A 140,278-nucleotide genomic window follows, 5' to 3' on the forward strand; every position below is an offset into this window, starting at 1 on the left:
CGCAGAGATGGAGTTGGACCCTGATGATGGCGGTAGACAGCTGGCATCCACTGTGTGAGCAAAATCCGGGGTACCTCAACACTAGCTGGATGCAGCCAGTCCTGATGTCCCCTTGCTGTGTGATCTTGGACCTCACCCCTCACCTCTTTCGTTCTCCCACTTCCCCTCCTTCAGGGGTGAGTCAGCAGCCACAGGGAAATTAGTCACTAAGTGTGCAAGGTGTGCTTTTCACTATGACGAAGTGCAATCGGGAACACAGGAAACCCCTGCCCTCGGGATCCAGTCCTCAAGGGGAAGGAAGCCGGCAAGGATGGCCCACGTGCTGTGGCTGGCACTTTGTACCCTGTGCCATTCAGTCCTCGGCACACCACGGCCCGGGAGCAGAAGGGAAGTGACCCAGTCAGTAATGGGATCAGAACCCAAAGCAGGAAGTCTATTCTCTCTCTTTCTGGGCTTCTGATTTTCTCTTCCTCATCAGCCAGACTTCTCCCAGACAGTGTGTGCAGAGCACCCAAGGGCAAGGTAGAGGGAAAACAGCCTTAACTGGCAGGCATCCTCTAGGGTCCCCAAGGCCTCCACCTCCTGGCCTCCTCCCTATAAACCAGCTACACTCATTGCTCATGGAAGCTTCTTCCAACTTCCCCCTCCCATTGTCTTGGGGCCTCAAGAAGCCTGCTGATCCTTACTCGGGGCAACAGTGACATATCCAAAGTCTTGCCCCTGCATCTGGTCCAGACCATCCCAGAGAGGTGGCTGTCAACCCCTTTTATTCCTGAGTCCCGGGGAAGATAAGGCTCCTGCCCAACGCCCGCAAGCCAGCTGGGGGCAAAACTGGACGCCTCCCTCCCACCCAGTCCAGTGCTCTTTCTTGCTGCGGTCCTGCCTCTCCTCCCCACTTTAGTACCTCCACCCTGGGTTTCACACAATCTTGTCCCCTTGTTACAGAGACTTTTTACACACACACGCTCACTTGATCATAATGAGGCCAAAGTTCTATGGTCCAGAGTGTCACCTCTGGATTTGGTCATTTGAGAAAAATGTACAGAGCCTGTGTGAGCTGGACAAGGAACAAGAACGAACCTGCCCCGCCAGTGAGCCTTCTCGCCCGCTGGGCACAGCTACTCCCAAGCACAAGCCTCCACCATGGCTCTGGCGGCAGGAAACACTTCCTCCCCCTCGGCCTGGCAGGCTGAGTCCTCACAGGTCCTGGGTTTCTCTTCCCACACAAGCTGGTCCCCTTCCCCCCTCCTGTGGTCCAGTGGCACTGGATGCTCCTGTTCTCCATGCACACCCTCTATTTTCCTCTATCCAGGCATTTGCATATGCTGTCCCCTCGCCCGGAATGCCTTCCCTCGCCTTCTGCATATGTGCAAATTCTCTCCATCCTCTAAGGCCAGGTCAGGTGCAGAGCCATGTGGCCTGCATTGGTGGGCCCTCCTCCGGCCCCTGAGTTTCTGGTCTCCCAGCAAGGGCAGGGGACAGAGCAATTGCAAATGAACAAGAAGTGAATGGCGTTGCCTGTGGGCTGGGACTGGGGAGAGGCCTTGATAGTGCCCTGGCCGGCCCACCCCGGGCCTGTGCCGCTGGGCAGCCTGGGCACGAAGAAGGCAGTCTCACCCCAGCCCCAGTACCACGCAGCCACACCCAGAGGCTCTTCTTTTCCTTCTATCCCTCAGCTTGCCTTCTAAAAAGTGGGACTATCTGCATTCTAGAAATCCCAGCTTCCCTCTCCCCATACTTTCCTTCCTCTCAAAAAGTACTCCTTGAAAAAGGAGTGATGTCAAAAAAGAAGTGAATTAGGGTGCTTCTGAACCCCTACTGGCCACATGAGATGTGCAGGCCCCCCACCAGGAGTGCCCCTCTCACCCCCCCCCCCCCCCCCCCCCGCTTGGATGAGGCACACTCATCCTTGCCTGGCCTGGGAAGCACTGGCTCCTTGACCCCAGTGGGAAGAGGCAGGAGCCACAGTTCCCAACAGCCCAGGGCACTCACACCATCTCCCAGACAGGGGGTGAGGACCCCAGATCTGCCCAGGACCTCCAAGAGGGTCAGAGAGGGTGGTGGCCCTTGTCACCCACAGGCCCCCAAAGAGCTGACTCGGCCAGCATGGCCACTGCCTCCTCTAGCTCATCGCATACTTTCTCTTCCGCTCTGTTTCCTTCTCACAGCTGTGCCCCAGCTGGAGGAATTATCGTTTGGGGTGCAGAGAGAAAACTGAGGCTCCGAGAAGTTCAAAGAGGGATGTCCGAGAGCGTGGGACAGGGCATTAGACCCAGACTAGCTCCAAACCCAGGAGTCCTTGGGTGAGCCTTGGTCTGGGCTCCATTTGACTTCATGGGGCCCTACCTACACCCACAAGGCAGACACCAGCCCAGCTAGGGAGCCCCGGTGCCAAGATGTGGACCCCAAGAGCACTGGGCTCCCGGCCACAGGGCCCCTCCAGTGCCCATCACCCCGGCTGTTTCAGCAGCAGACAGAGACAGAGGCCAATGGCCCTGGGTTGGATTCCAGAATTTCACTTACTCACTGTCGCCCACCCCCAGGCAAGCCCTTGCCCCCTCTCAGCCTCACTTTCCCTCCTGAGAAACGGGGTGAGGTTAAGAACCATGAGGTCCATACGCTGGTGGCCATCAGTCAGATCCCAAATTCCCTGAGCCCACGCCGGTGTCTGGTGCCCCAGCCGTGTAGTGCCGGCCTCAGGGAAGAGGTCCAGCCGGGCCCTGGCTCTCACACCAGGCCAGGGCTGGGGCCCGGCCTGCAGTTCGTCCCAGCCAGACCCTTCCTAGTACTGGCTGAGGTGGCACTCCAATCCATCACTGACCACAGACCCAACTGGGCTTCAGAGGCTCTCCAGCTTCCTTCCTGCATCCTTACCATCCTGACTGCACCGATGTGGAAACTGAGGTCCAGAAGAGTTACAGAGCCCACCCAAAGTCAGGACGGAGCTGGGATCTGAACCCACGCAGTTGGGGTCGGAGCCCAGTTCTTTCTCCTGGAGCTCTGGAGCCCTCCGGCTCAGCCACTCTGTCTTTACCCCTCGAGCTTCTTGTGAAAGAGGCCCAGGCAGGTTAACGCACTTGCCTGAGGGAACCGCCTCCCTTCTGTCCTGTGAGAAACCTCAGTGGGTCCAGATTATCCAAGGACTTGGAAGGGAGGGGAGCCATCAGCACCTGGGAACAGGTCTTATTAGTCCCACACTGAGAAGAAACTGAGGCCTGGCAGTCAGACCGGGACTCCCTCAGCTCCAGGTCCGCCCAACCCAGAACGAGCCCTCACTCCCTCTGCCCGGGGCTCCCACCCAGCTGGGTGGGAGCCACAGAGCTCACCTTGGCCTCAACAACCTTACTCAGCCCCTACCCCTGGCCAGCAGCCCCCTGCGGCCCCGTTGCAACCAAGCTGTGCGGTCCCTACCTGTGCCCCGGAAGGGGCCGTGGAGGCGGCAGATGGGCACCAGCGGGCACCGTCTGGGGCCTGCCACAGCGTGGCCTGCAGACTTTAGCACCATCTCCTCCTCTCTTGAGCAATCATTAACCCCGCCAGAGACCACACCTCCCAGGATGAGAAGGATGGGACAGACTCCTCAACAGGCACTGACTGTGGCTCTAGCAAGGGGGCAGGAGGGCAAGACTGAGGCGACCCGCCTCCGTACTCCCAGGACAGAAGGCTCAGGCCACAGGAGAAAGAGCCTGGCAGAACCCCAGCCCAGAGACCTGGGAACCAGGCCCAACCCTGGGGCAGGCAGGAGGTGGGGAGGGTGACAGTTGGTCATCAGAAGGTGATACCTAAGCCTCCCATCTCCTCCTGGCTGTTAAGAGGCCTCAGTGACAGGCGGCCTGTGGAGAAAATGAGAGAGTAGTTAGGCCAGGAGAAGGAACTAATAAGCAATCAAATATGGAGACTCCAGTGGACATCTGTGAGGTTTTCAGAAGAGAGTGAGGGCACCCTTGAACTTGGGTAACGTACTCTCCTGCCTACTGTTGCTAATATTCCCCTCCACTGAGGCCCTCAAAGGGTATCTACCCTTCCCCAGGGGCTCATCCACCCCAGGCTGGTGTTAAATACCATCTAGGTGGTATGGCCTCCCAGCAGGGTCTGAGCCCCCAATTCCCCCTCCAGCCACGCAGGCCCCACCATCCATCCCTGTGTTGACGCAGGAGAAAGGGGACCCCCAATACAAGATCACCAGCCTCTTCTATGGTGACCCTCTCCTTATGGACAGGGACCCTACCTGACTCAATAGATACAGATCAGGCACTTTACAGGGATGTTTGTTCCCTACCCCCTCACCCATCACTCCCCAAATTTAAAATAGATTATCAAAGTACACATGCTTTGTGTATACCCATGTTCATAGCATACTTATTCGCATTAGGTAAAGCATGGAAACAACCCGATGTCCATTGACAGATGAATGGATAAACAAAAGGAAGGAAATTATTATACACGCTACAACATGGATGAACCTTGGGGCGCCTGGGTGGCGCAGTCGGTTAAGCGTCCGACTTCAGCCAGGTCACGATCTCGCGGTCTGGAAGTTCGAGCCCCGCGTCGGGCTCTGGGCTGATGATGGCTCAGAGCCTGGAGCCTGTTTCCGATTCTGTGTCTCCCTCTCTCTCTGCCCCTCCCCCGTTCATGCTCTGTCTCTCTCTGTCCCAAAAATAAATAAACGTTGAAAAAAAAAATTTAAAAAAAAAAACAAAAAAACATGGATGAACCTTGAGAACGTTGTGCTGAGGGAAATAAGCCAGTCACAGAAGGACAAGTACCATACATATGATTCCACTTACATGAGGTATCTAAAGTAGTCAAATTCATAGGGAAAAAAGTAGAATGGTGGTCACTAGGGGCTGGTGGAAGAGGAATGAATGAGAAGTTGTTTAGTGAGTACAGAGCTGCAGTTTTTGCAAGGTTAAATGAGTTCTGGGGGCACCTGGGTGGCTCAGTCAGTTAAGTGTGTGACTCTTGGATTCGGCTCAGGTCATGATCTCACAGTTAGTGAGTTCGAGCCCCGATTTGGGCTCCATACTGACAGTGGGGAGCATGCTTGGGATTCTCTCTCTCTCTTTCTCTGCCCCTCCCCTGCTTGTGCTCTCTCTCTCTCTCAAAAAAAAAAAATTAAAAAAAAATTAAATAAGTTCTGGAGATAGATGGTTGTGATGGGTGCACAGCTTTATAAATGTACTTAATACTTCTGAACTGTACACTTAAAAATTGTTAAGATAGTGAATTTTTATTTTATTTTATTAAAAAAAATTTTTTTAATGTTTATTGTTGAGAGACGGAGAGAGACAGAGAATGAGCGTGGGAGGGGCAGAGAGACAGGGAGACACAGAATCCAAAGCAGGCTCCAGGCTCTGAGCCATCAGCACAGAGCACGTGGGGCTTGAACTCACAAACTGCGAGATCGTGACCTGAGCTGAAGTCGGACACTCAACCGACTGAGCCACTCAGGCCCCCCGAATTTTTTTTTAAGTAAGCTTCCCACCCAGCATGGAGCCCAACACTGGGCTTGAACTCACAACTCCGAGATCAAGACCTGAGCTGAGATCAAGAGTCAGACACTTAACTGAGCCACCAAGGCGCCCGGATAGTGAATTTTATGTTAGGTGTATTTCAGCACAATAAAAAAAAAAAAAAAAAAAAAAAAAAAAAAAAAAAAAAGGAAGGAAAATATATGCTACAACAAGCTTAAAAAGGTGAAGAAACCAGGATGAAGGGAAAAGGTATAGGAAAAACAAGGAGAATATAGGCCTGAATCGAATCCATAGAATATGTAAATATTTGCCTTGCAGTTCTGGTTACTTGCCAGAGGTGGGTCATGAATTGGCTTCTGAGCTTCTCCGCAGGCAAAGCAAAAAGGGAAACAGGATCCATTAAGTCCAGCATCCAACCACTAAACACACACACACACACACACACACACCCTTGGGTGAGTATGTCGGGGGCTAGAGAGAGAGCATGCAATGGTCAGCATCTGGGAACCATGGTGATGTGAGATCTGATACCTGAGAACTCTTGTCTGTCTCCAAGGAGCGGATGCTGCAGGAGGTGAACAGCACCTGACATGACTATTATAAGGTAGTTGTTAAGAGATGGGGCTCAGGGGCCAGACATCTGGGTTCAGTTGTGATAGGGCAAATGATACCATGTCTCTAATCCCCAGCAACCTTGTCTGTGAATCACGGACAATGTATGAAGCCTCTCTCAGAAGGTGGTGGTGGGGATGAAATGGAGTCATGCATTTAAAGTCCCGAGCACAGTGTCCAACACAGAGTAAAGTCCCAATGAATGCTAGTGTTTGTTATAGTGTGGTGGGATTGCTGCTGACCTAACTACTAAGAAGACAGGCAGGCTGCTCCCCCCAGCACTCTGGACTCTGGGCCTGCCCCAGACCGAGGGAGTCAGCCTGGTCTCCCTGGCCAGCTCCAGGTAGGGCAGACCCCAGACCCAAGTCCCTGCTCCCTGTCCCTGCTCTGACACCTGGGACCAACAGCTCTGAGTCACTGCTATGGTCCCATGAGGGCATGTGCTAACCTGCCAGACCTTTGGACAGCATCTGCACGATCCAGGTGTGGCCAAATGGTGCCCTGCCCTTCTCAAGTGGCACCTGTGTGCCTGCCACAATGCAGCCTCAGAAGTTCACTGAGCCCGGGCTGTGAAAATGCTGATCCAAGTAATAGGCCTAGGCACAGGCTCAGCTTCAGGGAAAGGCAGGCAGCCAGTCAGAAAGTGGAGCTAAGAGGCCAGGATGTGGATTCAGATGACTTGGGTCCTAATCACCTGCCCACTGCTTACCAGCTGGGGGTCTCGGGCATCTCCCTGAGCCTCAATGTCCTCATCTGTAAAATGCGTCTCGGGCATCTCCCTGAGCCTCAAAATGCGTGTAACAGCAGAACTCAATTCAAAGGTTTATTATAAAGATTAATCAGGGAGGTGCAGCTCGCTCTCTCTCGCTCTCTCTCCCTGTCTCTCGCCCTCTCTCCTATCTGGAGAGTGTACTTTTTGCTTTAATAAACTTTCCCGGGGCGCCTGGGTGGCGCAGTCAGTTAAGCGTCCGACTTCAGCCAGGTCACGATCTCGCGGTCCGTGAGTTCGAGCCCCGCGTCGGGCTCTGGGCTGATGGCTCGGAGCCTGGAGCCTGTTTCCGATTCTGTGTCTCCCTCTCTCTCTGCCCCTCCCCCGTTCATGCTCTGGCTCTCTCTGTCCCCCCCCCCCCCAAAAAAAAAAAACATTGAAAAAAAAAAAAAACTTTCCCACTCGTGTTACTCATTCCCATTAAAAAAAAAAGATTAATCATGTGATACAGTAAAGCACTTAGCACAAGAACAAGTGATAGAGAAATGTTCACATGAGATAGCAGTTCAGATACACATCAGGGTTCCTTCCCAGCCACTGTTCTAAGTGTGTGTGTGTGTGTTTTTAAACAATTTTTTTTTAACATTTATTTATTTTTTGAGAGACAGAGAGAGACAGAGCATGAGCAGGGGAGGGGCAGAGAGAGAGAGAGAGAGAGGGATACACAGAAACTGAAGCAGGCTCCAGGCTCTGAGCTGTCAGCACAGAACCTGACGCGGGGCTCGAACTCACTAGCCATGAGATCATGACCCGAGCTGAAGTCGGAGGCTCAACCGACTGAGCCACCCAGGCGCCCCTAAGTGTGTGCTTTTTAAATATTTTGTTCAGAAAAACTTCTCGTTGCCTGTCTTTGCTGGCAACCTACTGTGTGCACCCACTATGTGCTCAGAAATTGACCAAGTTGAAATCAAGTCCTCACTTGCCTCTGACTAACTGGGTGACACTGGGCAAGTCACTCCTCTCTGAGCGGACCCTTCTTCATCTGCAACACAGAGACACCATGTACCCTCACCTACCCCTCCACTCCACTGTGCAGCCTCACAGGTTGACCCGGAGAGCCTGAGCCAAGAGCGGCTCTTTGCTGTGAATGTGTTCAATCCCTCCTCAACTTCCTAGCCTTCCCTTCATGCCACACATGGCTTTGCAGAGTACAAAATTCCTTCATTGTTCTGTTCTACAGTAGAGGGGCCAGCCCAAGAACAACCCCTTGGTGTCAGAAACTCCGAGCCTCCAATGCTAGAAAGAATTTGGGACAGAAGAAACTAACTCCTCCCCAACCCAGACACCTGGGCCCCTTTCCAGGGCACACATTTGCTCTAAAGCACCCTTTCCTAGTGGCTGTTCTGCCGTGGCTTGCACACCTCCAGTAATAGGAAGCTCACCTTCTTACATGGCCTCCACTCCATGAGCCTAGTTGTATATGTTTCATTGAGTTGAGAGTTTCCCTGACCACTTCCACTGGGTCTACCTTCTGAGAGCACCAGATCCTGCTTCCTGTCTCCACTGTAAGACAGCTCCTCCAGAGCTTTCCCTCAGGCTCCTCCAACCATGCCCCACTACCACCACACATAGGTATAGCCGCCAGGCCAACCTGGGTTCACATTTCAGCTCTCCCTTTCCTGGCTGTGTGACCTAAGGGAAGCCACTCTCCCTCTCTGAGCCTCAGCTTCCACATCAGGAAAATGAGGGTGGCTGTTTCCTTTCAGTCAAGTTAGTGGAGCTCCGAGAAGGAACGTAATGTCTCTGGGCCCTCTAGGAACGTGACTTGATGCCACATGGCCCTCCTGGGCCCCCTGCCACTTCGGTGTTCATTCAACAGACAGGGATTGAACATTCCCTTTATGCCAGGCACTGTCCTTGGTTCTGGGCACCAGCAGAGTTGGAGGGGATCTGGGCACTCCTGCCCCACAGAGGGATAATCTGTATGACAGCAGAGTAGGCCAGGCCAAGAGGAAGGAAGGAAAGCCCAGGCAGAGGGAATAGTGTATACAAAACCCCACTCCAGAAAGAGCCCGGCCCTTGGGGGAACTGCAAGAACAAGGCTAGAACTCAGAGGCCATTTGTTCAGAAGACTGGGTTTCAAAAACGATTGTACATTAATACAGCGGAATACTATTCAGTGGTTTAAAGGCAGCTCCATGTTCATGGCCGTATTGTTCACAGTAGCTGAGACGTGGAAACAACCTAAGTGTCCATCAATGGATGAATGGATAAAGAAGATGTGGTATATCCACAGTAAAATATCATTCAGCCATTAAAAAAAAAAAAAAAAAAGGAGGGGGACCTGCGTGGCTCAGTCGGTTGAGGGACCAACTTCAGCTCTGGTCATGATCTCACGGTTCTGAGTTGAAGCCCCACCTCGGGGTCTCTGCTGTCAGCACAGAGCTCGCCTCACATCCTCCGTCCCCTCTCTGCCCTCCCCCCACCTCATGCTATCTCTCTCTCTTAAAAATAAATAAACATTGGGGCACCCGGGTGGCTCAGTCGGTTGGGCGTCCGACTTCGGCTCAGGTCATGATCTCACGGTCTATGGGTTCAAGCCCCGCATCGGGCTCTGTGCTGACAGCTCAGAGCCTGGAGCCTGTTTCCAATCCTGTGTCTCCCTCTCTCTCTGCCCCTCCCCCACTCTCACTTTGTCTCACTCTGTCTCTCAAAAATAAATAAATATATTTAAAAAAATTTTTTTTAAATAAGGAAACATTAAAAAATTTTTTTAAAAGATAAGTTCTGGGATCTAATGTATAGCATGGTGACTACAGTTGACAATACTGTATCTTATCCTTGAAAGCTGCTATGAGAGTAGAGCTTTAAAGTTCTCATCCTAACAACAACAAAACGGTGATTATGTGAGGTGAAGGATGTGTCGACTAAGGTTACTATGGTAACATTTTGCAATTTATACATGTATCAAATCATCATATTGTACACCTTGAACTTACACAATGTCACATATATTTCAATAAAGCTGGCGGGTGGGGAAGGATCAGACTACTAATACATAGGACCTCAAAAATACTTTAACCTCTAAAAGGGGGCGGCATTTACAGAGCCAGTCATTCCATTAGCCTAAAGTTCTAAACACACATAACTAATCTATAGTGACAGATGAATAGTTATGTACGGAGGGAAATGATGTGGAGGGGGCAAAAGGGAACTTTCCGGAGTGATGAAAACGTTCTAGATCTTGATCAGGGTTTTAGTTATACAGAGGTATATATTTAAGAAAAATTCAGTTATTGTAAGCTATACACATAAGATTTGTGCATTTTACTGTACATCTGTAAAATATACTCTAAATTAGGCCTTAATTTAGATGCAGTTCTGAAGAAGGCAAGGGCAAGGAGAAGAGAGAAACATGTTTGTTGAAGGATGAACCAGAGTAAGGCAGAAAGCAGGCTCTAGGTGTCAGGGCTTAGTAGAGATCTTGGACCGCCTAGTAAAATCCCTTCCCCTCACTAATGCCTCAGTTTCCAAATCTATAAAAAATGGATAATTGGAAAAAAAAAAGGATAATATTTTCCCCTCACTGAGTTGTTAGACTTTAAGGAATAACCAAGTTAATTCACGTTAAGCACTTAGAATGCTGCTTCGCACATGGTAACAAGTGGAAGCTTTAAAAAATTAGGTAGGCCTCCAGGCAGCAGGCAGAGGAGCCGAGACCTGGGCCGAGATCAGAGGGCCCCCGTGGGGCAGCCTCTGAGGTCTGCAGGGACTACAACCACAGGCACGACCCAGCGTGGGGAGGGGCAAGCTGAGAGTTGTAGCTCTCGCCAGTCTGAAACAGCCACGGATGTGATGCGGGGCGACAAGGATCGGCTCCTGGGACCGGGGAATGCTGGGCCTGAGCAGGTAGCGGCCACGCTCTGCACCAGGCTGGCTGCAGAGATGGGCATATGCATCCTGTGGTCAGTGGAGTCTCCTAACCTCCCAAAAGAGGTATCAACGCTCCCAGTTCGAAGACGAGAAAATAGGCTCAGAGAATGGCCCAAAGCGGGAAACCAAGATCTGCTGACCCCAGTCTTTACTCTTTGTATACCGACCCTGCCCCCCTCAATCCAAGGCGGAAGCGAAGATTCTTTGAACGGCCACGTTGTCGTGTTATCTTCCCCATTTCACAGACGAGGAGACAGAGTCTGTCACTCATCCAAGGTCACTCGGGCAGTAAGCGGGAGGCTGGGATGCCAGGCCTTGGGCGCTTCGCCCTTGCACGCCCTTTGCCGCCGGACGCCGAGGAGCGGGGCCTAGAGACGCCCCGCCCCCTCCCCCCTCCGCTCCCGTGCGCTTGGTGCAGTCCAGGTAGTTTCATACACGCGCGGAAGCGGGGGTGAAGCTGCGGAACCACCGTAGGCCCCCCCGCGCGCGCGCGCGCGCGCGCCCTGGGGGTGAAATCCGCAGACGGTTCCACTGCGCGGGGCCAGAGTGGGGGGGGGGGGGGCGCGGCAGGCGGCTCTCGGGCCGCCGCGGGACCGGGACCCCGGGCTGCAACGGGGAGCGACTCGCCGGCCGCCGGGTTGGGGTGGAGCCCAGCCGCGGCCCAGGTAACGCCTGGCCCGGACCCTGCGCCAAGCGCCCCAGGCGCGAGGCCAGCGAGGACGGAGTGATAGGGGGCGGCCGCGGGCTGACAGAGTAGCGCAGGGACTTCCAGCGTGGCCTCTGCCTGCACCTGCAGGGCCGGGGCTCGCTACCCCGGGACCCGGAGCCAGAGCTGCTCCGCTCATCAGTCCGCCCGCTAGGTCCAAGTGTCCTAGTTTGGGGACCCCCCCTGGGAACTACAAGTCCCAGCGTGCCCTGCGCCCCACACGTGACCCGATCGCCGCTCGACCCATCCCACCACCATCACCGGCGGGTTCCGGCTTCAGCGGGGGCACTGGCAGTAGGGGACGAGAGCTGAGGAGGTGCAGCAGTCCTTTGGTTTTGTAACCTCGGTCCCAAACATTTTACCAGCGCTCCTTGGGCCAGCCGCTGGGGAGCCAGAGCTTCCCTAGCCCAGCCGTAGAGCGGCTACGTGTCCGGGGAACCGACCACTGCAAACCCAGCGCCGTTGTTACAGCTTTCAGGATGTCAGAACGCCGAGGGGTCCAGAGAGGGTCTGTGTCTTGCCCAGGGTCACACAGCTTCCGCTGCCTGAGGATCACTAAGCTCGAATCGAGCTGGTGGGGTGGGGGCTTCGGGGCGGCAGTGTGGGCAGGATGGGGGTAGGAAGCTGGCCCTTTCAGTAGGGGAGAAATATAAGACGGAGGGAAAATGGGGAATTCGGTTGGACTCCTCTCCCTGGGTTTGCCAGGCGCCCGCACTTCTGCAGCCTCCGGTTTTCATCTCTGGACGATGTGATACTACCTGCTCCCACCTCTGCAGACCCTGGAAGTCACAGTGACCAGAAGTGCAGAGGGAAAGGAGTCAGAAAGGTGAGCCCTTTCCAACACCATACCCACAAAGCTCACACATTCAAGTGCAGACTCAGACTCAGAAAGTTGGGCGGGTACCGCGAAGATGCACACATAGAGCCACTATTGATTCACGGAGGTGCTCTCACCTCCGTTTTACACCTGGCCAAACGGAGCCTCAAAGAGGTGGTGACTTCCTCAAGCCCGAGGACCTAATAAGAGGCAGAGCCATGTTCCAAGCCCAGAGAGGCTGGCTTCACAGGTATTTAACCATCAGTGTATGCCTGTCCTCCTCAGTAGCCCATAGTAGATGAATAACAGTGGTGCACACTAAGTGCTCAGTAAATGTCATCTGTCACTAGGGTCATTGTTCTGATTTTACAGGTAAGACTGAGGTGGAGAGAAGCCAAATAACTGATCCGAGTCAAAGCCAGAGCCCCAGGTCCAGGAATACCTTTACAGACACCTCATCCTCCCCCCATGTCCACAAACACTTCTTTTTAGGGGAGCCAAAGCTTGGAGCTCAGATGCGAGGGCGATGTGTTCGGGCATGACCTGAGCAGAGAGGACTTGGCAGGGAGCCCATCAGTCCCCACCCTGGGTTGTGAGGCTCTGGGCTCAGATCTCTGATGCTCTGTGGTAGCTAGGAGGTCTGCATCCTGAGCTGGCTCTACCAGGCTGTGCTGTGTGTCCCTGGGTGATCCCTCAATCTCTGTGTTCTGCAAACTCCACCTGGGAAGGCTATTGGGCCCTGTGTCTGGAGGAGGATTTGAGGGGTCCTAGAAGAAAGGAGTGGGGTGCTTTCTGACCCTGAGGGAGGAATGGAAGCAGCCAGCTGTCCAAGCTCTTGGCTGGCGGGGGGAGGGGGTCCCCTCCCCACTTCTTCCTGCCAAAGTGGAATCCCTCGCATCTCAAGAGGAGGCTTGGGGGTGGAAGCTGGAAAGTAACATCCAGTGTTACACTAGGCACTAGGAGGCACTAGGATTTGAATCCTCTGCTGCTCATCCACCTTTGAGCCTCCATGGTCTACTCTTGCCTTTGGACATCTGTGCTTTGGACTGTTGAGCAACCTTTGCAGACTCTGCTTTGGCATTTGTATTGGTTCTGGTGTGAGATTAGAATGTGATCGCAGGTTTGCCCCTTGATGGCTGAGGCATATCCCCTCACCCATTTCCTCATCTGCAAAATGCTGGCACCTAGCTCTTAGGTCATTGGGAGGACCAGTGAAAAGATGACTAGGATGGGACTTGCTTAGACTGTGCAGGAGACCCTAGAACTCTAATTTCTCCACAGAACCTCACTGCAGATGCTTGGGTCAAGAGTGAGCCGCTCCCACCTGTGGCTTCTGGAGCCCACTGGGCCACACTTCCCCAGATCTGAGGCAAGGAGAGGCACTTCCTGAGCCACTTTCCTCAGCTGTGAGATGAAAACACAACCTGTCTTCAAGCGGGCAGGGGTGGAGTTGGGTGGAGTGATGAGAATGAGGCACACAGGTGTGCAGGCCACATCACCACATTGGGATTCCAGAGCAGAGGACCTGGGGGTTAACCTGAGGGGAGATTTCATAGGAAAACAGACTCGTGGCTTCTCTGGAAAAATCTGGTAAAATTGAGCCTCCTTCCCACTTCCTCCAGAGTGATTCTGCATGTGCCCGGGAAGGTATTTCAGATCAGGAGGAGATGTGTTACTGGCCTCTGGCCGTGGGGGATCCCTGAGGGGCTGTGAGGATTTGCTGAGGGCCTCTCAGGGGAGTAAGAGGGTCATCATGAGAGAAGACAGGGCAGGGTTTTCCTGGCCCTGTAGTATCAGAAGTAAGAGTCAAGCCCAGAGCCCCTTCCTTGGGCATCCACCACCCAGTGTGAGCCAGCCCCTGCTGGGGTGGGGGAGCAGCCCCATGGAGATAGCTAATGCTGTCATGATGCAATGTGGTAGCAGTCTTGCTGTGTAATAAGGAAGCCAAAGCAGCTGACTGCCGGAAGACCGGTCAGGGGGGTTCCAAGGAGGCAGTCTTTGAGCTGAACTTCAAAGGTTGAGCAGGATTTTGCCAGAGGTAAGGGGTGATGATGTTTTAAGTAGAATTGTATAGTCAGAGGTTTAGTAGCTTTAAAGTACATGACTTGATTGTGGGTGAATGCTTTCTCAGGGTGGAGTGGCCTCACTGTTCTCAGTGTGGCCTTGGGCAAATCATTTCACTCCTTAGGCCTCGGATCCTCACCCATAAAATAAGGCCTTCCAATGAAGACTGGATGGTAGTGCATTTAAAAATTCTGGATCCTCTTAGACCAGAGGGGATTATGGAGACATGCAGCAAAATGACTGACAGGGCTGTGTGCGAATTAAATGGTATGAAGTGAAGGTTAGGGTCGGTCTGGGCCTGAGTTCAGAGATGAGGGAGTTCAGTACAAAATGGAGACCCCAGAGCTTCCTGTAAGAGGTGAGATGAGAACAGAGCCCCGAGGACAGAGAAGAAGAATAGACTGATAGAAAGGAAGGGGGGGGGGTACCTCAGGCAGGGAAGGTCAGCGAGTGCACCATCATGGTTGTGGGAGAAGGACTGGGGAGAGGTGAGCCTGAAAGGGTGGGGGAAGTTTGTTAATTATAGCCCAAAAGGCAGGCAGCAGGGAGCCATTGCAGGTTCTGTCCCTACAGAGGCAAGCAGGAGGGTGGTTTTAACAATGTAGCATCTTCCAATGAGGGAAAGATTTTCTAGTTGCTTTTACATAGTGGGAAAAATAGAAGGTTGGGAGGGATATAGGAGAGGGGAGAGTTGATGATAAGGAAGTGGGTTAGAGAAAGGTATCACCGTGTACTTTCCCATTCATTCTTAAGCACGCCTAGTTTTTTTTTTTTTTTTAAATTTTTTTTTTTCAACGTTTATTTTATTTTTGGGACAGAGAGAGACAGAGCATGAACGGGGGAGGGGCAGAGAGAGAGGGAGACACAGAATCGGAACCAGGCTCCAGGCTCCGAGCCATCAGCCCAGAGCCTGACGCGGGGCTCGAACTCACAGACCGCGAGATCGTGACCTGGCTGAAGTCGGACGCTTAACTGACTGCGCCACCCAGGCGCCCCAAGCACGCCTAGTTTTAACTGATGGATAGAGTTTGGCAGGTAACATCTATAGTACTGCATCATGAACTTGATCTGTGCTTAGACATCTGCAAACCACCCCTGGGTACCATCTTCGTTGCGTTGCTGGCTGCACATCCACAGTGCTGTAACAGATTGTTGCTGGTCTAAACAACACTTGGATAAGCATCTCTGTTCCCCAAACCTCCTTCTGGATTGTTTCCATTGGATACCTTTCCTGAAGGGAGATTTTCTGACTTTAAGGGAACTGATGTTTTAATGCCTTTTTTAAAAGTATGTTTTTTAAGTTGTTAATGTTTACTTTTGAGAGAGAGTGACAGAGAGAGAGAGAGAGAGAGAGAGAGAGAGAGAATGTGAGCAGGGGAGAGGCAGACAGAGAGGAAGACAGAATTTGAAGCAGGTTCCAGGTTCTGAGCTGTCAGCACAGAGCCTGACGTGGGGCTCGAAATCAGACTGAGATCGTGACCTGAGCTGAAGTCAGACGCTTAACCAACTGAGCCACCCAGGCGCCCCTGTTTTAATGCTTTACAAGATTTAAAACATACCTTTACAGTAATTTTCTTCACGATTTTCGATAGGCTATACTGTACATGTTTTTTTCTTTCTTTATTGTTATTTTTTCATCATAAAGAGTGTACTCTTTAACCCCCATACCCTATTTCACCCATCCTCCTCCCCAAATTGTACAGGGTTTTTTAAAAAGAGCAAATGTACACAAGCATATACAATAAAAAGTCTGTCCTCCTGACCCCATACTCTCTTCCAGTTTTCCGTGAGGACAGTTGTTAGTTCCTGTATATCCTTCCAAAAATATTCTATGGAGATATCATATATATCCAATTTCAGAAAAATTGATACATACTGTTACATTCTGTTCAGGAAATTGCTTTCAATTTTTATTTTTAAATTTGGGATTATGAAGTACACCAAAGAAGCATAGAAAATGACACCACCACACCTCCAGTAGCCCAACACAGAGGTTTAACAAATATTAACGTTTTGCACTGGCATCTTGTTTAGGGCTGTCTTGCAGGTGGCCCTATGTCAGTGCAGCCCCATGCAGAAGAGTCCAGTTATTGTTTATTGCACACATCATTCTTTTCGGCCTGTGCCCAGCTCTGGGATAGAGTATTACTGATTTTTATTCTTAAATAATCGATGTGGAGGTAATACCCTACTTTGTATAATGTCTGCCCCAGTATTATTAGGCAAAGGAGAACGAAGCTCGGTTTTGGTTTTAATTCAAATATCTGTTCAGCCACACTTCCTAGCTGTGTGACCTGGGGTGAGTGACGCCCCCCCCCCCTTGATTCTCTTTACCCATCTGTAAAATGTCGTAGTCATCCCTCCGTCTCATCGCTGCTGGGAGAAGTACAGTGGAAAACTGAAGACTCCACTGGGCTTAGTTCCCCAATACCGTTAAAGCCCTCCGCTGGGGAGACTAAGCTCTCATAGCCACGCGCTGAAAGCACCCAGAGCTCCCGACAACTGCGGCTCAAGCTTCAAACTGTTCCCCGCCCCTTTCCCGGGCCACGCTGGGGGTGGGGCGGTTAAATGTCTCTGTGACGTCAGCGCAAGCAGGACCAATCGCCCTGCCTCATAGGCGTTAGTTCGTTTGCCTGGGTTGCCCGCTATTGGTCCATTGGGCAATCCAGGCCCTCCCAGCTTTTTAAAGCTGCCGCGTAGTATAAACAAGGAGATGTAGGGCGGCCAGGCCATGATGTCATCGCGGCGCGGTAGCTCTTGGGGCTGACGTCATCTCCGGGGAGGTTGCCGACCCAAGGCTGTTAGAGCCTTCCTAACCTACTCGGGCTGGCTTAAGAGGCCGCTCCTGCCCCGTCGAAGGTTAGTCCCATTGCACTTCAGTGTCTCAGACGGCGCCCTGTCCCGGAAGAGAAGACCATGACACAGTAAGTCCGGGCTGCGGCTCTCCTAGCGGGATATCTTTCTCCGGCAGGGAAACTGAGCCTCAGAGGCGCGAATGGTTCGCGAGTTTGCATATCAAGTTCGAGTTGCAGCCGGTTGGCCTTGCCCAACCCGGGGTCTCCCATCTTTAGCTCAGGCCATGTGGCCCCGCCCCTTGCCTGTGGTGACCGCGGTCACTTTAAGTGCGAAGGTGGGGGCAAGAAGGAGGTTTTAAAGAAAATCTGCCCTCAAGATGGCGTCCTATTAATCACGTGCCGAGTCGCCGCAAGTGATTGGCTCTCATGGCACCTGCGGGGCGGAGCTCTTGGTGGGGCTGCCGCGGGCAGCAGCCGGCTACTGTTTGCCGGAACCTCACGGCGCGCCCCCGCGAGCCCCCCTCCCGCCCGGCGCGCGACCCCGCCGCTTCGAATGTTGTGAATCAAATGTGGGGTTTGTTACATTCCGCTGCCGCCGCGGACAGTTCTTAAAGGGCCAGCGGCCCGCAGCTGCGCAAACCCGGCTGCGTCCTGCGCCGCCTCCCGCTCCCGGAGGGCCTGGGCTGAGGGAGGCAGACCGCGCGTGGGCCTCGCGAGGCAGACGCCGGCGGACCGACAACAAAGAAAGGGCCCCGGAAGGAGCTGTACTGCCCCCGGACCGGGGGGTGGGGAGGGGAGCACATTGTTCCGCAGGGCGGGGGCTCTTAAAGGGTCCAGGCAGCCCCCCTCCCCCCTGCCCAGCTTGGCCGTCCTAGATCGGGAACAAAGGAGCCAACGTGTGGCCTGGCGGCCGAAGGTGAGTAGGGGCCAGAGCCCCAACTCCCTATTTCCGCATCCCTGGAACTCCTTCCTCTCTCCCCTGGGGCTGGGGGCTGTGGTGTAGCTGGCTCTGCAGGGGTTAATCACGGGCGGTCCGGAGGGGGACGGCGAGACCTCTAGAATCAAGGAGGATTACCACCACCACCTCCCCCTCCCGCAACCTCCCAAGGCCAGGTCGAGTCTCCCTTCTCCGGAGACTGAGTGTTGCGGTTGGAGAGGAAGGAGCCGCCCCCTCCCCCTGCCACCGCCACTTCCTTTGTTGTTGCTTTTGTCTCACGCCGAGCACATGGTCCGGGATCCTCGGCTCTTAAAGTCACAGCGCGCTGGCCCCAACGCCGCAGTCTGGCCTCCCGCCCCTCCATGCCCTTCCGAGCACGGCACAAAGGAGTGAGAGGAGGACGTGGGAGACCCCTCTTTGGGCGGGTGTCTACATCTAGGGCCCCACTATCCCCGGGTAAGGGAGGCTGAGTAAGCTCCCCAGAACCCCGCAACCCGCATCGAGTTCGCGTTGAGGAGGGGCCGGCCCCTCAGAACACTAGTTTCCCCTGCCCGTTAATGTGACCACCTGGTTTCTTGCGTCTTGTTTCTTCTGGCTTTATTTGGGCATTCTAAGAAGGGGAGATTTCCACCCCCATTTCACAGCTGTGACAACTGAGGCTCTTGGAAGCAGAGAGATTTCCTTGATCAAGGTCATCTAGGAAACCTGGGCTGGCCAAGGACTCCTAGCCAGGAGTCTGATGGTCCTGCCCTCAGCTACCTCCAGGCAGCACATGTTGGGGAGCTCTGCTTGCCCACCAAGCAGTGGTGGCCTAGCCTGCCCCTTGGGGTGGAGGCGGCTTCTCATCCTGCCTGAGTCTACTCATGCTCTCAGAGGCTGGCTTTGCTTAACAGCAAAACAGCCCTTGTTCCTGCAAACATCACCCAGGGGCAAATGACTTGGCTGGGGCTCCCTAGACTAGGATTGGGATGGCTGTTTGGGGCCCTGGAAGTAGGGATTTGGCTACCTCCTGGGGGAGAGGGGTGGATGCAAAGTGTGGTTCCTGTTTCCAGGCAAGATTGGGTTTAGGGATGGGACCCTCAAGACCCATTTGCCCAGACCTTAAGAGAGCACAGCACAGGACTATGGAAAGGCAGAGGAATTGATGAGGGTGGTTACCTGGCCACCCTTGCTGTTTGACCTTGAGCAAGTTGATAGCTCCATCTCTGGGCCTCACTTGCGTCACCACAATAGTGTTAGTCATGGGTGCCTGAAACAGAAAACTCTTGAGATCCCCTTTAGGGACTGGAAAAAGAGACTTGGGATAAGGTGGTTATTGGGGATACTGATGCTAATGAGAGAGTCAGGAGTTGGGGGCCTAGAGGGCTAGCCAGGCAAGACTAGTTCTGTTTCTCTGGCTTTGTGAGCTAGAGTAAGTTACTTCCTTTCTCCATGTTTCAGTTTCCTCAACTGTGAAGTGGGTGTGTCCCCTCTGTACAACTTGTGTTCTTGGTAGGACTTCCAAGAACCAGGTGCCCCTCACTTGCCAGCTGGAGTTTTCCCCTAGGGAGGCACATTTCCCAGCTAGCACTTAGAGTGCTTGAAGTGGCATCTCATTTTTGCTTGTGAGCCAGAGTCAGCTAGGAGGTCAGCCTATCTTAATTTCTGATAGTGATCATTCACACCTGAGCTTTGCAAATCACCTCTGCCCTTGAGCAGTCCTTGCCAGTCCATTGGGAAGTGGTTATTGGGCTGTTCCTATTTTATAGGCGAAGGAGCTGAGGCTCAGAGAGGGGAAGCGGTGTGTCCAAGACTCTGGCCAGAAGTTGGGGTATCATGTGTAAGAATGCAAGGGTTGATGCTTTCACCTTTGGCACCATCATCTACAGGTGGAGGCCCTTCTGTCTGCTGATCTGGTTTCTCAGCTCCTTGCCACTTACCTTTCCTGAGGAATGGGTGTTTTTGAAGGGGCTGGCCACAGAGAAGATTCCCATGTACCTGGGCCTCTGTGGCATCCACACCCCCCAGAGCTCAGCAGGGCAGCCAGCCTGGCACAAGAGGAACCATTGAAGCCACTGCCTGGATCATGTCCCAGTGCACTCACAACTCTGGCTGACAGGCCTTGGACCTCACCTCTCTGAGCTTCAGTGTCCTTCTGAGGGTTGCTATGAGGACTCAAGATGACACATGCGAGGTGTCATAGTTATTATTGTTAATATTCCTCATCAATAGGACTGTGGGCTCCCAGGATCTCTGAGGCCCATTAGAGCACAGGTTCCCAAACCTGGCTGTGTTGTAGAAACTGCTTGTGAATTTGATAGAAAATCTAGGTGTCCTTGTTCCCCAGCCTCCAAAGATTCTGATCCAGAAGGTCTGGAGTAGCCTAGGAGTTTATTGTTTCAGATATTTGGGGGGTTTACTCTGAGTCTCTCTTGGCCTTTGTTTGCTAGGCTGGATTGTCAGCAAGAATCAGGAAGGCTGTGTGTGTAAGGATGTGCCCTTGGCCCACACCAGGGGTTACAAACCTAGTTACCTATGGTGGGCAGGTAGGGAATGGGCCTGGGGTGGCCTGGGGGGAAAGTTCATGCATGCTCTGAGTGAGGGCGCCAAGCAGAAATGAGGGCCTAATGGAACCAGATTGTCTCCTTTTTTTTTTTTTTTTTTCCTTTCAGGGAAGGCCAGATTTTTATATAATCTCCCAATTGAAAAAAAATTTTTAATGTTTATTTTTGAGGGGTGGGGAGGGGCAGAGAAAGAGGGAGACACAGAATCCAAAGCAGGCTCCAGGCTCTGATCTGTCAGCACAAAGCCCAACATGGGGCTCGAACTCACTAACTGTGAGATCATGACTTCAGCCAAAGTTGGACACTTAACCGACTGAGCCACCCAGGCACCCCTGTAATCTCCCAATTTTTAATCATGGGCACCAACTTCATTGTTGGTAGACTGTGGCCTTGGACCTGTGTGATTGGCTTTCTAGTGTACATTTCCCAGATCAGTGCTGAACACAAGCTGGTCACTGGGCCCTGCCTGCCTTTCTGCCAAGTGCCAGAACTCAAGTTAGATGGGAGAAGTGTGAATTACAGCTCTTAACACTTCCTGGCTGTGGCCTTGGCCAGGCACTGCCCTAGCAAGTGAAGAGCTTCCTCTGCAGGCTGGTTTTTTGCGATTTAGGGCCCAGGCTTGTAAAGCTTAGCACAGAGGAAATGTTCTTGCCACTGTTGGCAGGAAAAAACAAAATGTTGAGGGTGTTGTGTTGGTACACTGGCTCCCAAGCTGTGTCGGCAGGGAGGCAACACTGAAAGCTGGGTATCAGAGAACTCACCACAACCCTGGGTATCAGAGATGCATAGGAGTTTTGTCAGATGGAGAAGGGGTGGCTAGAGGGGGCCTTCCTGTGGCAGGAACAGCAAAGGGCTGGTCCTATTTGATGCAACCTTCGGCTTTGCAGGGCCTGATAGGTTCCAGCATTCTCTCTGCCAGGGCCTCATCCCAGTGTCTGGAGTAAATAAATTGTGGCCCTGCAGCTTATCCCACTTGGACCCCCAACTCCTACCAGAGAGGAGACCTGCCCCACCCCTTTCCCTCCCAACTTCCTCCTTTAGGTTCTCAGTTCCCCTTTTTTCTCAGCAAGCCCCACCTCCACCCGAGGGCTGTGTTATGCCCCCAGAGCAAGGGCTTGCTGTATGCCAGACCCACCCATCCACCAGTGGCCACTTCCTTCATCACCTCCTGTGAAGCCCTTGGGCTGGACCCCTCCCTGCTGGCAGCAGGGTGCAGTGAGAGGCTTGTGGCCAGCTCACCTCCCAGCTTTGAACACTTGGACAAGTCTCTTCCTCTCTGTGAGCCTCAGTCTTCTCTTTCTTGAAATGGAGCTGACAGTGCCTTCCTTAAAGAGTAAATAAAGTCACATGTGGGTAGACACTGAGGGAGCTGGTTATGGAAAGATAGAAAACTAACTTGAATTTGGAGCCCCTGAGGGCAGGAACCAGGTCCGAACCTCTTACCTGGCAATACTGGAAAGAGAAAGCCTGATTGGAATTGACCCCGAGCCACCCCAGTAGAAGGGAGGAAGCTGGAGTGCCCTCCCAGGAACCCCAGCTTCCTGGAGATTGAAGTTGTAGACCTCCACACCAGGACAAGGTGCCCTGGGAACCCTACTGTGAGGGAACCATGCTGGCCAGCCCTCTGAACTCACCACAACTCTGAATGGGAACTTGACCCCATTTCATAGAGCAGGAAACTGAGGCCTGGGCTCCCTGTCCCTGATCTGTCATCCCTAAACCCCAGTGCCAAGAAGGTCAGACCCAGACAGAGTACACACTACATGTGGAGCACAGGGTGTGATGGGCATCTGTGGCCTCTGGAATTGGACTCCTGAGATTTGATTCTGTCTCTGCAGTCCCTAATGGGGCAAGTGACTGGACTTCTTTGTGCCTCAGTTTGTTTATCTGTTTGCCTCCTAGGGTTGTGAGCCCTGGCCCAGCCCCTCTACCCCTGTGCCACCCCTGATGCGACCATGGGCTCTGGCAGTGACTAGGTGGCCACCCTCTGCCCCTGTGGGTCAGCGGCAATTCTCTGTAGGACCCAGCAGTACCCCGGGCCAGCTCCGGGGAAGGTAGGAAGGAACCTCCTAGTCCTGCAGAGCCTAGAGCCCCTGGTGCTGGGGCTGTCAGCTTGGGTTGGGGAATAGGGGCTGGGAGGGTGGGGCATAGGGCCCTGAGCTTTCTTCCTTCCCCAGTGGGTAGTGACCTTGGCTTCTCTCCATGCTCTCTGAATGAGTGGCTCCCCTCAGTCCTACTGGGGCCTCCTCTCTGTGGTGCAGCCCCAGCCGCGAGGGCCCCCTGGCCAGCCTGCCTGCCCAGGATGAGCACTTACCCTCCCAGCAGCCACCGTCCCGACCACACCTCCCTGTAGAGGAGCACCGAGCCTCGGCTCCTGCCGGCAGGAGCCCCCGAATGCTGCACCCAGCCTCTCAACAGAGCCCGTTCATGGTTGATCTCCACGAGCAGGTAGGCAGAACACCCTTCACCTGTTTCCCCACCCTGCGGGCCCCTCCCCACCAGTCTCTAGCAAACCTGTCTGAGGACCAGAGATAGTGGAGCCCTGATTGCACTTTCCTTAACTCATTGCATGTTCAGTGAGGCATTATTAGCCCTGTTTTACAGGCTGGTAAATCGAGGCCCAGAGAAGGAAAGGGCCGCCTTTGGGACTACACAGTGGATGAGTGGTTGAGCTGGAAGCCCCTCCCAGGTTTCCCAGAGGGTTCTCTCTGCCCTTTAGGGCTTGGGGCAGGGGGACAGCCAGGTCTGTACCTAGGTAGGACCCCACTAGAGAAGGGAAGGGAGCTGGTCCAGCAGGGTTTTCTCATTTAGGGGCAGCAGCATGGCCAGGTTTCCTCCCTACAGTTCTTGGGTTTTCTGTCCACCCACAGGTGCACCAGGGACCCGTCCCTCTGTCCTACACAGTCACCACAGTGACAACCCAAGGCTTCCCCTTGCCTACAGGCCAACACATCCCTGGCTGCAGTGCCCAGCAGCTCCCAGCATGCTCCGTGATGTTCAGCGGGCAGCACTACCCCCTCTGCTGCCTCCCACCCCCGGTGAGTGAGTGCTTTCACCTCCTTCCCCACTACTACCTGAAAGCCTCAGACACAGGCCAGCAGTAGAAGCAAGCCAAGTTTATGATAGCCATCAAGGCTATCAGAGCATCTGCCCAGTTCCAGGCCCCAACACTGTTCAGAGAAGCATGTGTGTGCTCATGTACAGTTAGCACCTGGGGTTTAGGGACCTTCCTGCACCCCAGTACCTGCCTTTTGGTTTGGAATTGTTAACTAAGGGCCTTAAGAGTGTAGTGTCCTGCCTAAGTGGCCTCTAGCAGGGATGGGATGGTCCATAGGGCTTCTGTGGGGACCTCTCAATGAATGGAATTGCTCCTGGTTCTCAGCACAAGCATAGCCCCAACCCAGAGCCTAGAAGAACATTCTACAGTACACCCCCCACACCCCCTCTCTTGGCAGCTGATCCAGGCGTGTACCATGCAGCAGCTCCCTGTGCCCTATCAGGCCTACCCCCACCTCATCTCCAGTGACCACTACATCCTGCACCCCCCACCGCCAGCCCCACACCCCCAGCCTGCCCACATGGCACCTCTTGGGCAGTTTGTATCGCTGCAGGCCCAGCATCCACGTATGGTGAGTCTGGGCGATGGGTTTGATGCTATAGGGCATGGTATGGGGGGCGGGGCTTCCCTTGTTGCTGACTCTGGCTGACCCACCCTTGCCTCTTCCAGCCCCTGCAGCGGCTTGACAATGATGTGGACCTTCGGGGGGACCAGCATCCCCTGGGGAGCTTTACCTACTCCACCTCTGCCGCAGGCCCAGCCCTGTCCCCATCTATGCCCCTGCACTACCTGCCCCATGATCCACTGCACCAGGAGCTGTCCTTTGGTGTGGTAAGTAGCACCCCCACCCAGACTCTAGGGCGATCAGGAGACAGGCCCACTGGTCTGATATGCACCTGGCACCCCTCTCACAGCCATATTCCCACATGATGCCTCGGAGACTGAGCACCCAGAGATACCGCCTGCAACAGCCGCTGCCCCCGCCACCCCCACCGCCACCCCCACCACCGTATTACCCCAGCTTCCTGCCCTACTTCCTGTAAGTACCAGCACATCTGCCCCAGAGCCCTGGTGCTCTGGTCTCCTGGGGCCTCCAGTTGTTGGACCCAAACATAGCCCTAGGAGGTACCCAGGACCTCTGAAGCCATCTGGCATTCCCACCAAACCACACATACTCTCAGCACCCACGAGCTGGGTTCCTTGCTCTCCTATAATGTCCTGGGACAAACACTGGAGTCCTGGTGTGAATGGTGCAGAGCTCTGGGCTTTGTTTCACGGAGGGAGTCGGGAGCAGCTCTGCACCCCCTACACCTACTGACCTTGACCCTGGGTCCCCCACACCTGTCTCCCCTAGCTCGATGCTGCCAATGTCACCAACAGCAATGGGGCCCACCATCAGCCTGGATCTCGACGTGGATGATGTGGAGATGGAGAACTATGAGGTCCCGTGGAGCACTTTCCTGGGAGGTAGGAGCTTGGGGGACCTCTGGCCTTGAGCACTAATGACCCTACCCTCCTGTCTGTATCCAGGCCCTCCTGAATCTGGCAGAGCGGCTAGGAGATGCGAAGCCCCGAGGCCTCACCAAAGCGGACATCGAGCAGCTCCCATCGTACCGCTTTAACCCAGACAGCCATCAGTCAGAGCAGACACTGTGAGTACTGTGCCCCTGTCTCCTCCAGGGGGACCCCTTCCTCCAGGGGACTTTGTGCTATGTAGTGAGCCTCCCTCTGCTGTTAGTGTGGAAGTAACACTCAGTGCCCTCCTTCTAGATGTGTTGTCTGCTTCAGTGACTTCGAGGCACGGCAGCTGCTCCGAGTCCTCCCCTGCAACCACGAGTTCCACACCAAGTGTGTCGATAAGTGGTTAAAGGTAACGCAGCCCAGGCCAGATCCTGGGTATTCCTCATGTGGTGAGGGAGGTGGGTGGACCTTGGAGGGTTTCCCCCCTTATCCTTGTCATCACCCAGAAGTTAAGGCTCTGTTCAGGGGTCAAGTCCCAGAAGTAGAATAGACCCAGCTGAGGTGGGGGACAGGCAAGAGCGGAGCCTGATGTATGCCTGCTCCCCCAGGCCAACCGGACGTGTCCCATTTGCCGGGCCGACGCCTCCGAGGTGCCCAGGGAGGCTGAGTGAGGCCCACAGCTGCCCAGGATAACCCTGCCCGAAGCTCTGGAAGCTCGGGTTGGGGGGACCTGGGGAGGACGGGGAGGGAGTGGCTCAGGCCTGCCCCGTCATTCCCGCCTGCATCTCCAGAGCTGGTGCCAGGGTCAGCCCCGAGAGAAGCCCCTGCAATAAGCCCCTGCATTTGCCAAGCTCCAAAGACTCCTGCCCCGATATGCCTGCCAGTCTGCCCACCACGGAGCTGCCTGAGTGTCTCTAACTCAGTCTCCCTCCTGTTTGCCCTCAAATCCGTCTCCTTTACCTGCCAGCCCTGGGAGCCAGGAGTCCATCCCCCACCCCAGTGCAGCTGGGGGAGATCCTCAGCCCCAGGGTGGGCAAAGGGAGCTCCATCCTGGGTTGCCTGGTCTCTTGCACTGAAATGGTGTGCCATCTGACTGGGTGGCACTGACAGGTGTGTGGACAGATGGTGGCATGAGGCCATTTCCTGAGCGCCCTAGGCCTGGGTCCTCCTGCCTTGACCCCAGACAGATTCAGGCAGCCAGCCCCACGCAGGCTGCTGTGAGGGGTGGGTCTGGCTCCCTCAAGGACTGTCACCCCAGTCACAACATTCCAGCCCCACCCCCAGGCTGGAGGGCATCAGAGCCAGCCTCCTGAGCAGGTGGGAGACAGGCTCTGAGCTGAGGTGGCATGTATCTTGAGGGGGCCTGGGCCATGCAGGGGAGAGTGACCTCCTGTGTTCCTCATGGCCACCCCTCCCTGGCATTGATGGGGGCCAGACCCATGCCCAATCTCCCCTCTCTGTTGTTTTGCATGAACGTGAGGAGCAGTTTTTATTTATTCATTTGGCCCAAAATCGCGTGTAGGATTTGGGGGTGTGGATTTTTAAACTATTTTCTTTTGGTTTAATGGGGGGATACAGGGACCAACCAGGACCAAGTGCCCAGGGGGCCGGGAATGGTCTGGTGGTGCCGCCTGGTCTGCATGCATGCGTGCGGCTGGGGCTGGGCTGGGCGGCTGGCGGTCACGGGTGGGATTGGGGGGTGGTCTGTGCTCAGCTGATAACTGCCATGCACTGTACTGCACACGTCCCCAGAGCCTACCGGGACCGTACGCTTTTCAGGGCATTTCTCCCTCCAGCCAGGGCCCATCTCCCATCTGACTGGGCGAGTCTCCTCCTAGGAAGTCCCAGGAGGACAGGGACCAGGGAGGGCGTGGATCCCACCTCCAGGGGCCCCCTCCCAGCCTGAGCCCTGCCCTCCAAGGTCTGGAGGAGGCCCCCTGTAGGGTCTGGCTGAGCTCCCACCTTCTCCCTCCCTGGTCCCGTTCCTTTCCTGTCCTACCCCTAGCTGGGGTTGCTGCCCCTGAACGAACCGCGTGTGGGGCCGGCACATCCTAGCAGGCAGCCCCTGGCGCCTGCTGCCTCAGGGATGCTCCAACCACCCTCGTTCTCCCCGCAGCGGCCCTGGCTCCCTGCGTCCCCTCAGCCTGCCATGGGGCCCCATCAGCCTGGCCCCACCCCCGTGGAGAACCCAAAGTCTTACTGTATATAACTCCAGGTGACGTTTCTATATTTATAGCAGTGTTGAAACCCCACGTGTTTTACACAGAGAACCACCCTCTCCAAACCCCCCCCTCCCTTTCCCACCCCAACAAAAGGTTTTCAGAATCCTTAAGGTTCCTGGGGCAGGCGGAAACAGGCTCTCGGATTGTGTGTCGGCTGCAGCAATGATTCCAACGAGCAGCTATGGGGGGGGGAACACAACATTAAAAAAAAAAAATCATTAAAAAAAGATTTATAAACAATTATTTAGGATGTTTGTGATTTGCCGACCTTGCTATAGATGCCATGTTACCAATGATTTCCTGTGGTGGGGGCTTGTCATTGTTTACTCTTTTATTTACCAACTTCTGGCCTAGGCATGACAGTGGGCACCATCCCCCAGCCCTGGCTGGGCCCAGCACCTGTGTTCTGTGTTAGAAAGGTTTTATATATATATATATATACATATATATATATATATATATACATATATATAAAAATATATGTAATTGGGGGGGCCCTGTTCCTTGCACATTTTACAGTTACCTCATTTTTCCCATGTATGTATTTGAGAAAATGCTAATATATAGAGAAAAAAATGGTTCTTAAAGCTTAAATGTGTGGTTTTTTCCATTCCATTGGATTCACATTGGTTTGTAGCATTTAACATAACTAGTATGTTGTATTATATATATGTGTATACTGATTGAAATTTTTAACAGATTTGTACTTTTTTTAAAATGAAAGTTGCTAGTTCTGCTTGACCAAGTAGTGCAATCATTATTTTTTTTAATATTGTTGCTGATTTCAGAGGGATATTCACTAATAAATGTATGATGTATATCAAGTATTGCCCAAGCTGCCTTTGGCTACCTGTGTTCTTTTGGTGGGAAGTGGGGGTAATAATGTCGGTCTGAGAGTGGGTAGGGGATAGGGATAAGGTGGGCAGAAAAGACTGTTCTGTGCTGTGGCACCTTGGGGGTACCTCCTGATCGAGAAGGTCTGCCAAGCCAGGTTAGTGATGACATTGTGGGCCATCTGCTTCACACTCAAATTAGGCAGGATTCTGTTGACAAGTGGCAGAATTCCATCTGACGGGTTAAGGCACTTGTTGGTCTGTCATTTAAATTTTGGAGGTAGGTTCTGCCTCAAGCATGACTGAATCGGGCTCAGGCATAGTATAAGGAACCAAGACCTCCCCTCATTTTACAAGTTTGTTTTGAAGGAGCTGTTTCTGTGTGGTAGTTCTTGGTAGCTCTAGCTCCATTTCTTCTAGTTTAGCATAATTCCAGGGGAAAACCATTTTCCCCAAAAAATTCTAATGGGATTTCTGGGATGGAGTATTTAGACGCAACTTGAATTATGAGTGCATCCCTGAGCCATTCGCTACCGTCTCAGGGAGCTACAACGGCATGATTGGCCTGGCTTGCATTACATACTCTCCCACCCACAGGCCCTACTCGGACTACGTGGACTTGAGTCCCTTATCCTCAGGCTCAGTGGGGACAAGGGGCTTGAGAACCACCCAAGAGACCAGGTTGGTAATGCAGTTGCATTCCTCTTACCCATGATGGTGTATGGTGCTGCAGGGTTATCAGCTGACTTGTTAGCATGTCAAAGCAACATGGTCTGGAGCAGGAACAGTGGGCTGGGGTCAGGAGACCCAGGATCTGGTATCTGTGTGATGCCACTATCTGTAGCCTTGGTCAGGTCACTTTCCTTTCAGCTTCTGGATCATCTGCAAAATAAGGGACAATCAGTCCCTATGTCCGTTTCAGAAAATGTGCTATGGGAGTGTGTGTGTGTGTGTGTGGGCGGGGGGGGTTGGTTAAGAAGGGCTCTGTGGTTAAATATGTTTGGGAAATTCCACACTAAAGGGTAACAGGAGCCTACATTGCAGGGCTTCTCTGAGCCTTGGCTATGCTGATGTGTTATAAGCTTCCAGGAAGTACTTCCTATGAGCAGTACTTCCTACATTTAGCTTGTTTGGCTACGGGCAATGTTCAAGTTGCATTTGCTGGAGTACACTGGGAAGTGCTGGACTAGACCAGTGGTAGCAACTGAGTTCCCAGGGCCCTAGTCTGAAGTCTAGGGGAGTTGCTAGACTTTTTTCAATTTTTCAAAAAACCTGTGGGGGAAAAAATAAAAACATGAACTTACCAGTTGATGCAAAAAAAAAAATCAAAACAAAAAAATACACCAAAATTCAACAGTTATCATGATAAAAAAAAAAAAAAACAAAAACCTCAGCAAGCTGGAAGTAGAGGGTAACTTCAATGGGATAAATAGCATCTACAAAAAACCCAACAGCTAACCATATGTAATGGTGTGAAAGACTAGGTGCTTCCCCCTTGAGGTCAGGACTAGGCAAGGTTATCCACTCTTCACTACTTGTACTCGACATCATACAGAAAGTCCTAGCCAGCACACTGAGATATGGCAAGAAAAAGGAAATAATATTAAGCCTACAGATTGAAAAGAAAATTGTCCCTGTTTGGAGATTTGACAACCTATAAATTATCAAGATCTCATGGAGATTTTAAAAATCCCAAGGAATATACAAAAAAACTAGAAATGAATTCATCAAGTCATAGATTACAAGATGAATATACAAAAATTATATTCTACATAGTAGCAATGAACACATGAAAATCAAAATTTGAAACACAGTGGTACTATATAATCACTCAAGAGATATGAAACATATACATCTAACAAAATGTGTTATGAGATTTGTATGTTGAAAATTAGAAAACACTAGATGAAAGAAATCAAAGATCTACATAAATAGAGAAACATGTCATGTTCTTGGATTAGAAGACTTGGCAGTAGGAAGGATACTATTTCTTCCCACATTAACCTGTGAGTTTAATGCAATTCCTATCAAAATTCTGGCAGTTTGTTTTGAGATAGACATTCTTACTTCAACATGCATATGAAAAGGCAAAGAAATAAGTAGCAAAGACAACCTTGAAAAAACAAGAATAAAGTGAGAAGAATCACTCTACCTGATTTGAAGAGTTACTGAAGAGCCACATTAAAACAATATGGTAGAGGGATAAACAAGTAGATCAATGGGACAGAATAAAGATCCCTGGAACAGACCCTGTACAAGTATGACCAACTAATTTTTGAGCATTCAACGAAGGATAGTCTTTTCAACAAATAATACTGGAATAGCTGAACATCCATAAAAAATAAAAAAGAATCTTGCCTTAAGTCACAACATAAAAATGAATTGAAAATGGATCATTGATTTAAAGGTAAAACATAAAGCTAGAAAACTTTTAGAAGAAGAAAAGTGAAAATCTTTGCTACGACCTAGGGCTTGGTGAAGAGATCTCAGACATGACATCAAACGCAATACATGAAAGGGGGAAAAAAATGATAAATTGGACTTTACCAGAAATTAAATGCTTAATTTACAAGTAACATCTGAAAAATGACTCATGTCAGATATATAAAGAACTTTTAAAACTCAAGACAATCCAATTAGAACATGGGCAAAAGACATGAAAGGACACATTGAACAAAGAGGATATTTCATTTGTTCAACATCATAAGCTATTAGGGAAATGCAAATTCAACTACAATAAGATCATTACACACCTGTAAAAACAACAAAAATAATAAATAGTGACAATATCAAATTCTGGTAAGGATGCAGGGAAATTGGATTTCTCATACATTGCTCTCATACAGCCACTCTGGAATACAGTTTGGCAAGTTTTTTTTGGTTTTTTTTTTTTAACATTTATTTTGACACAATCTATCATAAGTAAATAGAGGTTCCACTCTGCCACAGATGCATCTGTGAAGAGCCCTGTGCCATTCAACTGATGATCATCTAAATAGTGTCCCATCTTTTTATCTCAGTCACAGCACATACCTTCCATGTTATTTCTGTCCATTAATTGCTTCCAAATCCAGATGACCAATATAGTTCCTTATCCCTTAAGAAAGCTCAACATGATTGGTTCAGGCATTCCAGGATTCGCACCCCCCTTAAATTGCAGGTAAATCATGAGAGGAATAACACTCCAGTGGGTGGCAAATTGGCTACCCTTGAAGAGCTATGCAGCCCCTGCTTGGCCTCTTTGCTCAGCTTCACCATGGCAACCGCCTGGCAGTTTCCTATAAAACTAAACTTACTTACTAAATGACCCAGCACTCCTGGGCATTTATCCCAGAAAAATGAAAACATGTCCACACAAAAGCACGTACACAAATGTTCACAGCTGCTTTCTTCGTAATAGGGGAACAACTTAAATATCCTTCAATGAGCAAATGGTTGAATTATGACCCATCCAGATCATGGAATACTACTTAGCAATAAAAGAAAGAAACTCAGGGTGCCTGGCTGGCTCAGTTGGTGGAGCTTGTGACTCTTGATCTCAAGGTCATGAGTTCAAGCCCCACATTGGGCGTAGAGCTCACTTAAGAAAAGAAACAAACTATTGATACATGCAACAACTTGGATGGATCTCAAGGGAATTATACTGAGTGAAAAAAAGCCAATCACTAAGGTGACATATCCATTTTTATAACATTATCAAAATGACAACATTAGAGAGATGGAGAATAGATTAGTGGTTGCTGGGGTTAGGGATGGTGGAATAAGGGTGTGTCTCACTTATAAAAGAGTAGCAGGGGTAAGATCTTTGTGGTAATGCAACAAAGATTGCTTCTTGATTATGGTGTGGTTACATGAATTTATACAAATGATAAAACTGGCAACTGCCCCCACACACACACACACATACACAAATATGTATATGTAAAACTGGTGAAATCTGTGGATATTACCAATGTCAGTTTGCTGGTTTATGTAAGAGGTTATCATTGAGGGAAACTAAGGGTTAAATAAGACCTTTTTGTAATAGTTTTACAACTTCCCATAAATCTATATTTATTTCAAAATAAAAAGTAAAAAAAAAAAAGCCTGTGGGAAATGGATAAATTATGACATTATGAATCAGATTAAAATCCTATCATTTTTGCACTACACATAGAAAATCCTAGACTCTACCAAAAACTACTAAAAATAATAAAAGAATTAAGTGACAGGATACAAAATTAACACCCAGAAACTGGTGGCGTTCCTATACGCTAATAATGAAGTAGAAGAAAGAGAAATTATGAAAACAATGCTATTTACAATTGTACCAAAAAGAACAAAATACCTAGGAATAAACTTAACCAAAGAGGTGAAAGAACTATCTCTGAGAACTATAAAACACAAATGAAAGAAATTGAAGATGACAAGAACAAATGGATTGGAAGAATATTATTAAAATTCCCATATTACCCAAAGTAATTTACAGATTCAATGCAATCCCTATCAAAATACCAACAACAGTTTTCTTTTTTTAACATTCTTTTTTAAATTTTTTAATTTTATTTTAATGTTTATTTATTTTTGAGAGAGAGAAGCAGAGACAGAGGGAGACACAGAATCCAAAATAGGCTCCAGGCTCTGAGCTGTCAGAACAGAGCCCGACGCGGGGCTCAAACTCACAAAACTGTGAGATCATGACCTGAGCCAAAGTCGGACGCCCAACTGACTGAGCCACCCAGGTGCCCCTTTTTCTTCTTCTTTTTTTTTTTTTTTTGTATTTTAAGAGAGTGAGAGAGTGAGCAGGGAGAGGGGAAGAGGGAGAGAGAAAGAATCTTAAACATGGGACTGGATCCCTCAACCCTGGGATCATGACCTGAGCTGAAATCAATAGTCAGACACTAAACCAACTGAGCCACCCAGGTGCCCCACCAACAGCACTTAAAAAAACAAAACAAAACAAAAAACTAGAACAAATATTACTAAAATTTGTATGGAACCACAGAAGGCCCTGGATAGCCAAAGCAATCTTGAGAAGGAAGAACAAAGCTGGAGATATCACAAGTCCAGATTTCAAGATATAGTACAAAGCTGTAGTAATGAAAACAGTATAGTGCTGGCACAAAAATAGACACATATTTTTCTCAGTGGAACAGAAGACCCCAGAAATAAACCCACAATTATACAGTCAATTAATCTATGACAAAGGAGGCAAGAACATACAATAGGGAAAAGACAGTCTCTTTAATAAATGGACAAACTGGACAGCTACATGCAAACGAATGATGTTAGACCACTTTCTAACACCATGTACAAAAATAAACTTGAAATGGATTCAAGAACTAAATATGAAACCTAAAACCACAGGGACACCTGGGTGGCTCAGTTGGTTGAGTGTCTGACTTTGACTCAGATCATGATCTCACAGCTTGTAGGTTCAAGACCCACATCAGGCTTTTTGCTGACAGCTCAGAGCCTGGAGCCTGTTCCAGATTCTGTGTCTCCGTCTTTTTCTGACCCTCCCCCCCACCCCCCACCCCCATGCTCTCTCTGTCTCTGTCTCTCTCTCCCTCTCAAAAATAAACATTAAAAAAAGTTTTTTTTTCAAATACATAAAACAAAAGAAACCTAAAACCATAAAAAGCTAGAAGAGGAAACAGGCAGTAATTTTTCTGACATCAGCCATAGCAACAGTTTTTTAGATGTCTCCTGAGGCAAGGGAAACCAAAGCAAAAATAAACTATTGAGACCACATCAAAATAAAAAGCTTTTGTCCGGCAAAGGAAACCATCAACAAAATAAAAAGACAACCTACTGAATGGGAGAAGATATTTACAAATGATATATCTGATAAGGGGTTAATATCTAAAATATATAAACAACTTATACAACTCATCACAACAGCAACAACAATAAAACTGAGTAAAAAATGGGCAGAGGACCTGAATAGACATTTTTCCAAAGACGACCTACAGATGACCAACAAACACATGAAAAGATGCTTAACATCACTAATCATCAAGGAAATGCAAATCAAAACTACAATGAAGTATCACCTTACACCAGTTAGAAAGGCTAAAATCAAAATGACAAGAAACTAGTGTTGGCAAGAATGTGGAGAAAAAGGAACTGTTGGTGGGAATGTAAACTGGTACAGCCACCGTGGAAAACAATATGGATGGACCTAGAGGGTATCAGACTGAGTGAAATAAGTCAGACTGAGAAAGACAAATACCATAGGATTCCGCTCATAAATATAATCTAAAAAAATGTATTAAAATTATTAAAAAGCAGACCTATAAATACAGAGAACAAATTGATGGTTGCCATAGGAGGAGGCGGGTGGGGGGGGGGGTTCAGCAAAATGGGTAAAGGGGAGAGGGAGATACAGTCTTCCAGTTATGCAATGAATAAGTCACAGGAATAACAGGCACAGCATACAGAATACAGTGCATGATACTGTAATAACAATGTAATGGAACAAGTGGTAGCTACATTTGTAGTGAACATAGCATAATGTATAAACTTGTCAAATCACTAAGTTGTACACCTGAAACTAATGTAACATTATACTCAAACAAAAAAGAAATTTAAAAAATTACAAATCCTATCGTCTTGGAGCACCTGGTTGGTTCAGTTGGTAGAGCATTCGACTCATGATTTCAGGGTTGTGAGTTCAAGCCCCATGTTGGGCGTAGAGCTTAAAGAACAAATACATAAAATATTTTTAAAAATCCTATCCTCTTTGGGTTATAGTTTTGTTATTTGAAGGTGTGGCAGCAGGTGGCGGGGCAGTAGGGTAGTAGGAGGTCATTCTGGTTTCCTCCCTTGTATCAAAAGCTCTGCCTGCCAGCAACTACAGCTATGCCTGGCCCATTGTAGCCATTCTTTGAAGAGTGAATGAATTGGCAGTAAAATGCATCTTTACTTTAATAATAGTTGGTAAAACTGGCAACATCCCTCCAAGGGGTACATGCCACAAGTCCTTGGAGGGAAGAAGGTGGAGCTCCAGGACCAGATGCTTTCTCACCACTTTGGCCTTGGTCTCAGTACCTCAGAATCCTTTGAGCTCAGCCTGTATACTGATGGGAAAAACGTCCTTCTCTGGGCACAGAGTGGGTAACAGCCTAGATACTGTATAAGGGAAGTTTAACTGCCACAGAGTCCTCAGCACCTTGTATGGTGCTTCCCATCTTGTTTGTGCTAAATAAAGTCATTCAACAAAACTGGCTGAGTGTTTCTGCCCAAAGCCACAAACTGTTCTAGGCAATGACTGGGAACTCCAGTGAATGAGACCAAGTTCCTGCCCCCAGGAAGCTGGCATTCCAGAAGGAGAGCTAGACAATATACAAGTAAACAATAACTTCAAATTAGGGGCGCCTGGGTGGCTCAGTCAATTGAGTGTCTGATTTCAGGTTAGGTCATGATCTTGCAGTGCATGACTTCAAGCCCCACACTGGGCTCTGTGCTGACAGCTCAGAGCCTGGAGCCTGCTTCAGTTTGTGTCTCCCTCTCTGCCCCTCCCCTGCTTGCACTCTGTCTCTCTCTCGTTCTCTCACAAAAATTATTTTAAAATTTTAAATTCAAATTATCACAAGGGTCATGAAGAATACAGGGGCAGGGGCACCCTGACACAGGAGTGGTCTCCCAGGGGAGGTGATATTGAGATGAGACCTGAATGATGAACAGGAGCTAGTCAGGAGAAAAGCTTTCCAGAAGGAGGGAACAGAATGTGCAGAAGCTCAGAGGCAGGAAGGAGTTTGGGCAAGAACACAGGATGAAGCTGAGGAGATGAAGTTGAAGAGAAGGGCAGGGGCCAGGTCCCAGAGGGCCTTATAAACCACAGTGTTTCATTTGTTCCTCAGCTCCGAGTTGAGGTATATATTATCTTTGGTTTCCATATGAAGAAGCTGTGGCTCAGAGAGGCCCCAGTCTAAGTCCCAGGCCCAAGTAGAAAGTGGGAGAATCAGGATAGCCTGGTAGTCTTTCCACTCTGCATTCTCCAAGTCAGAGAACCCACTTCTGAAAAATCCTAACAGAGGCCTCCTTCAGCCTGTTTTCCCCTGCCACCTTACAACTTCCTGGATGCAACAGGAGATGGAAGCCCTCTGTCCCTCACACGGGTTCTTGGGAATGACAGCCGCAGAAGAGTCTTGGGTTTTTGTTTTATGAACGGGGAGACTGAAGTCAGACTGATTTCAGCCCTGAAGATAAACCTCCTTTGTCATTTCACTGGAAGATGGGTGATGACAAAGACGTTGAGGTTCCATGTTTGTCTTTCCCTCCTCTCACCTGTCTTCTCCAGCTTCCCTATGACACGGGTTGGAAGCAGAACCATTATCCCAATCTAATCTCACTCTCATCAGCCTCTGCGTGTCCCTCCTTCCTTCTAGCCACCCCCAGGTTCTCATGGTTTACCCAACATGCCATTTTCACCCCTGTGTTGTGCATGCTGTTTCCTCTGCTTAGAAGACTATTCACATTTCATTAAGTGCCCACCATGCTGCCGAGTTACCCCTCATGGGATCCTTCTTCTGATTTCTTTACTGTAAAACTGTTATTACTTCCCTCATAGTTCCTGCTGAAGAACCTGAGACTCAGATAGGGGAGAGGACTTTCCAGAGATTCCGGAGAGTTGGGATCAAGCCCAGGTCCATCTCCCCCTGCAGCCCTTGCCCTTGAGCCACACTATGTTGTCTCAAATGCTTGAACTCCTCTCCTCCTGGTAAGCATGCTCCTTTTCCAAAGCCCAGTTTGAATGTCCCATCCTCAAGTGAGCTTCCCCAGATCCCTCCCTCAAGTCAGAGAAGAACACACTTCTACTCTGCTTCCTCAGCACACCATGCAGACAGCTTTCCCCATATGCCTCACCTGTTACAATCAATCTGGTTGGCTGCCCATGTCTCTGCTTCACTAGACCAAAAGTCATCACATACGCCAAATGCCCAGACCCTAGCAAAAGGGCAAGGACACAGTAGGCATCAGTGAGGGTTATCTGAACAGGTGATTGAATAAGTGAAAAAATGAGCTGCTTGGAGGGAAAGCATATGGGAAGTTGACCCCAGTCCCAGGGCCCAGATGATTACACAGGCCTTGCCCTCTCTTTCCAGTGTCCAGCATAGTGAATTAACTGTTATCTCTCCCATTTCCAATTATTTTTCTGCACGGTGATACTTTGAACCACCACCACCCTGGCCTCCACAGTTCTGACAAGCTGGGGCAAACCTGTCAGCCTCCGCTGTTATTTCAACCTCAGATAAAGTCTCTGACAGAGAAGTGCATGCTGGGAAAGCCCTCCTAACAACAGAGGGCTCACTGCTGTTCAGTGCTCAACACAATGGCAGGTTGCTCAGCCAGAAATTAACCACATCTGCTGAGGGTGAATGGATTTATTTTAGCAAATGTATAAACATTTTATGTGATTTTAACCCAAGTATATCCGGGGGGGGGAAAGCTGGAAGCAACTATGCCAAAATATTAATCTTAATAATTTTGGGTGATGGGACTACGAATAAGGGTTATTTTCTTCTTTATGCTTTTCTGCAATTTTTCAAAAGAAAAGGCTTTACCCAATCTACTTGCCAATTATGTTTCTCCATCCCAAAGGTGGAAGTCCCAACATCCCGTGGATGTCCTCTACCTCTAACAACACCTTTCCACCAAGCCACCCTTTCTGAAACCTAGACCTCACCCTTTCTAAGATTTGGCTTTCAATTCTTGGACCTACCACATAGTCTTTCAACACATCAGTTTTTTTGGGTTTTTTTCCCCCCTTAAATTAGCTACAGTGGGTTTCCTGTTACCTGCAAGTAAAGATCTCTAATATAGGCACCAAAAGAGCTATGTGAGAAGATCCAGGGGTGTGCAGTTTCTATGTGTCTAAATTGATTTATATCTACACTCCTTGCCATGCCAGCACCTGTGTTATAATAAGCCAGAGTGTTATAAATATGATTCTGGAAGACCAGAATCACATGGCATAGGCACTTGGTAGGCTGGCAATCAGAGGAGTTTGAGAAATTGACAGCTTATCTTCTAAACCATTTATCTTGAGTGTTAGTTGTGTTAGTACAGCTTTAGGCAGGAAGTGCATTGGTGTGTTTAGGGAACAATCAAGAGATCTGTGTGGTTAATTAGTATGACCATGCAGACGAACAGAAAAACAAAGCTGTAAAGAGGCCCCAGAGTTGAAGTCCCCAACTTCTAGGCTGAAGAGCTGGACTTTCATCTGGGACAAAGGGGGTGCAGAGAGATTCTGAATGCCTGCATGTGCCCTGTTTTCAGAAAGAAAACTGGCAGCAGTGAAGAAAATAGACTGGTGACAGGTCCTGGCTTTTCATATCTACTCCCACTGTATATTCTGGTCTCAATCTCATATGGACTCTCTGTTTTCCCAGAAAACCACCTAAGTCTTCCTATATTCTAGTCTGCACTCTTTAAAACAGCTCTTTCAAATCAAGTCTTCTTAGACCTCTGACCCCACCATCTCCCCACAATCTGACAAAGAGTTACCGTCACATGTGGACATTTTCAACTTCTGCCTTCAAATCTACAAATGCACTTTCTGCTCCCATCCTTCCTCTTAAGGCCAACCTTTCCACCATCCCAGGGACATCTTTCTCTGTTATCCTTTCTCTATGCACCTTCAACATTTTTCTCTAAAATCTCACTGCTTTTAACACTTACACATAATGAAGTCTCTCCTGTGTTAAATAACCTTTCCTCATTCATAACGCTTCTCTGGCTTGTCCTATTTCCTCCAATACCTTCCACTGACAAATTTCATGAGAGCTGCCTACATTCCATCTTTCCACTTCATTTCCCATTCATTACTTCTGCCTCCTGACACTACTCTACTGAAATAGCACCTGTGAAGGTCACCAGGGACTGTTTTGTTCCTAAAATGCTGTTGTCAGAAATCTGGACACTCCATCACCCTCCGTATCTAATCAGCCTTCAGGCCCTCCTTGGTTATTGTGCCTTCTACATACTTCTCATTCCGATCATTAACGCTTCTCTATCCCCACACCATTCCTAATCCAAGACTCCATCATATCACCTCTTAGTCTTGCCCCATCCCATCCAATCTCCCCACAGTGACAGAATCAGCTTTCTGAAACCCAAATCTGATGTGTCTCCCTTGCTTAAAGCCCCTCAATGGCCCTCAAGATAAAGTATGATTCCCTAACCTAATTCACATAATCTGACCCCCAGGTACCAGGTGGGGAACTTTTCTATTTACAAAGATCTTGTAAGACACCAATGAACATGGCAATTAGGAGGCTGCAGTTGACTGTAAGAGATGGTCAGTGGGGATGGAAGTTCAATCAACAGGAGGTTAAGGAAGTGGAGGCTGGTTGTGCAAGCTATCTTGGCAGGAAAGGAGATAGGACTGGGACCTGTGGGTAAGGTAAGATTAAGGTTTTGCAATGGAGGAGATGCCAAACATTTTTAGATGGAACATGAAGAGAGATTCAAGCAAATGAAAAGAAGATAGTTGTAAAGGTTCTGGCAATGATGACACAAATCAGAGACTGAGCTCACACTGCTAGCAGGAGTATAAATAACTTTTCTGGACGATAATTTGGAAATCACACAATCATTTAAAAAAGTAAAATTTCCAACCTTTGATTCAGTAACTTCACTTCTGGGATTCTTCTTCCCTGAGAAAACAAGCATGGGTGTGTACACTTAGCTATAGGGATGATGTTTATCAGTCTGTACTTAGAAAAGCAAAACAGGGGTGCCTGGGTGGCTCGGTTGGTTAAGCGTCCGACTTCGGCTCAGGTCATGATCTCATGGTCTGGGAGTTCAAGCCCTGCGTCAGGCTCTGTGCTGACCGCTCAGAGCCTGGAGCCTGTTTCGGATTCTGCATCTCCCTCTCTCTCTGCACCCTGCCCCCCCCCCCCCCTTCATGCTCTCTTTCTCAAAAATAAATAAACGTTAAAAAACATTTTTTTAAAGAAAAGCAAAACAAACAAAAAAACCAAACCAAAACAAAAAACAACCTAAAATGTCGTAAGAGGATTTTGATCAGTTTATGGTACATACATTCAGTGAAATGATGCATAGTCATTAAAAATATACAGATAAGATATGAAATGGAGAGAATACAATATTTACAATGCCATCCCATTTTTGTAGAAAAAAATGTTTTTATATGCAAAGTCTGGGAAGACATACACTGGAATAGTAACAGTAGATACCTCCGGACAATGTGGTATTGTGAAGTTTTATTGTTTATTTGCACTTCCTAAAGTTTATCACGAATAGGAATACCTGAATAAAGAAAACAATTTATAAAATCACACACACACAGCGAGCCCATTTATATGAGTTTAAGAACAAACAAAACTTCTATGGTGAAAGAAGTCAGAGTAGTGGTTATCTCAGAGACGCTACAGACTGGGAAGACACACGAGAACTTTCTGAGGTAATTAAACATCCTGCATCTCGTTTTTGGTGTACACATAGGCAAAATTTTATCAAGCTGTGGATTTAAGATTTGGGCATTTTACTGTATGTAAATTATATCTCCTTCAAAAGAAAATACACCCACAAGACAGAAGGGAAAGAGGAAGCAGTTAACATCACAGAGCAATTTTGGGGTGAAAAAGGAAGGTGATGAAGTTCTGTGACAAGATCTCAATTTTCTCAGGAAGTAGGCTGTTTTGTAATGGGCTGTGAGTGAGGAAGATGCAGGTGGGCTTGGATTGAGAAAGGGGACACAGTGGAACAATGCCTATGCAGTAGAAATGCGTGGGGAGTTTCCTAGGGCTGGATCACAGGAGTGGGTATCAATACCCAGGGCTCCTCAGTTTACTGTGGTATATGCCAGGACTCTGCAGCTTAAGGAACAAGAGGAGAGAAACCAAATGGTTCAGTTCCACTTTGTTAATTGTGACAGCACTGGACTGTCATAGAGAGGGGGTAAAAAGCCAACAGAATTCTAGCAGGGAGAACTGGGAGGAGTGGAGAGGGACAGAAAGGCCTTGATGGAAGAGTAGAGATAGCGGAGTGGGAGCACTAAAGGCTGTGGTCAGAAAGGGTTTAGTTTTGAGGTCCTGAGGGTGAAACAGTTCAAAGTGAAGCCATGCTCAAAGCACAGCACAGCTGGGAGGGACAGGAGCAAAGAAAGCAATTACCAAGCATTCATCTTCCACCACCAGGCACTTCACAGGTTATCAGGCCATTTAAGCAGCACCTGAACTTTGCAAGGATGCACCACCATGATGTTTATAGATGAGGAAATGCCCTGAATCAGTCAGTCAGCAAGCAGCCGTTTCAAATCCAGATTGGACTCAAAGCCTCTACTACATTCAGCGGCTACACAAGTCAAATCATGAGCAATAGGACCAGAACCTTAGAGAATCCACATACGTAGATATAAGAGTCACCCAGGTTGCCGGTGGAGAGGAAAAGTATCAGTTGTCAACATCTGGGGGAATGTCCAGTAGCAACCAGAACAGGAAAAAGTAGCCCAAGCAGGTGGCCCATGCTTTGGGAGCATTGTCCTGGAAGACAGTGCATCAGAGTGGCAGAAGAGAAATAGAGATCCATATCCTGGTTCAAAGATTCAAGAGAAAACGAGCAGTATTTGCTTAAGGGTTGTTTGAAGTGGTGTCTTCAAGGGAAAATCAGGTTTCAGCTTAAAGAAACCCGGGAGTTTGGGGCATGATTCCAAGAGTTACCAAGAAGGGCAGACAGAAGAGGGGAGGAGTAGGGTTGGGAGAGGGAGGATAGGCTCAGCACTGTGTTGGCAGGACCCGAAGTCATGAGGAAAAGACTTTGAGGGCTGGAGGCTCCACTGGGGTAAAAGCACATGGAGTTACAACGGCAACACCAGAAGCATGGCAAGGAAAAGTGTCAGGCATTACCTGACTGACCATAGGCAAAGCTTCAACTTGACCCCTCCGCTTTAACCTCTCCTCCCTTTATCTAGGGTGAATGGTTAGCAGTGGGCAAGCTACAGACTGTTTTGAAAACAGTAATAGGAGCTATTACTTACCAAACACCAATTGTATGCCAGGTTAACTCTGCAGTAGCAATTCACTTAATCATGACTGCAGGGCTACAACCTACCCCCTTTTTACAGATGATCAAACTGAAGCCTAGAGAGTTGAGGTTACTTGGCCAAAATCATGGCCACGGCCAGGATTTCGAACCAGGTGTATCTGGCATCAAAGTTCTAATCTTCCTTTACTCTGTTCATTGATGGCAAAAATTTTATACATAAGCTTCACAATCGTGAAGTGTTCATTTTTAAAAGTGGATTGACCTAAGGTGAACAAACTCTTCTTGCAGACTTACTAGACTGAGCAGAAGACGTTCTAGTTCAGAGGTACATTAAAAATAAAATGGAAGCCACACATCTTTGGATAAGCAACAGGGCAGATTCTGAAGGTAACAAGAATTCGTAGCTCACAGGAATAAGTTCTTTGCATGAAGTCAGACAGTGGGGAAGAAAAAGGCAAATAATTGAACCTAAAATTTCCTCTCAGAAATTAAAATACAAGGGTGTCTGGCTGGCTAAGTTGGTAGAGTGTGCAGCTCTCAATCTCGGGGTTGTAGGTTCAAGCCCCAAGTTGGGTGTGAAGTTTACTCAAAAAGAAAATTAAAAAAAAAAAAAGAAAGAAAGAAATGAGAATACAAGCAACAATACCTTAGGAGGGGAGCTCCAATAATAGTCCAGACTTTGTCAGATCAAAGGTGACTCTTCTTTAGGGACTCATTCGCAAGGACGTAGATCTGTTCTAGCAGGAGATGTGACATCCCTTATGAAACTGACAGTTACAACTGCAAAAAAACATTCCTTCAAAACACACTGCCATGGAGAAAGGGAACAATGACACCTGTGTTGGGCCCTTCATATATATTTGATTTAATCTACAAACCCATTCCAAGATAGACAGTGTTAACTTCATTTACAGTTGGGGGAAACTAACGAACTTGTTTGAAGCCACAAAAGGCCAAATTTGAACCCATATCTATCTGCCCCTCCTACCTATCCACACTAAGTTGCCTCTTTTCACTGGAATGCATTACTGATTTATTTTAACTCCTTGCTTCTCTTTGATTCTCCCTTGCCTCTCAGCAATGCAATATCCTGTTCCCACCCCCATGGTTTCCCAAACTTTCCTTCATGAACACAGAAAATATCTACCACATCTCTCTTAAACAGAAAGACCCACAACTCATTATGAGATTTTGTTATAAAACATTTAATGTTAACCTACAATACAATGTAAACTTTTATGAAAAAAATTTAAAGTACACTAGATTTCTTCAGTAAATTATCACGTAACTATTCAGGCGCAGTACAAGTTGGGGCACTGCATCCTTTATGGATGGATTTCCTGTTGCTGCGTTCCTCACAAGTCCTAAAAAAGCCAGTTGTAAAGTGGAGCTCCTTGTTCAAGCACCAGATAATACTCCCCTGATTTTGCATTCTGGGGTTATCACTCCTTCCCACAGTCATTTTCTGCAACTTTTTCCTTGGCCTTGGCACCATTAGCAATTTTCATAAAGACTGCTCAGTTGAAGATTATAGGTTCTTTTTTTTTTTTTAAGAGATAAATATTCTCCTCTGGCCATTTTTTATCCAACCATCATAGTGGAAGCAAGCAAGGACAAAGTATTTGCCGCAGGAAATTCTGTAGAAGTGGAAGAAAAGACCAGAGAGGCCCCACTGAGGCTGCAAAAATTCAACCGACTCCAATTGGAGGTCTTTGCTTGGTGATTTCCCATGGTTATTCAGCTGAATCTACTTCAGTTTGGGGCGTGCAGAACAAAACTTGAAACAGGTGTCTTCGTTAGGTTGACGACTTGCTGTCTGAACAGCTGAAATAACCAAAGGTGATTTGGAAATGAGCAACTGCTTGCAGATCATCAGCTTCTCAGTATTTTCTCCCTTGCAGGTCCCATTGAGTTCTCCGAGGTCCTTGGGAGTAACATACAGATTGTACTGACTTGAAGTGATAAAATGTGCATCCTTCATGGGGGAGGAAGGGAGATGGCACCAGGCAGCAGCCCTAGGGTCAGCAAGGAGACAGGAATGGGGTCTGAGCAAAGCAGGCCTGTTTCAACATGGACTAGGAAGGAACATGTGCTTCAGATAAAACTTCTTGAAACCTAAAGTAAATGAGTAGGCAATCCCAAGAGCTGTACCGACATAGACTTTTTCTTAATATTCTGGCATCTGACCTCCTTCACTGAACAAGTTTTGAAAGGGCAAGAGGCATAAAGTGCACACTGTAGAATAAGATGCAGACTGAATTAAGGAAAAAGATTTACAACTTTCCAAGGAAGCATAAGCAAGACAGTACACCCAACCTAGAGAAGGCCCATGTAAGGGTGTAAGGCTAGGGAAACAGCTATGAATTTGACAGGGAGTGAGGCTCTGAGTTAAGTGGAAAAATTCCTCTTTGCATGGTTGTCAGCAGGAAGCAGACGTCACATAAAGCTAAGTGGAGAATATGGTTTATCCTGGTATTCACTCCAGATACATTTTATACCAACAGACAGTGATCTTCTACTCATCTGGCCCTGAGGCAGCTAGGAGCAGAATTAAGTTTTCCTATAGATGGTGTTCTAGACACCTGTGCCAAGGCCACTGGGAAATTCCCAGGCTCCCCACCCTGTCCCATGGTGTTTATCCCAACCACTGAGGGTTGCAGAAAATAGAAGCCACATCACTGCTACCTATAAGAGTGGCCCTTAGATTTTAGGTAAGCAAGAGAGAAAGCCTTTGGAGACTGCAAATCTACCAAGTTATGCTTTATTTTGATATGAACCCCCAGCCTCCCAGCATGCTAGGAACTACAGTTACTTTGGTAGCTTGCTGTGTTACAAGTCTGCACCAGTCTAGCTGTAGAACACTTTGGAATATTTGCCAGCTCATGCTGGCATCTATTAATACATGGCCTAACCCATGTACCCATTACTAGAAACTCAACCACAGAAGAGACATCCAGAGGTTAAAAAACCCTATTACTTAAACAGAGCAATAGAGGGAGAGGATTAAAAACTGCCTCCAGCAAGTGGCTACATTAGAAACTAAAATGTGCCTTCCAACAACTTGGAAGTTCAGGAGTTTGGTCTTGGCTCCCCTCAAAGTCTCTAGTTCTAACCTTAAACCACCATCATCATCATCACCACCACCACCACCACGACCACCACCACCACCACCACGACCACCACACTCCCACTGAGACAGGCAGGGCACTCTCATGGGGTTCTGCTGGTTCTACCATAGGCCCTGCTAGTCCTTTGGGAAGGCACCAAGCTTGGCAATTCAGGAAAGCTCAGGGATGGGCACGAAGAGCATGCATGTGTCAGAAGAGGAATGAAGAGCTGCTATCCTTTGGTTCAGATCCCATAATAACCACCTGGTACAGATTCCAAGGGAAAGCTGCAGTCATGTGTATAGGTGAGTATACACGGAAGTTCACACCACACGTATGGGTATATCTGTCTATACATAGCCTTTGCAGGGCAATGAATCCAGATTTCCTCCCCAATACTCCAAGTGGGGCGCACAGGTGGCAAGAAAGGACAGCAAGAGTTGGACCAAAAAGAACAACCTCTCTGGGAATGTGAGAGGGACAATGGCAGAAATAAGCACAAACCAGCCCAGGGCACCTTTATTATACTCTTGTGGGCTAAGGAGCCCAGGGCATGAACTCATAGGTTTAAGAATTGGCTCTTTATCAAATAAAGTTAAGGAAAAAAAAAAAAACAAAAAACCAACAAACACCTACGTCAGCCTCATTCCTTTGGTCATTACAAAGCAACAGAAAACATTTAAAAGTTATTCATAAATGGTGGGAAGTTCAAGGAACATCTCTGTTCTGTGCCTTCTCTTCCCTCTCTTCTCTGGTGGTGGGAGAAGCAAGTCCTCAAGAGATGCTGCAGTAGCTGGTTGATGGGGAGGTTTTTTCACTTTTATTTTCCATAAAAGCAAGAATGAATGAGAACTAGTGAGAATGTCCCCTTCCCCAGCTGGGACAATGACTGGGTTGGAGGTGAAGAGTCTCCTTCTGTTGGAAGGTGCGTGGTGCAGAGGCAGTAGGGAAGGGTGGGCTTGCCGGCGGGAACATTCATTGCTGACCTCGCGCGCACACACAGGTGGTGACTCTTTTAGGCAGCATGGTTTCTGATCCTTCCTTAGGATGCAGCAGTCTTTTAAAAAAAATATCGTATTATAATAATAATAATATGAATTTCTCTCTCTTGTTTTTTTGTTTTTGTTTTTCCATTTCTTTTAGGGATTAGGGTAGGAGGGGAGAGGGAAAAAAATGTCATTCATCTGTAAGGTCCTGAACAAAGAGAACCTCTGTGTGGCTGAGTCCGGCCTCCTGCAGCGTGGGGGGGTTGGGCCACTCCTCTGAAGGGATGCAGGGCAGCACCCGCCGGGGAAAGTTGGCTTCAATCTGAAACTTTTCTGGGCTTTCTTTCAAGGAGAATAAGAAGTCGTGGATTACCTGCAGATCATACAGGAAAAGGGTGGTGAGAAAGACAAAGACAGACAACACAACTATGAAATCAAATATCCCTAGCTCTCTCCAGGATGACTCTGAGATATGAAGTAATCACATTACAGTGGAATTCTATTGTGAGGTCCTTCCATTTCACACAGCAAATACGTAGGGCAGTTCTTTGAAGAGATTACACAGCCAATGCCAGTCCTACTTCTGAACTGATTCATGTGTTTTTTTTTTGTTTTTTGACAACTTGTTTGCTATAAAGCTAAAAATTTTTTACTTAGAAATAATCAGAGGGGTGCCTGGGTGACTCAGTCAGTTAAGCGTATGACTCTTGATTTCAGCTCAGGTCACGAGATCAAGCCCTGCATTGGGCTTTGTGCTGACAGCGTGGAGCCTGCTTGGGGTTCTCTCTCTCCCTCTCTCTCTCTGTCCCTCCCCTGAGCACGCTTCTTGCTCTCAGAATAAATAAATAAGCTTAAAAAAACATAGGCGCCTAGGTGGCTCAGTCGGTTAAAAGTCCAACATTGGCTCAGGTCACAATCTCACAGTTCGCGGGTTTGAGCCCTGCATCCTGCTCTGCGCTAACAGCACAGAGCCTGCTTCAGATCCTCTGTCTCCCTCTCTGCCCCCTGCTGCTGTGCGCGCGCACTCTCACGTGCTCTCTCTCAAAAGTAAACATTAAGAAAAAAATCAGAGAGTTACAGAAACAGAAGTACAGAATTTTTTTCTTTGAACCAGTTGAGAGCGAACTGCCAACCTGACATCCCATCACTCCCAAAATACTTGTGCATGTCTTATAAATAGGACAATCTCCTACATAACCATAATATAGCCCTCAAAAAAAAAAAAAGCCAAGATATTAACTGGCACATTATTGTTGTAACATAATATATATTTATTATTAAAGTTTTCAAGTTTTGCTAGTTGTCTTTAATAGCAAAACGCATCAAGTTTAGGATTATGTGTTCCATTTCATCATCACATCTTCTAAGCCTCCTCCTCTAGTCTGGAACAAATCCTCAATCTTTCCTTGACTTTCATGACCTTTCACTTTTTAAAGATAACTGGTCACTTATTTTGCAGAATGTTTTCTCAATTTGTTTGCCTGATGTTTACTCATGATTAGATTCTAGATGTGTTCTTTGGAGGGCGTGTTACAGAGATGCTGCTGCGTTCTACTAAATGCATCCTACGCAGTTGGAGCACAATTCCAATCTGCCCCAGTGCCTATAATGTGCACTTTGATCACTTCATTAAGGTGGTGATTGCCTCTTCACTGTCCAAATTCTTCTTCTCTTTGTAATTAAAGAAATTCTGTGGGGAGGTACTTTGAAACTATAGACATAGTGTTCCTCAAACTTTCAACTTATTTATACTAACACAGAGTCATGATTTCCTACTTTAATAGGTTATAATGTTATAATATTCCTTTTAATGTTCAAATTGTTCTAGATGGAGTCAGAAGGAGTCCAATCAAGATGGCTTCTGTGTCTTTATGGCAAGTCTCATCATTTTTTGAATAATTCCTTGCCTTCTGGCACAGGGTATTCCAGGCTGATCTTGTGTTTTCCTGCCCCAGCTCTGGAATCAGACATTTCTCCAAGGAGCCCTGGTTCTTCTTAATGGACAATGGTACTTAAAAGCCACGATCCAGGTGTTAGGTATGTTCATTGCTATTGGGGTGTTTCTGCTCCCAAGCACTCTCTGTGTAAAAAACTAGAGAATATGTGAATATACATACATACATTGAAATCTATATTTCTCTCTATATATGTACACAGAAAACCAGGAGTTTGCTTCCCCCTCCTCATCCAGTTCTGGCTTTAACACCCCACCCCACCACAGGCTACTCAGGCTCTGACTTCTGTGCACTCCTGTCCCCACATGTGGACACTCTCTTAATTTGGTCAAGATCTGACATACTCCATGTGGACCTGTCCTCTGTGAGAATGCCCTCCTCACCCTGCTCTGACTCTGATAAAACAAAAGTAAATTCTTAATGAGAAGTAAGGTGACATCAAGAAAACTCAAATTACTAAAACCTAAAATGTGAGGTACCTATGGAATAAGCCACCTTTATCATCCCCAGTCTCTGGATGCCACACATTAAGAACAGGCACACTGGATCCACTCTGTGGCGCACTTTATCTAGCATGCTACTTCTACCAAAAATGTCTAAAGGATGTGTTGTGGAGGGCACTGCTAACCTCTTTCTTTCAGGTCAATCCCAAAGATCAGGAACACAACATTCAAGGTACCCTTACTATTTTGAGGGAAGTTACATCTCATAAGTTTGTTCCCTTCTGTGTGAAGCAGTCCTTTCTTCATGTGTTTTAAACTGACCTCTTTAGAGCTTTTAAGAGGCTGCATACTTCATACATAACATACATACTCTAGAATTTAAGGAGTAAATCCATGCTCTTCTCTAAATCCACTCATGATTTTATAAACTCCTCATATTTTAATCTATCAATCTCGATCTTTACAGTTCTTGTCTCTCTGCAATTTCCATTAACCCTCACTCTCTTTTTATCTTGAGGTGCATCAGACATGTACCAAATATTACTGTTATGAACCCAACATGGGCTTGAGAAGGGTGAAACAATATTTTGTTTCCTTTTCAATCTGGTTTGACAATACTTAATCTGGTACAAAATGGGCATTTTCTGTTTACCACTAACAATGGACATCACCTCCAGAGGTCACTTTTAGTTCTAACAGATAGAAAAATGAATCCTGAGTATAATTTGGATTCTAATAAGTATTTAACAGAAAGTCAGCTGCCACTTTTCTGCCCACTCATGAGACCTGGAGATTTTTCTATAGTTTATCCTTTTTTATCTTAGCATTTTACTATTATCAATAGCTGAGCTTCGTGCAAATGAAGTGTTTCACTGAGCATTCACTCTTTGAGATTATTTACAAAGGGCAAAGCTCGCAGGAAGACCCAAGTCTGCAAGAGCACAAAAACACTATAAATCATTACTCGGTTATATGTTAAAAACTCCATGAATGTTAAAGGCCCATACCACCACCACACTTCTCCTTTACACTTCTTTCCCATCTCTGAGTCTTGTCCCCACCTGTGACCAAGTATTTCTCTCAGTCTGAGGTTTTTGTTGTTGTTTTTTTTTTTTAAATAACTTTTACTGAGCACCTATTTAAGAGTCTTTAAGGATTCAATAGTTAACAAATGGGTTGGTTCCCCTTCTACCAGAAGCCTATTCTGTTCCACAATTCTAACAGATTTTCCTCCAAAACTCTCAAGAGAGTTAATTTTTGTTAGTTTTTCACATACATAATGCGAGTTTGAGGAGTAGAAGCTCCACAGGGTTCAGGTGTACTATGATGTGAAAGTGAGCATGGTGACAAGCCAAAATCCATATGCAAACCATTGTTAGGAAACACATCAGGGGAAGGGAATGAACATTTAGTGACCACCTACTACATGGTATGTAGTATGTGAGGCTCATTCATATTATCCCAATTTAAAAATCAAAAGTTAGCGATGTGAGCACCTTCCCTCAATATAAATAAATGCATGAATGAGAGATAACAGGAAAATGAGAGAGCTGCTCACTTTTCTTTCGCCAGGATTCCTCCCAACTTTTTATCCTGCATTAGCGGAGTCTTACATTCCCTACTAGTCATAAGCTCCGTGAATTCCAGAACCATGTCTCACTCATCTGTATAATCCTTAGAGTGTCTAGAACAGTGACTGAGGTATCTTTAGTTTAAAGTTATCGGAGGGCAGACTATACTTCATTTAACCGAGGAGGTATCTGAGGCCCTGTAAAATATTCTGCAACTTGTCCAACGTTCTTTACTTAAACAGGAGAAATAATAAATATGCTACCCAGGCTCACTTGACTACAATGCATCCTCATTACTATTACATAGTTTATTCTTGACTACTTCGAGTGATCAAGGAAATGGCAGAATCTACTGTAGTTGGTAAATCTGGAAAGGCAACATACCAACTCTCAATATAAACAGAAACTTCCTTTTGATTATAAATACCAAAACCAACAGTTAGCATTTGAGTGCTTACTAAGAGCCAGGCACAATGTTGAGCCCTTTACGTATGAACTTAATCCTAACAACAATCCTATTAGAGAGTACCTAGTATTATACCCATTTCATAGATGAAGAAATTGAATCAAGGAAGTACACTGACCAAGAAAACACATCTCTAATCTTAGAAGCATGAAAATGTGATCCTCATTCTGTGAGACTCTAAGAGTCTCTGCTCTTAACGATTTCCCTACAGAATGACAAACACTATTTACCTTTAGATACCAAATATACAAGGCAGCCCCACAATGTGAGGTTCCTGTGGACTAAATGGACAGGAATGGAAAGTGACAACTGCATGCAAACTGTACATGCATTTATATTCAGATGTGTAAGGTCAGTGGAGATAGAGTGAGGGGTTCTAGTGGGATTCTGAAGCCAATGTGAGCCAAGCAGCGTGGAAGAGCCTCCCACCTCAAATATACAAGCCTTTTGTGGAGCTTCTTGGTAAGGTACACTTTTTTCTTGGCAGAGCTCAAACACGATGAAAGAAAACCATAATAGCTGCTTTGAGCTGGCAGCTAGAACTGAAGGAACCCAATGGTTCATTGCACTCTTCTCTCTGTACACCCCTTCCTTCCCTGTTCATCAGCCCAGCAGATATGCCAACAACACTCTCAAGACTCCTTAAAAGCTTCCAAATCTATAGCCCAGATCCTACACACACTTTACACAACTTAGGCTGTCCTTACTGTTAGAGACTGTGAGAAGTGGAATCGTCTCTCTACTCGAGAATCATTGGGTAATTTGAAAATGATCTTGACACTCTCAGGGTCATCAGGGGAAGGCTCCGGGGGCAGGCACTCCAACTTCCTTTCCTTTTCCTCTTGTAAATTCTGTATAGACACAAAGCAAAATTGAGGCTATGGCTCCAATAGGGAAAACAGAAAACAGCAATACCATCACCACGTAGGTTTACTGTGAGGCCAGAAGAAAAATTAATGACTAATATCTAAAACAAACTTCTTGGGAAAAGTCAGAAACACCCAAATTCAAAGTAGGATTGTATCACATGTATTATTTATTAACTATGTTAGGGCATCTATCTATCCAAAAAAAGGCTTAAAAAATGGCTAAAAGGGGTGGCTGGGTGGCTCAGTCGGTTAAGCGTCCGACTTCGGCTCAGGTCATGATCTCACGGTTCGTGAGTTCGAGCCCCGCGTCAGGCTCTGTGCTGACAGCTCAGAGCTTGGAGCCTGCTTCACATTCTGTGTCTCCCTCTCTCTCTGCCCCTTCCGTGTTCATGCTCTGTCTCTCTCTGTCTCAAAAATAAATAAACATTAAAAAAAAATTAAAAAAAAAAAAAAGAAAAAAAATGGCTAAAAGACACTGGCTATAATCAAGTGGCAATACATGATGAAAGAAGATCACGAATGAAATGCCAAATTAGCTAACACTGGTGCTAAAAAAATAAAAACTGCTGTGAATTAACAGCATTTTGACTGCTTGTTATCCATTTATGCTTACTTTTCATGGAAGAGAGTTGTTTTGCCTTTTACTCACTATTGTTTCTGTTTTAATAAACAAAAAAATTTTTTAAAACTACTTTTTGTGAAAATGCAGTAAATATAAAAATGACAACGAGTGGGTAGTTGGCTAGCTCAATCAGTAGAGCATGCAACTCTTGATCATGAGTTCAAGCCCCACAATGCATGTAGAACTTAGCTTACTTTAATAAAATGGCAAGGAGAATTAAAACACCCACAAATCCCATCATCTTCTAGTTTTTTTCCTTTCACACTTAAGGCCACTTTGGGAATCACAAGGAGTAAAGACAGGTTCATTACCCGCCGACGTCTCTCCTCTGCCAACTTTTGTTGTTGTACTTCCTCTTCCTTCCTCCGTTTCCGTTCCCGCTCCTCCCGTTTCTTTCTTTCTTTCTCCTGGTCAGCCCTGAGAGAGGCCAGGTAGGCCTCATCCTGCTGTTGTCTCAGCACCTGGGTCTGGTTTCGTTCTTCCCTGTGGCCAAATCATAAGCACAGAAGGAAAAGAGCAATCTGTTTTTTTCTTATATTTTCTTATATTTCTTATATTGGAATTTTTGGGGGGTAAAAAGGTGACAATCTTGGTAGATGAGTATTTCATACTACCATAAAGGATTCCAAAGCACAGCATGGCAGAATCTGAACAAGCCATCTTTTCCCCAGTTTAATTTGGCAAAAAAAGAACTGGCAAGCTTTTCAACTTCACAATTAAAACTATTCTGTTCCTCAATTCTAACGAATCAAACAGTATTATTGTTGAAAAGCAATCATCAAGATCATGTTTTACAAGTAATACCCTTTTGAGTTACTGCATTTTTGTATATACTGCTTTCATAAAACCAAAAACCACACCCGTGGATCTCGTAAGACTCAGAAAATGGAGAAATATCTTTGTTCAGAATTCTACTAAAATATTGTAACGTTCTGGTGTATTTTCTATTTTCTCTCCCCAAAATTGTATATGTACATATACATAGGAGTGAAAGAGAGAGAGAGAGAGAGAGAGAGAGAGAGAGAGAGAGAGACCATAAAATTATAAGAAAATATACCAGAATATTAAAAGTTGTGGTAGGATTATGGGTGATTTTAAATTTCTTTTTTGTGCTTTTCTGTATTTTCAAAATTTTCTACAATTAACGTATAATACTTCTGTAATGGAGGGAAGGGTTTTAACAATTCCATGTATTTTATATTTAAGCTCCTTATTATCATGGTTCAGCTATTTTAAATGACATGACATATATATTCCTGAGCCCAGACTCTTGTCTTTATTTGGATTCACATCTCCAGGAACAGATGATCTGATGGGAGAATTATTTAGGTCAAAGTACATAAGTATTTTAACACTAAATAGACAAGGTTTTCAAAGTTGCTTAAGACAGAGAAGTCAGGATCTATGGAGCCCTGGGTCAGCCACCCAAATTTACAGCTGGTTTCTGCTTGTTTCAGAGAGGAACTCCTCTGTACCTTTCAAGGCGTTCTGACACCAGGTAAGTCTGGTTTGCATCCATGATAAACGTTAACTGGTTAATAAGGTCATCGGGCTGAATGAGGCCTTCTAGCCGTCCCACCACAGTCATCCTCCGATCCTTCAGCATAATCATGGCCAGGAATGGATAGGTGTTCTCTCGTAAAGCCTGTGACACTGACACAAAGAAAAGCCAACAGATTAAGGGCAGCCCTCAGGAAGAACCAGATCAGCTCTTAGACTTTCCACCATGAGCAAGAGAGAACTGTTTTAATTCCACCTGGGAAAGAAAGGAGGTGTCATTTATTCTCTGCATACCTTTTTTTCCTCCTAGTTTCTTAACCTTTGTTGTTGGTATATTTTCGTGTCCCTATTTCCAGGTAATTTGATTAGAATAGGACAGACTTTTGTGGTGGGGTGGTTGTCATGATGATGCTAGGGAAGACTGCAGAGGTCAAGGACAGTGTCTCTTCGATACGTAGGAAGGGATCTATAAAGAATCTGGCTACTGCTGAGCATAATTTTTCTCTATGTTGGGTATCAAGCCTAAAGCAAATAAGACTGCAAATCTCAGTTTTATACTACTGGTGATCAACTCCTATCATCGTCTCTGCCTTTTCTTCCTCTTATTCAATCCCTTCCTTACTCCTTTTTTCATGTCTCCCTACCTTGCCCTCCATTAAAAGAGCTAGTTTTTCTGTTCCAAAGGAGTTTAGAAAGTTGGTCTTCCAAATAACCAATACTTTACCATAACAGAGTTTTACTTATGTTTTTCTTATGGTTTGAAAGAGATTTTATAAGCATCTGTAAAAAAATATCCTTAGACTCTTTCTATTCACTACCCCCACCCCAGAGCCATATTAGAACGGCAAAACGCACCCTGTAGGAATTTATCAGAGGTATAAATACCAGTTAGGGGTAAAGAGTCAGATTCTAAAATGTAGGCAAAACATCTTTGATTCACTGTGCTAGGATCTACTAGCACAGTGCCTGGTCCACTAGCATATACTCAAAAGCTGCCGAACAGAAGCAACAGTAAAGTAACTGTATGTTTCTTCACTGGATACCTTTATATGCTATACTGACTTCTAAAAATACTTATCTCCATCTCCAGGTAAGAGTTACTGTCAACAAAGATCTGAACTTTCTGAATCCCTATCAGTACTCAAGGTACTCAAACAACTAATTCATTGTAGAAGAAGCTCTGTTAAAACTGCTGCTGCTGAGAGTAAACTCCTCACTAAAAAGCCATTTAGATTAAAAGCAAGTTTCTGCACAGGACTGGGTGTTTTTAAAACTAAAACAGGCCCTGGAGCACCTGGGTGGCTCAATTAAGCAGTTAAGTGTTCAACTTCAGCTCAGGTCATGATCTCAAGGTTTGTGAGTTCAACTCCCGCGTCAGGATCTCTGCTGTCAGTGCAGAGTCTGCTTAGGATCCTCTGTCTCCTTCTCTCTCTGGCCCACCCCTGCTCACGCACGTGCTCGCTCTCTCTCAAAACTAAACAAGAAGACATTATTTATAAATAAATAAATAAATAAACAAACAAATAAATAAACAAAACAAAACAGGCCCTGGCAATGGTTACTTGTAAATAAAAGGCTAAGAGTCTGAGAGACGGAGCTTGCTAACTGTATGATCTTTGGTCAGTGGCTTAAACTCTCTGTTTCCTAAACCATAGATAATACAACCCCCATATCTCAGGATTACTGAGAGGATTAAATAAGATAATGTATACTAGCATTATGTCTACCACAGAATAATCATGCAATAAATGGCATGTTTTTCCAGATTATTCTAAAGATAGCTCAACAATCTCAATGAGGAAAAAGAAAGACAACTTACCCCTGTATCCCTCAGGTTTATTTGTGGAGCATGCCCAGAAGAGCATCCTAGTGTTTATTAGGGAAATAACTTCAGGTGCACAGAGTGTGTTGCTGAGGAGAGGGATGAAAAGGACATGAGAAGAACCTGCTTACTACAAAATATCAGCAAAAAACCACAAAAAAACCCACAAAAAAACAAAACAAAAAAAACAATCAATCCACTTACCGACAGAACTCATCAGAGTCCTGGTGATCATCTCCATGAAGATAAACCAAAAGGAAGCGAAGTTCTCGCTTGGCATCATTAAGTGCCTATAGGAGACAGAAGACCACCAATTATTATGATGACTGTGTCTTGAGCTTTTAACTAGGCTAAGGGAACAAAAGGAGAATGAGGAAAAATGGTGAACAAGAAATCAGATTCCTGGGCTCCTACCTTCACACCCCTGGCATTTTTCCCCCTACAGAAAGTCCACGCTAACAAGCTTTAATGAAAAGGTTTTAGTGTTGTTAGGATTTAAACTGTATTAGGCACATGACAGTAGACAGGCTGACAAAGAAAAGTCCCAACAAATCACAGAAGTCAGCTGTTCCCACAGTCTAAAGGAAGATAAAAACAGAAGAATCTGACCACGTGAAAAGGGAGGTGAGAATTTTGCCACTTTACAGCTACAACATCTCTGTACATAAAAAATACTGCAAAGGTGAGACTGATCCCAGGCCACATACCAAGCAGGCACGAGAGATTGGGGGACCCAAATGCATTCTAAAGAGCACAGGATTTAAAAGATCTTCAAAGACAAGGCTAATGTCCAAGATTCCTGTGTATGCTTTTTCATTTGCTTAATCCTGAGCACATTACAATTCAGTAAAGATTTCCTGAATGACCAATGGTGATCTATCCTCAGGATCATAGCAAAGAGGGTGCAGGAGAGGTACCCATCTCATTCACATCTGCATTTCCAGCATTGAGCACACTGCCTGGGCATATAGTAGGTGCTTAATGCTTGTTGAGTAGGGTAGTAGTAGAGCCCCTGAGGAGACTATAGAGAAAAAGCCAATATGGGAGACTCAAAGCAGGAAGTACGAGAAAAGTACTTTTCTCTTTCACCAGATAGATTCAGGAATTCTGGAGGCTGCAGAATAGAACCACTGTTTGGGCTATGTTCACAGTGTTATTTCTACATTTTTCTCTGGTAAACTAGAGATATGCCTAACACCCATAGAAGTCTTAATTTTCACCCCCTGAGAGATAACAGTCAAAGGTCTGTGTGGCTGGGGTTGAAAGAGATGTGCTGCCTTGAGGCTATGCTCTATGCCCTTGTTCAATTCTGTGAGGGATCAAAGGTAACTTGGGCTTTGCCTTCAAGGGGATTATTGTCTGCTATAGGAGATAAAACACAAATATAAGCAACCATAATATAAGGAAAAATGTGAAAATGCTGTAAGTTCCAAAAAAACTATGATAGCACCATAAGAAAGATTACTATTTTAGACTGCAAGGTAGGCCAGGGTAGGGCACATCAATCAGAAAGGATATAAGAAAGGAGTGATATGATCTAGCTGAAGGATGGGCAAGCTTCCATTTACCAAAAATGTGAGGAAGGCATTCCAGGTGGAGGGAAAAGCAAAAGCAAAGGCCCAGAGGTAAAAAGTACAGAGTATGTACAGGAAATGGTTTAGCTGGAACCTAGGGTATGCGGAAACAAGTTATATAGGAAAGACCTCCAAAGGAGGTTTGAATTAGATCAAGTAGGGTTGGCTTTTTTTTTTTTTTTCTAGAAGCAGTGAAGAGGTATTTAAGGTTCTTGAGTAAAAGAATGACATGATCAGTGCTGGGCTATGCTTTCCTTTGTGGATATAACCATATCAATAAATTGGCATCTATATGGTTCGTGGCACTGACCTGGCTGTACGTTCCCTGGTAGAAGACAGGGTGTGCCCTCCCATATTTCTCTTCAAAAGAGTGCATAAATGAAACAATGTCCCCAACGGGGTCAGTGACCCGGCTGCGAGGGTCAGGCCGTATAAAACGAAGAGCAAACCTGGGGAGGAAGGAATAAATATCACATGAATCGGCTTACTGTAGTGCATATGGAGTGGGCCAGTTTGTAAAGATTCCTACAACAGAGCCAGAGGCATGGCAGCAAAAGGAGGTGAAGGGTTTGTGAGTGGACCATCAAACCCGAGAGTATAGTCTGGCTCAAAAGGTGCAAAGCAGCAAGTGTTGTTCCATTGCCTGTTCAAGACGAATGCAAACTGCTAGGATTATAAATTCCAACACTGATCTAAATAAATCCTGCATGCTTTTTGCAGAAAAATTCAGGACTAGAAAAATTGGGAAAGGAAGACACAGTCCAAAAAGATCACAGGTCAGGCTGTGCCCCCAGATTTTCTAGAATGGCACTGTCTAATAAGGTAGCCACATGTAGCTATCTAAATTTAAAGTTAACTAAATGAAATACAATTTAAAATTCAGCTCTTCGGTCTCGCCACATTAAGTACTCAGTAGTCATACGTGGTTAGGTGGCTTCCACACTGGACGGTACAGATACAGAACGTTTCCATTATCACAGAAAGTTCCATTATCACAGAAAGCAGCAGTTCTACTGCTCTAGAAAAGAGCGCTGTCTCTTTCTTGTTGTCCTACTTGCCTCTTCCTTTCCTTTCTGTCATCCTGGGATTTTGAATTTTTAGTGCATACTCCCAAGCCATTCAAATTATGGTCAGGCTTCAAACCCGAACTTGTGCTCATGATTTACTTGCTTTTCAAGGGGTCAAGTAAAATCCTGCTTAATGATTTATGGTTGATGGCATCCATGAAGGAAGTTTATAAAACTGATCTAGAGTACACTGATAGATTTGGCACCTGGCAGCGATTGTCAAGTTAAAGGTGATACCACACATCTGTTTCTAAAGAGCCTATCTTATCATAATTATATAGCACCATTTATTTAGCCTTTGGGTTTCCACAGAAGGCAATGGACACAGTTCTGATAAGTCAATGTGCTACATAACATTAAACAAGTTGCTTGGATGATACAGTTGCATTAAAATTAGTCACACATGCCATGCATATTTTTTTCCAAGAAAAGCAAACAATATTCACAGATTTTCAGCACAGAAAAGGCGACTAAACTATGACACTTTCCTTACCCAATCTTGAGCCAATTCCTTAGCCCCTCAAATTCCCCATGTGTATACAATTTCACTTGGAATTTCTCCTGAGTAATCAAATCAAATTCACTTACACAAACATTCCAGAGCAAATTAAAAACAAATGTAACAAGTTGTATATATGTAAGGGAGTGGTTAAAAATCTTTTAAAAGATTGATGTTTTGATAACTTTCTCTGAAATTAAGTATTTAGGACTATCTTATTAAGTTAAGTTTTCAAATTTTGATGAATGAATGGATAAAGGCTGTAACTTTTTTAACTGTAATATATTCTCATGGCCTACATAATTCAGGACGATCAGCTTTTTTTAAAAAAGATCTCAATTCAGTCTGTTATGATTTTAACGGTTTATATGTGTCCATTCTCAAATAAAACAGGATGCAAAGAGTACCAACTGATTAACTGATAACCAATAAGAACTTTGCTAAAGCAAAAGGAAGCCATTAAGCAGGCAGACTCCTAAAGCACCAAGTAGTCTTATCTGATCCTTGCACTTCTACACCTGCTGGGTCCTCATCTCCAGCCTCTGCTCCCTAGAGCAAGGCAAAGCTATTCCATGCATCAGGGGAAGCACAGGTTGCCCTGTATGCAAGGCCCGGATCACATATTCCAGCTCCATCGGTTGGCCTAAATGCCCATAAAACATTTTAGTAGTTCCCCATAAAGCCTAGGTGTGGGTTCATTTACTACTTAGTTATAGACCAGATGCCCCACGACTAATGCCAGAAACTTGGGCTCCTTTGACATTTTGTAGGCCTGGCCCCTCTCTGTCTTCCAGTACTGAGCTCTCTGAATGGCACATGAAGGAAGTGAGAAGAAAAGTGAAAGTGTAAAGCAAGGGGGTATATATATGGAAGGGTGCCAGTGCCAGCAACCAATGAGCTGTCAGGACAGAGGGGAATGTACAGGAGTGTCCAGAGAGGTAAAAGTGTTGTGGGAGATGTAGAGAAAAATGGGTAATCTAAGAGCAAGAACATTTTTTGGGATTATGAATAGTCAGATATAGTTAGATGGTTTAGGGTAAAAGTTACAAGGGGTGTGAAGCTGGTAGATAATGGTGGTTAGAAAGAAAAGGGTGTGAAGATTCACTAGGGAATGTAAAGGTGACAAACATGGTGGGAAGAGGGAGGATAATGATAAACACAGGTAGACTGATCTTGAGAAAGATAGGCAAGACTACTTTACAGGGTTACTTTAAAACAGTTCCATTTCACAACATCTGTTATGTTTGAACAATTTAAAATATTGTCATACTACAGTATTAGAGTGTTCTGAAAGAGTATTCAATCTGATGATCAATTGGCAAGTCAAAACTGATAAAGCATAAACCTTACTATTCTGGTCTATGTTTCAGCTCCAAAGTCTACCCTATTTCTACTAACATATAAATACAAATGTACATACCTAAATATATCAAGTATTGTGTAATAGGTAAACCGGAATGGAAGCATTATCAAGTAATAACCCCATCCAAGCAGCCCCTGAAATTCCAAAAACAAAGTTAGACACCATTCTCTCAATCTCTAATACTCCGCAGATGGCTAGTTCAAATTTTCACTCTTTTTTTGTTCTTTTGCATGATTCCTCCACTTCAATACAGTTCCCTCTTCCTGGTCACATCATCCTTCTTAAAGACTTACTGCCTTTCATCTCATTTCATCTAATACTATCATATTTTTATTTTATCATAGTTTTTGTATTAAATCTGCTTCAGTGCTTCAATTCTGCAACTATTTATATTGTCAAATTTAATTACAAGTTTGCCTCCCTAAATCATAAGTATTCATTCTTTCCTTTTAAAATTTTTTTTAACGTTTTTATTTATTTTTGCGACAGAGAGAGACAGAGCATGAACGGGGGAGGGGCAGAGAGAGAGGGAGACACAGAATCGGAAGCAGGCCAGGCTCTGAGCCATCAGCCCAGAGCCCAACGCAGGGCTCGAACTCACGGACCGTGAGATTGTGACCTGAGCTGAAGTCAGATGCTTAACCGACTGAGCCACCCAGGTGCCCCAATTCTTTCCTTTTCAAATTTATACATTAAAATATGGTATACAGAAATAACAATAACCACAATTACTACTTTGGACATTTGTATATAAATGAGAAATAATTACATAAACCACAATTATAAATCTTCATATGACCGTAAATCTTAGTAATAATATTAATTATAATTTTAGCAATGTTGATTATTGCTGTTATTATTAACTATGTAGGGGCTCTATCATTTACAAAACATTTCTTATATGTCACATTGTGTTAACCTGAGACTTTCCCTGTGTCTATGGCCAGGGAGCTCTGGAGCCCCATGGCTGACATAAGAGTCCCAAAATAATGGCAGAAACATTAGACATATACAGAATTTCTTGAGTCATGTAACTGCTCTAGGAACTTATTTTCTTTCACTTCAGAATACCCCAAAGCAACTACTTAGAAACTCCATTTTTGAAATGTTGTCAAGTATTCCACAAAAAAAGTATGTTGGGGCGCCTGGTTGGCTCAGTCGGTAGAGCGTGTGACTCTTGATCTCAGGGTTCTGGGTTTGAGCCCAATGGTCAGTGTGGAGACTGCTTAAAAACAAAGTCTTACAGTGTGATAACGGAGTAAATTCTAACTGCTGCAAAGTTAAAGTGAGTGCTTTCTTGGAATTCTAAATCCAAGTGTAAGAGTTTGAGTGTAATTCCAAGAGTTAAGAAAGAGAAACTCTAAAAAGTTCTCTAGAGTTCATCATCACTATACATATCTGACTTTCCTAATTAGACTAAGAACAATTTGAAGGGGGAGGACTGGCTCTTATTCATATCTGGATCCCCAATAGCAAAATACCTGGTACACCGGAGCATTCTTAAATGAACCACTTATCACCTCCCTGCTACTAGCCCTTCAAGATGAATTTTAAAGATATGGCTAAGGCTCCCACAAAGATTCCAAGTAACTTCCCTAGAAGTAGCTTACAATTAAGTAAAATGAAGCAACAAAGAATCCAGTAAACATTTTAACTTAAAATGGAAAGATTTAAGGGTGCCTGGCTCAGGTGCTAGAGCATACAACTCTTGATCTCATGGTTGTGAGTTCGAGCCCCACGCAAGGTGTAGAGATTACTTAAAAAATAAAATATTTTTTTAAAAAAGTGATAAATCTATTGAACATGCAGCCAACATTTTCAGACATGTAAATAAAATTGTGTACTCAAATAAGGTGCACAAACTTCAAATAACTAACAAAGAGCCAAAAATAAAATTAAAAAAAAAAAAAAAAAGATAGTTACTGTATCAATTCATTGAAGAATCAAGTGAAGATGATAAACCCAACATATCTACCAAGAAGCCAGATCTACCTAATAGGTTTACATTCTGAATATTTCCTTTGCTCCTATCATACAGAGATCAACATAACCTAGTGAATGGACTTATGAAACAAACAAGGGGGAAATTCCAGCTATAAAATAACTTGCCCTTGGTTGTGGTCTTGAGACAACATAGCTGTAGATCCTGTGGTCAGCTGTATTAACTTGCAAGGGTCGGGATGGAGGTGGGTTGAAAACACTTGGTACACCCTCTTGTTCATTCAATCGGTCCTGTACAGCAGCCTGAGAAGAAAAAAAGAGCAGCAAGAGTTTCAGTGTTGCTCAAATCAACCTAAAAGTAACACCATTGCTTGGTACTTCAAAACAGGTTATATGATGAGTATATCTTCATAGACCTTTAACTTGTTTTGCTGGGAGGCAATGTGTGGTGATGGCTCCAGAATTCACAGTAGAGGAGTCCAAGAAATTTATCTGAAAGCTCCATTTGTGCAGTAAACACAACTGCTTTTATTCAGATGGTATGTATTATTTAGAGTGGCTGGGATCCAAGGTGCTTCACTGTGTGAAGGAAAGCCATCCACAGAGAATACAATGTAGGAAGTGCCCCTAGAGCGGTCTGATGGAGCAACTCTGACGAGCAGTGTTTGGCGGAGGGCTTGGCTTTGGAACAGAAACTTAGGTCTGAATCTTAGCTCCACCACTCACAATAGTCACTTGGCTTATGAGCCTCAGTTTCCTCATATGCAAAAAGGAGGAACAGTATTTCTCAGGGTGAATTTGAAAATTTAGTAAGATGTACATACATAAAGATCCTAATATAATCCTGACAGAGGATATTCAGTAAAACGCCTTATTCTCTTATTAACTCTGCCCCAGAAAATGGATACTTGTCCCAGTGTAGTAAAAAATTTCACTGTGTCCAAAAAAAGATCTGGTATTTGGCTCTGGATTCTGGGAGATAATCTATACCTGATAGGGTAGACTGCCACCCCAGAAAGGTCAACCATGGGGTTTAGGGTGGGGACTGTGGGTAATGCAGTATCAGTTGACCTGGAGACTGAGTTCAATCATAGGTAATCAATCAAAAACAATTAGACTGTGTAAATAAGACCCAATGAAAACTCTGGACACTGAGGCTGAGGTAAGCTTCCCTGACTGGCAATACTTCATGCATAACGTCACAAATCTTTGCCAGAAGGATAATGCATTCTGACTGCATGAAAGAGGAATACTGAAGCTTTGTGCTTAGAACTCAACATTCTGCCTTATAGATCTCTTCCTTTAGCTGATTTTAATCTATACCCTTTCCCTACAATAAATCGTAACCATGAGTATAATAGCTTTTAGTTAACTCTTCTAGTGAATTATCAAACCTGAGAGTGGTTTTGGGAAACTACAGTTGCTGTAAGAAGTGAGGACTTGAGGGGCGCCTGGGTGGCGCAGTCGGTTAAGCGTCCGACTTCAGCCAGGTCACAATCTCGTGGTCCGTGAGTTCGAGCCCCGCGTCAGGCTCTGGGCTGATGGTTCAGAGCCTGGAGCCTGTTTCCGATTCTGTGTCTCCCTCTCTCTCTGCCCCTCCCCCGTTCATGCTCTGTCTCTCTCTGTCCCAAAAATAAATAAACGTTGGAAAAAAAAAAAAAAAAAAGAAATGAGGACTTGAGTGTTCTCTCACCGTGATAGTTGGCTTTAAATTTTGCAGTGTGGCTAACGCCAGGCAGTTCTCTAAGTTTTCATATTTTCAAGTATAAAGGCACAATTCGATGTGGAAAGAACAGTCTATCAACAAATGATGCTGGGACAACTGGACGCTAACATGCAAAAGAATGAACTTGAACCCTTAAATCATATTATATACACAAATTAACTCAAAACACATCAAAGACGTAAATGTAAGAGCTGAAATTATAAAATTCTTAAAAGAAGACATAGGTGAAAATCTTCATGACCGTGGATTAGGCAATTGTTCCTTAGATATGATGGTAAAAGCACAAACAACAAAAGAAAAACATTAGATAAACTGGGACTTCCATCAAAACTGAAAACGTTTGGGGCAACTGGTTGGCTCAGTTGGAAAAGCATGTTGACTCTTCAACTCAGGGCTGGGAGTTCAAGCTCCACATTGGGCATGGAGCTTACTTTAAAAACAAAACAACAAAAAAACTGAAAACTTTTGTGCATCAAAGGACACTACCAAAAGAGTCAAAAGGCAACCCACAGAATAGGAGAAAAGATTTACAAATCATATATCTGATAAGAGTGTAGCATCTAGAATATATTAAGAACCCTTACAACTCATCATCAAAAAGACAATAACCCAATTTAAAAATGGGCAAAAGACTTGAATAGATGCTCTCCAAAGATGATTTACAAACAACCAACAAACGCGTAAAAAGATGCTCTATCATCATTAGCCATTAGAAAAATGCAAACCAAAACCACAAGATACTACTTCACACCCACTAAAAGGCTATCATGTGAAAGACAGATATTGGGGTGCCTGGATGGCTCAGTCAGTTAAGCGTCTGACTTCGGCTCAGGTCGTGATCTCACAGTTCGTGAGTTCAAGCCCCGCAATGGGCTCTGTGCTGACAGCTCAGAGCCTGGAGACTGCTTCGAATTCTGTGTCTCCCTCTCTCTGTTCCTCCCCCACTCATGCTCTGTCTCTCTCTCCCTCCTTCAAAAATAAATAAAAACATTAAAAAAATAAAATTTTAAAAGACAGATATTAACAAATGTTGGTGACATGTGGAGAAATTGGACCCCTTATACACTACTACTGGAATGTAAAATAGTGTAGCCTCTTTGGAAAGAGTCTGGCAGTTCTTCAAAAGGTTAAACATAGAGTTGTCATAGGAGCCAGCAATTCTACTCCTAGCTATACACCCAAGAGACATGAAAACATACATCTCCACAAAAACTTGCACACTAACGTTCCCTGCAACATTACTGATAATAGATTAAAGTGGGAACAGTCCAAGCGTTTATCAACTAATGAATGAAGATACTGTGGTATATTCATACAAAGGAATATGATTTGACAATAAAAAGGAATGAAGTACTGATACACACCATGACGTGGATAAATCTTGAAAACATAATGCTAAGTGAAATAAGCCAGATACAAAAGGACAAATACTGTCTGATGCCTCTTACATCAGGTATCTAAAATAGTCAAATTTTATAAAGATAAAATGTGGAATTGTGGTTACCAGAGGCAGGGAAAGGAGATAATGGGAAATAATCGTTTAATGGGTACAGAGTTTCAATTTGGGAAGATGAAAAAATTCTGAAAACAGATAGTGGTAATGGCTGCACAATAATGTACTTAATGCAACAAAATTGTAATCTTAAAATGATCAAAATGGTAAACTTTTGCAATCCCTATCAATATAACACCAGCATTCTTCAAAGAACTAAAACAATTCTAAAATTTGTATGGATCCAGAAAAACCCTGAATAGGCAAAGCAATCTTGAAAATGAAAACGGAAGCTGGATGCGTCACAATGTCTCACTTCAAGATGTATTACAAAGCTGTAATCATCAAGACAGTATGGTACTGGCACAAAAACAGACACTCAGATCAACGGAACACAATACAGAACACAGAAATAGATCCACAAACGTATGGCCAACTAATCTTTGACAAACCAGGAAGGAATATCCAATGGAAGAAAGACAGACTCTTCAGCAAGTGGTGCTGGGAAAACTGGACAGCAACATGCAGAAAAATGAACCTAGACTACTTTCTTACAACATACACAAAAATAAACTCAAAATGGATAAAAGCTCTAAATGTAAGATAGGAAGCCATGAAAACCCTAGAGGAGAAAGCAGGCAAAAACTTCTTTGACCTCGGCTGCAGCAACTTCATACTCAACACCTCTCCAGAGGCAAGGGAAACAAACGCAAAAATGAACTATTGGGACCCTATCAAAATAAAAAGCGTCTGCACAGCAAAGAAAACAATCAGCAAAACTAAAAAGCAATCGACAGAATGGGAAAAGATATTTGCAAATGACCTGTCAGATAAAGGGTTAGTATCCAAAATCTATAAAGAACTTCTCAAACTCAACACCCAAAAAACCAAATAATCCAGTGAAGAAACTGGCCAAAGAAATGAAGAGACACTTCTCCAAAGAAGACATCCAGATGGCCAACTGACACATGAAATGATGCTCAACATCACTCATCATCAGGGAAATACAAATCAAAACCACAATGAGATACCACCTCACACCTGTCAAAATGGCTAACATTAATAACTCAGGCAACAAACAGATGTTGGCGAGGGTGCGGAGAAAGAGGATCTCTTTGCAACTGCTGGTAGGAATGCAAAATGGTGCAGCCACTCTGGAAAACAGTATGGGGGTTCCTCAAAAAATTAAAAATAGAACTACCCTATGACCCAGCAACTGCACTACTGGGTATTTACCCAAGAGATACAGATGCACTGTTTTGAAGGGGCACATACACCCCAATGTTTATAGCAGTGCTATCGACAATAGCCAAAGTATGGAAAGAGCCCAAATGTCCATCAAAAGATGAATGGATAAAGATGTGGTGTGTGTGTGTATGGAGTATACACGGCAATCAATGGAGTATTACACGGCAATCAAAAAGAATGAAATCTTGCCATTTGCAACTACGTGGATGGAAATGGAGGGTATTATGCTAAGGGAAATTAGTCAGAAAAGACAAATATCATATGACTTCACTCATATGAGGACTTTTAGATACAAAACAGATGAACATAAGGGAAGCAAAAAGAATATAAAAACAGGGAGGGGGACAAAACATAAGAGACTCTTAAATATAGAAAACAAGCAGAGGGTTGCTGGAGGGATTGTGGGAGGAGGGGATGGGTAAGGGGCATTAAGGAATCTACTCCTGAAATCACTGTTGCACTATATGCTAACCAACTTGGATATAAATTAAACAATAAACTTAAAAAAAATGGTAAACTTTTATGTTATATACATTTTACCACAATACAAAAAAAGGCATGCAGTACGGATACATGCTACAACATGAATGAATCTTGACAATATTATCTTAAGTAAAAGAAGCCAGTCACAAAAGACCACATACTATGATTCCATTCATATGGAAGTACAGAAAAGGGAAATCTATAAATGGAAAAGTAGATGAGTAGTTGCTTAGGAGCAGGGAGGGATAGAAGCAGCAGGGTAATAGCTAAAGGGCATGGGTTATTTTACGGGGGCGGGGAGGGGTTCTCAATATTTTAAAACATTTTTGGGAAAATATTTTAAAACTGATGGGGGTAATGGATGCGCAAAAATGTGAATATACTAAAAACTACTGAATTTCACATTTGAAATGCATGAACTGTTTGGTATGTGAATTACATATCAATAATAAAGCTGTTAATTTAAAACCCACAACTAACAGCAATTATTGTCAATTATAAATTAGAATTTGCGAACTTATATCTGCCACTGTAAACCTGCCAATTTCCTAATACCTCTTAAAAGCTTTTCTGATGAGTTTGGTGGTGCTTTTAACACATGAAATTATGTATATGGTAAAATGCAACAACATTTGGAAGATCTGTATTAATTCAGTGAACAATATTTTCCAAATAATGAATGTTTGAAGTAATGAAATCAAGCTACAGTCAAAAATCCTCACAAAGTGCAAGACACATCAACCACTTTTCAGCAGGACCTTGGGAGGGGAGTGACAAAGAAAGCACGAGGCCCAGGACAGCAAAGGAGAGACCAGATGTAGTCTTAACACTGATATGAGTCAAGTTAACTGCGAAGTCAACTGCCATGGTGGGAGGATACTCAAGCAGTCCTATGGAGCATTTCACATGCCAAGGAACTGAGAGCCTCGTGTCAACCACCAGCACTACCTTGCTAGATGCGTAAACTGGTGCTCGTGGTTTGGCTTTCTAGAGAAGACAACAATACTTAGAGAAGTAATGGGAGGAGAAAGCAGGTGGCCAACACGAGATAGCTCATCTGATAGCTGCTGCCGCCAGTTCCATTTCTGACTCATGATGGCCTTTAAGGAACATTTTATTTTTGGGAAACAGATATGGGGGAAGTTCAACATGTGAAAGGACTAAACATATAACTTAAGAAAAAGATGACTGGGGCGCCTGGGTGGCTCAGTCGGTTAAGCGTCCGACTTCAGCTCAGGTCATGATCTCAGAGTCTGTGAGTTCAAGCCCCGCATCGGGCTATGTGCTGACAGCTCAGAGCCTGGAGCCTGCTTCAGATTCTGTGTCTCCCTCACTCTCTGCCCCTCCCCTGCTCATGCTCTGTCTCAAAAATAAATAACATTAAAAAAAAAAAGAAAGAAAGAAAAAGATGACTGGATCCAGCATCCTGAAGCCCACCTATCCCCAAATATTCTCTCCAAGTCAGGCTCAAGGCACAAAGCCAAAGAGGGGCTAGAGGAGTAGCCAGGGGGCTTCAAGGATGCCGGGGGAGGTAATGAACTGACTAGATCTTAAAAGTTTTCATCACAAGAATAAAGTCTGTAACTATGTATGTTGACAGATAGTAACCAGACTTACTGTGGTGATTATTTTGCAATATATAAAAATAATCATTATGTTGTGCAACTGAAACTCATAACATTACATGTCAATTATTCTTCAATAAAAAACATTTTTTTAAGTTTATTGCGAGAGAGAGAGGATGAGAGAAGCAGAGAGAGAGAGGGAGACAGAGAATCCCAAGCAGCCATCCAGGTGCACCAAGAAAAAACTTTTTTAATTAAAACAAATAAAAATTAAGACTAGACCTCAAAAAAAGAACTGAAGAAAAGTGATGCCTCTCAGAAAATTGTGTGTGAAAGCGTCTACTAACTACATTAAAAAGACCATTCGTAGCGTGGCCTGGATGGCTCAGCCAGTTAAGCGTCTGACTCTTGACTTCAGCTCAGGTCATAATCTCACATTTGGTGAGCCACATTTCTTGATAAACACCTAGCTGTCAACAGTGGTTACTTCTCAGAAAGAAGGAATAGAAAGGAGGTGGGGGGTTGGATAGGGATGAAATGTAAGCAACATCGAGCCCCACACATTGGGCTCTGCACTGACAGTGTGGATCCTGCTTGGGATACTCTTACTCCCTCTCTCTCTGCCCCTTCCCTGCTTGCACAGGTGTGCGTGCATGTGTGTTCTCTCTAAAAATAAACTTAAAAAAAAAAAAAAAAGACCATAAGAAACTTAAAAAAAAAAGTGCAAGACAGATCAATAGATTTCAACGTAAAAGAATGAAAAGTTCCTTGGTATGGTTTCAAATTCCATATTACAACTAACCTTTAAGAAACTTACCACACTATCAAAGAACATCCATGGTTATCTGAAAAGGCTGTTGAAATACTCTTCCCATTTCCAACTATATCTTATGTGAAACTGGATGTTCCTCATATACTTCAAAACTACACATCATGGAGTGCCTTGGGTGGCTCAATCGGTTAAGCGGTCCACTCTTGATTTTAGTTCAGATCATGATGGTTCATGAGTTTGAGCCTGTAACAGGCTCCCCTTGACAGCACGGAGCCTGCTTAGAATTTTCTCTCCCTCTCTCTCAAAATAAATAAGCTTAAAAAAATTTTTTTTAATTTAAAAATAAAATTATGTATCACAAGAGATCAGAGGCAGAAGCAGATAAGAAAATCTAGTTTTTTTTCTTTATTTTTTACTTATTTTTAATGTTTGTTTATTTTTGAGACAGAGTGCAAGTGGGGGAGGGGCAGAGAGAGAGGGACACACAGAATCTGAAGCAGGCTCCAGGATCTGAGCTGTCAGCACAGAGCTCAAACCCACAGACCATGAGATCATGACCTGAGCCAAAGTTGGATGCTCGACTGACTGAGCCACCCAAGCGTCACAGTTTTTTTCTCTATTAAGCCAAACATTAAAGAGATTTGCAAAAATTTATGTTAACATGTAATGAGTTTGTTATTTTTAAGATGAACTAAAAAATTTTTGTTTTAATTTGTAATATGTTAATATATCAACTGATATAACCCATATATAAAAAGAAGCTCTATGGAGGTTCCCAATAATTTTTTTTTTTAAGTTTACTTATTTTGAAAGAGAGAGTCACAGAGAGAGCACGTGCACAAGTGGGGGTGGGGCACAGAGGGAGAACAGAGGATGGAGACGGGCTCTGTGCTGACAGCAGAGAGCCTGATGTGGGGCTCAAACTCACTAACTATGAGATCATGACCTGAGCCCAAGTCAGACACTTGACTGACTGAGCCACCTAGGTGTCCTGATTCCCAATAATTCTTTTTTTTTTTCATGTTTATTTATTTTTGAAAGTCATTTATTTATTTTTGAAAGTCAGAGAGACCATGAGCGGGGGAGGGGCAGAGATAGAGGAAGACACAGAATCTAAAGAAGGCTCCAGCCTCTGAGCTGTCAGCACAGAGCCCAATGCAGGGCTCGAACCCATGAACCGCGAGATCCTGACCTGAGCCGAAGTTGGATGTCTAACCAACTGAGCCACCCAGGCACCCCCAGGTTCCCAATAATTCTTAAGTATAAAGAGTGACACCACAAAGTCTGAGAACCTCTGGTTTATTTCGGGGAAAATATACATAGAGTTTTAGGCATAAAAGTATGTGGAAACAAATAAAAAATTGTTAATATCACTATGTTGGAGATTTAGGACTAAAAGATTGCAGTAGGAAAGTGATCTGAATGGGATTTTTTTTTTTTCATATTTCATCTTAGGCTTTAAACTTTTTAAAACTAGATTTTAATATAGTTCATGTATTATTTTTATGAGTTACCAAAACAGATTTAAGTGAAAAAAGCTGTAAAGGTGGCATAATCCCACCTGTGTAACAAGAAAATTATACTTCAATTTATGTAGTCATCTAAATGCATATAAAAAGTCTGAAAGGTGGGGCATTTGGTGGTTCAGTCAGTTAAGTGTATGACTTTGGCTTAGGTCATGATCTCACAGTTTGTCGGTTCAAGCCCCACATCAGAATCTGTGCTGACAGCTCAGAGCCTGGAGCCTGCTTCAGATCCTGTCTCTCCCTATCTTTCTCTGCCCTTCCCCAACTTGCGTGCACACGTGTGCGTGCACGCTCTCTCTCCAGTATATAAAAACATTAAAAAAAACTTAGAAAGTCTGAAAGGCTATACACTAAAACTTAACACCAGCTATCTAAGAAGTTGTGGAATTAAGGGAGAACACTTACTTCCTTTTTTATTGATTTTTTTTTTTTTTACAGCTTTAATTCTTTACGTTTTTTGGAATTCTTTGTGTGGGTATGCACATGTGCAGTTATTTTTGCAAAAAGCTTCTAATATTTTGATAAGTTGTTTCCTATTAAAAGATAGTTGACATTATACCAGGTAACTGAAAATCAATAAAGAAAAGCAGTGGGGTGGCTGGGTGGCTCAGATGGTTGAGCATCCAACTCTTGGTTTTGGCTCAGGTCATAATCTCATGGTTCGTGGGTTCAAGCCCCAGGTCAGGCTCTTCACTGTCAGTGCAGACTGCTTAAGATCCTCTGTCTCCCTCTCTCTCTGCTTCCCCTATTCCCCAAAATAAATAAATATTAAAAAAAAATAAAGAAAAGCAGGGGCGGGGCGCCTGGGTGGCGCAGTCGGTTAAGCGTCCGACTTCAGCCAGGTCACGATCTCACGGTCCGGGAGTTCGAGCCCTGCGTCAGGCTCTGGGCTGATGGCTCAGAGCCTGGAGCCTGTTTCCGATTCTGTGTCTCCCTCTCTCTCTGCCCCTCCCCCGTTCATGCTCTGTCTCTCTCTGTCGCAAAAATAAACGTTGAAAAAAAAAATTTAAAAAAAAAAAAAGCAGGGGCAACAGTATTAATACATCAAAGTAGAATTTAAAACAAAAAGCATCATCTGATATTAAAAGATATTATAAAAAAGCTCTAACAGCCACTTGTCTTTCTGTGTCAAATAAAGTAGTCAAACTATACAAGAGTAAGGAAGTATTTCCCCGAAAATAGACACAAAATGTATTAATGCTTTTTATCTGCACCATGGACTGCCCTTTCACAGCATGTACAAAAAATAAGCATTTCTTTGATATATTTGTTTTTAACACTGGAAAAGCATATACATATATTTCCAGCACATATAAGAAGGTCCGGAAGGACATACATTAAAACATCAAACGTGGTTATCTTAAGTGTGATTATCAAGAACTTTCATTTTCAATTTTATCAACTCTTGTGTTTCAAATTCTGGGAAGACATGTATTATTTTTATAATTAGAAAAAAAAATCATCAGTAAGAAATAAAGAAATCTATGAAACCACATTCAAGTTCATCATGTTCAGTAGTCTCATTAAGTAAACAGAAAAGAAATAGCAAATTTTAATTATACATGTAATCAGCTTGACTGAATACAGACACGAACCTTTATCCAATAAAAACCCACATTCCTTGATAAACATCTAGTTGCCAACAGTGGTTACTTCTCAGAAAGAAGGAATAGAAAGGTAGGGGGTTGGACAGGGATGACATGTAAGTAACTTACACGGGGTTTAAGTTTATCCATATTTGTTTCAAAGAAATTTTAAACAAGTAATGCAAAATGTCTGGCTTTCAGGAGCTGGATGGAAGGTACATGGTTGTTCCCCTTATCTCTGTATTTTCTCTAAGTTTAAAACATTTAATTAAAAAAATATATTTCATAATGTTAATGGAACATTATTAAGCTGTAAGGACCTCGGGGCGCCTGGGTGGCTCAGTCGGTTGAGCGTCCGACTTTGGCTCAGGTCATGATCTTGCGGCTCTGTGTTGGACTGTGTGCTGACAGCTCGGAGCCTGGAGCCTGCTTCGGATTCTGTGTCGCCCTCTCTCTCTGCCCCTTTCCCGCTCATGCTCTGTCTCTCTGTCTCTCTCAAAAAATAAACGTTAAAAAAAAACTTTTTTTAAATAAAAAAAAAAAAGCTGTAAGGACCTCAATAAATACCTACATGAAATAAAATGAAAGACTGATATGAAAAGGTAAACAAAAAACAAAAGAACAAGCTACTACAAACTCCAAATATGTTCCTAAATAACCCTTGGGTCAAAGAAGAAAATCAAAACTTTAACAATGTATTTTCTTCTGAAAATTCAGAGCCTTCAATGCAAGGAAGAATACAAATAAATTAACCAAGCTATAAAAATCAAATGCTAAGAAAAAGAATATGAATCTACAAAAGGGTGAACAGATTTTTCTTAAAAAAATAAAAAAGAAAGAAGAAAATAAGAACTGATAAACACAAGAGCTTTTTATAAACCGAACACATTAAAATAAACCAGTCTCCAGCAAGTCTCATTTTTAAAAAAGAAAATATAATAAAAACAATGAGAGGATAATAGAACAGATACAAAAGAGAGTAGAAAACATGCTACTTTGTATAGCCTATGCTAAAAACCTTGGAAATATCTAAGAAAAAAGCATCTCCTAGGAAAGCTCATCAAGAAACATGTAATGTAGCTAAGAGGTGCCTGGATGGCTCAGTTGGTTAAACATTCAACTCTTGATTTTGGCTCAGGTAATGATCTCACAGTTCATGGGATCAAGCCCCAAGTCAGGCTTCACACTGACAGCATCAAGATTCTCTCCCTCTCACTCTCCCCTTCCCCGCTCACTCTCTCAAAAATAAGGAAACTTAAAAAATAAATAAATAAATAAAAAGATGTAACAAAGAAATTGTGAATGATGGGAAAACATGAAAAAGTTAATAGAGAACTGGCAGAAACACAGTTTCAAGTGCTTTCTTTCAAATCTGCGCTATATATATACCCTTCTCAATTCATTTTATCAAGCCCGTGATCTAATAAAGCCACCTTATGCTTGAAATAAAAATCTAACATGGAGATAGCACAAAATTATCATACAGATCATCATTTCCTCTGCCTAAAATGCAGAAAATCCCCCCAAGATTTTCACATTTATCATCCCTTTTCATTATTTGGGTGTCAGCTCAAATACAACCTCCTCAGAAATGCCTTTCTTTACCATCCTATTTATTTTTTAAAATTTTATTTATTTTTGAGAGAGAGAGAGCAAGCAGGGTAAGGGCAGAGAAAGGACAGAGGATCTAAAGCAGGCTCTGCACTGACAGCAGAAAGCCTAATGTGGAGCCTGAATTAATGAACCGTAAGATCATGACCTGAGCCAAAGTCGGGGGCTCAACCAACCGAGCTACCCAGCTGTCCCTTCACCACCTTATTTAAAATAACTTCCCAGATCTTGTTACATTTTGTACACTCATCTTATTCACAGCATTTATTACAAATTGAAATTACCTAGAATTTCATGGGAGTAGGCTATTAGTCTTGTTCTCTGGTATAATTCCAGAGCTTAAAAGTTTGTTGAATAACTAAATATAACTTAGGAATACATTTTCAGAAATCTAGCACCCAATTCAAATAACATACTATAATTAAAACACAGTAATCTCACCAGAGATCATATGAATATACTAAGGTTGGAAGACAATCAGCAGATATTTATCGAGAGTCTATGATGTGCTGGGATCAGTTTTAGATGCTCTTAGGAAGACAGCAGTTAACAAAACCAAATATATATATTTCTACTTGCATGGAGCTTAAATTCTAGTGATTTGTCTCCAAACAACAACTAACATCACACTCAATAATAAAACATCAGAGGCATTATAGGGTGGACAAGATGTTTGCTATTACCATTATTAACTGACATTGTTAGGACGTTCTAGCAATTCAGTGATCAAGTAAAAGTAACAAAAGATCTATATACTGAAAAAAATCATTGAATTGCAGATGATACAACTACCTAGAAAATCCAAAAAAATAAACTACGAAATATGTAATAAGAAAGTTCACATTAAGGTATCTGGTTACAAACCAAATATATAAAAACCAACTTTTTCCAAAGAGCCACTGAGAAAAAAATAAGAGGGAGGGACACTACACAGAAGGATCTGGTCACCATCTTTTATAAAATTTTATAATAAAGCTTTGATCATAATTTTTATCTTCCCCACAAATCTTTTTAAGATTAAAGAATTGTAAATTAAAAAAAATTTTCTATAAAAAGAAAGGATTTCTGTTGTGGAAAAATACATGTCTTTGGTTCACTATCAAACCAGGGGGAAAAAATAGGCTCAGAATGAATCATACTATACCTCTATGTTCCAGTTATGCTGTTCCAAGGTATGGCGACATTGATCCATAGATTCTATGCCAGTCAGATCCTGAAAAGAAGGAAAAACCAAAAAGTTACTTAGGGAAAAATCATCAGTAAATATGTAGATATTTTTACCCCTAATACTTATGAATGTTGTGGGGAAACTACACTGAAAAGTACTGAAGGTAAATGCTCCAGTATGGTAAAAACTTCACTGTTCAGAATTTATCCAGTCTGTTATAGCAGGTATTACTGCCATAGAACAAAAACATGGAGTTTCTTACCCTTTAAAACCTCAAGGCTTTCAATTAAGATGATTATTGATTAAAATCAATTTCTCCTCTCAAACTGAAGTTTAAAAACTTAAAGATTCTGGGGCACCTGGGTAGTTCAGTAGGTTAGGCGCCCAACTTCAGCTCATGTCATGATTTCACGGTTCGTGGGTTCAAGTCTCATGTGGGGCTCTGTGCTGACAGCTCAGAGCCTGGAGTCTGCTTCAGATTCTCTATCTCCTCTCTCTGCCTTTCCCCTGCTCATTCTCACTCTCTCAAAAATACACGTTAAAAAAAATATATAAAGATTTCTTCAACCACTAGGTCTAGAAAAATATGTTGAATATTGTTAATGTTCAACAAAAATTCTGTTAATATATAATAATAAAAATAATACAAGTTTCCTGCAAAATACCATCCCCTTTTTTTAGATTTTTTACTATTTTTGAGAGAGACAGAGACAGAGTGCAAGCAGGGGAGGGACAGAGAGAGAGGGAGACACAGAAACCAAAGTAGGCTCCAGGCTCTGAGCTGTCAGCACAGAGCCCCATGCGGGGCTTGAACTTATGAGCTGTGAGATCATGACCTGAGCGGAAGTTGGATGCTTAACTGAATGAGTCACCCAGGCACCCCAAATGTCATTTTACCTACTGTCATATAACCTACCTTATAATACAAACTGTGTGTAAACTATTTTCTTTTAATTAAAAAAAAATTGAGAGAGAGCACACATGAGTGGGGGTGGGGCACAAAGGGAGAGAGAGAGAATCCCAAGCAGGCTCCACATTGTCAGCACAGAGTCCGAGGCAGGGCTTGATCCCATGAACTGAGAGATCATGACCTGAGCCGAGGTCAAGAGTCAGATGCTTAACTGAGCCACCCAGGTGCCCCAAAACATTTTATTAAAAAAAGTCTGTTGGTTGGGGCGCCTGGGTGGCGCAGTCGGTTAAGCGTCCGACTTCAGCCAGGTCACGATCTCCCGGTCCGTGAGTTCGAGCCCCGCGTCGGGCTCTGGGCTGATGGCTCAGAGCCTGGAGCCTGTTTCCGAATCTGTGTCTCCCTCTCTCTCTGCCCCTCCCCCGTTCATGCTCTGTCTCTCTCTGTCCCAAAAATAAATAAACGTTGAAAAAAAAAAATTAAAAAAAAAAAAAAAAAAAAGTCTGTTGGGGCACCTGGGTGGCTCAGTCAGTTGGGCGTCCAACTTTGGCTCAGGTCATGATCTCACAGTCCGTGAGTTCGAGCCCCGCACTGGGCTCTGTGCTGACAGCTTAGAGCCTGGAGCCTGCTTCAAATTCTGTGTCTCCCTTTCTCTCTGTTCCTCCCCCACTCATGCTCTCTCTCTCTCCATCAAAAATAAATAAAAAACATTAAAAAAAAATTTTTTTTTAATAAAAAAAGTTTGTTGCTCATGTTTCCCTATGAAAGGTATTTCCCCTACCCTCTTCTCCTTGGACTATTCTCAGGTTTCACTTTGTTTCTTCTCTGGCTCCTCTTCTACCCCTCTTAAATGGAATTTCCCTATGGATGTGTCCCTGGTTTTTGTCTCCTATACCTCCCTCCCTGGCAATCTCATATATATATATATATATATATATATATATATATATATATACACATATATATATATGTATATATATATATATATTTAAGAGAGAGTGAGTGGGAGAGAGGGGCAGAAGGAAGGAGGGAGGGAGGGAGGAAGAGAGGGAGGGAGGTTGGGGGGGGGGGAGAGAGAGAGAGAGAGAGAGAGAGAGAGAGAGAATATTTTAGGATCCATGCTCAGTGGGGAGTCCAACATGGGGCTCAATCTCAGGACCCGAGCTGAAATCAAGTCGGACACTTAACTGACTGAGCCACCCAGATGCCCTGGCAATGTCATTTAATCCTTAGACTTCAACCACCCTTTCTACTCAGATGACTCCTAAACAATTTCTGGGCCTGCCACCTCTTCTGAAGTTTAGCAGCACATTTCCAATAGCCTATTCAACATTTTCACCCACATGTGGCATCAGTACCTCAAATGCATCATTTAAAACCACTACATATGTTAATGACACCTCACCCTCCAAAATATATAGGCAAAGATGACATCTGGAACCTCAGCTTCATTTTTGAGTATTCTATTCCCTTGAATTCCACGCTTCATCAGCAATAAGGTTCTGGCCATTTTCTATATACATCTGTAACCACATTTCCCTTCTCACAGCCAGCACCTTTAATCAACACTTCAAGTGAACTGTCAAAATAATTTTTCTCTCTCCTTCTAACTATTCTTCCTATCATGTATATGTGTGTGCATGCATGTATGTGTATCACTCCTTGGCTCAAAACTTTTCAGTTGATTGGATAATACATTCCAAAATCTTTAGCTTAACATTCAAGCACTCCTATAATGTGGCCCCAGCCTCTCTTTCTAGATTATTTGCTGTTTCCCTTTTGGTGTCCAATACTTAATAAATCTAACAGTTCATATGTACATCTAATGACCAGAATTTCCACAAAGCTAAATCCTAGACTTTTTTTTGACTAATACAAAAGCCAAATCCATCCATCCATCCTTTCATGTAACAAATGTCTATTGTTACTATCTATTCTGTGTGTTATTTACTACATCCAAGAGATACGGAGATGATACAGTCTCTATCCTCAAGAAATTTCTCCTAACAACCAGCAAGCAACAGAAGAAAGACATTGATCTCAATCTCACAAAAATGTGGTAACATGCACTTCTGAATCAGGAGCCTAAGGTTCTTACATTGATTCTGACCCCATAACCATTGACCAGACACATTTTAACTCTTTAGGATTTAATTCTAAAAGATTTTAGCTCCCTTTATGTGCACCATGAAGGACTTAGTTTGGGCTGGTTGCCCTTTCCAGAGCTTAAAAACAAACAAACAAACAAACAAACACCTAGAAGTCTGGATTAGTTAGGTATGCAATTATTTATTTTTATTAAAAAAATTTTTTTTAAGTTTCTTTATTTGAGAGAGAAACAGATCAAGCAGGGGAGGGGCAGAGAGAGAGGTAAAGAGAATCCCAAGTAGATTCTGCACTGTTAGCACAGAGCCTGATGAGGGAGCCTGAACTCAAATTGTCAGTTCATGACCTGAGCCGAAATCAAGAGTCAGAAGCATGGGCTCCTGGGTGGCTCACTCAGTTAAGCGTCAGACTTTGGCTTAACTTAGGTCATGATGTCCTGGTTCCAGGGTTTGAGCCCTGCCCTGGGCTCTGTGCTGACAGCTCAGAGCCTGGAGCCTGCTTCAGATTCTGTTTCCATCTCTCTCTGCTCCTCCCCTGCACGTGCTCTCTCTCCCTCTCAAAAATAAACGTTTAAAAAAAAAAAAAAAGAGTCATGCTTAACTGAGGCACCCCTGAAAATTTTCAATGTTTGTTTATTTTTGAGAGAGAGAGAGAGAGACAGAATGCAAGCCAGGGAGGGGCAGAGAGAGAGGGAGACAGAATCCGAAGTAGGCTCCAGGCTCTGAGCTGTCAGCACAGAGCCTAATGCAGGGCTTGAATCCACAAATTCCAAGATCATGACTTGAGCCAGTCTGATGCTCAACCGACTGAGCCACCCAGGCACCCCAAAATTGTTTACTTTTTAAAAGTCCCACAACAAATTTTGATTTTTTTTAATGTTTAAAGTACCATGGGTGGTACCTGGGTGGCACCTGGGTGGCACAGTTGGTTAAGCTTGGTCCAAGTCTTGATTTTGGCTCAGGTCATGAACTCACAATTTGAGTTCATGTGAGGTTGAACATGGAGCCTATTTGGGATTCTCTCTTCCTCTCTGTCCCTTTCCCCCACTCACGTGCTCTCTCTCTCAAAAAAAATTTAAAAAATAATTTAAGACTAAGAAAATAATAAAATACTGTGCCAATTTCAAAACTGAAACTGAAAAGCTCTATTGAGTACCACTGGCTTTGACAGCTCTGACAGTAAGGACTTTAGTTCCTGACCATTCTAGGCCTCTGACCAATTTGGCTACTGCCTTCTGGCTTATAATAGGCACCTTCTTAACTTCCAATTTCCTCACAGCCTTCTGCAGAAGACTGCGATGTCCAGGGTTCCCTCCTCTTCTGTACATATTCTCTTTAAGAATTAGACTCTACTTCTGCCTTCTTCTCAGGGTGTAATGGCCACTCAATCTTTAAAAACTAAAATTGTTTTCTCTCTTATGTACCTATTATTTTCTACTTTCTACCATGATTATTTATACTCATTCTATTGCCTTATCAGAGGATACAGGCTCCTTGAGAGCACTGTCTGTGATTCATCTATATATAATGCTCCCCTGTACTTAGCACACAACACAGTAAGGACTTTATAAGTTATAGAAAAAGTTAGTATAAATTAAACCGACCCTTTTTGTATAAGCTTTAATAACTGTTGCTATAAACTGAAACCTTTAGACATTTTCACCAGATCTCAACTATTAAAACCCTGGGGCTTTAAAATCCCAAACGTTCTGACTACATGTTAAGCTGGCTGTTAAAAACACAAATTTGCAGAACCTTCCTGAAAATTAAGAAGTCAGAGATGGAAATTTTTTTTTTTTTTTTTTTTTTTAAAGCTCCTAAGCTGATTCTAATGCACACCCAGACTGGGAAATTCACGGTATTGCACAATTCTACGTAGAACCAGAGACTATATTATGTCATTTATTAACTTAAAAAAAAATTTTTTAATGTTTATTTTTGAGAGACAGAGAGACAGAGAGCAAATGAGGGGAGGGGCAGAGAGAGAAAGAGAAACAGAATCTGAAGCACACTCTAGGCTTCGCACTGTCAGCACAGAGCCTGACATGGGGCTTGAACCCAGGAACTATGAGATGACATGAGCCAAAGTTGGCCCCTTAACAGACTGAGCCACCAAGGTGCACTACTTATTAACTTTTTAAAAAAGGAGTTAGAAACATTGCAGGAGAGAACAGAGTAACTGCACATCTTCAATACTGAAACACTTAACCTAATTTACAAGCAAAACTCTTTTGTAAGTGGTGAATCAGGGTAAACTGGATGCCCAAGTGAACAAGCCTGCTTTCAATCACTACTGTTGAGTATTGGAAACATGCACTAGGACTAAGCAATGCTAGACACACCTAGGACAGGTATAATTTATTCATCTAGCAACAGATGTTCACCAATCCAGTATTCTAGAAATCCAGATACAAATATAATACCTGGTCTCATTCAGTTTACATCCTACTGGAGGCAGACTTACCAAGCAAACCACACACACAGAGCAAATAAATGAACAAAATTTTAGGGTAGGGTATTCCTTTGGAATAGGTGTTCAAGGAAGGCCTCTACAAGGAGCAAACATTTCAGCAGAAAGCTGATGAAAGATTAGGGCCCAGCCATGGAAAAATATGCGGGGAAAGTATCCTAGGCAGCAGGACAACAAATGCAAAAACTCTGAGACAAATGGATATATGACATTATGCATTTGTCAAAACCCAGAGAACTTTATGGCAGAGTGAATCTTAACGCATGTAAACTTAAAAAAATCGTTTAAAAGGTCAGAAGATCCTAGGATGGAATACAGTCTGTGACAAAAGAATTTAATTGTATTATAAATATATAAAACAACCTCTTTGAAGAGGGTGGAGGGGAGAGTTGCTGACCTAACTGTGGAAATGAGTGGGGTCTGAAAGGCTAAAGGCAAAAGAAACCGCACGTAAGTGCAATCTCTAGCTGATAAAGTTGTTTGCCATGGGGTATGAGTTCTGAAGCCACTAAATCTATATACATATACCGGAACTGAAAAATTAAGTAAACAGATGTTGGGTGGGGGGAAACAGTTTTCTCTGTGTTGAGGTGGGAAGTTACAGATAACCAAGGGGAGAAGGCTAGAATGATCCATGTGGTAATGGATTAGAGTTGGGAGACATCTGAATCAACTCATGTTTAGCTTAATATAGAATGGTTACAGAGAGAAGCAGATAACTGAGTATATACACATGTATGTCCTTGTTCCATCAGCTGAGAGGGCCTAGAGGCAACAACACACATTCCAGTAAGTAGCAAGCACACATAATGCTCAGAGTTTGGTGGCTAATACTATTCTCCAAAAAAAGGAACCAGGCTCCTTAGAGAAAGAGAGGATCTTAGGACTGGGGCAGGAAATATATAGGATGACCTCAGAGAATTTCATACTCCCAGGAAGTAAGGAAGTGCTCAAAAGAACCCCACAATGATGGGGGTATATAAAGAGATACAGGAATCAACCCAAATAGCTCCCAGTGGCCAAAGATGATACAATTTGAGTAACAAAATAAAGTAGTAGATTATAATCCTGAATACAAATTAAATATCCACGAGTCCATATAAATACATAATTGAATAAATAAATGGGGGAGAGTAGACAAACAGCCTACGCAGAACAACTCCAAATAATTGTGTGGATACTATCCCTTCAAGGAGGTGGAACATAATTCTCTACTCAAGTGTGAGCTGTGTGCAGTAACTTCTTTCCAAAGAGTATGGTATGGAAAAGAACGGGAAAACATTAACTTTATAGTGGAGAAACCCAACAGACACTACCTCAACCAGGTGATCAAGGTCGATGGTGATAATTCCTGTTGACAGTATGCATCCTTGATAAGATGTAATAAAAAAGCATTTTACCTTTGTGTTCTTCCTTCAAAAAATCCATAACCCTAGCCTAATCATGAAAAAAACATCAGGCAAATCCCAATCGAGGGACATTCTACAAAATACCTGACCAGTACTCCTGAAAACTCTCAAGGTCATCAAAAACAAGGAAAGTCTAAGAAGCTGTGGCAGCCAAGAGGAGCCCAAGCAATTTGGCTACTAAGTGTAATGTGGTATCCTAGATGGGATCCTGGAACAGAAACACATTAGGGGGCACCTGGGTGGCTCAGTCAGTTAAGCAATACACTCTTGGTTTTGGCTCAGGTCATGATCTTGCGACTCTGGTTTCAGGGGTTCGAGTCCTATATCAGGCCCTGCACTGGCAGCACAGAAGTCTGCTTGGGATATTCTCTCTCTCTCTCTCTCTCTCTCTCTCTCTCTCTCTCTCTCTCCCCCCCTCCCTCCGTCCCTCCCTCCCTCCCTGACTTGTGCTGTATCTGTCTCTCCCAAATTTAATAAATGAACTTAAAGAAAAAAAAAACTTTAAGAAAACATCAAAAACTAAGGAAATCAGACTGAAGTATGAACTTTAGTTGATAATAATGTATCAGTGTTGGTTCAATAAGTGTAACAAAGGCATGAAATAATAATGTAAGAATGTTGATAAGGAACACCCAGTGCAGAAAATATGGGAAGTTGTGTACTATTTTTAAAACTTTTCTGTAAATCTAAGTAGAAAGTTTACTTGAAAATGTTTAAAAAACAAAAGCAGGGGACACTTCTGAGACAGAATGAAGTTATCAAGTTAGCAGATAATGTCTGAGAAGTAGGCAAGGAAGAGAACATTCATCCAGGGCGGTGCTTCTCAGCCTAACTTGCATATCAGAAGTACCTGAAAGGAATCTACAGATGCCTAGACCTCTACCCCAAGCAATTTAATCACTCTCTGAAAATGTAACTTAGGCATAAATTTTTTCCTAGGGGAGTGAGAACTTTCAGGTGATTCTACTGTACAGGGTTGAGAATCACCAATGAAGAGCTTTAATTCTAAATTCAATGGGAGTGTCATTCTGTCTGTGAGAAGCATTAATTGCAGAGGGCATGAAAGAGAACAAGACACCAGCTAGGAGACTATATAGATGTCTGTGAGAAAGAGAATGGTAGTTTACGATGGTAGCAGTGAAGAGGGAAAGAAGAGGACAGATTTAGGGTATATTGTTAAAGCTAGAGCCAAAAGGACTGAATGATAAATATGTGGGGGTGGAAGAGAAATACTAAGATGAACCCAAGCTTCAGTGGAGGGATGATAGTGTTATTTACTAAGAATGAGGAAAACCGTTGATATAATTTTGTACATCTTTTTGAGAATCATTTACTTCTGGTAAAGCAAAGTGTTTAAAAAAAGATTAGGGGAAAAAGCAGAAACACACTGCCAAAGATGAATGCACTCTATGCTTAGATGTATCATATAGGAATGGACCGCCTGATCGCAATGCCAGCCAGCAAGATGGATAGTGATCTATCCAAAGGGTCAAACGCAAAACATGAGGAACTCACTTGCCACCCACTGTCTGAAAACAGTTGCACTCATAGCCTGGATAGGGTTGGCTACCTTTTCTCAGTTTCATATTTTTTTCTAAACCTAGGATAAATTAGGCAAAGAAAGTTTAAATACTAGAGAAAGATGGGAAAAAGGGAGGTTTCCCTGTGGTCCCAATCACTACCAATACAACTGGTTTACATTTTAGTATTTCCTTGTAATTCATTGCACTGCAAGAAAAGGATCTGGGATTTTGATTCAACCTCCATTCAAACATTTTAATTATAGATGGAACTGGTTAATGGGCGTTGCTTCTCTTTTCTAAACTGTAAGCATCTTGAGAAGAATCCATTTACTTTTGCTTTCTGATCTTCGTAGGACTCTTCTGGTGTTGTCTTTCCTGACTTGGGAACCAATCCCTCCACTGCTCCCTTTCCACTAATCAGCCCTGCCTCCCACATCACTGCTAACAATCACCGGTTGAGGAGTTTTCTATATTTTCTCTTCTCTGTGAGACATCTCTCTCGTAGATACACAAAATTTTGAGCACTCCTACTTATTTTATCAAGTACTCTCTTATATATTACTCTTCATAACCATTTTAACGGTTATATAATATTGTAATTGGCCAAAACAATTTACATACAGATGTTACAATTGCTTCTGATTTCCCACTATTAAAACAGCACTTTGATGAATATTTCTGTTACAACGTTTCTCTGTATTCAGAATTTCCCCCTTTAGGATCCAATCAAAATTATGAGCCAAGGAGTATGCATAATTTTTCAAGTTCCTGATACATATTGCCAAAATCTACTTCGGAAGGACTATTTCAATTTAGGGCTGGTTTCAATGTGAGTCAAAAGCTAAGTATGTCTCGAGCCAGTATTCATTCTCATTTCAGTGCCAAAGTGAGTTGTGCAAAGCCGGCTTTGTTCGAACAAAGAATATGGAAGTTTTGGCTGGAGACACTGCATTAGCTTTGTTACCAATTCTTTCGCAGCAATAACATGTTTGGCTACCGGCACTTATGGAAGATAGGTGAAACAGAGAAGTTAAAGAAATGATGGATTTAATAACCTTAGTCACTGGTTTCCAGTTCCTTCTAAATTAATTTCTTTAGAATTCAACAGGTTCTAATTCTTTTCATTTTTAAACTTATTTATTTATTTATTTATTTATTTATTTATTTATTTAGTAGGCTTCACACCCAGTGTGGGGCTTGAACTCACAACCCTGAGATCAAGACTTGAGCTGAGATCAAGAGTCAGATGTCCAACCAACTGAGCTACCCAGGCACCCCTATAATTCTCTTTTAAAAGGAACTTTTTCTTTATTTTTTTTTAAGGCACTCTCTATGCCCAATGTGGGGCTCAAACTCATGACCCTGGGATCAAGAGTCAGTCTCCACTGACTAAGCCAGCCAAGGGCCCCTCTTTTTTAACCCTGCACTCCAAGGAACTTTTTTCTAATGTTTATTTTTACGAGGAAGCACGTGTGTGTAAATGTGGGAAGGGCAGAGAGGGGGAGAGAGGACTGAAGAGGGCTCTGTGCTAACAACAGATAGCCCGTTGTGGGGCTCAAATTCATGAACCTCGACATCATGACCTGAGCTTAAGTCAGATGCTTTACGCAGGTGCCTCAGGAACTTCTTTTTAAACACTATATGTTAACTGTAACGGAATTTAAGATTTTCATTAAAAAAAATTTTTTTAAACATTTGCACATAGTGCAAGCTGGGGAGGGGCAGAGAAAGGGAGACACAGAATCCAAAGCAGGCTCCAGGCTCTGAGCTGTCAGCACAGAGCCTGACACAGGGCTCGAATTCATGAACTGTGAGATCATGACCTGAGCCAAAGTTGGCTGCTGAACGGACTGAACCACCCTGGTGCTCTGAATTTAAAATGTTTAAAAAGTAACTTTCTTTTTTTAAAAAATTTTTTAACGTTTATTCATTTTTTGAGAGACAGAGAGAGACAGAACATGAGCAGAGGAGGGGCAGAAAGAGAGAGGGAGTCACAGAATCTGAAGCAGGCCCCAAGCTCTAAGCTGTCAGCACAGAGCCCCATGCGGGCCTCAAACTCACAAGCTGTGAGATCATGATCTGAGCTGAAGTCAAACGCTCAACCGACTGAGCCACCCAGGTGCCCCAAAAGGAACTTTCTTTTGAGAAGAGAACTGCATCCCAAAGACACAGTGCAGTGCCTTAGCAAACAGTTAATAAACTGTGGAAACTGTCTGAACAAATAAATGAATGAATCCTGTTCTTACACCAATAATCAACTTTTATCTCTCTAGTTTTTTGTTTTTTTTTTTTAAGATTTTATTTTCAAGCAACCTCTACACCCAATGCAGGGCTTGAACTCACAATGCCGAGATCAAGAGTCACATGCTCCCCCAACTGAGCCAGCCAGGCACCCCATCTCTCTCTAGCTTTTAAATACTGTTCCTCTCATTATCACTTACTCCTACTTTGTGTCAGGATGCTAGCCACCTTTACTTCATCTTCCTCAACAATCCTGAGATAGATATTGCCACCATACCCATCATGAGTTGAGAATACGAAGACTCTTTGAAAAAAATTATGTGGGGGCGCCTGGGTGGCTCACTTGGTTGGGCGTCTGACTTAGGCTCAGGTCTTGATCTCACAGTTCGTGAGTTCGAGCCCTGCATCAGGCTCTGTGCTGACAACTCAGAGTCTGGAGCCTGCTGCAGATTGTGTCTCCCTCTCTCTGCCCCTCCCCTGCTTGTGCTCTCTCTCTCTCTGCCTCCGAAAAATAAACATTAAAAATTTTTTTTCTTAATGTTTAAAAAAAAAATTATGTGGAAGCATTCCCACACTAAGGCAGGTATACCATAAGTACTCAAAGGTTAGCTAAATCTGCTAACCTTTATTTCCTAGTTGGCTTGCTTTCCAGTACTCCAGTTTACATTAAGATCTACTAACATCTGAGGTGACTTGAGATGGCATTGGACAAAATAGCTGCTGTGGCTATAAAGATTAATTTTAGTACCTGGATATTAACATTGGGACCTTCTCCCTCTAATCTCCCAGGGCCACTGTCTAATGTCAAAGCTATTACAAATCCCCTCCTGGGTAGGTCCATCCGGGTCTGTCTTACTGAGATATCCCTTGCTCCAAGATGATCTTTCCCTCCTTCCTCCTCCCCTCAAAGCTAACTCCCCTTCTATTAATTGCTCTCCTAAGGATTTAGGATAATGCTACATTTAGTTACAGCTATTTACACAACAGTATAATTGACTTGTAGCATTATTAAGAGAAAGGCAGTATGTATCTCTAGGGCAAAAAATATCCTGAACTCCAATCAATCTCTAACTAGTAAGATGCATAGAGGAAATTGGAGGAAAGTGTGCAAACTATTTCTATATCCTTCTCCTATTCCATCTTTGGTCTAACTTCCTCCTCTCCCAAGTCAGAAGACAACAAACAGGATGTCAACACCACCTGGCAACTCACTTCTGAAATACTGTGATCCTTGACTTAACTTTTAAGTATGATTCAAGGAAGGTATCACAAACAATAGATGATGTAGTGTTTTAACTAGATGTCTCATTCAACTATTTGGATAGGGATTAGGTAACACTCAAGATCACCCAAGTGTAATCACTGGAGTGCTTTCCTAAGAAGTGTTTCTCTTCCCACACCTCATCTGTTTATACTAACACTGTAGGAGGTTGATGTGAAATCTCAGCTGAAATTTAAGTGCTCTCTTTCCTCAACAAGATATTAGCCAACCAGCTCCAACAGTACATTAAAAAAATTATTCACCACGACCAAGCGGGATTTATACCTGGGATGCAGGGCTGGTTCAATATCCACAAAACAATTAACGTGATTCATCACATCAATAAAAGAAAGGACAAGAACCATATGATCTTCTCAATAGATGCAGAGAAAGCATTTGACAAAATACAGCATCCTTTCTTGATAAAAACCCTCAAGAAAGTAGGGATAGAAGGAGCATACCTCAAGATCATAAAAACCATATATGAATGACCCAACGCTAATATCATCCTCAATGGTGAAAACTGAGAGCTTTCTCCCTAAGGTCAGGAACAAGACAGGGATGTCCACTCTCACCACTGTTATTCAACATAGTATTGGAAGTCTTAGCCTCTGCAATCAGGCAACACAAAGAAATGAAAGGCATCCAAATCGGCCAGGAGGAGGTCAAACTTTCACTCTTTGCAGATGACATGACACTCTATATGGAAAACCCAAAAGATTCCACCTAAAAACTGCTAGAATTGATTCATGAATTCAGCAAAGTTGCAGGATATAAAATCAAGGCACAGAAATTGGTTGCATTCCTATACACCAACAATGAAGCAACAGAAAGAGAAATCAAGGTTTCGATCCCATTTACAGTTGCACAAAAAACCATAAAATACCTAGGAATAAATCTAACCAAAGAGGTGAAAAATCTAGACACTGAAAACTAGAGAAAGCTTATGAAAAAAAAATTGAGGATGACACACAAAAAAGGAAAAAGATTCTATGCTGCTGGATAGGAAGAACAAATATTGTTAAAATGTTGATACTACCCAAAGCAATCTACATATTCAATGCAATCCCTATCAAAATAACACCATCATTCTTCACAGAGCTAGAACAAAGAATCCTAAGATTTGTACAGAACCAGAAAAGACCCCAAATAGCCAAAGCGATCTTGAAAGAGAAAACCAAAGCAGGAGGCATCACAATCCCAGACTTCAAGCTATTCTACAAAGCTGTAATCATCAAGACAGTAATGGGACTGGCACAAGAACAGACACTCAGATCAACAGAACACAACACAGGACACAGAAATGGACCCACAAATGTATGGCCAACTAATCTTTGACAAAGCAGGAAAGAATATCCAATGGAATAAAGACAGTCTCTTCAGCAAGTGGTGCTGGGAAAACTGGACAGTGACAGGCAGAAGAATGAACCTGGACCACTTTATGACACCATACACAAAAATAAACTCAAAATGGATGAAAGACCTCAATGTAAGACAGAAACCCTTCAAAATCTTTGAGGAGAAAGCAGGCAAAAACCTCTCTGATCGTGCCCGCAGCAACTTCTTACTCAACACGTCTCCGGGGGCAAGGGAAACAAAAGCAAAAATGAACTACTGGGACCTCATCAAAATAAAAAGCTTCTGCACAGCGAAGGAAACAATCAGCAAAACTAAAAGGCAACCGACAGAATGGGAGAAGATATTTGCAAATGACATATCAGCTAAAGGGTTAATATCCAAAATCTATAAAGAATTTCTCAAACTTAACACCCAAAAAACAAACAATCCAGTGAAGAAATGGGCAAAATACATGAATAGACACTTCTCCAAAGAAGACATCCAGATGGCCAAGTGACACATGAAAAAATGCTCAACATCACTCATCATCAGGGAAATACAAATCAAAACCACAATGAGATACCACCTTACACCCGTCAGAATGGCTAACATTAACAACTCAGGCAACAACAGATGTTGGCGAGGATGCGGAGAAAGAGGATCTCTTTTTTTTTTTTTTTTAATTTTTAACATTTATTTATTTTTGAGAGACAGAGAGAGGCAGAGCAGGAGTGGAGGAGGGGCAGAGAGAGAGAGAGAGAGAGAGAGAGAGAGAGGGAGACACAGAATCCGAAGCAGACTCCAGTCTCTGAGCTGTCAGCACAGAGCCCGATGCGGGGCTCGAACTCACGGACCGCGAGATCATGACCTGGGCCGAAGTTGGACACTCAACCGACTGAGCCACCCAGGTGCCCCAATCTCTTTTGCATTGTTGGTGGCAATGCAAGCTGGTGCAGCCACTCTGGAAAACAGTATGGGGGTTCCTCAAAAAACTAAAAATAGAACTACCCTACAACCCAGCAGTTGTACTACTAGGCATTTATCCATGGGATACAGATGTGCTGTTTTGAAGGGACACATGCACCCCCATGTTTATAGCAGCGCTATCAACAATAGCCAAAGTATGGAAAGAGCCCAAATGTCCATCGATGGATGAATGGATAAAGAAGATGTGGTATATATATACAATGGAGTATTACTCTGCAATCAAAAAGAATGAAATCTTGCCATTTGCAACTACGTGGATGGAACTGGAGGGTATTATGCTAAGTGAAATTAGGCAGAGAAAGACAAAAATCATATGACTTCACTCACATGAGGACTTTAAGAGACAAAACAGATGAACATAAGGGAAGGGAAACAAAAATAATATAAAAACAGGGTAGGGGGCAAAACAGATGGGACTCCTAAAAATGGAGAACTGAGGGTTACTGGAGGGGTTGTGGGAGGGAGGATGGGCTAAATGGGTAAGGGGCACTAAGGAATCTACTGCTGAAATCATTGTTGCACTATATACTAATTTGGGTGTAAATTTTAAAAAAGAAAAAAGAAAATTAAAAAGAAAAAAAGAAATGTAAGTGCTCTCTAAATTCCAATTGGATTGTTAGCTCTAGCTTGTTTGGGATAGATTATTTATTTATTTAAAAATTTTTTAATGTTTTATTTTATTTTTGAGAGAGAGCGAGCGAGCTTGAGTGGGGGAGGGACAGAGAGAGAGGGAGACACAGAATCTGAAGCAGGGCTCAAACCCACAAAATGAGAGATTGTGACCTGAGCAGAAGTCGGATGCTCAACTGAGCCCCGAGGTGTTCCTTTTTTTTTTTTTTTAATTTTATTTGTTTATTTTGAGACAGAGAGCACAAGTGGGGGAGGAACAAGAGAGAGACAGGGGAGCACAAGAGACAGAGAGGGAGGGAGGGAGGGAGAGAGGGAGAGGGAGGGAGAGAGAGAGAGAGAGAGAGAATCCCAAGCAGGCTCTGCACTGTCTGCTCAGAGCCCGATGTGGGGTGTGAACTCAGAAACCATGAGATCAAGATCATGACCTGAGCCAAAATCAAGAGTCAGATGCTTAACCGACTAAGCCACCCAGGCACCCCTGAATATTTTAACTTGTTTTCAGTTATTCCCAGAGAGAAACTTGGCAAAAACCAGGGATCTTTGTTCCCTCCTTCCTACTACACAGATACCTTTGCTTTATGCAGTAATAATACGCCTTCTCTGGTAGCGGCAGGAGAAATGGAATTTGAAGTCCCTTCACACCCAGCAATCACTCTCACCCAGCCTCTGATCTATACCTGAAACTCTTATACTCAAATCTTTATTATTCACATTTAATTATTAAGCTCCCAAATTAAATAACAGCAGCTTCCATTTACTAAGCACCTACTACTATGTAACAAGCACTGTAAGTAATAAAGCCTTCATTTTCCCCACTGAGAAAGCCAAGGATTCAAAAGGATAGGTAACCTAAGAATATCCTTGTCTAGGAATAACAACAAATGGTGGAGCTGAGACTGAAACCTAGAATAACTACATCCAAAGTCCAGGCTGCTTCCTATGCCACAATGCCTCCCATTTTTATTTGATTAATTCATACTATAAAACAAATTTTCAGGGGCACCTGGGTGGCTCACTCGGGTAAGTGTCCAACTCTTGATTCTGGGTCAGGTCATGATCTCTTGATCATGAGTTCAAGCCCCATGTTAGGTTCTGGGCAGACAGCACAGAGCCTACTTGCAATTCTCTCTTCCTCTCTCTGCCCCTACCCTGCTGGCGCTCTGTTTCTCTCAAGATAAACTTTAAAAAATAAATAAATAAATAAACAAAAAAAACAAGCTTTCAATAAATCCTCAATTCAGAAAATTTCAGCAAAAGTTTTGAGAATGTCTGGAATGCTTTAAGTTTATTGATTGGGAGAGAGAACGCAAGCAGGAGAGGGGCAGAGAGACAGAGACAGAGAGAGAGAGAGAGAGAGAGAGAGAGAAAGAGAGAACCCAAGCAGGCTCCAAACTGTCAGCATGGAGCCCAAGGTGGGGCTCCATCTCCCGAACTGCAAGATCATGACCTGAGCCAAAATCAAGAATTGGATGCTCAACCAACAGAGCCAACCAGGCACCCCTAAAACCTGTTTTGTTTTTGATTTTAGAGAGAGAGGCAGAGTCACACCAACTGAGCAAGCTAAGTGTCCCTGGTCACTTCTTTCTTAATTATACTTATTGGTAGCTAAATATCAGCCCATAGATGTATATAAAAGTGTTCTCATTTATGGGTAGTGTCAACAATTTATTGGTATAGTTTTGCTCTACAAACAAAGGGTTTGATGTCAAATAAGCCTGGAAACGTTACATACCAAAATCCCCTTTTTGGGTATTCCCAATATACCTTTTAAATTTCTTGCTTTTAGGTAAAAAGAAAATTTAACTTCACAACTTCACAACTCCACAAAGGGAAAGATCTATTTTAGAAGAACACAATTAATATCCAATGAAGAGCTTTCCTGTAGAACTGGCTTGGGAATCACAGATTAGAGGCCACCACTGGATGTCAAACTAAATGGTCCGTGTAAATCAAGAGATAATCCTACCCCCTAAACAGATTCTTAAATATTTGAGAACTGACTGGACACAATGACAGTACACAGGATGCTTTATGTGCAAATATTTGAATCTACATTAAAGTACCATTTGGATGAATGTTTCCAAAAAACAATCAATAGTCTTAATCCAAGCAATTAAGAGTAGGTAGAATAAGCAGTTGACCTTTGTTGGAAAGTTAGAGGATACCAACATCTTCAATAACCCTTCACTCTAATTCTACCACTAACTAGCTTGGTGACTTTAGGCATCTTTCTGAGATTCAGTTTCCTTATTTGTAAAACGTAAATAAAAAATGATTAACTCACTGGGTTGGAAAGATTAAGTATACAATACTCAATTCAGCTATTATAAGGAAACATGAAGAAAACATTAAAAATGCAAATGTCGTAAAACTTAGTTTCATGTGGACAAGTAAAAGACATTTGTACATCAAATGAGATTATTGTGTGGATTTTTTTTCCTTTCATTCTGTTAAGGTGGTATATTACACTTGAACCATTGTTGCATTCCAGGAACAAATCCCACTCAGTCATGGCATATAATCCTTTTAACATGCTGCTAAATTCAGGGGCACCTGGGTGGCTCAGTCAGTTGAGCATCTGACTCTTGATTTCAGCTCAGGTCATGATTTCACGATTCCTGGGATCAAGCCCCACAGCAAGCTCTGTGCTGACAGTGCAGCCTGCTTGGGATTCTCTCTCTGCCTCTCTTCTGCTTGCGCTCTCTCACTCCCAAAATAAATAAATAAACTTAAAAAAAAATGCTTGCTAATTTCAGTTTGCTGGTATTTTGTTGAAGATTTTTGCATTAATGCTCATAAAGAATAATGGACTCTAGTCTTGTGTCTTTCTTTGCTGGCTTTGGTAACAAGTTAATTCTGGCCTCAGAATCAGTAAAATGTTCCCTCTTTTTCAATTTTTTGGAAAATTTTGAGAAAAATTGGAATTGGTTCTTTATACAGTTGATAGAATTCACCAGTGAAGCCATCAGGTCCAAGGCTTTTCTTTGTCAGGAGTTTTTTTTATTATAGATTCAATCTCCTTACTAGTTATAGATATATTCAGATTTTCTATTTCTTTGTGATTTAGTCCCCAGGAGATCTTATGTTTCTAGGAATTTGTCCACCTCATCTAGGTTACCCAATTTGTTGGCACACAACTGTTCATAATACTTTTATCAATTTTATTTCTGTAGGGTTGGTAATAATGTCTCCATTTTCATTTCTGATTTTAGTAACTTGGATCTTTTTTTTCTTAGTCCACTGAGCTAAAAGTTTGTAAATATTGTTGATCTTTTCAAAAGAACCAACTTTTGAGGGTGCCTGGGTGGCACAGTTGGTTAATCATCTGACTTTGACTCAGGTCATGATCTCACAGTCTGTGAGTTCAAGCCTGGGATCAGGCTCTGTGCTGACAGTTCAGAGTCTGGAGCCTGCTTTGGATATTCTCTCTCTCTCTCTCTCTCTCTCTCTCTCCCTCTCCTCCCCTCCCCCACTCATGCTCTGGGTCTCTCTCTCAAAAATAAACAAACATGAAAAATTTTTTAAAAAAGGGGGTGCCTGGGTGGCTCAGTTGGTTGGGTGTCTGACTTCGGCTCAGGTCATGATCTCACCGACCATGGGTTCAAGCCCCACACTGGGCTCTGTGCTGACAGCTCGGAGACTGGAACATGCTTCAGATTCTGTGTCTCCTTCTTTCTCTGCCGCTCCCCTGCTCAAGCTCTGTCTCTGTCTCTCTCAAAGATAAATAAACATTTAAAAAAAATTTTTTTTTTATTAAAAAAAAAAAAGAACCAACTTTTGATTTCACTGATTTTCTCTATTGTTTTTCTATTCTCTATTTCATTTATCCAGGCTCTAGTCCTTATCATTTCCTTTCTTCTGCTAGCTCTGGGTTTAGTTTGTTCCTTTTCTAATTCTCTAAGTTATAAAGTTAGGTTGTTGATTTGAGAGCTTTCTTGTTTTTTTAGTGTATAGCTAAAAACTCTCCCCATCAGCACCTCTTGCTGTATCCCTAAGTTTTTGGTATGTTGTGTGTTTATTTTCATTTGTCTCTATGTATTTTCTAATTCCCCTTGTGATCACTTCTTTGATCTACTGGTTAAGAGTGTGTTGTTTACACAAATTTGTGAACTTTCATTTTACTGGTTATTTTTCTAACTTCACCCAGTTGTGGTTGAAGAAGATACTCTGTACGATATATATAATTTTAAGTCTACTGGGACATAACTTATGTACAGAAAACCCTAAAGATTCCCCTCCCACCCACACAAAAAAACCTGTTAGAACTATCAAATGAATTCAACAAAGTAGCAGGACATAAAATCAATACACAGATTTCAGTTGTATTTCTTTACACTACAATGAGCAATCTAAAAAGGAAATTAAGAAATAATTATATTTACAATAATATTAAAAAGAATAAAATATTAGAAATTTACTTAACCAAGGAGGTGAGAGACTTGTACAATGAAAACTATACAATGCTGGTGAAAGAAATTTAAAAAGATATACATAAATGAACAGACATTAAGTTCATGGATTGGAAGACAATAGTGTTCAAATGTCAATACAGGGGTGCCTGGGTGGCTCAGTTGGTTAAGCATCCAACTCTTGATTTTGGCTCAAGTCATGATCTCACAGTCGTTGAGATCAAGCCCCAAGTTGGGCTCCACAATGACTGTGAAGCCTGCCTAAGATTCTCTCCCGCTCTCCTGACCCTCCCCTGTGCACTTTCCCTCTCTCTAAAAAAGTCAACATTACTAAAGTGATCTACAGATTTAAAGAAATACCTACTAAAATTCCAATGACTTTCTTTTTTGGTGGCAGAAATAGAAAAACCAATCCTAAAATTTACATGGAATCTCAAGGGACCCCAAAGAGCCAAAAGTCTTGGGGGAAAAAAAAAAAAAGGAACAAAATTAGAGGATTCTCATCTCCTGATTTCAAAAGCTACAATAATCAAAACAGTGTGGTACTGGCACAGAGACAGACATATAGAGAGCCCAGAATTAAAACCTTACATGTGTGGCCAAATAATTTTTTAATAGTGATTTTATTTATTTATTTATTCATTGTAAATGTTTATTTTTGAGAAGGGGAGAAAGAGAGAGGGAGAGCTTAAGTGGGGAGGGGTAGAAAGAGGAGGGGGACAGAGGATCCAAAGCAGGCTCAGCTCTGACAGCAGGGAGCCCAATGCAGGGCTCAATCTCATGAGCCGTGAAATCATGATCCAAGCCAAAGTTGGGATGCTCAACCAACTGAGCCACCCAGGCGTCCCAATAAAGATTTTATTTTTAAGTAATCTCTATACCCAATGTGGGGCTCAAATTCACAATCCCAAGATCAAGAGGATCAAGAGTTGCATCTTCTACCCATTGAGCCAGCCAGGCACTCTTGGTCAGATGATTTCTGACATGGGTGCCAAGACCATTCAGTGAGGAAAGAATAGTCTTTTCAACAAATGGTACTGGAATACTGGATATCTGCATGCAAAAGAATGAAGCTGTACCCTTAACTCCGAAGATGAAGATGTATTTATATCTGTCTCCAGTTCCTGACACACAGCTCCTAAAACTCTTGTAAGTTCCGAAATGATAAGAGTACTAGCAACATCTTCCATTCTAATGTTTGGTCTTTAACCCTGGTTCCTGGCAGAGATCCTAAATCCCATGGAATTTCCTGGATAACAGCAGCATCTTTTGTTCTAACGAGGTGATCTCAGTGGGCTCCTGGATTGGTGCTGCTCACCACACAGACCAAGCCATGATTAGAAGCTTGAAATTTTCAACCCCACTCCCCATTCTCCAAGATAAGAGAGTGAAGCTGGAAATGGAATGAACAATTCATCATGCCTACATGATGAGCCTCTATAAAAACCTCAACAGAATGAGGTTCAGAGAGCTTCTGAGTTGGTGAACACATTAACACATTGGGAAGGCAATATATCCCAACTCTACAGACACAGGGCTCCTCAACTTAGGACCCTTCCAGACCTTGCCCTATGTATCTCTTCATCTGGCTAATCTTCTGTATCCTTTATTATATCCTTTGTAAGAAACCAGTAAATGAAAGTGTTTCCTGGAGTTCTGAGTACCATTCTAACAAATTATTAAACCCAAAGAGGAGATCATGGGAACCCCAATTATAGCTAGTCAGTATAGGTGACAGTCTGGGAGACTTGTGATTGGCATCTTAAAAGGGGCAGTCTTGTCGGACTGAGTCATTAACTTGTAGGATCTGATGCTAATTCCAGGTAGATAGTGTCAGAATTGAATTGAACTGAATCTAGAATTGCTTGAATTGCTTGATATCTGGAAACTCCATACATCTGATGTTAGAAGTGTGGTAAGTGTGGTACCAGTGTGAGAATTAAGAAGAAACACAGGAGTGTGTTTTCCTCTCTCACTTACCCAACACCAAATACAAAAATTAACTCAAAATGGATCCAAGACCTAAAATGAAATTCTTATAGAAAACAGGATGAAAGCTTCCCAACACTGGATTTGAAAACGATTTCTTGGATATGATACCAAAGACACAGATAGACAAACTGGACTTCATAAAAAAGTTAAAAATTTGTGCATCAAAAGATATTACTGATAGAGGCAACACACACAATGGGTAGAAATATTTGCAAATCATGTATTTAATAAGGGATGATATCCAGAATAAGCAGAATTCTTAAAACTCAACAAAAAAACAACCTGATTCAAAAATGGGCAAAAAACTTGAACAGACATTTCTCAAAAAAGATATGCAAGTGACCAATAAACACACAAAAAAACATCAACATCAAAATGCAAATCAAAACTATGAGCTTCACACCTAACTTCACACCTAACAGGATGGGTGCTATTAAAAAAACCAGAGGGGCACCTGGGTGGCTCAGCAGGTAAAGCATCCAACTTCAGCTCAGGTCATGATGTCACAGTTGAGTTTAAGCCCCACGTCAGGCACTGTGCTCATAGGCCAGAGCCTGCTTTGGACCCTCTGTTTGCCCCTCTCGCTCTTTCAAAAATAAATAAATATTAAAAAAAAAAAACAAAAACAGAAAATAACAAGTGCTGGTGAGGATAGAAATTAGAACCCTTGTGCACTGTTAGTGGTAATGTAAAATGGTAAAAACCACTGTGGAAAACAGCATGTGTTCCTCAAAAAATTTAAATTATCATATGATACAGCAATTCCATTTCTGGGTATACACCAAAATAACAGCATAGTCTCGAAGAGATACTTGTACACTCATGTTCACAGCAACATTATTCAGAGTAACTAAAAGGTGGAAATAATCCAAGCGTCCATTGACAGATGAGTGGATAAGTAAAATGTGGCATATACATTCAATGTAATATTATTAAGCCTTCCAAAGGAAGGAAATCCTGCAATATCCTACATCATGGATGAACTCTGAATACACTACACTAAGGGAAACAGTCACAAAAAGACAAATACTGTATGGTTCTACTTATATGAAGTATCTGGAGTAGTCAAACTCATACAGACAGAACCACGGTTGCCCGAAGCTACAGGAAGGGGAAAAAAAGGGGAGTTACTGTTTAATGGATACAGCAGTCCCCTCTTATTTGTGGTTTTCAGTTACCAGTAGTCAACTGCCATCTGGAAGCAAATGATCTTCCTTTTGATGTGTCTGTCATCAGAAGGTTAACAGTAGTCTAATGAAACATCACAATGCCTACATCATTCACCTCACTTCATCTCATCACACACACACTTTATCATCTCACATCATTGGAAGAGTACAGTATAGTAAGATATTTTGAAAGAGATCACATTCACAAAACTTTTATTATAACATAGTTATAACTGTTCTACTTTATTTTATTAATCTCTTATGTTCCTAATTTATAAATTAAATTTTACTACAGGTATGTACATACAGGAAAAAATAGTATATATATTTGGTGCTACCTGCAGTTTCAGGTATCCCCTGGGTCTTGGAATGTATTCCTCATGAATAAGAGGATATACAGTAGTTTATATAGTTACTGTATAGTTTCAGTTTTACAAGATAAAAAGATTTATGGAAAAGGATACTGGTGATGATATGCAATACTATATTATATATTATAAATTTGCCATATATTATAAATTTATTTAAGATGGTAAATTTTATGTGTATTTTGCCACAATAAAAATGGGGGATAAAAAGACATTTGTAAAGTGTTGTGAGATGAGCTTGAACTTGTTTAAAAGGTTCTGAAGTACTGTCATCAGATTACTTTATTTTCTGGAAAAAAATAAATTACTTTTCAATAAATTCTTATTCTATGGTGTATTCTTTAACACGATTCCACTTAAAACAAACAAAAAACAATTTGGCCTTATTCAACCTTTCCGAAGTGCATGCATTACTCAGAAGCAAGCAGAAAAGTTGGTTAGGGAGATGTGAGGGTATTATTTTTCTGCTTCACAAGAAACATTACAAGGCATCAAACTTGACCAATCCTCCAAAAGTCTCTGAGAGTCTGGCCTTCCCTGTTTCCTCCCCATGCTCTGGTCGACAAAATCTGCCACTATGCAAATGTTTCAAAATAGCTTGAAATCACATTTCTAGAACTTGCCATGCATAAAATGTGTGTGTATGTACACATAATCCAATGTCAAGTCACAAAATGTTAATTTATCACTTCAATTTCAAAACATAGAATGTTCTAAGATTTAGATACAACTCTAAGGCACCTATGAGCCAAGCACTATAATATGTGCTTTGTACTGATTCTTACAACCTTGTACAGTTAGAAATATTAGAGTCACGCTGCAGATAATGGAAACTAAGGCCCAGGATTAACTGTCATACAGATCTCAAATGGCCAACCTCCTAATATGGAGCTCTTTCCCCTATACCATGCTGCATAGATGAAAATGTGGATAACTGGATTTTTTGTTTTCCATTTCTCCTAAAAACTGGGATGCTTAATGCTGTTGGGAAATACTTTAACAAAGAGAAAAAAAACAAACATCAAGAACTACAACAGGGGCAATTGTGTGACTCAGTCAGTTGAGCATCCAACTCAGATTCAGCTCACATCATGATTCAGCTCATGGTTCATAGGTTCAAGCCCTGAAATGGGCTCTGCGCTGATAGCTTGGGGCCTGCTTGTGATTCTCCCTGTCTCTCTGCACCCCCTTCTCAAAATAAACTTAAAAAAAAAAAAAAAAAAGAGCTACAACAAAAACCCTCTGGTTAAGAGAGATTTCTGGTGAATCACTCAATTCATTCAACAAATACTAATTCAGCATCTATCATGCATCAAGTACATCAAAGGAATCACAGTCTCAATCCCCAATAACTTTGTGGAGTAAAAAGGACACATACATAACTGTATAATTATGACAATGACCATACACCAGTGGTAAACAAATCCTGAAGTCTTTCAGGGGCCTCAGGGAAGATACAAAGTTCTGAGCTGAAAATTAGCAGAAGAAAGTATTTGAGGACAAGGGGGATTATATATAGAGGCACAGAAGCATGAGAAAGAATGTTACATTAAGGGAACTAGAAAGTCCAGAAAGTATTAATGGAATAGAAAGGGAGGGATATGGGGCACCTGGCTGACTCAGTTCATACACATGCAACTAGAGCATACAACTCTTGATCTCGGGGTTGTAGGTTCAAGCCCCACTTTGGGTGTAGAGATTACTTAAAAATAAAATATTTTAAAAAAGAGGGAGTGAGTAGAATTATGGGATTGGACACTGAAGTACGGTTCAGATCATGAGATGCAAAGATTTCATGCAGTTCTAATCAATGCAAAGCAAATAAATTTTAAGAGAGTGACATGAAATGTTTGTTAGAAAGATTATTCTGGGAGCGCCTGGGTGGCTCAGTTGGTTAAGCGACCCACTTCAGCTCAGGTCATGATCTCATGGTTTGTGAGTTCAAGGCCCATTCCCCCCCCCCCCCCCCCCCCCCCCGCCGGTCAGGCTCTGTGCTGACAGCTCAGAGCCTGGAGCCCTGCTTCGCGTACTATGTCTCCCTTTCTCTCTGACCCTCGCCTACTCGAGCTCTGTTTCTCTCTCTCTCAAAAATAAATAAAGATTTAAAAAAAAAAGAAGGAGGGGACGCCTGGGTGGCTCAGTCGGTTGGGTGTCCGACTTCGGCTCAGGTCATGATCTCACGGTCCAGGAGTTCGAGCCCCGCGTCGGGCTCTGTGCTATCAGTTCGAAGCCTGGAGCCTGCTTCCGATTCTGTGTCTCCCTCTCTTTCTGCCCCTCCCCCACTCACGCTCTGTCTCTATCAAATAAATGAATAAACGTTAAAAAAAATTTTTTTTAAAAAAAGAAAAGATAGATTATTCTGGAAAAACTAGGGAAGCTGAAATTGAAGAGGAGAGAGACTTGAAATTAAGGCCACCAGTATAACGTTACTGAAATAGTCCAAAAGAAAAATAAAGTGTTAAACTAGGGGAGAGGCAAGGCAGATAGAGTAGAGGGTTAAGAGGAGTGGATATTTTGTGGGACATTTTTTTTAGTACTTCATTCCTTTTATTTATTTTTTTTTTCTGAAGCATAGCTGACACACAATGTTACGTTAGTTTGTGTGTAACATAGTGATTCAGTAAGTCTATACATTATCCTATGCTCACAAGTGTAGCTACCATCCATCACCATACAACTATACAACATACACTATACAACACTGTTACAATTCTAATGACTATATTCCCTATGCTGTACCTTTCATCCTATTTCTTTAACTCCAAAAGGAACTTACAAACACTAAAATACTTAAAAAAAATTCTCCAGATATTTAGCATAAAGAGATTTTTCTCTTCAAAATATATCCCAAGACAGAAAATTTTTGAAATTTCTTTGGTGGGAAAAACCAAAGCCAACAAGCACCTCAGTGATTACAATAATTTCTGCTATTTATCACTTCTCACACACACTGTGGTTTAAAAACACACATACACAACTGGAAGCAGTTAACAACACACCTTCAATTTTATTACTTTACTATATTTTGCTGTTCATTTTAAGCAAAAATATTGGAGAAATGACAAGAGCTCCTGAATATGCGAAATGACTCTCAAATGGCCAAAAGAATATTGACAACATTAATCTTTATCAATATCCCCCTCAAAGATTTTCTTCCAAAAGAATATCTGCAGTATAGGTAATCCTCCATTCAGAGTAATATGATTTTATACTACTCTGCCAATAACAAATATTCCTCAAATCACTTAGAGGAGTGCACAAACACTGATGTCCAGCCCATTCTGAAGAAATAACCCCAAACTTGAACACTTGAACCAACCTGTTCACAAATACCTGCACTTGTCACATAAAGATGTACTTAAAAAAAAAAAGAGCCAGTAAGCACTAAAGCAGTTTGTCAAAAAGCTTCCAAGAAGATTTAACTGTGTTCTTGTACAGGAAGATTCAACATAAAGATGTCAATCACACCCCCCCATATTCATTTATGAACTTAATAAAATTTGAGTTTTGAAAAGTTGATTATAAGGTTCTTCAGGAAAAGCAAATAAGCAAGAAAATCTGGGAAAACCCTGAAAAAAAAAACAATGAGGGACACTAGCCCTCCAGATTAAAATATATTATAAGCCTCTGTATTATGAGTAGTACTGGCACATGTAAGACCAATGGAAAAAAGAAAATCCAGAAACAACACACCCAACTACATATAAAAATTTAGTACCGATAAAGGCAGCATCTCAAACAGTAAGGAAAAATAGTTTAAAAAAAATTTTTTTAACATTTATTTATTTTTGAGAGACAGAGAGAGAAAGAACACAAGCAGGGCAGAGGCAGAGACAGGGAGACACAAAATCCGAAGCAGGCTCCAGGCTCCAAGCTGTAAGCACAGAGTCTGATGTGGGGCTTGAACTCACAAACCATGAGATCATGACCTGAGCCGAAGTCGGACGCTTAACCGACTGAGCCACCCAGGCGATGCAGGAAAAATAGTTTTTAAAAAAAATAGACATTATTGGGGCACCTAGGTGGCTCAGTTGGTTGAGCGTCTGATGCTTGATTTCAGTTTAGGTCATGATCTCACGGTTCATGGGAATGAGCCCTGCACTGGGCTCCACGCTAAGTGTGGAGTCTGCCTACAAATCTCTCACCCTCTGCCCTTACCCGCCCCCCCCCACTAAAATTAAACCAACAAATGAACAAAAATAAACATGTTTCAGGGGTGCCTGGGTGTCTCAGTTGGTTCAGCATCCCACTCTCGATTTTGGCTCAGGTCATGAACTCACAGTTCATGGGACTGAACCCTGTGGCAGGCTCCACACTGACAGCATGGGGCCTGCTTGGGATTCTTTCTCTCCTTCTCTCTCTGCCTCTTTCTTGCTCCATGTGCACACCCTCTCCTCAAAATAAATGAATAACTTAAAAAAAAAAAAAAGACATTATTTCTTAGAACAGTTCCGGGTTTACAGAAATATTGAAAGTACAGCCCTTCCCCTCAAAAAACCTTCTGTATGGCAATAAAACACCATATGCAAAGGAAAGACCTAGGAATAATATTTACAAGTTATTTCATGGACAAAGGTTAACATTCCTAATATATAGTTTTTAAAAATAGAGAAGGGGCAGGGACACCTAGGTGGCTCAGTCAGTTAAGTGTCCGACTCCGGCTCAGGTCATGCTCTGGCTCGTGGGTTCGAGCCCGGTGACGGGTTCTGTGCTGACCACTTACTCAGAGCCTGGAGCCTGCTTCAAATTCTGTGTTTCCTTCTCTCTCTGCCTCTCCCCCACTTGCACTCTGTCTCACTCTGTCTCTCAAAAAAAAAATAAATGTAAAATAAAAAATTTTTTTATAAAAAAAATAGAGATGGGCGCCCGGTTAAGCGGCTGACTTTGGCTCAGATTATGATCTCACAGTTTGTGAGTTTGAGCCCTACACTGGACTCTGTACTGACAGTTCAGAGCCTGGAGCCTGCTTCAGATTCTGTGTCTCCCTCTCTCTCTGCCCCTCCCCCGATCACGTTCTGTCTCTCTCTCTCAAAAGTAAACACATCATAAATACATCAATAGAAATAAATAAATAGAGAATAAAAAGAACAACAAACTAACAGAAAATTAAATTAAAACTATACTGAGTTTGCCTCATACGCTGTTAGTAGGAGCACAAAATGGTCCAATCTTCATGGAGGAAAATTTGGCAATATCTAACAGTTACATATGCATATACATAAGCATTTAACCCTCTGACCCAGAAATCTTTCGAGGAATCTATCCCAGAGACACACTAGCAAAAAATAAAGTCATGAATAAGGCTAGTTACTGCCCTACTATTTGTAACAGTAAAAGATGAGAAATAACCCAGATGTCCATCAACAATGAGCTATCCATACAATAGAGCTAGCACACAGCTATGAATGAAAGAGAAAAAATTCCCTATAATGCTATGCAAGACTATCAGGAGGTATTAGATATAAAAATAAGATAGAAAAAAGTTTGTATATTACTGTTTATCTTTTTTAAAAGGGGGAGCAATATATATACATATATATACATATATATATATACACGTATATATATATACACACACACAGTACATTAAACAATGGAAAGATAAAGTTTTTAAAAGATTTTAAGTTTATCCTTCCCCTCTCTGCTCCTCTCCTGCTCATGTTCTCTTTCTAAAAAAAAAAAAAAAAAAAAAAAAATTAAAAAAAATTTTTAAGTTTATCTGTAGCAGAAAGGAACAAAGTATAAGAAAGGAATAGAAGTTCAATTTCTTTATAAAACATATTCATAAATATATCTATGTTTACATCATATATTTATAATATATATTCATAACTATTTCCAAGACAATTTTTTTTTTTTTTTTTTAAGCAGCAGCAAGGGTGCCTGGGTGGCTCAGTCAGTTAAGTGTCTGACTCTTCAAAACAAAACAAAAAACGTCCAACTTGATTTCAGCTCAGGTCACGATCTCAGTTTAAGTGCGAGCCCCACATCGGGCTCCACACGGTGTGGAGACTGCCTGGGATTCTCTCTCCCTCCCTCTCTCTCTGCCCCTCCCCTGGTCATGCTCACACTCTCTCAAAATAAATAAATAAACTTAAAAAAACTTTTTTTAATTAAAAAAAAAAATGAAAAGCAGCAGCAATCCCTAAACATTAGAAGCTAAAATCAAATAAATGTACCTAGTTGGTGGCATAACAATATAGATAAACTATCCCAAATGACTTTAAAATACTAAACTGACAATACATCCTGTAAAAACAGGGACTTAGGGGCGCCTGAGTGGCGCAGTCGGTTGAGCGTCCGACTTCAGCCAGGTCACGATCTCGCGGTCCATGAGTTCGAGTCCCGCGTCGGGCTCTGGGCTGATGGCTCAGAGCCTGGAGCCTGTTTCCGATTCTGTGTCTCCCTCTCTCTCTGCCCCAAAAATAAATAAACGTTGAAAAAAAAAATTAAAAAAACAAAACAAAACAGGGACTTAAATTATTTTACATAATCATATTGTTGTTGCTAGTATGAGTATTGCTATTTTGAGAAAGTTAAGTGCTGATTATGTCATAAAGCAAAGGAATAATCATGTTGTCTCATTAAGATGTTTCTGGCATGAAGAAAGAAGAGAGGTAAGGTGTAGGGCTGAATTTGAATTGGTAGCCCTCAATCTGATCTAGAAATATCAAATTGTTTTATTATGAAATAAATAAATACAAATATATTTGTGTGTCTGTATATATATGTATTCTTAGTTCTGTCAACTAAAAAGTTCTAGACCAACCCAATAGCAATAAGCAATAATAACTCTAAGACCTATAGCATCTAAATATTATTTCTTCCCCACCAAAAATGAGCTTTTTTAGAGAACTGGCTAATTCTAGATCTAGGCATAAATTCTAAAACCTACTCAAGATGAGTTTGAAACATCTTATGTCAGAAAGCCAAACAACTATCAAAAATTACTGGGACCATGGCAATAAGACAAAATTACTTAGGAACAAAAATACGAGGCTCTTACAAACTCAAAAGGAAAATCTCTTCTGTGTCTCTGAAAAAATAAATTGTGTAAATATTAGGATTTAGAAAAAGTCATCAGGGGACGTCTGAGTGGCTCAGTCAGTTGAGTGTCCAACTCTTGATTTGGGCTCGGGTCAAGATCCCAGGGCAGGTGGGATAGAGCCCAGGCCATGATCCCAGGATGGGGGGGCTCAAGTGGGGAGCCTGCTTGGGTTATACTCTTTCTCTCTCTTTCTGCCCCTCTCCCCTGATTGAATTCCCTCTTAAAAAAAAAAAAAAGTCATCAGGAATCAAACTAAAGAAACTCACAATTGTCAAAGATGGCACAATCTGAGCCTCAATAAGCACAATGGCAATAAGTTACAATACATTAAATATATTTAAATTCAAGAGTTCATACCAATACTCAATTTTTTAAAAACCTCACTGGTTACTTTTGGAGGATGCTAGGAAATCAACTCATTATTTAAAAACTACTAAATAACTGAAAGCATCAAATGTTTATCCTGACTTTACATATACTATATAACTCAGTGTAACTAAACAGATGAGGGAATATATCTTTATACAGGAATCCCTATTAATAAATAAAGAAGAAATGAGAGAATTAGAATGTCTTCATTTTGTATGTCAAAAGGCTAAGTAAAAGCTAATGAAATATATTAATATTAAGCTTGTGGAAAATGTGTTTAAGGATACTAACACTGGTCCCAACCTGTCTGTGGTTTGGGGTTGTTATCTGTCTTATAAAGCAAAGTAGAGGGTCTGTCTTCTGGGAATACAAAGTCATCTTCTCCTCTGAAAAAGCCTCCTACACAGTTGGCTTTGGCATCTTCTGGGAATAAGGAGGCAAACTAAGGCCTCATAAGTCTGGGTTTTCAGCCAAGGTAGAGAGAGAAGACAGTGCTCATAACCAGAAAGTCCAGAGCTGGATGGATGTAGTACCTCCAGGACTCATTACCATTAACCCAGCCTGGGCTTTATGATAGTCATAGAAGGGGATTCATTGACAATAAAATAATAAGTTCCAAGAAAAAGGATATTAACACTGTAAGCTAATTTTGAATTTTTTTAAGTTTATTCATTTATTCCAAGAGAAAAGAGAGAGAGAGAGCAGGTACATGTGAGGGCGGGACAGAGAGAGGGAGAGAAAGAATCCCAAGCAGGCTACTCGCTAACATTAAGGACTCAAGGCTCGAATCCAAGAACAGCAAGATCATGACCTGAGCCAAAACCAAGATCTGGACGCTCAACCAACTGAGCCACCCAGGTGCCCCTAAATTTGAATTTTTAAGTGAAGAAATGCTACAAAGTTTTATTGTCAACACTTTTAATTCTCAAATCGCAGGTTTAATTCTGTACATTTGAATAATATAAGACAAGCCTTCTGTATGTAAAATCTTTTCTATATCCTCTTTGAAAGGACCTTTACTCCTTCAAGTATATTTTGGGTTACTTGGCAAGTGTTTCTTATCTACTAACTTCCAAGTTTTAAAAGGGACAACAGTTTTGCAAATTCTCAAGTCCACCCTTTATTAAATACTCCCCAGAAAAATAAACAGAAATAGAAGAGAACATGTGAAAAATTGAACATTCTCCAGGATTGGGTGGAAGCCTGCCCCTTTTATGTCCTGGGATAGGACAGAACATGATCAGAGCCCATTTGGGCTGGGAGAGGTTTGGGCAGTTAGAAAGGAGCTCTCCCTCCTCTGAGTGCTGAGGGTGTGCTGGCCACTGTAAGACTGAAGTCACTGGCTGGCATTGACCCTGAGCCTTAGGACTACTTTTCCAGCTTCTGGAGGTGATGTATGGCACTGAGGGGCCTGGGTCCACACAGTACCTATGCATCAGGCATTTTACATGCATTGTCTCATTTAATCCTTTTAAGAACTCAAAATACCCTTTCATGATAAGAACTTAAACTAGGAACAGAAGGGAGCTTCCTCACACTAATAAAGTACATGTGAAAAAAACCTCACAGCTAAAATGATAATGTGAAAGACAATGCTTTCCCCTTAAGATAAAGAACAAGAAGATAAGAATGTCTGCTCTAGGGGCGTCTGGGTGGCTCAGTCGGTTGGGTGTCTGACTCGGTTTCGGCTCAGGTCATGATCTCACAGTTGGTGGGTTCAAGCCCCACATCAGGCTCTGTGCTGATGGTGCAGAGCCTGCTTGGGATTCTTTCTCTCTGGCTCTCTCTGCCCCTCCCACACACTCTCTCTCTTAAAATAAACTAAAAATAATAATAATAATAATAAAGAATGTCTGCTCTTGTCACTTATATTCAACATTTTACAGGGAAATTAAGCAAGAAAAAAAAGGGGGGGGGGGCATCCAGACTGTAAAGAAAGAAGTAAACCTTTTTTCACAGATAATATGATCTTGTATATAAGAAATACCAAGAAATCTACAAAAAAAAAAAAATAGAATAACGAGTTCAATAAGGTTGCAGGATACAAGATCAACATATAAAAATCAATTCTACTTCTATACACTAGCAATGAACAATCTAAAAATAAAACAGTTCCTTTCACAGAACCATCAAAAACAGTAAAATATTTAGGAATAAATTTAACAAAAAAAGTGCAAGACTTGTACACAAAAAACTATAAAACATCACTGAGAAAGACTAAAGAAAAAAAAAAAAAGACTCCCCATGGTCATGGATTAGAAGACTTAAGGGGCACCTGGGTGGCTCAGTCGGTTAAGCCTCCGACTTCAAGTCAGGTCATGATCTCATGGCTGGTGAGTCTGAGCCCCATGTTGGGCTCTGTGTTGACAACTCAAGAGTCTGGAGCATGTTTCAGATTCTGCCTCCATCTCTCTCTGCCCCTCCCCCATTCACGCTGTCTCTCTCTCAAATACAAACATTTTTTTAAAGCCTTAATTTTTTTTAAGATGGCAATAATCTCCATATTTATCTACAGACTAAACAGCAATCCCTATCAAAATTCAGCTGCCTTTTTTTTTTTTTTTTTTTTTGCAGAAATTGACAAGGTGATTCTAACAATTTGGAAATTAAAGAGACCCAGAACAGCCAAAATAAATCTGAAAAAGAACAAAGTTGGAGGACTCACATTTCCTAATTTCGTACTTACAACTACAACAGTCAAGACAGTGTGGTACTAGCATAAGAATACAGATCAAAGGAATAGAAATGAAAGTCCAGAAATAAATCTGTAAGTATGGCTGACTGATTTTTCAACAGGGGTTCCAAGGTCATTCAACAGGAAAAGAATAGTCTTTTAAATAAATGGTGCCAGAAAAACTGAACACCCACATGCAACAGAATGAAATAGAACCCTTACCTCACATCTGTTAACTAAAAACAGATCAGACCTTATATATGTAAGACACCAAAAGATACAGATAGGACACCAAATGGACAAGCAACAAAAGGTAAAACAAATAAATCAGGTTCCATCAAAATTTAAAACTTCAATAAACACCATCAAGAAAGTGAAGACAACCCACAGAATGGAGAGTATTTTTGCCAATGATATATCTGATAAAAGACTTGTATCAGAATATGTAAAGAACTCTTACAACCCAAAAGCCATGTAACCCAATTTAAAAAACGGGCAAAGAATCTGAATAGATATTTCTCCAAGATGACTGACATATGACCAATACGCACATGAAAAATACTCATCATGTTAGTCATTAGGGAAATGCAAATCAAAATAACGAGATACTACTTCACACTTACCAAGATGGCTACAAAGATGGATGATTAACAAATGTTAGTGAGGGGGCGCCTGGGTGGCTCTTTCTGTTGAGCGTCCGAATTCGGCTCAGGCCATGATCTCACGGCTCATGAGTTCAAGCCCCACATTGGGCTCTGTACTGACAGCTCAGCTCTGTGCTGACAGCTCGGAGCCTGGAGCCTGCTCCAGATTCTGTGTCTCCCTCTCTCTCTGCCCCTAACCCACTCACGTTCTGTCTCTCTCTCAAAAATGAATATACACATTAAAAAAAATTTTTTTAATAAAAAAATAAAAAAGAAAAAACAAATGCTAGTGAGGATGTGGAGAAACTGGAACCCTCACACAATACTGGTGAGGAAAATGGTGTAGCTGCTTAGGAAAAACTGTTTGGCAATTTCTCAAAAAGTTAAACAGAGTTACCATGTGACCCAGATATTCTACTATTAGGAGAAATGAAAACATGTCCACACAAATATTTGTATATATTCATAGCAGCATTAGCAGTAATAGCTAAAATGTAGAAGCAAGCCAAATGCCCATTGAATGCATAAACAAATGTAATTTATTCACACAATGGACTATTATTCAGCCATAAAAAGGAATGAAGTACCAATACAGGCCACAACACTGATGAACCTTGTGACTGCTAATGGGCACAGGTTTCTTTTGGGGATGATAAAAATGTTGTAAATAGTGGTAATGGTTGCACAACTCTGTAAATATACTAATTGTGTATTTTAAAAGGGTTAATTTATGGTATGTGAATTATAGCTTAATAAAACTGTTATAAAACAAAAAGATCCCAAAAGACCAAACTAGAAAACTATTTTTAGTTTCTATAATCATTTTAGTAATGATCATAAAACATTAAGAAATTAGATAAAAGATCCAAAATCTTAAGATAAATGTACAGAATTCAATAGCATTTCTATTAGTAACCATTTAAAAATAAAGAAATGTTCTATTCATAAGGGACCAAAACTATAAAATACCTAGGAATAAATTTAATAAGGAACATATAAAATTTATTTTATTTTTTTAAATATGAAATTTATTGTCAAATTGGTTTCCATACAACACCCAGTGCTCATCCCAACAGGTGCCCTCCTCAATACCCATCACCACCCTCCCCTCCCTCCCACCCCCCATCAACCCTCAGTTTGTTCTCAGTTTTTAAGAGTCTCTTATGTTTTGGCTCCCTCCCTCTCTAACCTTGTTTTTTTTTTTTTTTTTTTTTTTTTTTTTTCCTTCCCGTCCCCTATGGTCTTCTGTTAAGTTTCTCAGGATCCACCTAAGAGTGAAAACATATGGTATCTGTCTTTCTTTGTATGACTTACTTCACTTAGGATAACACTCTCCAGTTCCATTCACGTTGCTACAAAAGGCCATATTTCATTCTTTCTCATTGCCACGTAGTATTCCATTGTGTATATAAACCACACTTTCTTTATCCATTCATCAGTTGATGGACATTTAGGCTCTTTCCATAATTTGGCTATTGTTGAGAGTGCTGCTATAAACATTGGGGTACAAGTGCCCCTATGCATCAGCACTCCTGTATCCCTTGGATAAATTCCTAGCAGTGCTATTGTTGGGTCATAGGGTAGGTCTATTTTTAATTTTTTGAGGAACCTTCACACTGTTTTCCAGAGTGGCTGCACCAGTTTGCATTCCCACCAACAGTGCAAGAGGGTTCCTGTTTCTCCATATCCTCTCCAGCATCTATAGTCTCCTGATTTGTTCATAAGGAACATATAAAATTTAGATAAAGAAAGTTACAAAAAATATTTTATTTTTAAGTTTACTTATTTATTTGGGGGGGAAGGGGGTAGAGAATCCCAAGCAGGTTCTGCACTATTAGCACAGAGCCCAATGCGTGGCTTGATCTCACAAACTGTGAGATCATGACCTGAGCCGAGATCAAGAGCCAGACCCTTAACCAACTGAGCCACCCAGGCACCCCACAAAAAATATTTTAAAGGATATGTGATACATCTGAATAAAGAGATGTACATGTTCCTGAATGTCAACCAGTCCCAAATTAATATACATATATTATGCATTTCCAATAATCCCACAACTGCACAAAACGATTTTTAATTATTTTTGTATATATCATCTATAATCATATACATTTTTGTATGTAAAATTATTTTTGTATACAAAAAAGCTTGCAAACACCATCAATAATTTTTTAAAAAATAGGGAAGGAGTCCTATCTTTCAGATATTAAAACTTAATATAAAGCCTATTGTTATTAATTCAGTAGTGGTACCAGCAGACAGGTTGGTGAAACAGAATACAGTATGATAAAAAGGAATGGGGGAAGGGATGGATTATTCAGCTAACCTATAATCTCTTCTAGAAGAAAGTGAGCAATTTAACAAATGAAAGTGAAAAGATAACAAAATCAGAGATAAAGGATAGATATCATGAAAAATATTTGCTATACATATACATGACCAATATCCCTTTTTATATAAAGAACTACAAATCAATAATAAAATGTGAAATAATCCAACAGCAAATGAACAAAGGATAGACAGGCAATTTACACATTAACTGTAAATAGCCATTAGAAGCTTAATCAGGAGTTTATGGAACAATGGAATTCAATAGTAAAATAAGCACTTTTATTCTGCAACCAACTTGGCCAGAAAGCAAACTCCCCATACCTGGAGACACCTGCTAGCTCTTAAAAAAATAGAGGCTCATAAGCCAGTTCTTGTCTCCAATGTTCCTTATTCTTCCTTATTAGAAATAGGTTAAAACAAGTGTTTGCATTAGCTATTCAAACTTGACTGAAAAACAAAACCAAAAATTACAAACACCACTACCACTACAAATGCAAATTAAAACGAGAAGCTTAAAAATTTTAACTGAATCCACAAAACTTCCAAAAGATACTATCCAGTGCTGGCAGTGGTGTGGGGAAACAGGTCCTCTCACATCCTCTTGGTCAGAGTGTGAACTGCCAAAACTCCCTAGAAAATAATCTACCGATAGCTATTAAAATGTACAAAGTACGTTTTGACCGAGTAACACATTTTTAGGATTCTGTTCTACAGAAATAAAAGCCCTACTATATCAGCAACATCCCTTACATCCATAACTACATCTCTGACCACTTCCTTCACCTTCATGTTCTCACTGAAACTTGGCTTTTCTCTGAAGATACTTCTTCCTCTGAAGCCTTCTCTCTCCCATTTTCTCTCTCATATCTGTAGGCATGGAAGTGAGATGCCTACATTTACTCATTCCCACTTTTGGAGATTCTTCTCTTTCTCCTTAAAAAGTCCACTTTTGGGGTGCCTGGGTGGCTCAGTTGGTTAAGTGACCAACTCTTTATTTCAGCTCAGGTCATGATCTCATGGTTTGGGAGTTCGAGCCTCATGTCAGGCTCTGTGCTGACAGCGTGGAACCTGCCTGGGATTCAGTCTCCCTTTCTCTCAGCCTCTGCCTCTTTCTCTCTTTCTCTCTCTCTCTCTCTCTCTCAATAAATAACTTTTAAAAAGTCCACTTTTATGTAGAAGAGGTTAAGAGAATTATCATGAGTGATGATGTCCTGAATTAGAATCATAGTTTTGACTTGCTTTGCTGTGTTTGCTTTCTTAAAACTACCACATAGCGGGGCGCCTGGGTGGCTCAGTCGGTTAAGCGGCCGACTTTGGACCAGGTCATGATCTCGCGGTCCGTGAGTTCGAGCCCCGCGTCGGGCTCTGTGCTGACAGCTCAGAGCCTGGAGCCTGTTTCAGATTCTGTGTCTCCCTCTCTCTGACCCTCCCCCGTTCATGCTCTGTCTCTCTCTGTCTCAAAAATAAATAAACGCTAAAAACAAAACAAAACAAAACTACCACATAGCAATTGTTATTGGCCCTATTCATTTACCTATAGTTGAAAACAAATCAACACTTAGGGCTGGAGAGGCAGTGCCAGGTGGTAGGAAAGAAGAGAAAGAATCCAGAATTCTAGATTCAAATCTAAGCTTGTCACTAACCTTAGGTAAATTACCTACAGATCTTAGTTTACTCACCAAAACCAGAACCTACACCATTTATTTTTTGAAAGGAATCAATGACACAATGAATCTAGAGCACTCTGGATAGAGTATGATAGACCCCAGAACAACATGGATGGTGGGGGACCAAGCTCTATGCAGTTGAAAATCGAGACCTTTGGACTCCCCTAAATTTAACTACTAATAGCCTACTGTTGAAAAGAAACCTTATTGATAGCACAGCTGATTAACACATATTTTGTAGGTTTATATGCATTATATACTATATTCTTACAATAAAGCTAGGGGAAAGCAAATGTTATTAAGAAAATGATAGAAAATACATTTACAATACTGTACTGTATTTATTACAAATAATCCACTTATAAGGTCAAATCCATGTTGTTCAAGAGTCAATTGTAAATGCTCAATAAATGTTTAAGTGACATTACTAACAAAAACACCTTCAAATCTCAAATTTTCTTATGTATTCTTGCTCTACAGATAATCTAAACAGTTTCAGGGCTTTAAATATTATCTACATGTAGATGATTTCCTAATTTGTATTGCTAGCCTAGATCATTCTCTTGCACTAAGTACTAATATATCCAGTTAGACATCTTCACTTAGATGTCTAATACAAACCTCAAACTTTACATAACCAAAACTGAGGTACTGAACTCGCCCCACACCCAAATGTGCTCCTCCCATAGCCTTCCTTATCCCAGTTAATGACTCTTGCATTTCTAGTTACTTAGGTCAAAAATCTGAGATATCCTTAATTTCTCCCTCTCTTACTTAATATACAATCCCTTAGAAAATCATCCATTTTACCTTCAAAATATATTCCGAATCCAATTACTCCTCATGACTTCCTACTTCATCCTGGTCCAAGCAGTTATGCATCACTGCAAAAATCTAACTGGTCTCCTTACTCCTCCCTTCTTTTTTAAAAATTTTTTTTAATGTTTTTATTTATTTTTGAAGGAGAGAGAGAGCATAAGTGGGGGAGAAACAGAGAGAGAGGGAGACACGGAATCCGAAGCAGGCTCCTGGCTTTGAACTGTCAGCACAGAGCCTGATGCAGGGCTCAAACCCACGAACTGTGAGATCATGACCTGAGCCGAAGTCAGACGCCTAACCGACTGAGCCACCCAGGCACCCCATTACTCCTCCCTTCTCTTCCTTCAGGCTAACCTCAAGAAAACAGCTAGGGTAACCCTAATAAATCATAAATCCTGTCGTCACTACCTCTCATGCCTCACAAATCCTCTCATGTCTACCCAACTTGCTTCAGAGTTAAAGCCAAAATCCTTACAGTAGCCTCAAGGCCATCTGTGAACTAGCCCTGCCTTCAACTCTCTGACCCTAACTCCTATGATTTTCTTTCTTCTTTTTTATTTTTTTAGAGAGATAGCACACAAGTGGGGAGAGGGCTAGAGGGGAAGGGAGGGAAGGAAAGAGGGGAAGAGAGAGAGAGAATACCCTAAACAGACCCCATGCTCAGCACAGTGTCTGATGCCATGAGCCTGGGATCACGACCTGAGCTGAAATCGACAGCCAGACGTTCAACTGAGCCACCTAGGCACCCCTCTCCTACTACTTTCTTCTTCCTTCTCTCAGCCACACTAGCCTCCTGGCCATTCCTGGACAAGGTCTCTTGAGGCCATGCCTTAGGACTCTTGTATGCCCTATTCCCTCTATCTGGAATCCAAATCCACATTTGTTTAGTACTTCCTCCAGATTTTCACACAATTAACACACTCCCAGTGAGGTCATCCTTTGATAATCCTTTTTTTTTTTAATTTGTTTTAATGTTTATTTATTATTGAGAGACAGAGAGGCACAGAGTGTGAGCAGGGGAGGGGACAAAGAGAGGGAGAGACACAGAATCCGAAGCAGGCTCCAGGCTCTGAGCTATAAGCACAGAACCTGACTCGGGGCTCGAACTCACAAACTGTGAGATCATGACCTGAGCCGAAGTCGGTCGCCTAGCCAACTGAACCACCCAGGTGCCCCAATAATCCTATTTAAAATTAAAACCCGGGGCACCTGGGTGGTTCATTTGGTTAAGCATCAGACTCTTGATACAGGCTCAGGAGTGATCTAAAGGTTGAGATCGTGCTGTGCTGAGTGTGGAGCCTGCCTATTCTCTCCCTCTTCTTCTCCCCCCCCCATCTCAAAATAAATAAACTTAAAAAAATTAAATTAAATGCCCTCCTCAAAATTCCCTATTTATTTCCCTCCACAGCATTTACAGCCACCTAACATACTATATATTTTATTTGCTTTAACTCTTCTGTCTCCTCAACTAGAATGTGAGCTCCACAAGGGTAGGAATTATATTTAATTGTTGTATCCTGTGCCTAGATATTTAATCTAATTATATTTAACTGTTGTATACGTGCCTAGAACTATACTAATAAAAGTTGATTGAGAATTTTATATACAAGGATATTCACTGTAGCATTAGTTGTATGAAACCAACCTGACTGTCCCCCAATGTTTTAAAACCCACAAAGTATAGGGGCACCTGGGTGGCTCAGTCGGTTGGGCATCCGAATTCAGCTCAGGTCATGATGTCACACTCTGTAAGTTCGAGCCCCGCATCGGGCTCTGTGCTGACAGCTCAGAGCCTGGAGCCTGCTTCAGATTCTGTGTCTCCCCCTCTCTCTGCCCCTCCCCTGCTCATGCTCTGTCTCAAAAATAAAGACATTAAAAAAAAATTTTTTTTAAACCCACAAAGTATTAACCTTAATAATGTTTAACACTCAAGTGCTTAATATTTGCTTTAGATATATTAACATTTAATTACTGAAATAACCCCTATGAGGTAATACAGTAAGGGCATAGAGAAGGAAACTAAGGCAGAAAGGTTAAGTAATTTGCCCAAGATCACAAAGCTAATACCTGGAGAAGCAGGATTCAAATTCAGATTGTCTTACTTCACAGCCAGTCTTCATGACAACCTACTATGCTGTGCTGACTTCCAAAATTATAATACGATCCTACCTCTATTAAGACAAAGACAGCAGACTCTCTTAACCAACGAGAATAGGTCACTTAAGGGTGGCTCAGTCGGTTAAGCGTCCAATTCGGCTCAGGTCATGATCTCACAGTTTGTGGATTCAAGCCCCACACCCAGCCCTGTGCTGACAGCTTGGAGCCTGGAACCTGCTTCAGATTCTGTGTCTCCCTCTCTCTCTGTCCCTCCCCTACTCATGCTGTTTCTATCTCTCTCAAAAAATAAACATTAAAAAAATTTTTAAGTCATTTAAAGTGGGGAATAAAAATATTCCACACATTATTTTATTTCATTTAAAACATAAAGCACACACATTCATGCAGCAATCTTTTGACGAAAGCCTACCCTTTTCTTTAGGAAATGGGTCCACTGGGGTGCCAGGATGGCTCAGTCGGTTATGCAGCCAGCTTCGGCTCAGGTCATGATCTCATGGTTCGTGGGTTTGAGCCCCACATCCGGCTCTGTGCTGACAGCTCAGAGCCTGGAACCTGCTTCAGATTCTGTGTCTCCCTCTCTCTCTGCCCCTCCCCTGCTCGTGTTCTGTCTCTATCTCTCAAAAATAAACGTTTGAAAACAAAAAAGGGAAATGGGTCCACTGGCATTCTTTGGAGTCTTTCTAGCATAAATCATATCCATAGACACGGATTTAATTTCTTGGAGTGCAAGAACTCCAAACACTTGCCAAGCAGAAAGGGCATAATACTGAATCTCAGTGATTTTTCCCAGTTATCTTTATACCTGTTTTGCCCTCACCTAACTGAACAGCTGTTTTTCAGCAACTTGACCCTATAGACCTTCCCCAAAGCATTTAATTGTCAGATAAAGTTTTCAGATAAAAACTCTTGCACTGATATTTTATTGGTTTCTGTATCATATTTTTATGACAAATATAACCAGCACACAATGGTACGGAAGCAAACACAACTGTTAAGAGTACAACTCAACTGATGAAAGCAGAAATACTTGGGACATATTACAGAGAACATATTAGGAAATGGAAGCCATCTGTTCCAACTAAACAGTCAAGGGTAAGTTAGCGTATACATTAAGCATGTATATCAGTATATGGAGAAGAAAAAAGTATACAAAGACACACAACAAACTGGGAATGAGGAGGGGGAATGAGATGAGATTTAATTACCCTTTTAAACAATTTTACATTGCTGACTTGCAAAAAGTATGCACTATTTGGGAGATTTTTTTAAAGTAAAAAACAAAAATCCATGTGAATTGGGGAACAGTATCCCTATTTTATAGATGAGGAAAGATTTAAAAAAGTAGGAACATGCCCTACATCACAGAACTCATTAGAAGCTAAACTGAACAGCTAGTTCAGGTTTGCCCAAGTTTCCAAGCTCATGGCTTTCCTACAATACCAAATTCCCTGGCAAAAAGTTCAAACAGCTCACTCTATGATTTTTTATTTATTTTTTATTTTTTTAAATTTTTTTTCAACGTTTATTTATTTTTGGGACAGAGAGAGACAGAGCATGAACGGGCGAGGGGCAGAGAGAGAGGGAGACACAGAATCGGAAGCAGGCTCCAGGCTCCGAGCCATCAGCCCAGAGCCGGACACGGGGCTCGAACTCACGGACCGTGAGATCGTGACCTGGCTGAAGTCGGACGCTTCACCGACTGCGCCACCCAGGCGCCCCACTCTATGATTTTTTAAAAATACATTAACAAAGAGCATCATATTACTCTTTTTCCTTTAGGTAATAAAGAGTCAGATGAAGCCAACGAGAGATTTTCAAAATGAATTATAAGCTTGATTCTACAGCCCAGAGTTCAGGCTTAACTTTCTATAATTTAAAAGAACAAAGATCAACCCTACTATTCATTTAAAAGGACAGAAACTTCTTATTCCTGTACAAAAGCAGAAAAGGATAATTTCTTCTTCCACTGGCCATGCATATAGCTCCTTTAATCCCTTCTCTCTGTCCAGGTCATCTTTCTCCAGGTGTTCAAACAGCAACCTAGAAGCAGTAAACCAAGGCACTAGAGGAGTCTGTTATATTTGGAATCTGTCCAGGTCATCTTTCTCCAGGTGTTCAAACAGGAACCTAGAAGCAGTAAACCAAGGCACTAGAGGAGTCTGTTATATTTGGAAATTTAGGGAAGTGGATTTCAATACCAGTAACCTTATCCATACCTGCATTAACTCTTACTAAAAAAAAAAAAAAAAAAAAATTGTTTATTTTATTTTTGAGAGAGAGAGAGACACACACACACACAGAGCATGAGCAGAATCTGAAGCAGTCTCCAGGCTCCAAGCTGTCAGCACAGAGCCCGACGCTGGGCTCGAACTCACGAACCATGAGATCATGGCCTGAGCCGAAGCGCTTAACCAAACAAGCCACGCAGGTGCCCCTGCATTAACTCTTCTTAAAACCTATTCTCTTCCATTTGGAACAGCTTGAAACAAATGTGTGCTTTATTCATAGTCAATTGGCTCCAAAATAAACAGGAGAAAAGGATAACTAGAAAAATCTAAGAAAACATCAAACAGACTGAGAAGCACGATAAATACACCCGAGGGAGTTCAGTCAAAACACATGTCACAAAAAAAGTGAAATAGAGGAAACCTAAGATTTCTAAAATATTTTACTTTTGCTAATTTCAATATATCAAATGAAACAACATACTGAGAACTAGTTCCCAGCAGTACCACCCTTTTCTGTCCTAACTCCTATGGATATTCCAAGCACACGCTCCATACTGTTAGTGAAGCAAACCTGAAACCTAGTATTAGCCCATTCTCTAGTTGAAAAAACCTGTGATGGCTCCTTATGTATACAGATTAAAATTTAATTCTGCACAGCTTTGAAAGGCCTCCAAAATCTGGCTCTAATTCACCTTTCCAATCTTATTTTTCACTTCCAGATTTCTAAATCCATCACAGCAACACTCCACACTATTCCATCTTCATGCATTGCTCAAGCCATTTCCTCAGCTTTGAGCATCTTTCTGCCTACCACCTGTTGAAATTCTATTCCTCCTTCAAAATTAGCAAAGTACAGTGGAAAGAGCCCAGCCTTGCAGTCCAGACCCAGACCAATTAGATTTCTAATTCCATCTCCACTATTTAATAGCTTAATGAACTTAAGCAAATACTTCAATAGATGTGTTTCCTCACCGAGGAGCAGCCATATCATCTATGGCACTTTACAAGAAATAAGCACAATAGTTATAAACTATCTCGCACCATGCCTAAGGCATAATAAATACAAAAAATGCTTAACTACTAAGTCATCCTCCTCTCTTCTCTCCCTCCCACCTCCATCAATGTTCCTAACCTTCCCCTAATTCCCACAGCACTTTGTTTATACCATATTGCACTATGAGCACTAATATACTGCAGGATACTCATTGTTCATGTATGTGTATATATACGTATATGTATATGTGAGTGTGTATATGTGTATATATACACACACACACAGCTCCTCCAATAGGTTATACAAAAGGTGGTAACGGGTATGGATTTCTAAATTCCCATTTACAAAACGAATGGGGGTTAATTCCTTACAGAGTTATTAAGAGATTTTAAAAAGTTAAGGTATGTTAGGTACCTAGTATAATGCTTGGCACCTAGTTAAGTTTCAAAGAATGTTTAATGGCAATTGAATGATGAACCTGATCCAGGAACTGTTTAAGGAACACATAAATGCAAAATGCATTTGCCTTAGTAAATCCAATTTCATAAAGCAATCTTTTTTTTTTTTTTTTTTTTTTAAGTAAGTTCTACACCCAACATGGGGCTTGAACTCATGACCCTGAGATCAGGAATTGCAGGTTCTACTGACTGGGCCAGTCAGGGACCCCTCATAAAGTAATTTTAATATAGCTTTAATCTACTACTCACCTCTTACTGATTTAAATGTCCAGTGAAGACAAAATGGAGGTACCTATGTACTTTACCTCAGAAATACTACCACATATTCATGTCTTGCCACTATGAGACTAAGTACATCATGACATATAACTCAAATCATCTCATAACACTTAATCCGGGAGCTTACCCCTAAAGCGTTGTAAGGGATAAGTTACATGGTTACCTTCCTACCCTCTACTAGGAAGAGGAAGCTGGTTGTCTGATGTTTACTCATTCTAATTTATATTGTCCTCAATTTCTTTACTCAAATCTCCAATCAAATGTCAACTATTTGGGTTTTTTTTTAATTTTTTTTTTAACGTTTATTTATTTTTGAGACAGAGACAGAGCATGAACAGGGTAGGAGCAGAGAGAGAGGGAGACACAGAATCTGAAACAGGCTCCAGGCTCTGAGCTGTCAGCACAGAGCCGGACGCGGGGCTAGAACTCACAGACCGTGAGATCATGACCTGAGCCGAAGTCGGACGCTTAACCGACCAAGCCACCCAGGCGCCCCAAATGTCAACTATTTCTACGATAGTAGTTTTCCATTATACACTTCCAACCCACTGCTCAATTTAAAGAAAACCCACCTCAAAATTAATTATAGTGAAATCTAATCAAAGAAATTACAAAAAAGTAGTAACTTTTTTTTTTTTTTTTAAAGACTTACTATCACAGCATTTGCATTCCACTCTCGGCTGTACACAGGTGGTACAGCACACAAGAGATCAGAAACGGTTTTGGAAAGAGGGATCTGGCTTTAAATCTGACACCACCACTTACTGGCTGTGTAACCGAAGTATGTTACTTCTTAAGCCCCATGGCTCATCTGCGATGCAGGGATTGTTAACAGCATGAATCTCACAAGGTTGTTGTCTTAAATGAGATCATGCATGCTATGCATGTGTTTAGCACAGTACTTACATCATGAGTACTCAATAAATGGTATTTGAACTAGCTGTGCATAAGCACTAAGGTTCTTGGTAAATATTGCTGAATTAATGAATGTTTAACCCATTTTCTATTCGAGAATAAGTGTACCACTAACTTTAATTCTATCCTAAGTTAAATAATGATTAATAGGAGCAATACCATTTAGCAACATTTCAGCTTACAAAGCCCTTCATATATCCATAAACTCATTTGATCTCCACAACATCCGTAGGGGGTAGACATTTTTAAGAGAAGTATTTTAGAAACAAGGAAATTGATATCCATTATAATGGTAATAAAGAGACAAGGTTACCCACCCAGATTCTCCAGGTCAGAGACAAGTGCTTAGTGCCAAAAGTTCTTAACACGACAACCACTAAAAGGAGGCAGATTTCTGCAAATTACCACCCACCTCAAGCACAGTCAATAACCGGAGTCCAGGAATAAGCCCAGGGTAATAAACCAAGTCAGAAGCCACTGATGACACTTACAATGTTGCATTGTTTCCTTACGTGGTGTCCTCCCACACCTTTAGGGCACGGGGGCCAGGTCTGCCCCCTCCCCCACCAGAGCGCCCAGTACAGGACCAGGCACCCAAGAGGCCATCAATAAATATTTGCAGAAATAGCATGGGATGCTGGTAGGTTTTCCAGAGACCCGAAACGAGGCCAACTCCTTGGTGGGGATTAAGCATCTCGGTAGGTCTAGAGTCGATGGGCGGAGAAGGTCCGACGGGTAGCCGGACTGGGAAAGATAGTTGAGGACAGGTGCCGCTAAGGGAAACCAGGGAAGCTGACCCGCTGAAGGGAGAGGAGAGGGCCGCAGCCCTGGCTGGAAGGCCGGGGACCGACAGAGGTTCGGGGCCGGGAGCAGCAGGGCAGTTGGCGTCTGGGGGGAGGGGGCCGCCGCTGGTCTGAGAAGAATCTCGGGCCCAATCTGAGGTTTCTGGGCTCCTCTAGGGGCCCATTCCCCAGCCCGTGGCGGCATGTGCTGCACCGAGTACTCGCTGCTACCTGAAACTGCAGCAGCTTCTCTGTCTGCTCCTGGGTTAGATCCCGCTCCTCAGGCGCCGCCATTTTGCCGCCGCCTCTACGCTTCTGACCCGTCCGCACCGTCACCCGCCGGAAGTGACCTCAGTAGCAACCACGTCCGCTCTGAACGGGCCGCCGGCGCGCAACTGCGCCTGCGCCTACTGGCGCAGCGTGAGAGTACCCGTGGTGACAGTTCCTGCCGTCAGAGGGCGCCACTCTCGGGCCAATACCGAACGCTTCCGGAAATTGCCGAGGGACTGTCGGTACCAGTTGCCCTTACGATTTAGGCGGCGAACAGACCTGCCAAACGGAGACCCAAAGACTTCTGAATAGATCGCAAAGAGCCGAGAGGTACCGAGTGCTCCTCGAGAAGCTGCGGAAATTCCCGAACGCCAGTTGGCTGATTTCGCCTGCTTCTTAACCATCTTCCCACAGTCTCCGATATTCCTGAATATTTTTTAGGAGATTGTGCCGTTCGGAAATATCGGCTGTTTGATGTCTGATTGCTTCCTTTACATTTCCAAAAGCTCCTGAACATCTCTCGGGAGATTCCAAAAGTCTCTGGAATAGAGTGGTTGGGTATTTTCTGAAGCCTACTTGAGCTGGAAGTTGGGAAAAACCTCAGCCACGTGAAAATCGTGGCTTCAAATTCGCTTCCTAGGATTGTTTGGATTTGACTACCTGGGTCTTTGTTAATGGCGCTATCGCCAACCAGATGGCGACTCTGCTACCTGTCTCAGGCCCACTGGCCTGTCTTCCCTGTGATGAACAGAGGGAAGATCCTGGACTGGGATCGGGATACTTGAGCTTGGGATCTAGGGCCCACCTGGCAAAGTGCTGGACGTCCTTGGGCAAACCACCTCCCTTCTGGGCTCCATTCTGCCATTGGTGGAATGAGGTTCTCCCAAAGCCACTGACACAGCGCCTCAGCTCATTCTCCTTGGAGGCCGTCCCTCACCCTTTCCACTGTCTTATTTCTACTCTCCAATATCTGACTTCTTCACTTGCCTTGCCCCTTCAAACTGCCACCTCTCTTTAGGCCTCTCTCTTTCATTTCCACCTTTTTCCTCCTGCCATCTGCCTCTGTTCACTCTCCAGAAGGCAGAGGGGTCTGGGTCTGGTGTATGCTTTTCCACAGACTACCTGTGTGCCTAGGAAGTCACTCTACCTCACTGTGGAATCCCACGCCTACACACTTCTCAGAGTTGATCAGGCAAAACAGGACAGGAGGTGCTTTCAAAGCGTAAGTTCTGTGAGGAGTACTTTAAGGGACAGAAGGGCTCTATGTACTTCTTTCAAACCTGTATCTTGTAGATCTTAACCAGGTCTACACAAACTGCCTAATAATACTTTGGAATTTTTCTTAGACCTTTAGGGTAAATTTGGAAACAGACAGATGTGACTTAACATCAACCCAAAGCTCAAAGGAGACCTGGTATTATTCAACATCTCCTATAATGTTGGATCCAGCCAGACCAGATGAGGGATTGCAAAATCATACACTCTCCAGAGTTGTTGCGAAATTCTGACTTAAAATATAGTCCTTCAACAGACAAACTTTGTAGTTATATTAAACACCATTGAATGTTCTTCACTTCTTTAAAAAAAAACCCATATATATATATATATATATGTATATATATATATATATATACACACACATATATATACATACACTTCTTGATCTACCTTTCTGTTTTCTTTGAATTAAGACATGGTTACAAGAAATGTTTTACTTTTTTTTTTTAACTCCACCAGTAAGAATTTGCCTCAGTGTAGGGAATACAATATGGCAAGCTGGAGAGTCCATTCCCTGTCCTAAGGTGGTTTCTGCTTTTTAGTTGTAGCTGATGGTTTCCATGTAAGGCCAGTATTGCTAGAACTTGCCATTTCTTTTTATAGGTAATACCTTTATTTTATTTTTTTTAGGTAAGCTCTACACCCAACTAGGTAGGGGCTTGAACTCATGACCATGAGAACTAGAGTCACATGCTCTGATTATTGAGCCTGTCTGTCCCCCAAGAGCTTACCATTTTTAAAAGAGCACCTACAAATTTGGAGCTGCATATGAAATCTCCCCATTTTAAAAAGGTAATAACTTACTCAGATTTTAAGAAAACTACCATGTCAACTATAATTGCAAGCCACATTCCAGCCTATGAACTGCCATTCTGCCCCTCTGACCTAGATAGAATCCTGATGGTCTCTGTTTGCCATGGGAGAACGTGGCCTTGGAAGAAACCTAAGATTTTTTTGATAAGTTCAAGGGGAAAAGTATGGAAAGTGTAATTAATTAATGGCTTGTCCTCTCCTTTAAGAACAGTTTTTCCCCCTGAACTTTATTCTTTTAGAGCAGTGCTGTCCAATCAAAATATAATGTGAGCCACATGTGTAATTTGAAATACTTTATTAGCCATATTTAACACAAGTGAAATTATTTTTAGTAATGTATTTAAGCCAGTACATGCAAAATATTCCTTTTTTTTTTTTGTATTAAGTCTGCAAAATCTGATGTGTATTTTACACTAACCCCACATCTCTATTTGCACTGGTCACATTTCAAGTATTCAGTTGCCACATGTGGATAGTGACTACTGTATTGGATAGTGAAGTTTTAGAACATTCTAAAGATCTTTTTAATAGATTTATTAATTATATTAGTCTACAGATTTTTAGGAATTCACCCAACAAATATTTATTGAGTGCTTATTCTGATCCAGACTCTGGACTGGATGCTACAATGATAAAGAGGGCGTGGCTACTGCCCTTTAAGAACACACAGTTTATTGGTAAAGTAAACAAATTTCATCACTCTTGGGAAGGATGTGTGTGTGTAGGCATGTGTGTGTGTGTGTGTATGGGTGTGATAGGTCTTTGAATCCCAGTTCTATGCCTATAACATACTAGGATTTGTGACTGAGAGCTATTTTAGAGAATTTAATGAATATATTTGTTTCTCTAATACTAATAATAGGGCTTTGTTTATGCCTTACCATTTTGTTCCTGATAAAGGACAAAATCTGTCCTGCCAAGTCATGGAAATCCTAGAACAAGCCTTCAATTTCTGAGTGCCTGGAACATAACATATTTTCTATCACATATTTGGGGACACAGCATCTTGATTGCTGAGTAAAGCAGACCATTGATGTCAGCAACAGTTTTTTGTTTGTTTGGCCTCCTGCCCCACCAAATTAATGAGAAAGGTAAAACCTGCTCCCAGGCTTCTACTAGGAGTATTTGGACTGACAAAACAAATCAGGCTTGAAGGCAAAGTTTTGGCTTACATAAGTCACCAAGCACATCTTATGCTCTTCAGGGAGGCCTGAGTACAAACTGATGCCACCATTAACTGTGTGACTTTGGCAAGTTAACCTCCCTAAACCTCAGTTTGCTTATCACTCAGCTGTAAACAAATAGTCCTTACCTCATCAGGTCATGGCAAGGATTAATTCAAAGGGGACATGTAAAGTCTATGACCTAATCATATCTACCTTGCATACTTGACAAGAGGATGGGGTGGAATAATGGATTAAGAAAAGGCTTTGCCAAGGCACCCAAGTGGCTTAGTCACTTAAGCATCTGTCTCTTGATATCACCTCTGGTCTTGATCTTGGGGTCATGAGTTCAACCTCCATGTTGGGCTCCACTTTGGGTGTAAAGCCTACAAAATAAATTAATAAAAAATTTAAAAAATAAGGAAAGGCTTTTGTCAACGCTGAAGTTCTTTGCAGAAGTTAGCACTGTAGATTGATTCAACATGTGTTTGTTACTGTCTTACAGTTGTTAGTTCTTGGGATGACCTAACATCAGTAATCTCCTAGTCTAGCAAGAAATTAACTGCAATATCAAGTAGAAAGTGACAGAGACCCAAAAGTATGTAGTTGGTGGTAGACTGCATCAATGACATAGGTCCCCATCTTATCTCTCACCTGGGTCACTGTAATTACCTAGTAACTGGTCTCCTTGATTTTACTCTTATCCCTCTCCAATTCAGTCTCATCAGTTGCCAGAAAATCTTTTTTAAAAACTAAATCAGATCCTAACATTACCCAACTCAAAACCCGCTATTGGCTTCCCATTGTCCTTGGAATGGAATCCAAACTCCTTAATGTAGCCTACAAGGCCCTACCCAACTGGCCCCTACTGGTTCTCTGACCTCATTACTGGGAACTCATTACTTTCAAACCTCCACTTCATTATTCTCATTTATACCTCAGGGACTTTGCATTTACAGTGCCCTCTGCCTGGAACACTCTCCTTGGGTCCTTATGTGGCTGGCCCCTTTTGACATTTAGATCTCAGTACATGTGTGCTATATCCTCAATGAAGACCTAAACATATTATGTTTTCTTCAAAGCACTTATCACTAGATGCTGTTATCTTGTTTACCTGTTTATTTTTGTATTTCCCTACTCTGCGTTCCATGAGGATAACAGAGGCCAAGTTGGCTTCAGCCACCAATCAGTCCTCAGTGATGAGAACTGTGCTGGGCATGAAGTACAGGGTCTGTAAATATTTGGCCCAGGCCACATCCTTAGAGCAGGGCCTAATGGACTGGGGTGGGGGTGGGAGGTTTATGAGAGTAAAGCCATGGAAACGAAATGGGAAATTAAGCTACCGCCTGTAGGATATAGAGGGGTGATCTTTAATTAGAGCATCTCAAATCAAAAGATACAAGAAGGACCACATCAGTTTTGGGTGATGGGGGAAAAGAGTGCTGATGACAGGCGATCTTTAAAGCAGAGATATTTTATTGCTCATTTTAAAGCCCCATGCCCATAAAAAATTACATGATTTGTGAACTGCGAATGAGTTCAAACAACACCTCAGTTGGCAGAATGGGAAAGGGAGGAAAAGCAGGACACCTATTTACAGATGGTTTAAATAACCCAGATGCATTTAAATTGTCCCCACAATCTTAGGCTCTGATTCAGAAAGGAAGAGCATGTTTCTCAGAGGACAGAGTGTGGGTTCCACTGAACCGGGTGCTGCAGTTACCATCTGGACACCTTGGGGTCCTGATGGCTGTGAACTTAAGAGATGGTGGAGCTACCATACTGGCCAGGTAACGCCTCTGATTACAATGAGGGGCCAGTGTTGCTGTTACACACAATGGAGGCAGGAGGAGTATGTCCAGTGCCCAGGGGATTCACTAGAACATCTCATGGTAGGTACTTCCATACCCAGTGATACTAGAAAGTAAGCAATTGTAACAGCTACAACTTGACAAGGGAAAGGCACGTAAAGGCTCAGACCCTTCAGAAATGAAAGTCTGGGTTAGTCCACTGGAGAGCAATCCGGCCAGCTGAAGTATAAGCCAAGAGTGAGGGAATCTAGAATGAGTAATGGAGGAAAAAGATGCTATGATTATCACTTACAGGCTTGAGACCAGCTGCAGCTTCAGAGAACTGTAGCTTATCTCCCTAACGTACTTGCCTTCAGTCTTTACAGAGACTCTGGCTGTAAAAGAGGGACTTTTGTAAGTGATTGGATTTGCACCATCTTGGAAGGAGTGAAGGCATTTTGTCCCCACAATGGCAGAGAACCCATATTATAGTATGGGACTGGACATGATGAGGGGAAGGAGCAGCACTGACCAGTACAAGGAGGGTTACTGTGTCGAACTTCATAGGTTTTACCTCAGAACTTTGAACTCTCATCTATCTCCAAGGCTCTTGGCCTTTTGTTTCTCTTTAGCCACTTCTGTGGTGACCAACGCTATGTGGATTCTATCTAGCCAACACCCTGGTGACCATCTTACTCAGACACAATCCCACAGCACCTCACCTCACACATGCACCACAAGCGTCCTGCCTCCTATCCAAAGCCTAGTGAAGCATGAAACACCATAGGCCAGCACAATGCCCATACATGCATAACTCAGAAGTGCAAAGGAATGGAGCAAAACCCTGACAAATAAGACATGGGATCCACCAAATAAAAGCCCATTTCCGGGGACCCTGGGTGGCTCAGTTGGTTAAGCGTCCACATTCAGCTCAGGTCATGATCTTGCGGTTCATGAGTTCAAGCCCTGCGTCAGGCTCTGTTCTAATAGCTCAGAATCTGGATCCTGCTTTGGATTCTGTGTCTCCCTCTCTCTCTGTTCCTCCCCCACTTGCACTCTGTCTCGCTGTCTCTCTCTCTCTCTCTCTCTCAAAAATAAAGAATAAAAAAAAAAATTTTAAGGCCCATTTCCTGCCCTATATTGAGCTATTCTGAGACGCAATCGTTCATATGCTTTCTCTGAGGAGAAACCCCATGAATGGAACAACACACTTGCTACCAAGCAGCAGCCAGGCCCTTGTATTTGCCCTTCATCTTTCCCTGCCCCACTCCCCTGTTCTGTCATGCCGTGTTCCCTGGGATTGCACTGCCTGGTAAAGTACAAACAAGTAAGCTTTTGATTCAGGGAGGCCATGTTTTCTATGCAACCTGGGCTATGAGACTATGTATCAAGTTGGTGGCTCAACTACAGAGAAAAGAACAATTTCAAGTGAATTTATTTTTTTTTTATTTTTTTATTTTTTAAATTTTTTTCTCAACGTTTATTTATTTTTGGGACAGAGAGTGACAGAGCATGAATGGGGGAGGGGCAGAGAGAGAGGGAGACACAGAATCGGAAACAGGCTCCAGGCTCTGAGCCATCAGCCCAGAGCCTGACGCGGGGCTCGAACTCCCGGACCGCGAGATCGTGACCTGGCTGAAGTCGGACGCTCAACCGACTGCGCCACCCAGGCGCCCCCCTTTTTTTTTTTTTAATTTTTTTTTCAACGTTTATTTATTTTTGGGACAGAGAGAGACAGAGCATGAAAGGGGGAGGGGCAGAGAGAGAGGGAGTCAAGTGAATTTAAATCACAGTAATTTGCCTATATATTCCTTATAGGTTGGGTTCTAAGAACAGAAAGAATAGTGAAGAAACCTTAAATGATACTCAGTAATTATAGTGTCGATAATAATATATTTTTTAAGATTTTATTTTTTTAAGTAATCTCTACACCCAGCATGGGGCTCAAACTCACAACCCTAAGATCAAGAACTGCATGCTCTACCAAATGAGATAGCGAGGCACCCCTCAGTAATAATATTGATGTTATTATTTAAAAGATTTTTCAGTGAAAGGGAAAATACATCTAAATTAGAAGAGATTAAGAGAAATATTAAATTTGAATTAGAAATTATTTGGGGTGCCTGGATGGCTCAGTAGGTAGAGTGTGCGACTCTTGATCTCAGAGTTGTGGGTTGGAGCACATTGGGTGCAGAGATTACTTAAAAATAAAATCTTCAGAAGTACCTGGGTGGCTCAGTCAGTTAAGCATCCAAATCTTGATTTTGGCTCAGGTCATGATCTTGTGGTTCATGAGTTCGAGCCCCGCATCGGGCTCTGCACTGACAGTGAAGAACCTGCTTGAAATCCCCCCCCCTCTCTCTCTCCCCTGTACTCTCTCTCTCTTTCTCAAAATAAATAAATAAACTTAAAAAAGAAAAAAATAAAATCTTTAGGGGCACCTGGCTGGCTCAGTTGTTTGAACATCCAGTTCTTGATTTCAGCTCGGGTCATGATCCCAAGATCGTGGGATTGAGCCCCACATTGGGCTCCGTGCTGAGCATGGAGCCTGCTTAAGATTCTCTTTCATTCTTTCCTTCTGCCCCTCTCCCTCCCTCTCTCTCTCTCTCTCAAAAAAAAAAATTAAATTAAATAAATAAAATCTTAAAAAAAAGAAATATTAGTAAGAACACAATGCATTTTTCTCTTTAAAAAAGAAAATGTATTTCCTAGTTCTATTGACCAAAGAGGTCTATAAGAAGTACTTAACTACTGACGGGCCCAGACAATGGTTTCTGCATATTATTTCCCACTAGAAGTTTGTAGAACCCTTTGAAGAAATGACTGATTCTGGGACAGGAAATTTACAGAATGAGCCAGGAATACCTTGCTGTACCAAAAAGCAAAGAAGGTATCAAATTATTACAAGGGCCCAAAGATGGGAAAATTTAAGCATCAAAAAGTCCAGGTGTCAGATATGTTTATTATCTTTATTGTCTTGAGGGTTTCTTAAATGAACACACATGTCAAAATTTATCAACTTGGAAACTTTACATATGTGAAGTTTATTGCATGTCAATCATACCTAAATAAAGGTATCTACTTAAAAAGTATAATGCCTACAATAAGTTGGAACACATCAAATATCTATAAATACAGGAATTCATTGTGATCCCTCCCCCCCAAAAATAAGCAACCAACCCAACAACAACAGCAACTCACAACCAAATAGCTCATTAATCATTTTTGGAGACTGTCAGCATATCAACTCATTTTTTTTTTCTGAAAGCTGGCAATTAAGAGAAGTAATCAAGCATTTACTTGTCCTCTATGAACTCTACCTCTAGGTAACCAAACTGATAATGAGTGAAAGTTCTTTAAAAATTTTCAGCTAATGACAAAATTTTCCAGGTGAAAATTTCCACCTTACACCTGTCATAATAGCTAAAATTAAAAAAAAAAAAATACACACCAACAAGAAATACAAGTGTTGGTGAGAATGTGGAGAAAAAAGAACTCTCTTGCACTGTTGGTGGGAATCCAACCTGGTGCATCCACTGTGGAAAATAGTATGCAGTTTCCTCAAAAAGTTAAAAATAAAACTATCCTACAATCCAGTTGCTGCTGTTGTTGGGTTGTTTTTTGTTGTGGGGTTTTTTTTTTGGTATCATAATGAACCCCTATATTTATACATATTCAATATGCTTCAATTCATTGTAGGCATTATACTTTTTAAGTACATACCTTTATTTAGGTATAATTGACATGCACTAAACTTCACATGTGTAAACCCAGTAATCACACTGCTGGGTGTCTACCTTCAAAATACAAAAACATTAATTCAAAGTGATACATACATCCCTATGTTTATAGCAGCATTATTTACAATAGCCAAATTATGGAAGCAGCCCAAGTGTCCATCGGCAGATGAATGGATAAAGAAGATGTGGCATATATATATGCCATTATATATGCATATATATACTCAGTCATAAAATGGAATATTACTCAGCTATAAAAAAGAGTGAAATCTTGTCATGTGCAATGACATGGATGCATCTAGACAGTGTAATGCTAAGCAAAATAAGTCAGCCAGAGAAAGACACTATATGATTCCACTCCTATGTGGAATTTAAGAAACAAAACAAACGAGCAAAGGGAAAAAAGAGAGAGCGGGAGAGACAAACCAAGAAATAGACTCTCAAATATAGAGAACAAACGGATGGTTACCAGAGGGGAGGTAGGTGGGGGGATGGGTAAAAGAGATGACGGGGGCGGGGGGGGGGGCGCCTGGGTGGCTCAGTCGGTTAAGCGTCCAACTTCAGCTCAGGTCACGATCTCGCGGTCCGCGAGTTCGAGCCCTGCGTCGGGCTCTGGGCTGATGGCTCAGAGCCTGGAGCCTGCTTCCGATTCTGTGTCTCCCTCTCTCTCTGCCCCTCCCCCGTTCATGCTGTGTCTCTCTCTGTCTCAAAAATAAATAAAACGTTAAAAAAAATTTTAAAAAAAAGAGATGACAGGGTTTAAAGAGTGTACACATCATGATGAGCACTGGGTGAGGTATAGAATTATTGAATCACTATATTATACACGTGAAACTAATCCAACGCTGTATGTTAACTACACTGGAATTAAAATAAAAACTTAATAAAAATTTTCCAGCTAGTACAGAGATACTGAGAGAAATAAGACTGCCACAATTTTTAAACCTCAAATAAAATAATTGACTTAGATGAAGATCACAAAGGTTGCTAAAACCTGGGGTGAAAAGCTGATCTGGAACTTTATTATTGATGGATCAGGCTGACAACACCTAAATCTGCTGATCAATTTTTTTTTAACGTTTATTTGTTACTGAGAGAGAGACACGCACAGAGCATGAGCAGGGGAGGGGCCGAGAGATGGAGAGACACAGAATCTGAAGCAGGCTCCAGGCTCTGAGATGTCAGCACAGGGCCCGACGTGGGGCTCGAACCCACAAACTGTGAGATCATGACCTGAGACGAAGTCGGACGCTTAACCGACTGAGCCACCCAGGCGCCCCAATTTTAATGTCACTAAGGGCAACTAAACATGACATGACGCAAGTGAATTTCCCAACATTATATATGAAATAGCCTTAAAAAAATTCATGGCGAATCTGATCAAGCCTCTAAATCAGGGTTTCAACTTGGGCATTAGTGACATTTTAAGTTGGATAATTCTATTTTTGTGAAGGCTGTTCTGTGCATTGTAAGATGTCTAGCACATTCCTGGCTTCTACCCATGATGTTAGTAGCACCTATGCAAGTTGTGACAATAAGAAAGGTCTCTGGATATTGCCATATGGTCCCTCGGTTGGGGGGAATGGAAATTGACCTCAGTTGAAGTGGGACTATATTTGAGGGCAGTAAAGAAGCTGAAAGTCAGGAGAATAAGAAAGGCAGTCGCAAATCTTAGAGAAGAAAATGTCAACTCAGTACTCAGGTATAAGGAGAGAGTTCCAGCACAGGCAGATGCTTTAGTTGGACATCCCTGCGGCCTTCATGTGGCCTTTGAGGGCCTGAATTTTCTAGGCAGAAACAGACAATTCAGAAACAAAGACAGATGCCATAGGAAAATTGTGAGATTCCAAGATCAGCAGCTGTGGTGGAAAAATTCACCTTCTCTGCCCCCCTGTGCCCCATCTAGCACCAGCCAGGATGCACCAAAGGTGCCAGGATCTCAGAATGCTCTCTCCATCTTTGGGAATGTGTGTTTCATTGTCAACCAGAAAGTCTTCCACTAACCCCTTTGGAGAAGAAAACTTTGCTCAAAAAAAGTCTCTGTCTAGTTTCAGCAACTCCATTAACTCCCACAGAAGCACATCCTCTAATGACAATTAACTCTTCCTTTTTTTTTTTTTTTTAACGTTTATTTATTTTTGGGACAGAGAGAGACAGAGCATGAACGGGGGAGGGGCAGAGAGAGAGGGAGACACAGAATCGGAAACAGGCTCCAGGATCCGAGCCATCAGCCCAGAGCCTGACGCGGGGCTCGAACTCACGGACCGCGAGATCGTGACCTGGCTGAAGTCGGACGCCCAACCGACTGCGCCACCCAGGCGCCCCAACTCTTCCTTTAATAAGCAATGATATTAATCCTCTATGGACACATTTGTTTTTTTCTTTAAAAAAAAAAGACTTAAGGGGCGCCTGGGTGGCTCAGTCGGTTAAGCAGCCGACTTCGGCTCAGGTCATGATCTCGCGGTCCGTGAGTTTGAGCCCCGCATCGGGCTCTGTGCTGACAGCTCAGAGCCTGGAGCCTGTTTCAGATTCTGTGTCTCCCTCTCTCTGACCCTCCCCCATTCATGCTTTGTCTCTCTCTGTCTCAAAAATAAATAAACGTTAAAAAAATTTTTTTTTAATTAAAAAAAAGACTTAAGAGATGTCTACTTTTCTACACTGACCATGAAGGAGTATTAGGATTCAAAATTACTCTCCCACTGTAAATAACTTGAAAACTGGACAAAATATGTGCTAGCATTGTTTTTAGATATTGACAAGAGAGCACAGAACTGTGATCCCTGGAAGAAGAGAAACAAACAAGTTAAGCCCTATGATTTTCACACTTTCTACCTAAAGGAATTTCTAAACATCTGAGTAGGAAAGGGGAACTCAAACAGAGCCCGTTGGTCTCAAGAGTCAAGGGGACAGAGATAAGAGTTTGGAGAGGTTGAAGTAGCTAGGATTTATAGGGCACAGTACTGGAAAGGAGGGAGATAAGTAGAGAAAGTATTCCAGAAATATGCAGAGAAGTTGGCTTTGAATCTTTAGCTAAATAACAATCTGCTTGTGATGATGTGATCTTCTATGTAAAAAACCCTAGAGTTACACACACACACACACACACACACACACTCTGTTAGAACTAATAAATGAATTCAACAAAGTAGCAGGATACAAAGTCAACACACAAGTTTCAGTTGTATTTCTTTACACTAACAATGAACAATCTGAAAAAGATATTAAGAAAACAGTTCCATTTATAATAGCATCAAAAAGAATAAAATACGTGGGAATTAACTTAACCAAGAAAGTGAAAGACTTGTACAATGAAAAATACAAAACATTGCTGGGGCGCCTGGGTGTCTCAGTTGGTTAAGCATCCAACTCTTGATTTAAGCTCAGGTCATGATCTCAAGGCTTCGTGGGATATTTGCTGATATTAATATTGTTAAAATTTTTTAAAATTTTGAGAGAGACCGAAACAGCCTGAGTGGGGCAGGGGCAGAGAGAGAGAATCCCAAGCAGGCTCTGTGCTGCCAGCACAGAACCCTACGCGGGGCTCGAACTCAGGAAACCTCGAGATCATGACCTGGGCTGAAACCAAGCGTCGGACACTTAACTGACTGAGCCACCACCTCACGCTGATTTGAAGCCTGGCAACTTGGGCCCAATTTACAGGGCACTAAGTATATAATTGGAAAAGGAAAGAGTGAAGGTGCCTCATTTCAAAACTGAATTCCAAGATCTAAGTCAGACAAAATCAACCCACATTTCTGCTAAGGGTTTATTCAAAGAGGTGAACTACTGCTGTCTGGCAGCTAGCCAGCCAAGTTGGCCTATTGCCCTGGGTACTGAACACAGCTTTGTTTCTGGATTTAGGGTCAGGCTTATTTTCCAATTGTTAGGCACAACTGTGAGTGCGTGGGAGACTGTGGACTCCAAGGTGCCTTTGCCAGGTAGCCAAGCCATTTAAACCAGTGAATCCGTGTTCACCTAGTCCTTCCACCTTTGCCTCATCTCTGCAGGTGCTCTACAGGTTTGCACTAATTCACAGCTCTCCACCTTCCTCCTTCCCTCTCCGGGGTGACCGGACAACTCCTGGTGGTCATTGCTTCCCAGGAGAAGTGAGGATAAAGTTGGAAAAACTCAACCAGATCTAGAGCAGAGTGCCAAAACACAGTTGGGGGAGGCTTCAGCGAGCCAGAAAGGGAAAATCACTTTAAACATAAAGTCACATTTAATGGATGGCGAAAGATACCAGGCAAGCACTGATCATAAGCAAGCTGGAATGGCTATATTAATATCAGACCAAACAGATTTCAGAATAAGGAGTATTACCAACAACAAGAAAGATCTTATCATCACAGTAAACGATTAAATTTACGAGAAGATCTTACAATCCGAACTGTATATGTACCTAATAACTGTCTCAAAATACTGAGAAAGCAAAAATTGGTAGAACTGAAAGGAGGAAAAGACAAATCCACAATTACCGTTGGCCATTCCTTCTCTCTCAGTAATCAATAGAACAACTATAAAGCAAATCAGTAGGGATACAGAAGACAAACACTACCCACCACCTTGACTTAAATAATATAAAATACTGCACCTCAAAAGTGCAGAATACATATTTTTTTAAAGCACACATGATAGACTCTATGCTGGGTCATAAAACAAGCCTCATAAAACCTCAAATTATTAAAATTATGTAAAATATATGCACTGTAAAGCTCTCAAGTATTTGTAAATTAAACAACACACTTCTTTTTTTTTTTTTCAACGTTTATTTATTTTTGGGACAGAGAGAGACGGAGCATGAACGGGGGAGGGGCAGAGAGAGAGGGAGACACAGAATCAGAAACAGGCTCCAGGCTCTGAGCCATCAGCCCAGAGCCTGACGCGGGGCTCGAACCCACGGACCGCGAGATCATGACCTGGCTGAAGTCGGACGCTTAACCGACTGCGCCACCCAGGCGCCCCAACAACACACTTCTAAATGACTAAGTCAAAGAAAAATTCATCATGGAAATTAAAACTTACTTTCACTTAAATTAAAATTAAAATATTTCAATTAAAATACATATATCTAAGTTTGTGAGATGCACCTGCAGTTTGACAGTTTTAGCATTCATGTTTGAGTCTACGATCCATTTCAAGATAGTTTACGTGTGCAATGTGAGATGAGGATTGAAGTTCATTTTTTTCTATATGATATCCACTTGTTCAAGTTTTATAGGTCACCAATAAGAAAACAGTCCAGAGGCGCCTGGGTTGCTCAGTCAGTTAAGCAACTGACTTCAGGTCATGATCTCGCATTCCGTGGGTTTGAGTCTCGTGTCGTGCTCTGTGCTGCCAGCTCAGAGCCTGGAGTCAGCTTCGGATTCTGTGTCTCCCTCTCTCTCTGCTCCTCCCCCACTCGCACTCTGTCTCTCTCTCAAAAATAAATAAACATTAAAAAAAAAAATAAGCCATTTCTAGGGATGCTTGGATGGCTCAATTGGTTAAACATACAACTCTTGATTTTAGCTTAGGTCACGATCTCACAGTTCGTGAGTTCAGGCTCCGCATCGGGCTCCACACTGACAGTGCGGAGCCTGCTTGGGATTCTCTCTCTCCTTCTCTCTCTGCCTCTCCCATGCTCCCTCTCTCTCTCAGAATAAATAAACTTAAAAAATATTTATTTAAAAAAAAAAAGAGGGGTGCCTGGGTGGCTCAGTCGGTTAAGCGTCCGACTTCAGCTCAGGTCATGATCTCACGGTCCATGAGTTCGAGCCCGGCGTCGGGCTCTGGGCTGATGGCTCAGAGCCTGGAGCCTGCTTCCGGTTCTGTGTCTCCCTCTCTCTCTGCCCCTCCCCCGTTCATGCTCTGTCTCTCTCTGTTTCAAAAATAAATAAACGTTAAAAAAAAAAAAAAAAAAAAAGAAGCCATCTCAACAAGTACTCCTGGTACCTTTGAGTGGAAGATGAAGAAACCAAGATTTGTGTGCCAGGTTTGATCATCATAATGGCTACAATTTCTTCTCCTCCTCCACCTTCATCTTTATCTTCTTTTTTACACAACCACAGAACTATTATAACATCAAAAAAGTTTCTCCCCAAATTCCTCAATGTCAGCTGTTTGCTAGTGGGTATTCAAATTTTCCCAGTTGTCCCATGAGTATCTTTTCATTGTGAGTTTGCTCACTTAGGATCCAAACAAGGTCAACACATTGCAAATATGTACAGCACATGTACAAATGTGGAGGTGATAACAAAGTACAATAATGAAATTTTAATTGTTTAACGTAGTAAATGCCACGGGGCCCACCCCCCAGACTCAATACTTATCAGCATTTGGCCAAACTTGTTTCATCCACACCCCTTCCACTGTCCTGTGCTTTAATTCTTTTAAAGCAAAGTTCACATGTCTTATCAATCCATCCATAAGTACTTCTCTAAAAGAGAAGGAATTCTTTTCTCTCTTTCAATAGAACCACAATATGGTTATTACAGCTTAAAAAATTTAACAATATCAATATCAGCAAATATCCAGTCAATAGTCAAATTTTCATGATTGCCTTATAAATTTTTTTGCAGTTGGCTTGTTAGAATCAGGATCCAAACAATGCCTCCACATTGCATTTATTTATGCTTAAGTCTGTTTGAAAAATCAATTTTATGAGGTCAAATTTATAATTGATAAAGTACATCCGGGTTAAGTGTACAACTCCCTGAGTTTTGACAGATATGTATACCTATGTAACTACCAGCACACTCCAGATATGAAACATACCCGTTACCCTAAAAAATGCTCTTGTGCCCCTTCTCAGTCAATTTACAACCCCTTGCCCAGGCAGCTACTGCTTTCTGCTACCACAGATTACTTTAAAAAAAAAAAATAGATTTATTTATTTTTGGCAGAGCGCAGGTAGGGGAGGTGGATTTTTGGACGCTCAACTGACTGAGCCACACAGGCACTCCAAAATTTGCATAGTCTTAATATACCTATCCACAGGATCTTTATTAATTATAAAAGGAAAAATAGTTTTGCAGTGGAGAAACCTGACAGATACTACCTTAACCAAATGATCAATGTTAATATCACCAGTACCTGGACAAAAGCACATAATGTGCTTCCTGATATGATGCACTGAGAAGTCAGCATCACATCCACACTAATCCTGCCAAAAATGTTGAAGCTGACTCTAACCATGAAGAAACATAAGACAACTCAAGTTGAAGGACCAAATAGCTGGCTAGTAATCTTCAAGACATCAATGTCATGAAAGGCAAAGAGAGGAACTGTTCCAGATTAAAATAGATCAAACAGGTAACAATGCAATGCATAATCTGAGATTTTTCTTTTCCTCTATTATCGAGGCATTTGGTAAAATCTAAGTTATGTCAATTAGATAATGGTATTATATCAATATTAATATCTAGATTTTTATAATTATAATGTGGTTATGTAAATAGATGTCCTTATTTTTAGGAAAACAACGAAATATTTAGGGACAAAGGGTGCATCAGCTCTGCGATTTACTCTCCAATAGTAGGGGGAAGCAAAAAGGATAAAGGCAATGTGATGAAATGTTATCATTTGGGGAATCTTGATGAGAGGCAGGTGGGAATTATTTACAACTTTCCGTAAGTCTGAAATTATGTCAAACTAAAAAGTTGGAAAAAGGGGGGAAAAAAGCCTTGAAAGTCAAACCAACCAATCCAAACAAAACAAAAAAGAAATTATTTGTGGGAATGTAAAATGCTGCAACTGCTATGGAAACCATTATGGCAGTTCCTTAAAAAATTAAAATCGGGGTACCTGGCTGGCTCAGTCAGCAGAGGATGTGATTCTTGATCTATTCTTATGTTCACTTGAAAATTTCTCTTAAAAAAGTTTTAAGAATTTCTCCACTTTAGACTTCATAAATTGAAATTTAGATTCTGTGAGATTGCCTCATATGTTTACTCAACTTTATTGATTTCTTTTGACTTTTATTGAGTTTCACAATTGAGTGGAGAATTAGAAAAGTAGGGCTGTCTTAAAAAGTCTACAAAGATGTGCATGGGGGCATCAAGGTACCGGGAATCTCCAGCACATAAAAATGCTACATGGTTCAAAATATGACTTTAGTAATGATTTTTGGGACGCTTGTTTGGCTCAGTAGGTTAAGCGTCTGTTTTCAGCTCAGGTCATGATCTCACAGTTCATGGGACCGAGCCCCAGGGTGCATAGGCTGCTTGGGATTCTCTCTCTCCCTCTCTCTCTGCCCCTCCTCCCCGCTCTCAAAATACATAAACTTTTTTTTAAGAAGGAAAGGGAAAATAGTCTTAAAAATAATGATTTAAAAAAAAATTTTTTTTCAACGTTTATTTATTTTTGCGACAGAGAGAGACAGAGCATGAACGGGGGAGGGGCAGAGAGAGAGGGAGACACAGAATCCGAAACAGGCTCCAGGCTCTGAGCCATCAGCCCAGAGCCTGACGCGGGGCTCGAACTCCCGGACCGCGAGATCGTGACCTGGCTGAAGTCGGACGCTTAACCGACTGCGCCACCCAGGCGCCCCAAAAATAATGATTTTTAATATTAATGTAGAACAAGGAAGGGTAAGGTACAAGATTATTCTGTTGCAGAATAATCTAGACCAGTAACTTGTGTAACTGTAAGCATGGAGCTAAAGGCTGCTGGAGGCTAAATTAGGAGGGTCAAGAAGGAAGGAGGAAGCTCTGCATTGGATTTTGCACATGAATATGCTATATAGTGTTGCCTACATTACTGACTGAGGTCTCTAGGAATCAAATAAGAATAGCCTGCTGAGGTCACAACAGACACAATGTTCATAGCTCTTCTCTAGCCACAAAACCTGCAGTGGACATTTATGGCTGGTTTGTTAAACTAGCAAACTTTCTAGGTCTTCACAGCACCTGAGCCTGGGGTTAGGGGAACAAGAGACATATGACGGCAGAGTAGTGTGCTTGGATTGGGTTGTGCAGGAACTTAAGTTTTTTTCTTTTTTACACTCCTTATAAACAACTATATTCTCATTATATGATTGAGGCCTACATCGAAATATTACTGAGCGAGAGAGAAATTCCCCTTCACCCTAACTCTGCTTCTACTCGCCACCCATTAGGGAACCACTACTCACAGTTTAGGGCGCTTCTTTTCTTTCTCTTTTCCAGTTCATAGTTGACTTTCAAGTGTCAAATCAGAAAGAGAAAAATCCCAATGTCCAAATCTGATGGTGGTTCTCTGAGTCTCCCAGGGAGAGTTTTAAAGGTGTTTATATGTTTAATGTTTAAATGTCAGAGCACCTCACATGTGATGCTGTGATGGGCCATTTATCATCTATTGGTCTCATAGACTGTAATCTCTCCTTGGCCAAAGCTGGCTTTTTCTGCCACATTTTGGTGCCCTGGTGCTTGGCCAAGTGCTGGCAGGGAGGAGGCAGAGACTGTTTATTGAGGGTGGAGGGTTGGACCAGTGGCAGGACGCCTGAATAAATTAGGTCTGCCGTTCTTAGGCAGTTTCACACTTAAGGGACATTTAAGGGACCCAGCCTGTAAAGTAGAGGCCCAGTTAGGTAACCCAAACTCTGGCAGTCTGGGCTGAAGCTGCCTTAAATGAAGAGAGATGCCTAAGATATGTACTTTAGCAACAAGGCTTAGTGGGGAATGCTCTGGACTTGCAGGAAGGATGCAAGAGGCGGTGGGACGTAGGGTCTACCTCTCCAAGCCTCCTTTTCCTCCTCTTATAGAGCGGGACTCTCATAATAATGGGATTCATAATATCTGCCCAGTTTAGGCGAAGAATCCGCAGAATCCGCAGAATGACTCAGGAGGAAGGTCTGCGCAGCCACTACCCCCCCCGCCCCCCGCCCCGGTGCTCCCCAGGCGGGGGTTGCCTGCCTGAGATGGATAAATAGGTCTTTCTCAGACCAGTTCATACTGAAGAACATTTAAGGGGCCAGGTCCCTAAGTAGGGGCCCAGCCGGGCGACGCAAACTC

At 42.7% G+C, this 140,278-nt stretch overlaps 2 protein-coding genes and 1 pseudogene across 15 annotated transcripts; 1 reads left to right on the top strand and 2 right to left on the bottom strand.

Moving 5' to 3' along the window:
• The first annotated feature begins 11,279 nt into the window (after positions 1-11,279).
• RNF44 (ring finger protein 44) lies at positions 11,280-28,169 on the top strand. Of its 11 annotated transcripts, none has more exons than XM_047832071.1 (12): positions 11,280-11,393; positions 12,140-12,260; positions 22,493-22,644; positions 22,822-23,038; positions 23,461-23,628; positions 24,046-24,219; positions 24,318-24,479; positions 24,563-24,687; positions 25,003-25,090; positions 25,179-25,300; positions 25,419-25,518; positions 27,226-28,169. In XM_047832071.1, exons 3-12 carry the CDS (start codon positions 22,538-22,540, stop codon positions 27,316-27,318), a joined length of 1,356 nt encoding a protein of 451 aa, XP_047688027.1. In that variant the 5' UTR covers positions 11,280-11,393; positions 12,140-12,260; positions 22,493-22,537; the 3' UTR covers positions 27,319-28,169. The 11 variants fall into 11 exon arrangements, with proteins under 11 accessions (XP_047688027.1, XP_047687529.1, XP_047687691.1 ...); XM_047831573.1 differs by having other exon boundaries at positions 11,359-11,942; XM_047831735.1 differs by having other exon boundaries at positions 11,360-11,942; positions 22,852-23,038.
• Positions 28,170-31,255: 3,086 nt separating this feature from the next.
• LOC125151569 (mitochondrial import receptor subunit TOM7 homolog) lies at positions 31,256-31,422 on the bottom strand (annotated as a pseudogene).
• Positions 31,423-43,343: 11,921 nt separating this feature from the next.
• FAF2 (Fas associated factor family member 2) lies at positions 43,344-121,608 on the bottom strand. Of its 4 annotated transcripts, none has more exons than XR_007146823.1 (12): positions 121,488-121,608; positions 75,098-75,166; positions 62,113-62,247; positions 60,061-60,137; positions 57,385-57,523; positions 55,705-55,790; positions 55,498-55,589; positions 53,654-53,831; positions 52,490-52,661; positions 51,395-51,538; positions 45,903-46,625; positions 43,344-44,174 (listed from the first exon to the last, which is right to left on the bottom strand). XR_007146823.1 is itself a non-coding variant. In XM_047832548.1 (11 exons), the coding sequence occupies exons 1-11, from the start codon at positions 121,548-121,550 to the stop codon at positions 46,443-46,445; spliced, it is 1,338 nt and encodes a 445-aa protein (XP_047688504.1). In that variant the 5' UTR covers positions 121,551-121,608; the 3' UTR covers positions 43,344-46,442. The 4 variants fall into 4 exon arrangements, 2 of the variants coding, with proteins under 2 accessions (XP_047688504.1, XP_047688664.1); XR_007146839.1 differs by lacking the exon at positions 43,344-44,174 and adding an exon at positions 48,160-48,344 and having other exon boundaries at positions 46,514-46,625; XM_047832548.1 differs by having other exon boundaries at positions 43,344-46,625.
• Positions 121,609-140,278: the final 18,670 nt, after the last annotated feature.

The sequence above is a fragment of the Prionailurus viverrinus genome, chromosome A1 (genome assembly GCF_022837055.1).
Source record: "Prionailurus viverrinus isolate Anna chromosome A1, UM_Priviv_1.0, whole genome shotgun sequence".
NCBI lineage: Eukaryota > Metazoa > Chordata > Mammalia > Carnivora > Felidae > Prionailurus > Prionailurus viverrinus.

What these genes read in the sequence shown, in the direction of transcription:
- RNF44 (XM_047831573.1), top strand. Translation starts at nt 11,914, where the DNA reads ATGTCAGAACGCCGAGGGGTCCAGAGAGG. An exon ending in TCTGCTGCCTCCCACCCCCG is followed by an intron (nt 23,629 to 24,045) that starts GTGAGTGAGTGC and finishes CTCTCTTGGCAG; the next exon opens with CTGATCCAGGCGTGTACCAT. An exon ending in AGCTTCCTGCCCTACTTCCT is followed by an intron (nt 24,688 to 25,002) that starts GTAAGTACCAGC and finishes TGTCTCCCCTAG; the next exon opens with CTCGATGCTGCCAATGTCAC.
- FAF2 (XM_047832548.1), bottom strand. Translation starts at nt 121,550, where the DNA reads ATGGCGGCGCCTGAGGAGCGGGATCTAACCCAGGAGCAGACAGAGAAG. An exon ending in AGCATAACTGGAACATAGAG is followed by an intron (nt 62,248 to 75,097) that starts GTATAGTATGAT and finishes TTTTCTTCTCAG; the next exon opens with GCTGCTGTACAGGACCGATT. An exon ending in TAAACCTGAGGGATACAGGG is followed by an intron (nt 53,832 to 55,497) that starts GTAAGTTGTCTT and finishes TCTTTGTGTCAG; the next exon opens with TGTCACAGGCTTTACGAGAG.